Source organism: Mesoplodon densirostris, chromosome 18 (genome assembly GCF_025265405.1).
Source record: "Mesoplodon densirostris isolate mMesDen1 chromosome 18, mMesDen1 primary haplotype, whole genome shotgun sequence".
NCBI lineage: Eukaryota > Metazoa > Chordata > Mammalia > Artiodactyla > Ziphiidae > Mesoplodon > Mesoplodon densirostris.
The window spans coordinates 16,243,604-16,373,361 of NC_082678.1; the positions used below are offsets into that span (position 1 = coordinate 16,243,604).

Below are 129,758 nucleotides of genomic sequence, written 5' to 3' on the forward strand. Positions count from 1 at the left end.
CTGGTTTGAAGAGGGTCCAGAAGGGGTTTGCTTTTCCCAAGCACCTCCCTTGCCTCTCGGAGCTGAGGATGTCTCCTCCCAGCGATCCTGACTTCCCTGGTCGGGAGGCCTGCAAGCAGCAGTTGAGAGACGCTTGGGGGCAACTGGGCAGCCACCTGACTCCCCCCACCCAGTGCTCCAGCGGGGAGCAGGGAGAAGAGGGTGTGGCCTCCAGACTCTGCAAAGGGGCCCATCAGGTGACAGACAGCGTCCCACCCCCAGTTCTGACCCCACTGGCTCCCACATCCCTGGACAGCCACCGTTTCCTGTTAACCACGGCCCCACCTGTCCCCAGAGGGGAGCGGCCCAGGACCTGTTGCTGGTTCTTCATGGTTCTTGCACACACATGTGTGGACACACACGTACACACACACACGGCTACAGATTCAGGGCCGGGCATCACCCAAGGGGGTTTGTGAAGTGGGGTGAGGACCCTACTCATTGAGGGGCAGTGACCGGCCCCAGCTCCCCTGTGACACCCAGCGCCGTGCTTGTCCCCCTACCTCCCGCCCTCCTGCAGAGACACGGCCCCGGGGGTCCCTGCCTGGCCCAGCAGCCTCAAGCTCGGCAGGGCCCCCGGGAGTCGGGACCTGTTGGGGGTCTTGACTGACAGCACTCTCACCCCACCCCTGCTTTCCTAGACCCACATCTGCCAGATGGCAGCTGCCGGCTCCTTGCTGATTTCCCCAGGCAGGATGGACGGTGGGGTGGAGGTGAAGCTGATGGGAGAAGGAGATTTATGGGGCCATGTTGTTTATGATTTGTATGCATTGAGCTTGGAGGGAATTATGGCTTAATCTTGCAAAAATCCGTCCTCTCCCCTGAGGCTTTTCAGCTGAGATCTGAGCCCAACTTGATGCAGGAAGAGGATGAGTCTGGGCTGAGGGACCAGCGTGGGCTCTGGCGGATGGCTGGGCTCCATTCTGGGGGATGGGGGTGGCATCTCAGTCAGTAGAGCGGGAGGGGCCCTGGGGTCCATCGGGTGGAGGTTCTTACCCTTTCTTGTGCCTTGAACTCCCTTAGCATCTGTTGAAGCACATGGACCCCTTCTCCAAAAATGGTCTTCAGGGGCTTCCCTGGTGGCGCGTGGTTGAGAGTCCGCCTGCCGATGCAAGGGACACGGGTTCGTGCCCTGGTCCTGGAAGATCCCACGTGCCGCGGAGCGGCTGGGCCCGTGAGCCATGGCTGCTGAGCCTGCGCGTCCGGAGCCTGTGCTCCACAAGGGGAGAGGCCACAACAGTGAGAGGCCCGCGTACCACAAAAAAAAAAAAAAAAAAGGTCTTCAATGCATAAAATACATAGGATTACAAAAGAAACCATTTTATTGAAATACACTTTCCGAAAGAGAGAGAACATTTAAAATCGTAAGCTGTGGCTTCTTTACAAACGTGTGAAAGAGCCAGGCACGGGGTCGGGTCTGCTCACACCCTAGTTTTGGAGTTGGGGTGAGTGTAAAGCACAGCACGGTAGGAAGGACCTGCAGTTTGTGTTGGTGACGGGATCTCAGGTGGTGCTCACGCCCTGGGTTTGCGGCCACATTCATGGGTGCTGACATTTCAGTTGGAGGATGATAAGATGGAGATGTAGGGTGTTTTTCTGTCCAGGACCACAGGTGCCCTGAGTTCTTTCCCCAAATAGCACAGAAGCACACACGAAGTACACAGAGCACACGTAGAGCACGACCACACTGCTTCCAGGCCCTGGGCCAAGTCGGTGCATTTTGTTCTGGAGCCACGGTGGCTCTGGGTCGGCACTGTCGGCCTTCGTGGTGCAGATGGTAGAAACCAGGCCCACCGGCAGGGACACTCGAGAGTGAGTGTGGCAGGGCTCCCCCACCCTTGTGCCAAGTCTGGGCGGAGGGCTGGGTGACCAGGGCACCCCAGAGAGCCGTGTCAGGAGACTGGCCCCAGTGCTGGGGGCTAAGTGGGAGCCCAGGCTCAAGCCCCACGTGTGCTCCGTGTGGAGGGGCTCCACCATCAGGACTCACTGTTTGCCAGGATGACCCAGCCCGTTACCCACCCGGCAGCCACCAGGAGGGGCATGAGGCCCTACTGGAAAATGAGGGTCTTTGGACCAAAGAAAAAGGAGACATAAAGTGGGAAAGACCCAGGATTCTGGAGGGAAGCTGGCAGGGGCAGTGGGAACCCAGCCCGGGCCCGCCCATCTTAGCCATTGCTGCCAGGAACAGCAGAACACGGGGCCGCAGCGTCAGATTATAAACTTGCCGAGCGATGCAGGGTCCTAGGGGCTTACCTCTAGGGGCTCTGCTTGGATTTCCCCTGAAGTCCCTGTAGGTCTCAGGGGTGGGAGCAGACACGCAAGGCGCCCTGTGCTCTCTGGAGTATCAGGTCTGCCAGACTCTTCCCCCATCACCCCGCCCGGAGAAGGAGGGAGGGAGGGAGCCGGCGGCTGCAGAATACACAACCCAGTGGGTCTTGAATGAAGCAGTACGGGGTGTGACGGGCCTTCCCACAGCCCTAATTAATAAAAGATATTAAACTGGCTGCCAGGGGACAGAATGGACTGGATGGGGCAGGAGCAATCGCTCAGGTGGATTCTCATCCCCGGCCTTGGAGCCTCTGCATCTCCCTCCCAGCAAGCCCTCCCGGCTGTCTTCTGGGGGTCGCTGGTCTCCCCTCCATCCCCGTGCAGCCCTACCCCAGCATCCCCTAGAGCCCCCTCACACCTACCACCGGCATTGCTGGCCTTCCCTGACCTCCAGTTGCCTGGATGAGGAAAGGTGAATTGGAACCCGGCTGGGGCCGGCGCCCCCTCTCCCCAGGGGTGTGCTGGAGTCCTTCACATGAGCCCTGGATTGTGTGCATCCCTTCCCAGCTCCACGTTCAGTGACTCCGAGCTGGTAGCTTGAAATCAGCGGAGTGGGAGTATTTACACCACGGAAATCTGCAGCCACCACAAGGCAGGACTTTCCCTCAACAGAACCCTTGTCAGATATTTAACTCCCTCCCCCTCTGGTGGGGAGGGGAGGGGAGCCCAGGTCAGCCTGTCTTCTGAACACTGGAGGAGAGCGTCAGGCCCAGAGGTGGGTTAGAAGGAATTCTGTGAAGCCTGGAAAGCCTGCTCAGCAGGGCCCCGGGATCTTTGGGAAGGGGAGTGAGGGCGTTGGGCTGCCACTGACCCTCCCCCTGGGGCCGTGGGTGGAGGCCCACCCTCTTCTGCTCCCATTTGGACAAGAGTCCATAGCCGTCATGCAGCATCCGCTGGTTCCAGAGTCAGACAAGTTTGGGTTCACATCCCAGGACTGCCACGTGCCAGCTGTGTGCTCATGGGCAAGTGAATTCTGGCTCTGAGTTTCTCTCCTCACACAGAGAATGCCAGTTCACGGGTTGTTTGACGATTACATGAACTAACACCTTTTTATTGCTTAACACGGTGGTGGGCTCTGAAAAGCCCTCAACCAATGGCTTTCACTCCTGCAGTCAGCATTATTCAGCATATACTGAGCACCCGCTAGATCCCTGGGCTGTGTCAGGTGTTGGGGACTCAGTGGTGAGCCCTTGCCCCCGGGGGTCTCCACCCTCCACTCTTGAGGTTCTGAAATGTTCGGGTGGGCTCCGGTGCTAAGGCATTGCCCTTCCCACTCAAGTTCCCTGCACCCTGATGGCAGCCCTGCTCTGCCCTGAGGCATTTGTACCAGCGCCCTGGCTTGCAAAGACCATGCCCCAAAGTCTCTGCCTTGAAGTACTGACCTGCAGGGATCCACCCACCCTGCATGCCTCTGGAACGACATCTTAAAGAACTCTAGGAAGGGAGGTGTGAGATTCCAGGAGGGGGATATTCCTGCTGTGCATCTGGGGTGGTGGGCTGGAAGGGGGAGGAGGGGTCTCGAATGGAGATGGGCACTGGGCCTCCGGGACACTCACCCTCCGCAGGCTAGGACCTGGCTTTCTTCGGGTGCCTGGGCTGTTTGGGGCCTCTGTTCCTGTCTGGCAGGGCCACTCTTCCACGAAATTTGGGGGCAGGAGCCCGTGAGCCATGGAGGTGGCCTGTTTCTGGCCTGAGGAAGCAACTGAGTCCGAGGCAAGAAAGACCCTGGTGAGGGAGAGGGCTGCGGCCAGGCCGCGTGCTGTGGCTGCCCCGGCCCCCCTGCTGCCCTCCCACGTGTGACATCTCTCCCGGGGCAGCCCCAGCTGAATCCTGGATCCTCCCTTGCTTTCGCTCTGGGTCTTGGCAGGTCCTGGAAATCTCAGTTGTAACTGTTTATTTCCATATCGGTGCTCCCGGGAAAACGAGCCCCCTCCCCTCCATGAGTTACACAGGAAACACTCAGAGGCAATGGAGGTGCCCAGCCCGCGCACGCTTCCGCCAGGCCCCTGCTGTCAGTCCAGGAAATTGGAATGTTAGCGTGAGCCCAACACAGTGGCGAGGTTAATTGTCCCCCGAAAGTCACGTCGTGCATTTCAGATTTAGCTGATGCTCACGGGGCCTCCCCGGGGTGTCCACTCCCAGAGGCAGGGCACACCCCAGCACCTAGAACCTGGCCTAGTGCGTGCCTGGTGTGTATTCAGTGAGCGAGTTCACACACACCATTGTTCCCAACTCCTGCTGGTGCGGATGTGGGAACACCAGCCCTGCCTGCACTCAGCTTCAGGGGACCCTGGACGAATCAGCCTCCCAGGGTGCTGATTTCTCCTCAACTGAGTGGACAGAAGGTTCTCGGTCTCGGGGGTCCCTCTCTGGATCCCGGTTGTCCTGGGTCTCCTTGGGCAGCGCCAGGATCCACCGTCCTTGGAGAAAAAGGACCCATGCTATTCCTGCTCGTGCGCCTTGAGTCACAGCGGGACATATTGCCCAAACCAACCAAACTCACCCACACGTGTCAGCAGGAATGTGAGCAGGCCCTGATGTGTGGGCCAGCACGGACAAGCGTCCGGGGGTCTCTGGCCCCTTCCCTGGATAGCGTCGTGTGTCCCAGCTTCATCTTCATTCCTTTTTGATAATCTCATCATCTTTTCCCCAAAACTTCACTTTCCTGTGATCAGCACATTAACAAAATAGGAATATCACCTCCAAGCAAACAACCAAGTGCGTTAGTCTCGTGACTCCCCTTCTCTCCTGTTCCTCGTATTCTCCCCCTCCCCCTGGTCCTTTCCCCTTTCCCCTCTGTGAGCATCCATCCTCCCCTCCGTTACCATCACGTTATCGCCGGTGGCCCTCTTGCTCCATGAAAACTCCGTCCCTCTGCTCCTGAACCAACCTCCCTGGGCAGCCACAGCCAGAGGGAGCCTCCCTCTGAGCAGGTGGGTGTCGCCCAGGCCCTCAGCCCCTGGGAAAGAAAAGGTGCGGTGGTCGCGAGCACAAGCGGGACGCAGCCTGGATTCGGATTCACACGGAGCCGTGGACCTGCGTTTCCTCACCTGTAAGATGGGAACAACCATCCCACGTATTCCTGGAGCTGCACCAAGGAACAACCAAGACGGGTACAGTGTTGTGGATTCTTCGTGCCCTCAGAGGGTCAGCGAGTGGAGGACAGTCCACAGACTGCAGTAGTGCAGGCATGGGGTGGAAGTTTCCAGAAGGCAGATTTCAGCTCTGCGTGTGTGGAAGAGCTTCCCAGCAGAGCTGCTCTGAGAGGGAAGGAGCCTCCATACTGGTAGCGAACGTGCATCGCTAGGCTCGCTCAAGCAGAGCCAGGCGGGATGCCGGTGAGAGCACAGAGATGAAAGTCACTTTGTCTGGCAGGCCAGGTCTGGTGTCACCTGCAGTCACCTCCTATCTGAGACTCGGGGATTGAAGGAGGCTCGGGTTTGCTCGGGTTGCAGATTCCCCAGTGTTCAGAGATTTGGGGCAAGGCCTCATTCGTGCATGCCCTGGGATGGGGAAGGGAGGACCATCCTGCTTCCAGGCTGAGAGGTCAGAGCTGTGAGGTCCCCTGGCTCAGCCGTCAGCCCCTAGGTCAGCCCCTGGGTCAGCTGCCTCCCCTTCTGACACTGATCGGCACGGAACAGGGGAGGCCTAGAGGCCAGGCCAGGGATGCTCACAGAGGGCCCTCTGAACCTGCCTCTTCTGGAAACTGACCCGCCCATTCTCCTGGTCCTGTGAACTGTCACACATGGCGTGAAGGCTCTGGCCTGGCCCCTGCTCCGGCCTTAGGAAGTTGACATCTGTCCCTCCTGTCCTGGGGCGGTGCATCTCTGAGACCCAGTCCCAGGTCCCTCCTCCCCACAGCCCTCCACCATGCCTGTGTAAGGACCCTGTCCGTGCTGTGAACACAGCGGAGTATGGTCAGGAATACCCTGGGGGCGGCTTTCCTGCTCACTCTCCGCATGGCCATGGCCTCCATACCCCCTCCGTGAAATGCAGCTCGTGACACCTGCCTCTTCAAGTCACCCGGAGGATTAAATGGCCAAGTTCACAGAGTACCAGTGGCAGTCCCTGCTCACACGGGCACTGTGTAAATCCAGCCTGTTCACCTGTGTGTCCCTGGTGCCAGGTAGCAGAGGCTCAACAGATGCCAGTGACTTGGGTAGAGCTCAGTATTTGGGGGCGTGGCTGTGAGGGTGGAGGTCTGCTCTCCTCTCAGGGCAGGTGAGCCTTGTCCAGAGCAAAACAGGCAGATCACACACCTAACAGCTTGGTCCTCGGGACTGGTGGTTGTGCTGTGCTCCCCTCCTCCGCCCTGTCTAGAAGCCGGCTTTGCCCAAAGGTGGTGGAGAAATGGCTTGGTGCCCAGCCTTTGCCGCCAGCCTCCCTTCCCTCTGCAGCCTGGCCTGCGGACCAGGGGCCTACGGTGCCCTCCCTCCTCGAATGAGGAGTCTGGGAAGCAATTAGCCTAATTGTCATGGCGGGGCTGTGAGCAGAGGGGTCCCCAGGGGACTGCACAGCGAGGGGCTGGGAGGGGCTCTGTCTGCTGCCACTTCCGCTCTTCCCTTCCCCCCAGCACCCTGCTCCCTGAGCATCCCGCCCAGCACACCACACACACAGGGGACCCTCACCCCGAAAGATGGGAGCTCACTGGCCGAGGCCTGAGTGTAGGAATTTCCACTGGGCAAGTGATTTGGGCAGAGACACCTGGGAGGGTCTTACCTCTAGATCTTGAAGATAGAAGGTCCTCCCGCCCAGCCCCTGCCTCTAGGCAGATGAGTCACTGTCCCCTTCCCACAGACTAAGAGGTTGGGCTGTGCCCAGGGCCACCTAGAAGTGGATGCATTGAGTCTGTGCTCAGGGTCTGGTACCAAAGGCAGTCCCACCCTGGATGCAGTAGCAGAGACAAGGCCCGTTAGCCACAGGGCCTCCCTGAGAGGCTGGCCGGGCCCTCCCTGGTCAGAGCCCCTCCCTGCCCGTCCCTTGGGCTAGACAGGCCCTCCCATCCCACGTCCCCGTGTCATCAGGATCCAGCAGGGAGCAGGTGGCTCACTGGCTCTAGGATAACATGAGTTTATTTACAAGGAGACTCTCTGCAGAGGTGTCTGGAGGATGGGCAGAGGGGCGCCACCAGGAACGGCGCAGGACCCCAGAGCTGGTGGTGACAGACCTGTTACCACCCCAGGCCTAACGGTCAGAGGAGGAAGCAGCAACTGGGACTGAGAAGGAGGGAAGGTCCTGGAGCAGCCCCTCGAGAGGGGGGTCTAGGTCCCCCTTGGTCTGGGACAGAGACGGGCTCCCAGGGAGAGAGCAAGGGAATGAATACCCCAGACTCACTCCCCTGCTCTGGAAGCCAGAGGATGGAGCCCTAGCCTGACCCTCATGGCCAGCCACACACCCTCCCCCGACATCTTCCTTCCTCCCGAATCGGTCCACCCTCTGGGTCCGTTGCCCTCAGTTCCCCTTTGCCAGATGAAAAAACTTTGATCTCTCTAGAACTTACTGCCTTCCAACGGAAGCAGTGCACGGGCTTTGTAGCTGACAGAGCCGCGGGGTCAAGGAGGGTTTTCTTTTCCTATCGTGGCAGAGAATCAACGAATTGCCAGAGCTGTGGGCACGTGCTGGTGAGAAGGGCTGGATACCAGTGTGCACTGAAGTGATTGGTCATAGACAGGAGCGGGGAGGGGAGGGAAGGCCGAGGGTAGGACCACAGGCGGGGAGGTGAGCAGGTGAGCATGGACGTCGTCTTCCATTTGCCCCAGGAAATAAGAAGCACGGTCATCACTGAGAGTGAGACTAGTGGAGCAGGGTTGGAGGGTTGAAGAGGGAGGGTGAAACGGTCATTGAGAGTGAGGGGCAGTGCCCGGCAGAGGGAAGTGATCTAAGGAAATCAGCGTGATTTGGTTCTTTTTTCCAGTTGTGGGCCATGGAGTGGAGTGGGCAGAGGGGATCTTACTGGTTTGCCAGGCCAATGTGCTGACAGGAGAGAGGAACAGATTTGCAGAGGGAGTGGGGATTCGTGACCTGACCATAGTCTTTAAGCTTTAACCCGTCTGTCCATCTACTCATCCATTCACCTTTCATCCATTCACTCTTCATCTTTTTATCCATCCATCTATCCACCCATCCACCCCTCTGTCCATCCGTCGTTCCATTCATCCATCCACCCACTCATCCTTCCATCCATCCACCCATCCAGTGTGCACTGAAACTCTTCCGAGTACAGCAGTGTTGTGCTGAGTACAGGGATGTGGGGATGGAGGGTGAGTGAGTGGCCCCCATTCTCTGGGAATTCACGAACCCCTGGGGAGCCAGACAAGTTCACAAACTGCTCTGAGATCATCTGAAACCATGAGGCTATCTGAGATGAGCCCCATGGCCTGGCAGGAGGACTCTGCTCAGCTCATGCCGCCAAGCCCAACCCCTCCCTCATTGTGGCCCCAACAGACCAGGGAAGAAGGAAGAAAAGGAAAGTGACAAACACTCACTTTTGCAACCCTCTGTGTGCCGGGCAGCTAGACAGCCTCTCAGGAGGAACCTGATTCCTCACTGCTTTTCCATCCTAGTCTGGTCTGGCGGCTCTCAGCCCAGGCTACACTTCAGAACCTCATGGGAAAGTTTGTTTGTAAAGTTTGGCTGCCCTTTGGTGGGGCCCAGCCATGCGTGTGCAGCCAAGGTGAAGGCCACTCATGGATGACAGCCACCATGCGTGGGCGTGGAGAACACCTAGGGCGGGGGTGTCGAGAATTGGCCAGGACCCACCGAATCACGCCAGAGATGACCACTGCAGACGGGGAAACAGAGAGGATAAACAGTGACCTGGGGCCACTCGGTGGCCAAGAGGGGGGTTTGGAGCCCTCCCTGTGCTTTTGAGCGTCTAGACTGTCACTAGGCTGTGGAATCTCACCTCCCTCCAGTCCCCCCCCACCCCCCTGCACGAGGAACAGAGGGCCAGGTTTGGGAGCCGGTGGCCACTGCCAAGTCACTTCGCCCCGTACCTCAGCTTTATTAGCTGTGAAATGGGGAGGTGATGTCTACCTTGTAGGTTGGAGGGAATTCGATGAGTTCATGTCCGCAGAGCAGGGAGCACCATGTGCTCAGATGTGCTGACTTCATTATGTCACAGATGTCCCTCGATGTCCCCGTCCCACAGCTGCTTCCTACCCACTCCAGACCCCTCCAGACCCTGGCACTCAGGACTCCAAACACACCTCCCAGCATCCCCACTGGGTCGAAGCTTCCCCTGACAGTCTGGGCTCTGGGCTCCTGCCCAGGAACCATGCAGTGGGAGTGATCGGCGGCTGCCCCTCTGCCAGAACGGGACCCGGGGAAGAGGGCACTGGGGAGAGTTATGGGTGGAGTGGTAAGGAAGCAGACGGGAGAGGAGCCCCCCTTTCCTGGAGCCTTGGAGGAGGTGGGGAAGAGGGGGCACTGGGAAGATGTAAGTTAGAGAAGCTTCTAATCAAATATTTATCAGTTAATTGATATCCGGAGGCTGCTGACAGCACCCTCTCCCTCACCCGGGCCTGTCCACACTCCTCAACTGGCTCTCCGCCCTCCCGCTTCCCTCGGCTCCTTGCCCTCGCCTCCCTCCCTCCCGGTCCTCGCCATCCTGGAGCCTGGGTGCTCCACCTCTGCCAGCCTCCCTCCCGCCTTGCTGGCCCCCTCCTCCGTCATCCTGAGCCCCCACCCCTTCTGCCTCGGGCCGGGAGCCGGGGACGTTGCCAGCACGTTGGCCGACTGGGTAATGGGGCTTTTCAGCTACTTGGGATCAATGAGGCGGGACCCTCCAGCGAGGAGCGGGCCCTCATGAGTGTGTGCACGTGTGTTTCCCTCCACTTGTAAGGGTCGTGATCTCTGCCCCAGTTTCTGCAGAGAGAGGGGAGGGACCTGGGGGCTTCACCAAGGAGGCAGAAGAGGACGGGACTTCTCATTAGGCGTCGGGTCACCCCAGAAGTGAGGGGTGTCGGCTGTGAGGCAGTGAAGGCTGGCACTGGGACCTGGGGAGCAGGGCAGGGCCGGGCCCCAGGCAGAGAGTTGGGGGCCTCAGGCCTCCGGCTAGAAGGGAGGTGAGCAGGCAGACAGTGGAGGGGCAGGGCTCTAGCCTGAAGGCAGAACACCAGGTCTTGTGCTCAGTCTCCATTGCTCTCAGGCCACCTCCCACCCTAACAATTGATTCAACATCTGGGTAGTTGGATTTACTCCCCCACTGGATAGCAGACCCCACCAGGGCAGGGGCTGCCCATCCTGGTCCCCACCGGAGCCACAAGCCTGGCACCCCCAGCTGCCCACTAAACAGTTTTGGGTGAATAAATAGTTACCAATTGAAGGAACAGCATCGAGCAAGCTGGCCTGCTCACTGGAAGAAGCACCTGTCTCGCGGGGGAGATGGACAAGGAGACAGACGCTAAAACTGAGGTCAAAACATGCAGAGGAGGGCTTCCCGGGTGGCACAGTGGTTGAGAGTCCACCTGCCGATGCAGGGGACACGGGTTTGTGCCCCGGTCCGGGAAGATCCCACATGCTGCGGAGTGGCTGGGCCCGTGAGCCATGGCCGCTGGGCCTGCGTGTCCGGAGACTGTGCTCCGCAACGAGAGAAGCCACAACAGTGGGAGGCCCGCATACCACACACACACAAAAAAACACGCAGAGGTTGATGGGGGAGCGCGGGAGCACACACAAGGTCCCAGGGCATCGGGAAAGCAGTCACAAGGGTCAGCCGTCCCTGTGTGTGCAAGGGTCCTTCCATGCTGGGAGGCTACTCCAGTGAGAGGTGGCCCCTGTCCTTCCAGGTGGTGAGGCACCCTCTTCCCTGGAGACACCCTCAGAAGGCCAGGGGCCGCCTCCCCTGCTCCCCAGTGTGTGTCCACAGCAAGGGACAGCCGGACCCCTGCTCCACCCCTGCCTCCCCTGGCACCACGAAGGACCCCAGTCGTCCCTTCTCTGGTGCTGAGGGACCTTCCACCAGGGCTGCTGTTTATGCCTGATGTCAGTGGTTCTCACAAGCCCCCAGATTGCAGGAGGAGGTCTGGGGCGGGGCCAAGAATCTGCCTTGCTACCTGCTCCCAGGTGATGCTGATGCATCAGGGGGTCCTGGCACCCCCTTTGGAGAACCACTGCCCTGGGGTGTTTCCGGGCCCTGCTAAGGGTCAGGGCTTCTAAGAGCCCCCGCATGGCTGGGATCAGCCTCGAGGGAGCACTTTCCCTCTTGGGACAGCAGGCCTTCAAGAGGGTGGGAGGGAGCTTTGGGACGTCTCCGGGATCCTCAGGACAGAGGCGGGGACCCTACTTGCCCCCTGATAGCACCTCACCCGGTGGCCACCGTGAGGCCGAGCTGTACCAGGCTCCATGTCTGCACGATCAACTCCAATCCTCTTCCCTGCAAGCTGTGAATCGTTTTCCCTCACTCCTGCTTTACTGATGAGAACACCAAGGCTTAAAAGCCTTTCTAAGGCAGGAGGGAGAGGGTGTGGCTATCAAGGGCCACAAGAGGGATTCTGGTGCTGCTGGGATGTATCTTATTTTGTATCTTGACTGGACCTATGTCACTCTCCTGGTGGGGAAGGTTTCACAAGATGTCACCACTGGAGAACACTGGGTAGAGGGTGCACGGGATCATGCTGAGATATTTCTTACAACTGTTGTGTCTACAGTTATCTCAAAATATTTAATTCTTTTTAAATTAGGTGGATTAAAAACAAAAAAATCTTCAGTGTACTCAGGCCTGACGAGTTTGCACAAGTGGCCTCAAACACTGAGGTGTCTCACCCCAGACGTGGGCTCCCCAGAATTCCCCCCGCAGCCCGGCTCTGAGCTGGTGCCCCATGCTGGGGGAGCCCCCCTCCTAGGGGGCATGGAAAATGCTGCTGAAAGTACAGGTGGAGACCACAGAGCCTTCTGGAGAGGGGGCAGTGAAAGGGGGCAGTGTCCAGGCCGCACGGAGTTCTAACCAGCCTCGCTCTCTCCTTCCCCAGGGCAATCAGGACGCCACGGCTCCGCCTGAAGCGATGGCCCAGCCCTACCCCCCGGCCCAGTACCCCCCTCCGCCACAGAACGGCATCCCCGCCGAGTACGCCCCGCCACCACCGCACCCCACGCCGGACTACTCAGGCCAGACCCCGGTCCCCCCGGAGCATGGCATGACCCTGTACACACCAGCACAGACCCACCCGGAGCAGCCGAGCAGTGAGACCAGCACACAGCCCATGGCAGGGGCCCAGACAGTGCCGGTAAGGGCCCCCCAACTTCAGAACTTCGGGGGAGTGCCTGTGGGAAAGGGGCCTGGGGGCCTGTGTATGGAGAGGCAGCCCCATAGCAGGGGTCCCCGCCCCCAGGAAGGAGCTCCTAGCCTCCAAGCTCATCGCCATCCGACCCCAAGGATCTTTCTGGTGGGCAGGTGCCACGGAGGGGCAGCCAGGCCCACCGCCTCTAGCTGCCCCCCACCCCGGTCTCCCCAAGCCACAACTTCAGGCACTCTCACCTCATCTGGGAGATGGAGCGTGTCCTCAGCGGTCAGTGACCTGTTAATGGGAAGTGAGAGAAATGGGCGAGGCCGGTGGCCTGGGCTCGCCTGGCCCAGCGGCATCACGGGGGCAAGCAGGGGGGCGGGGGGTGGGCTGGCGGCAGCAAGGAGAGGCCCAGGGCCCCTCAGGGCTGTCTCGGGTTGCAGGCACTCCTATCATTGCTAATCACTTGTAATCTACCTGCTTGGCTGCCCTCCAATCAGATAGCTTCAATTATGTGGTTGTAATGCAGCCCCAAGGAGAAAGTGCTGAGCCCAGCACCTCTCGGAGATTTCCTGATAGCTGGGGTCACATCCAGGAGTGGCCGCCGCCCCTGGCCAACCTGGGGTGGGCGCCCTGTGAAGGTAGCCCCTCTGGAGACCAGGCTGCCACATCCCCTTCCCTGACCTCCGCTGCATTCTCCGTGCGCCCACGCCCCGCCAAGCTCTGGGGCTTTGCGTTCGTCCAGTTGGCCCTGCTGACTCTGTCCCATTGCTGGCTAGCGGGGCCTGGCAGGAGGCCAGCATGCCCTGTGCTGACTGGGCGTGGCACCACCCATCGGATGGGTGCCCCCCTCTGTGTGCTCCCTCCGCCCCCTAACCCAACCTGGCTCCCACGGTGTTCCCCTGGATCCAGATATCACCTACCCTCCCTGTGCAAGCAGCATCATCCAAGCTCTGGGGAGACAGCCCCCCCAAGCTGCCCCCTGGGCTGGACCAGACCCCAGCCAGTGCCCTTCCTGCCTGCTCGAAGCACTGCCCAGCCTGAGTCAGCACCAAAGCCACCAGGCTTTTCCATTATCCCAGTGTCCCTGGTACAGGGTGTCTGCCATAGACGCCCCCAGGGTTCCACGGATGAGAAGGGCAGTGCCCACGGGCCTCAGAATGGGGAGGCAAACCATACTTCCCTGGTTTAGCTTTTCCACCTCGGAAAAGAGAGGTGAGCACGGGAGCCAGAGGGTCTCCCGGCCAACTGGTCTCTTTCTGACGGACAACAGCAGACGGGGTGTATCTGGAAAAATCTCTCACAACCTCCTCGTGAACAAATACTGACCCCCAGAGGTTTGCCCTGGAAGCAAACCTGGGAGACAAGAGGATCAGACTTGTAGCTGACACAGAGGGGGTCGAGACCGACAGCTAACACCCTCTAACACCTCAACAGCACAAACAGAGGCCTCCTGGACCCCCTGACACAGCCTCACCATGACAAATTCAAAGTCGTCTTCCTTCGGGGCTTCCCTGGTGGCGCAGTGGTTAAGAATCTGCCTGCCAACGCAGGGCATATGGGTTTGAGCCCTGGTCTGGGAAGATCTCACATACCGCGGAGCAACTAAGCCCTTGCACCGCAACTACTGAGCCTGCGCTCTAGAGCCCGCGAGCCACAACTACTGAGCCCACGTGCCACAACTACTGAAGCCTGCATGCCAGAGCCTGTGCTCCCCAATAAGAGAAGCCACCGCAATGAGAAGCCCACGCACTGCAACAAAGAGTAGCCCCCGCTCGCCGCAACTAGAGAAAGCCTGCGCACAGAAACAAAGATCCAACACAGCCAAAAATTAATTAATTAATTTTTAAAAAAGTCGTCTTCCTTCGGCAGACATTTGCGGGGACCTGCTTGTGCCAGGCGCTGAGCCAGCACTGGGGACACACGGGAGAAATGACCGACCCTGCCCCGCGGGAGCCATTGCTTCCCACCAATCAGGGACATAAAGTGGAAGGGGGCCAGTGTTGACCTCTGTGCCTGTGAGAATCCACGGCCCCGGAGAGGACCCAGGAGCCTCGGAGAGAAGCCAACTAAGACATGAGAGTCTCCCTGCTCAGCCGAGCGCCTCCCCAGGAAAGTGCCGGGGCCAGAGAGCCACTGAGCCCGTGAACGGGCAGCCTCGATCTTCCTCTTTTTACCTGAGGCTCTTCGGGTCCTGCAAGGGGGTCAGAGTCTGCTGGTCTTCTGTTGGGATCTGGAGAAGGAGGCCCCACGGTTGAAAGTTACTGGATTTGTAGGTGACCTCGAAGACACCCAGAGCTGCCCAGCAAAGATTTTGGTGTGAGTGCTCTGACTGGGAGTGTTTCTTCAAGCAGGGGCTTCCCACCTTGGGAGCAGCTGGGGAGGGTGGCCGCCGGCCGTCCTGCTCTAAGATTCCAGGAGCCACTTCTACTAAAGTAACTCCTGGCACTCCCAGCCCTGCTGCTCAACTGTCTTATGTCGCTCCTGTGTCAGGCCTCCATCACTTCTCTGACTCTCCTCTTGGCCTTCCCCAGGCAGCCTGACGTTAGAAGCAGGAAAGATGAGGAGAGATGGGGCCATAGAGAAAGGGCATTTCCAGGAGTCTCCTGTGCGGCATCAGCAAGCCTTGACCCCATCCCAGTGACGGCCACCAGGTCCTGGCCTGCTGCCTGTGGCCCTGCCAGACCTAATGACCCCTGCCCAGGGCCCTCTTGGCCTCTCCCTGTGCTGGGCTTGGGGAGGCCCTGGTGAAGAGAGCTGCAGGCTCCTCGGAGGGTGCGAGGGTGGGAGATATGCTGTCCCACCCAGAGGGGCCGGCTGCTGCCTTGAAAGATGGAGGGGGACCCATGACGGCTAAGGTGACACAGGGATGGGGAGGACGCAGAAGCAAAGTGGCTGAGAGCAGTTGTGGGAGGGAAGGGAGAGCTGCTGCTGCTATTTCTCTTTTCCCTGCGTTTGAGAATCAAAGGCAAAGATTGCTTTAAAAAAGAAAAAGGAAGGGCTTCTCTGGTGGCGCAGTGGTTGAGAGTCCACCTGCCGATGCAGGGGACACGGGTTCGGGCCCCGGTCCGGGAAGATCCCACATGCCGCGGAGCAGCTGGGCCCGTGAGTCATGGCCGCTGAGCCTGTGCTCTGCAACGGGAGAGGCCACAACAGTGAGAGGCCCGCGTACCGCAAAAAAAAAAAAAAAAAAAAAGGAAGTAAAGTCCCTTGGAAGGCGGCGCAGGCTGCCTGGACCGCTGTGATAAATGGTGGGAAGGCCTCCATCTCGCCTTGGGGCAGCCAGTGTGCTGTTGCACTCTGGGGTTTCTCTGCACATCTTACAATTTCACAGTCATTGAACCCATTTATCTGCCTCTGTCTACAGCTGCGCTTGGGGGCAAGTGGGGCTCTTTTCTTACTTGTGTCCTGCCCCCATCACCCCATTTCTCCCACCTGACCCTCAGCTGCTCCCCTAAGGGCCTTTGGGGTGGGATGCAGAAGCAGGAGGACCCTGGATCTTGGAGACACACAGTGGGCTCAGTTCTGCTATTAGGAAGGGCCCAAGGCGGGACCGAAAGGACAGCCCAGCCCAGCCCCAGATGCCCCAGCTTCGTCAGCACCCTCCCGTGGTGCCCCCCTAACCCCAGTGCCCCTCCCCATCTCCTCTGAGCGCAAGCTGGGCCTTTCCTGTGGTCCTGGCCGCTAGATCGCGCTGCCTGCTGCCCTCTGCTGGCCCAGCGTCAGCACTGCATGCCCCTCTCCCACTAGTTTTCCAAGTCTGGGGTGAGTCCATTAGTCACCTGTACCCAGGAGCAGCTGAGGGCACAGGTCTGTGGGAGGCACAGGGTGGAGGGGGGTGACAGGGGCACTGGGCCCACCCTTAACACTGCATGGAAGAGCCACAGCTTGTTGTAGCCAGAGGGTGGGGCTCAGACTTACGAAGAATCAGCAGATGCACTGTCAGTTCTGCCTTGATTCAGGGGCACAGATGGGCCCTCTGAAAGTGAAGCACAGGCTTATTTTCTGCAAGGAAGAGTGGGACCAAGGGAGGAGGAGGACAGCAGGACAGCTGGGGAGGGGGCTGAGCTGTTGGGCATCTCCAGGTCCCGGGCTTGGGGGGAGGAGCCCACAAGTGTCTCCGAAAAGCCCAAAGGCAGCTGCCCCGTGTTGCCCATCAGGAATGAGGGCATGTACAGGCCAGATCAGGATTCTCAGAGACTTGCTACCTCGCTCCCACCTCCCTTTTAAAGGTGGGCTCCTGGGAGCGGGGGGGTCGGCTCTTGTTGGTAAACCCCCAGGAACAGGCACAGGACCCACACTTGGGCTCAGAGAACACACGCTCATCAGAACTGGGCCTGCCACGCGTGGGATGGCCAACCTGCTGAGCCCCAGGTCACGCGTGTCCCCACGCACACGAGACGATGGTAGCTTCAAACCCACAAACGAGCTCTGACACCCTGGGCTTCCTCTCAACACAGGAACACAGAGCTGAGTCTAAGGGGCCTTTGAACAAGATGCTCCCTCACCCCTGCAGCCCTCCAGGCCCCCAGCTCACCACCTGGAAGTGTGCCCAGGAGCTGGTGACATCCCCTCCCCTCCCCTATGGCATCCGCTGAGTGCAGGAGTTGGGGGAGCGGCCCTTTCCTTCCAGAAAGGATGACGAGGGTGGCCATCGTGGGCAGGCACTCAGGAGTCCAGAGACATCTCCAGCCACTGGCCTTGGTGAGGCTCTGCCCCTCGGGGTCCATTCCTCAGCCACAGCACGAGGCCTCGGTCACAGTGACCTCGCCCTGCTCACTGTCCTGGCTCCAGGAGGCTTGTGGTACTGGTCAGCACTCCTCTGGTGGACAGAACCCACCAGAAGCAAACGGGCAGTTCCTGGGACCCGTGGAAAGTGCTCTCCGGCACCTCTCCTCTCAGCTGTCCTCGTAGCGTGTCTCTGCGGCCCAGCCTCTCGCCGCCGGCCAGCTGCCTCTGCTCCTCCAGCCACGTGGGAGACCACAGCCACTGGGACTTCCATTTGTGCAAAGTCTAACCCAGGCCTCGAGGACCCTGCCCTCCCCGCTTCACTCTCTGTAGGCCCCCAGGCCGTCGTCTGGAGTCCTGTCCCGGAAGCAGACCCCCAGACAAAGGTTCAAATTCAAGCAGTGTATTGGGCTGGTGATCCCAGAAGACCCGGAGGAGAGCCGGGACTTGAGACGGGAAGAGGAAAGAAGCAATAAAAGGTGTTTCTCGGCCCGTTATGCCCACAAGGGGCAGAGGCACGAGGGGGCGGGGGAGCCCCACGGGAGGGAGCCGGCGTCTGTCCACCACCCCATCCGTCACCAGCTCCGCTCCTGGATACCAACACTGGGCAGCACGCAGAAGGCTATGCGTGCCAGCCCCTGGGTCACGATGAGCCAGCCGGGCCCCTCGGTCAGTCCTCCCGCACTCACCACGCCCAGCCTGCCTTTGGCTCCGGGGACTCAGCAGGGACCAGCCAGGCTGAACGGGGGCGGCCTGGCTGTGAGCTGATGGCCCGTCCCTGTTGAAGTCCCCAGGGAGGAACCTCGTGCGTACGCCACCAGCCCAACCTGCTTGTTGCACTGCACCGCCTCGGGGCCTCTTCACGGCCTTGACCTCTTGGGGAGCTGGTGGGAGGGGGGGGTCCTTGCTTTGTGGCAGCTTTGTTCCCTGAGACCTGAGTCTTTCAGAGTCCCTCTTTGACCAACATTTGGATCCAAAATGAGAACCAGCTCTGAAGCACTGGACGTGGCCACCCCTGAGCCTTGGAAGTTGCAGAGCCCCAGAGCAGGGTTAGAAGAAGAGGCAGCCCCGGGGGGGCCTCCCTGGGGGGCAGCACCGCCATAGATATGTGTGCCGCGGTGGCTCCTGAAACCTCTCCACTTTCTCATCAGGCTTGAAACCCCAAATGGCGCCCGTGGTCCCAGAACTCGGCCGTCAGGGGAGCAGTGCACTCATGACCTCAAGGACCGTGATAGCCAAGGGACCGCTGAGGTCAGACCTCAGTGGACAGGTCGAGCCACGGTGGGAGGACGCACTGGGCCAGGGAGGCCTGGCCCTGCGCTGGTGTTGCACACACAGCCCGGGGAAAGGCCTGGAAGTGGGGCCTGAGGCTGAGGTGCTGCTGTGCTGCGTCTCCTGCGGGTCCCAGGATGGGGACGTCCAAGGGGCCTGGGGAAGACCTGGCGCTTAGATGGTCCCCTGCTATGGGATGGGAGCTGAAGGGGGCACCTCCCAGCCCGGGTCCTCTTCCCGCAGCAGACAGACGACGCGGCACAGACGGACAGCCAGCCGCTCCATCCCTCCGACCCCACAGAGAAGCAGCAGCCCAAGCGGCTACACGTCTCCAACATCCCCTTCCGGTTCAGGGACCCCGACCTGCGGCAAATGTTCGGGGTGAGTGTGTGTGGCCCCTCCATCTGCGCTCCCACCCCCAGCGCACAGCCCAGGTGTCAGAGAGGCCCCCTGGGTTTCCTGCCAGCCGTTGCCCTCTGGGTCCAGCCCTGCTCTGACCCGAGCCTGTGGGGTAGGAGGGAGGAGGAGGGATGCAGGCTCGGGGTAGAGAGACCTGTGTGGCTGCCACCTCCACCACCTGCCCCTCAGGCCCAGGCCAGTGCCAGTCAGGTTATCACTCCGCTGGCCCCTCCTTCTGATGAGGGCTCCAGGGACCCCTGTGCCCCCAGAGCGGCAGCCCAGCCTCCTGGCCTCACACCCAGCAGCCCTGCCTGTCGCCCAGGCACTCAACCTCTCTGAGCATCCTCCAAGCCCCAGGGGTGGGGCGACAGGAGAGCACACGACGGGAAGCAAGTGGGCGTTCCGTTCCTGGACTCTCCCTGTCTGTTCCTAGACTTTGCTCTGTAGGATTTCAGCCAGTTGCAGGGTTACTGTGAGATCCTGCAAGGAGGCCCCCAAGTCCCGTGGTGACTTTATTCTGTCATCTGATTTGAACACCTAGCAGGTGCTGACACCCAGGGCTGCCCCGTGGGCAGGTGAGGGGGCAGCAGCCAGGCTTCAGCCCTGGCCACAGAGGACACGTGTGCCTGGCCCGTGTTCCCTCCCTTCCTTCCCTCTCCCACCCCAAACTCTCCTCCCACCGCCTGCCCTGTGCCCACTCCCCACTTCTGCCGCAAGTCAGGCAGGCTCTGGGCCCTGAACCCCAGCCTTCCCCTCATGCCACCCACCACCCCAGATGGGATTTGTCAGGCAAACAGGAGGTGGCCTCGGGATGGACTCAGCACCCACACCTGCCCTTGCCCCGGATATCCACTTCTCTTCCTGGGGGCCAGGCCCCATTGGATTTGGGGTTAGACCCAGTAGGGTGCAGGCAGGATTTAGAATCATCGGAAGATGAGAATTCTGCCCCCTCTTGGCCCTGGGCCTGGGCAGCTGCCAAACCTCTCTGAGCCCGGGGCCCCCACTCAGAGCAGCTGGTATTACGATGTTACTAGGTCAGTTCACTTGGAAGCCCTTCCAGTCCCTACATCACGGGCCTCAGCACACTCAGTCCCTACAGGCCGCCCAGGGGCACCCATGGTCCCTGCAGGATGCCCATGAGTTCACTCGCCCCTGCAGCACAGCAGCACCATCCTCCCTCTCCAGTACTTGGCAGGGTTGGCATTGCCTCACTGTCTGGTTCCATGTCCCTCCCTGCCCACGTGATACCCACCTCCCAAATGTTACAGGGTGAAGGGGAAACTCATCAATTGTATGCACTGGAGACCTCAGGACAGGCCCCTCGGGACCTCAACTGGGATTTTAGGGGACGTGGTTCACAGGTTCCTGGTCTCACGTGCCAGTGAGGGAGACAAGGCTGCCCCTTGGGAGTTCCAGGCCAGCGATGGGGCAGGAGGGGGGCAGCCAGAGCGTCTGGGCCCAGCTGGCTGGTATGTCCTGGTCAGGCAGAGGGGCCTGGGGTCACTGCACCCTGCCCCACACACAGCCCAGCCCCAAACAGCACAGGCAGTAGGCAGTGCAGGGTCCCTCCCTAGCGCTTTGTCTCTTCCAGGGGCTCCTCTCCCCGCCAGCACCCCACCTTTTGGGAAGGACTTACCCAGAGCCCATGTGTGTGAATTAGGGCTGGCTGTCAGCAACTTGTGGCAAAGTCCCAGCAGGGAGAGGAGAGGAATGCTGATGACACCGCAGATGGGACCAGTGTCCTGGCAGGAAAAGCTCTCTGCACGGGAAGGTGGGGAGGGATGCCCCCCACCCCCCGCCACCAGGCTACCCAAGAGCACCTTCATGTCCCTGCAGGAGGCGGAAAGGGGGCCGGGGCAGAGGACCTGACACAGGCAGGGGGCAAGGGTCCCCTGGGGAGCAGGCCAGCCAGGCCAGCAGTCTTAACGCACCCTCTCCTGTCTCCCCCACCCCATCTCTGTCTCTGCAGCAATTCGGAAAAATTTTAGACGTGGAGATCATTTTTAACGAGCGGGGCTCCAAGGTGGGTGCCGCCCAGAGGCCGCCACCATTACAGCGCCCGGCTGTAGGTCCCGCCAGGCTAACGTGTGAAATGTGCGTTTCCTTCCTGGAGAGCTCCGAGCCTGAGGACCCCTGAGCGACACGGGTGCTTGTACTCCCCGCTCCTCCGCCCGCCCCACCCTCCCCACCCCGCTGTCTGTGCTGTCGCTGCCGCTGCTGAGGCTTCCTTCTCTCTAAGTCGCCAGGACCTCTCTGTCTGCACTTGGAGCCCCAGCCCCTGGGCCTGGGTCCCCAGCCTTCGAGCCGCTCCCCCGGGGCCACCGGTCTTCCTGGAGCTGCCCGGAGACTCAGTGGAGGGCCTGCAGGGGACAGGCGGGAGGGTGCCCGCTCCTGGACGGGAAGACCCCCCCCCCGCCCCTGTTGGGGCTCCTGGGGTGACGATGGGTGAGGCTGCCCCTACTCTGGGTCCAGAAGCCCAGCCTTGGCCCCCCAGGTGGGGTGAGGGCAACAGTCCTGGCCCCTGGTCAGGTCAGCATCTCTCTTATAGCTTTGGCCTGTCCCCTCAAGTGCCAGGCGGTCAGCTCAGGTCAGGCTCAGGCCAGGCCAGCAGCTGCCCCACCCCCAGGGCCGTACGTCTCCCGGGCGTCCTGCCAGTGGCACCAGGACAGACCTCTGGGCTGCCCGAGTCTCTCCTTCAACTCACCTGACTCAACCCCTCTCTCTCTCTCTCTCTCTCCCCGCCCCCCCATTGCCCTGCCCCCCCCCCACTCCCCACGCCTCCTTTGTTTTCCTTTTTCTCATCCTATGTCTTTCTCTCCATGTCTGTCCTTCTCCGCTCACAGGGTTTTGGGTTTGTAACTTTTGAAACTAGCTCAGATGCTGACCGAGCCCGGGAGAAGCTGAATGGGACGATCGTAGAGGGACGGAAAATTGAGGTGCTCAGATAAGTGTGCTGCGGCAGGGACGCCCTTGAGAGCCGCCTCCGGTCACCCGGGTCCCCCGACCCAGCCCCGCTGCTGCCATGCAGAGAGCCGGGCCAGGGCCCCACGGCAGGGCCAAGCTGAGACCGGAACCGAGCCCACCACCTGCCACGCCTTTTGGGTCTAGACCTCAGGCTCACCCAAGGGCCCCCCACCCTGCCCCCTCCCTCTCATTCCTGGAAAAGGTCCCCAGCTGTGGGGCTCAGCCAGACACTGGGAGGAGCCCCAGAAGTCTCGTCTCCGAGGCTTGGCGGCTCCAAGGACCTCAACCAGCCCAGTCGGCCCGTGGTTGGGAGGAGATCATTAATCCCACCAAGGAGCGGCAGCTGCCCCGTTCCCCCCTCCCCATGCTGCCCCACCCTGCAGTCTGCCCCTTGCCTTTATCCCCCAGAGGGTGGGCAGCAGTACACAGCCAGAGCCTAGAAAGGGATCCAGCCCAGAGGCGCAGAGGGGAGAGAAGGCGAGGGGTCCCCCGACACTCCCGCCTCTACCACCCCTTCCCGGGGGGCTGCGTGTGCCCTGCTCAGTGCTGAGGCTCTGGTGTCTGGGAGCTGGGCTTCCTGAGCAGGGCGGGCAGCAAGGGTGGCCAGGGAGGGAGGGCTCAACGGCTAGTGCGGAGCCACTGGAAGAGCGGTGGAAGGAGCTGGGGGAGGGTTTCCAGAAGCAGAAGGAGTGCCAGAGGCACCGACCTCAGCCAGGCTCCAGCCCAGCATCCAGCAGCACAGGCTGCGGCCCCAGGCCCCAGGGGCTCACACTGACGGTGGTCGCAGGGGAGGCAGTATGGCCCAGACCTCTCCCTCGAGTTCCACACCTGCCCTGCTTTCTGCTCCCTCCGCAGAGGCCCTCCTCCTTCCTACAGCCCAGCCCAGTCCTCTGGGCAGCCTGACCACGGCCTTAGGTGTCTGCACAGTAGGAGCCGCTCCCTTGGTACCTACCTGCTCCTCCCCCATTGGCCTTGCCCCACCACCACGGGCACGTGTGCCCCCCGCCCCCACAGAAAGCTCTCTGCTGGCCTCAAGGGAAAGGGATGCTGCCCCCACGGGGAGGGGTGACCACCCTGGTGCCCACAACCAGGAGGGCCTCAGCAGGCACCCACGGCAGAGAAGTTTTGGGGGCCATTCTGTTCCTCAGCAGCCACCCACGGCAGAGAGGTCTCGGGGGCCATTCTGTTAGCTGCGCTGAGAGCACTTTGGGGGGAGTCCACAAACCAGCTGCTCCAGTGGCCCTGGGTTGCCAGAGAGAGGCTGGGCTCGGTTTGTGGGAACAGTCCTGTGAATGGCAAGAGCCAGTGGGACTGGACACAATGCTTAAGCCGAGGGCCTGGGGCCTGAGGCCTGGGCCAGGCTGGGCACCAGCCAGTGCTGGGAACAGTGATGGCCCAGGTTCTCAGCTGGGGGGTGAGGGGGCGGGCAGCACTCAGAGAGAGGAGGGCAGGCCATGGTGGGGGGCCAGGCGAGCAGTGGAGGCGGTCCTGTGCCTCGCCTGGGTGTCCCAGGGCCTCCTCCCCAGCCCCCAGCCCCCTCCGAGGCAGCCACGGAGGAGAAGTTCAGAGCAGGACCAGGCGGCCAGTGGCCTACAGGCTAATGTCCCTCTCAGCCTCTCCCTCCCTCTCTCTGGGCAGGTCAATAATGCCACGGCCCGAGTCATGACCAACAAGAAGACTGCCAACCCCTATACCAACGGTAAGCGGCCCAAGACCCCAGGGAGGCTGCAGGGGCCAGCAGTGGGGACAGGGCCCAGGAGGAGTGCAGGCTGCTGGAGGCCGGCCTCCTGGGATGCTGAGCGCCCCCTCATGTCCCGGCTCTGCCGCGGTCAGAAGTGGGTGGGTCAGCGAGGCAGGAGGAGAGCTGGGGCCACCCGCCTCCACCCACACATCTGGTGAGACCCCCGTGCTTTCCCGAGTGTGGCCGCACCCAGAGGCCGAGGGCAGGCTTCAGGCGCAGGGGGAAAGTGGCTGCTTCCTGGATCATTCCTTATTTTCTAAGTGCCGAGGCTAGAGGCGCTCAGTATTTAATGAGTATGATGACAGTTAGAGGACAGCCCCCCACCGCCCACCCCTGGGCCTTGGAAACACGGAAAGGTTGAGGCCCCGCAGACCTGAGGATGTTGAGGAACATGGGATTCGCAAGAGAATCCATCCCTGAACAACTGCACCCTTGGCTCGGAATGGGCACAGAACCGAGGCCAGTTGAACGACAGGGAGTGGAGAGAGGGAGAAATCTCTGCCCACTTCGGTGGCAAACATGGTTTCATTTAAACATCTTAGTTGGCCTGGGCAAGAGTGACAAGGGCTGCAGTGGGCCGACCCTGGGTTCCCTGCAGGTGGCAGTGAAGCCCAGTTCATGGGCTCTGTTGACTGAGGCTTGACTCTGCTTAACTCTTCAGAGGACTCAAATTCATCAGTCAGTCAGAGGGGCAGAAATTTCCACTTCAGGAAATAGACTCACAAGGTTTGACCAGGTGTTACTATTTGCTGAAGAAATAAAGGATCCACCCAGGTGGGTCTCAGACTGCCTCTGTCATCTGGGGTCCCAGACAATGAATTGGGGCCAGAGCAACAGGTGGAGGCACCCAGGATTCCAGAACTGGCAGAGGGAGGTGCCAGGGCCATCCGAAGCAGAAGTGCAGCCTCTCTGACTGCACCCAGAAGAGCTGCCAGATGGGACCTAAGGGAGGTGGGCTTGGGTCACTGGCTCAGGACTGCTCCATCGTGGATTTTTACTAAGAAGACTCAGTTCTTGGGACTGGAGGTCTTCCCAGAAGATGAAGCGTTTCTTCCCTCCTGACCTGGTATTTATAGAAGATTCCAGAGGCCTAGCAGTAACGTTCAGACACAAACATCTGTGCTGGTCGTGTGATGGTGGGCCAGGGAAGGAAGGCGACCCACAGTCTCATGGAGAGTGTGGAGAACGGGCCCCCAGGAGGAACAAGGCCCCAGAAACTCTGTCCTGGACACCTCCTGGCCAACCCAGCAGTGGGGCTATTAGAATCTGGGCTTGAGACATGGAGATGGGCTGGGGGTGTGCTGCAAAGATAAGACCCCGATAAGCTGAGGGGCCAGGGGCTGGGCCTGGCCAGGTGAGCTGACCCCACCCTCACTTCCTGACCACCTGGAGCTGGTACAGGCTCAGCTGGCTGGTTTCTACCCCCAGAGCCTCAGGTGGGAGCAGGCCTTCACCCGTGCACCTGGGTCTCTAGTGGGAGAGGATGACCAGCCTGCCCACCTGCAGAGCGGGAGAGGCTGGGGGCCAGGGAGTGGCCAGGAGCATGGGTCTGGCATCCCACAGCTGGTCTGGCTCTGCCACTCTCCAGCCCTGTGATTCAAGGCTGCCGCGCCTCCCTGAGCCTCCATTTGCTCATCTGTAAGATGGGAGGTCGTGACACCTTCCTCGTTGGATGGGTCTAGGACAGTGTGGCATATGGTAAAGTGGTCAGAGGATGCTAGCTGTCTTCTCATTATCCCTAATCCCAAGGCCCCTCCTCCCCACCTCCTCCCCCAGCAGCCCTCCCACCGGCTGCTTTGGGGGAAAACAGACACAGGATAGCAAAAGCAGGACTCAGCACTGAGAAACGGAGCCCCGACCCAGGACAGAGAACGGCAGGAGGTGAAGGAGGTCGCCGTGGCTGAGGCCAACCACCTTTACGGCAGCCTCTGACCCTCCTGGAAGGCAGCCAGGTGCCCACATGAGACAGTTCCCATGAGATTGGGCTGTCAGGCACTAAAGTACCCAGGCCACCAGCAGCCCCCATCCCAGCTGGGGGCCTACAGACGTTGCATAAGAACGCGTTCCACTTTCCTTCCTAATGCTCTTCTGCCGACACTGCAGACCCCAAGCTGCTGGGGCCAGTGCCCCAGGACAGGGAGGGCCTGGGGCAGGCTGGGGAAGGCCAAAATGTGAAAAGAATCAAGACACCAGGCGGATCGTCAGCAGTGACTGGGTCTCTGTCAGGGAGCAGAAGGCACTCAGCCAGCGAGGCTGCAGCGTCCCAAGAGGGGCCCAGGGACTGTGCTCCCGCCTCATCCATCGACCCTGACTGCAGGGGAGGGGTCCCGCCCGTCCTCTGCAGTGGCCACGGCCTCGGAATGTCCCAGTGGGGCTCATCCTGGAGTCTTTGGGGTTCCCAAGCATAGGGTGAGGTGGGGAGACGATGGCGAAGACAGTGATTGGGTTTCTTTGCTTCTCTTCTAGGCTGGAAGCTAAACCCGGTGGTAGGGGCAGTCTACGGACCTGAATTCTATGCGGGTAAAGGCTGGAGCTGCGGCGCGGGGCTGGGGCGGGCCTGGCCGGGTATTGGGCGGTCATTGGCCAGTCGTCCTGGGTGGGAGGACGTGGCCAGGGGCGTGGCTAGGCGGGGACGTTTTCGGGGGGCGTGGCCAGGCGAGGCGTGGTGGGGCGTGGCCATGTGGGTGTGGCCAGGCGGGGTGTGTGGTCAGGCTCCAGCCCTCCTGCTTCCCTCCCTCCCTTAGCCTTCCCTCTCACAGTCTCCTCTCCGACGCCCTTTCCTGCAGTGACGGGGTTCCCCTACCCCACAACCGGCACAGCCGTTGCGTACAGGGGCGCGCACCTACGGGGCCGGGGCCGGGCTGTGTACAATACGTTTCGGGCTGCGCCGCCCCCGCCCCCCATCCCGACTTACGGAGCGTGAGTACCTGGGGCGCAGAGGGAGGGAGGCTTGGAGAACGGCCCCGGGGGCGTGGGGAGGGGGGCGTGGTGCAGCCAGAGGGGCTAGGCAGCCTTTCCAGCACTGTGGCGCGGGGGTGGGGGGCGGTGGGAACCCTAAACTTCACACTGCAGTCGCTTCCATATCAGTACACCCACCTACGCCCTGCCACCGGATCTCAGGGTCGCTGGCATGTGAGGGACGTTTAGAGCCCCAGCACCCTGCCCAATGCTTTAATGGGTGGTGGTCGGCCCTGGAGCTCAGTGGGCCTTCTCTAAGCCCTCCCTGGTCCGTTCCCCGGGGCCCGGGGCCCTCCGACCCTAATCGGGGGGATACAGCTGCCTGGGGTGGAGTAGGGGAAGGGTAAGCAAGGTGGGCCAACGGGCCCCTGGGTTTGTGGGAGAAAGGAGCTGACCAGCAAGGGTGTTACTCTATTGTTATACCAAAACAGGGCACTGGAGCAAACGCTTGTTAAAATGCCAGTCCCATGGGCAGGGCTGGCACCCTGCCCCCTCCCTCCTCAGCAGACACCGGAGCCGGCCTACCCCACCTCTCCAGCGTTCCCACCACTTTCTTGTCCGTTTGCTTCCAGGGTCGTGTATCAGGATGGCTTTTATGGTGCTGAGATTTATGTAAGTGCAGCCCCGGGGGAGGGAGGGTGGAATCTGGCGTTTCGTATGTCTCAGTGAACAGTCAGTGTCTCCCACTCCCTGCCCCACTCCCCCCACCCCCTCCCATCCTGGGAGCCCAGGGGGCGACCTCAGCACAGGTAAACCTGTGTTATCTGTGCTCAGGGTGCGAGTAGCAATGGATCCCCCAGCAGCCCGATGAGCCAGGCGTGTCTTCTCCGTTTCACAAGGTGTCAGTTGTATGATGGGGGCAGTGGGTGAATCTCCCATATCCCTAACAGCATTGGGGTCACTGAGTGAGCCCCCATAGGCACCCTGTGTCCATTGCAGAGGCCAGAGAGAGACCAGGAGGTAGAGGCTCCAGGGCAGACCCCTTGATGGGGTCCTGTCTCCTCTCTTCTTTCATGGGGCTGCACTTACTGCTTCCTCTAGCTCAGAGCCCTTGCTGACGACCCCCACCCCCACCCCACACAAGACCTCACTTCCATCCTAGGTTGTCACCTGTAATTCAGCAGTCCATTGGTCAGGGCTAAGACGTGGTCTGAGTTAATGCCCTTTGCCCTTGTCCCATCCCAGTGTCCAGGATAGCACCGAGTCTCCATACCCATCAGCATCAAAGTCAGGGGTACGCTGGCCTGGTGGCAACTCTGTGAGCACCTACCGTGTGCCAAAGCTTTGAACACAGCCAGACATATCATTGATGCTCACCCGTGTGTGTTGAACGCACAAATGGACGCATCAATGAATGAATGAATGAGGTGAACAGAAACCCCACCTTGAACCATGCCACGAAACCAGAAGCCAGGTGCCCCCAGGCCTGCACCAGCTACCCCTCACCTGGCCAAGATGAAGGTTGAAATGCTGTGTCCAGCCCACTAAGCCCGTGTGCCGTGTCCTCCCCTTACCCTGCAGGGAGGCTATGCCGCCTACAGATACGCTCAGCCCGCAGCAGCCGCGGCCGCCTACAGCGACAGGTACCCGCAGTGGGCAGGGGCGGGGAGAAGATGGATGGGTCGTCGGGCTGGGCCAGACAGGAACCCTCACCCACAACACTCAGGGCCTGGGGGTGCCTCCCCTTGGTGGACACAGGGTCTGGACAAAGGAGAGCAGGTCCACGTGAGCTTGGAGACCCCAAGCCAGCAAGCCCCAAACTTCTGTAATCACTTCCTGCCTGCACGAGAGGGGAGCCTTGGGACCCCCCGGTTCTCAGGTAGCGGACAGCCCCTCTGATGCCCAGCCCTGGAGGCCTAACCCCCCTCCCCAGGCTCTGGAGGCCCGAGTGAGAAAGGTAATTTGGAGCCTTTGCTTCTGCTCAGGCACGCCTCTGACGCTTCTCAGCGCTCCCAGGCCTGAAACCCTTCAGCCCCGAGAAAGAAAGGCAGAGTGTGTGCACCCTGGGAGCAGAGGCCCCTGCCCACCTGCGAGCACACCCAGAGGCCCAAGGGGGGGCAGGTCTTGGGTGGGGGGGTCTGGCCTGTCACCTTTCCCTGTGGGCACTCGGCCTGTTGGCTGCAGAGCTGCAGGTTGGGGAAGCGTGCAGGCTCCAGTACCGGCCAGGCGGTGGGCGCTTCGTGGAGGGCAGCCATCGCGTGCCAGCTCTGGCCTAGGAACTGCCCAGCCCTCCCTCTCGGGGGCAGGCGGCACCCTTGGACCCACACCTTCCTCACAGCCTCACACCGCGTCTCAGCCTATGGGTCTTGTCAGGGGCGCAGCAGGCCAGCGCTCAGGGTCAGCACTCGCTGGACGTGTTCAGAGGGTGACCGGCTGTGTTCCCTCCAAACAGGCAGGAAGAAGAAGGGGGCGTGCAGGGGAGGGAGGGGCCTTGGGGCGCCGTCTGGGAGGAGGCAGGAGACCTGCTGCCCCCCCCACCTGCCCCGTTGCCCACACCCCACCCCCTGTGCTCACCTCCCCAGTTATGGCAGAGTCTACGCAGCTGCTGACCCCTACCATCACACCATCGGCCCCGCGGCAACCTACAGCATTGGAACCATGGTAAGGAGGCTGGGGCCCGGCTGCCCAGAGCCGTGACAAGATGACTCGCGCTGCAGCCGGGTGGCAGGGGGTGGGGGTGAGTGGGCAGGCCCTTAGGGGAATGACCCAGCCCTCGGCCTGGTGCCTGGAAGACAGAGGTCTGGATTTGAGTTGGGGGAGGACTTGCCCCTTTGTGCCCTCCTGGAATTAGAGGGAGGTAGGTCTGCCCAGACAGTCGGCTGCCCAGTAACGACGTCTGGTCGTCTGGGAAGCATTCTGGTGTGGCCCGGTTTTCTGAGCCCTGTAACGAAAGTCCCATCCGGCCCTTCCATTCCCCTCACCAGGAAAACCAAACAAAACCCTCCGGCAGAGGCTCCAGAGGCAGGCAGGGCCTCCACTTCCCCTCATGTGGGTGTGTCTGTGCCATGGTCCCTCTGTGTTCTGTCACCCCCTTGCTGTACCTTTTCTCACATCGAGGTGGGGAACAAGGGCTACCTGCTGCTTCTCACCCAAAGCCCTGCTCCGTGGCCCCTCCGTGGCTCCGGCTGAGTCTGCAGGCCCTCTCCTGGGGAGATGGGGCCTCTGACCGCGGGCCTGGGGCGGGACGGAAGGGGCGCACTCCTGATGGGCTTGCTGAGGCCGGAGGTGTGTGGGCCAATGTGTCTGTGTGTGTGTGTGTGTATGTATGGCCAGCTGTTGACACATACAGCCCAGCTCACTCTGTACCCCCAATCTGCTTGCAGTGGACAGCTACCTCCCAGGCCCATCCCACCCCCAACCCCAGTGGGTGTTAATGTCGGTTTTTAGCTAGCTTGGCATCCAGCATCAAAGATGAAAACATTTTTGCAGGGGTAAAGAGGGAGGAGGTTCAGAGACAAGATGGATTTTTTTTCATCTCCCTTGTTTTTGATTACTCCCTCCCAATTTTTATTTTGTCTTTTTTGATGTTTAACGAGCCTCAGACATCCCAAGCAGCCTGCAGTGATTGCTGGCAGCCATGGGGCCCAGGCCTCTGGGTGGGGGGTCCACACCCACTCTTGGATGGAGGCCCCAAAACCGTGGCTTGCAGGCCCCTTGGCTCCAGGATCGCCCAGCCCTTTGCAAAGCTGCTAGCTAAAAGTATTAGGTAATTCACAGAGGGTTCCCTCTTATGTTTTCTTTTATTGATTTTTTTAAAGATTTTCTGTTTTTTCCCCCAACTTTTCTTCTCTGGCACTTGCCATTTTTTTCCTTTTTCTGGGGAAACTGGTGGGTAGGGCAGGAGGTTCCTGTGCAGGCCTCCCTGACCCAGGGGAGCCCAGGGGCACCGGAGAGCAAGAGTGCCAAAGGCCTGTCCTCCCAGCAGGATGGAGGCGGCGCAGGGACCCCAGAAGGCCCCACGGAGCTGGGTGAGCAGATGCAGCCCCTCCTGGTAGAGCCAAGGCCCTGGGAACCCTGACAAGAGGTCCCTCCACCCTCCCGTGCCTGGAGGGGCTGGGTCCTGCCCCCGGCAGCCCCGCTGGGCGCTGAGGAGGTGGGGCTCTTGCTCAGACCTGCCCCCCAGATTACAGATGACAGATAAAGCGGGCAGGAAAGGGCCAGGCCTGAGCCAAGAGAGTGGCCAAAAGACATCTCAAGCCTCGTTATCCAGAAGCACTGTGGCTGGTGACCCCAGCACCTCCCTGACCCCAAGACCACCACGTCGGACATAGGCCCAGGGCCCCTCCTGCTGCCATGACAACCAGTGCCCATTCTCCCCAAGGCAGACCATAAGGGGGGCAGAAAACGGGATTTAGCTATTTCTCTTTTTGTTTTTCCTTATTTTTTTTTTCTTTTTGCTTTTTCCCCCTCTCCCAAAAGGCGGTACTGATTGGCTGTTTTTCATCTTTGATGTTGCAGGCTAGCCTCTGCCGAGGAGGGTACAGCCGCTTCACCCCCTACTAGCAAGAGGCCCAGCCCCTAACAGCATTCACACTGACTGCCTAGTACACACCAAACCCAGCAGTCCAAAACCAGGCACAGCCACCAGGAGGACAGTGCACCCCTCCCGGTCAGCGACACGCGCCGCTGACCTCTGCGACTCTAAGTCCATAGGTTTTACCTCCGGCCAACTGGTCTCCCCCCCACGATGGCGTGTGTGTCTTTGACCCTGGTCACCCCTGTATGTCTGAAACCTTGGTTCCTATTTTGACTCTGTTGACATTGTGCCCCCCCCAAGCCATTTCAGGTACAGTATGCACACAGTGGGAGGGGCTAGGCTGGCAGAAGACCCCTCCCCGAGAACTAGCAATAGAGCCCGAGAGGGCCATGCCCACTCCCCATTCCCCCGGGCTACAGAGCCACGGAACGTGCCAGCCCGGCCTCCCCAGGAAGCTACCCCAACCAGTCTGGGCCAGAGCCCCAGCCCCTCCCCTGGGGTTCAGGAAGCAAGGGGCTCCCATCTGTCTGCCCCAGTCACTGGGTTCCTAGCCTCGACAGTACTCCTCCCTCCCCAGCATCACCCAACTAATCACAGGAGTGTCTCTGCCCTCCTCGTCTCCATCCAGCTAAACTAACATTTCTGATTAAATTTTATTGATGTTTCCTGCTGAAGTTGTCACAAGTCGTGCGGAAGCCCCACCAGCCTCAGGGGTTCCTTAGCCTCTGTTATAAGAAGGGAGAGCGTAGGGAGAAATTTCCCTGCCCCAGAGCCCCAAAGCGGTCCAGCCATGCAGCGCCCGAGGGCCCTCCGCTCAGCCCGTCTGCCTCACCGCCCACAGTCTGTCCTCTCCAGCCACAGTCTGGAGATGCGGTCCCTGCCCGCCTGGCACCTGGGTCTGTGCAGCGCCAGAGTGCAGCACCACCTCCCCTTCCCCAACCTGAAACATTCTTATCCAGGTACACTTCCGGAGGGGGAGTCTGAGTGAGAGAGCAGGGGAGGGTGGTGCCCGTCCTCCGGACTCCTTGGCGGAACAGTGCTCAGCGTCCACCTGCCGTTCCGAGAGGCCTGGGACTTTGCTGCAGGGCTCTGGGGCCTGCAGGTGACGCTGAGACAGCCGCGGGAGCTTTTGCAAGTTTCACATGCGGCCCTGGTACCTCTGCGACAGGAAAAAGTGGCAAGGACCAAGGAGGCCCAGGTCTCCTATGTGCCAGAGCTGGGCTTCCAGGGGCGTGGATGGCCAGCTAGAGGGTGCGGGTCCCCGCCTGCACATCTGTCCTGGCTGGTGGAGTGGGCAGGTCACACGCAGGGTGCCCAGCCAGCTCAGCACCACTGCCCAGAGCACCTTCTCAGCTGCCTCATTCCAGACCCCTACGTGGGCCATGCAGCGTCATCCACCCACCACGCCCTGACCTCTGCCCTCATCTGCGCCGAGCAGCCAGACCCTGCCCACCCAGGTCTTAGCAGAGTCCACCAGCTGCGTCTGCCAGCTGCGCTCAGCCCTGCTGCCCTGTTCTTCCCCCACCACTGGCCGTGCCCTCTCTGCCCTGGAGGCCGGAGGTCTGCATTAAATTCCCTATTAAATTCCCTTACGCAAGATGAGGGGGCTCCTGAAGCTGGGAGTGGGGCCGGTTTGGGGGCACCTCCTCTCTTGCCCTCCTGGCACCCAGGGTCCCGGGTCCCGCTGCCCCGGCAGCACGCCTGGCCGGTGCTCCTGTGAACTGCAAGTCGCGCCTTTCTGTTTCTGTTGTAGTGAAAGCTTCCACCGTTTCCTTCTTGGACCATGAAGGGCAAAAACAAAAAAACACAAAAAAATCACAAAACAAAAAACAAAACAAAAAAAGATGTTCAGATCCAAGCAACAAAACAGCCAACCAAACCGAGAAGCATCCACCACGTCCGAGTCCGCGAGCCCGCGAGCCATCGCACCGCAGCGAGGGAGCAGGTCCGCGGCCCCCGGCCGCCGGAAGTGCGCTGGCAGGAGGGAGGCGGGAGGGGAGGGACTCCGTTTTCTACCAAGTCTTCCTTCCGGGCCCCACTCGAGGCAGCGTGGGCCAGTGGCGAGCGGCTGCAAGCCCAAGCAGGAAGAGTGGCCAGCAGGACTCGACCTTGGCTGCCAACTATGCCAGCGGAGGGACGGCTGGGCGGGCGTGGGGACGGGGGCTGCTTTTCATCTCGGGGCTTCGGCTGTGCCCAGTCACCCTGTGTCTTGCGCTCTGGGCCCCGGCTACCCCTCCTGCCGTGCCGCCAACACCTGTGTCCTGCGAACCTGGGGAGGAGTTTGCAGCCACTGGAGGCTGTCCAACCAGCAGCCCTGGGGTCCGACCTCAACACCAAGGGCTGATATGTTTCCAGAACTACAGGGCACCCAGGCCCCTCCCTCCACATGAGGGGGCTCTGGCTGCCCAGCCAGGGGTGAGGGCCTTGAGGCCGAGGTCTTGTTCCGACTGGTCGTTTCTGGTTCCCTTTCTGGAGGAGGCCCTGGGCCTGGTCCAGGAGAGGGCAGGCCAGCCTCACGCTGCAGCTGGGTCGAGCCCTCTGGCCCCTGCCCTGCAGGGCCCAGTCCTGCAGAGAGGAACAGAGGGACGGATCAGCACCTGGCTGCATGGCGAGGGTTCGGGTCACGGTGCTATGGGTCTGGACGGCACGTCCAAGCAGGGAGAACCAGGGGTGGGGGAAGGCCTGGGCGGTCCGCAGCCCCCTCCCCTGCTCCCGGCTCAGGTCCTAGAGTCGCGGGGGCAGCAGACGGCAGGCAGCAGGGAGGAGCCGCTGGCCAGGCAGGGAGAGCTGGAGTCTGGGGAGCAGCAAAAGACAATAAAAGATGTAGGCTCCCAACATGGCTCCACTGTCTCACGAAACTTAAAAAGGAAAAAAAATACACCTCACTTTATATTCAGCATCAGCTCCTGAAGCTACTGAGATGAGGCTCCTTTTCTATTCCCGTTGTACATAGCCCCGCCCTGCCTCCGGCTTCGTCCTCTGTACAGGCCCCTCCACCCTCTGCTGTTCTGGACCCTTTTCTTGCAGCAGCTCCACCCCCGGCCCTGCGCCCTCCCACCCCTCTCAACCCCGGGACTGCAGCCAGGCCCCAGGCTTCCTTTCTTACCATTCTGTATGCTTCCAAGGTGTGACCATTCAAATCAACCGCATTATTATTATTAAGATTATTAATAAAGATTTTTCTTCAAACCAGGACAACTCTTTTTGATTTGCCAGCTCCCGGGCACAGAGGGTAGAGGGCACAGAGGACCAGGACGCCCACTGTGGGTGGCCCCAGGACGCCAGATGGCCAGAGGGGAGTCAGCAGACCCTCTGGGAGAGAGTCTAGAGTCCCCATGCTCTCCTCCAGACTGCCGTCTCCCCATCCCGTCCCAGGAGTCTGGAGGCAGGGCTCACACGTGCTCCCCGCAGCCTTGCCATCTACCCTGCGAGCAAGGTCTGTGACGTTACCGGCAGAGTCTGGGGCAGAAGGGCCCCCCGGCCCCACCAGCTGCTGGGTGGTGGCTGCTCCACACGTGTGCCTGATGACCGGTGGGGCAGACATCTGAATACAGGAGGGCCGGCTGGGCAGTTGAGGCTGGTGCCCTCAGGGATCTTGCCCACACCACTGGCTCTGCCTGTGCGCCGGGGCCCAGCCGTGGTCCCAAGGAAAGGAGCTGCCTGAAGGTAAGCCCACTGCTCCACCCCGGTGTGAGTCCCCAGCCCCGGTGCAGTGGGGTGGAGGAAAGTGGCCGCCATCCTCAACCCCCAGCCAGAAGAGGAGGGAGAGCTGGGAAGGGAAGCAGCAGAATCCAAACCCAGAGCTTGAAAGCCTTGGGCTGGTGGCTGCGATGGGGGTGGGTTCCAAACCCGAGACGCGCTGTCCGCCCCACGTCTCACCAAGACCTGCGTTCTTCATTTTTCACAGCGTCGGATCATTTATTTCGGAGCAATTACACACGCCAGAGGGGCACAGGCTTAAACGCCGACATAGTATTTTCCTGCATACGAGCCTTTACCGTCGGTGGGACTGGGGACCGTGCTCTTGGAAAGCTGGGGCTGTGCGATCCCACAGCATGCCATGCTCTGCTAAACCCCCTTTTTTCTAATTGCTTGCTCACCAGACTGTGAGAAAATAATTGCCACTATAAATTTTCCCTCCTTCTCTGCGTAAAATATTCGGGAAACCAGCACTTAAAAAAAAAAAAAAAAAAGCCTCCTGAAATAAGAGCAGCTGTGCTGCCCACTTCCGGGTGCCCGGTCCTGTCCCCAGCCTGCCCGCCACCTCTGGGAACTGGGGTGGGGGGCGCCAGGAGCCCCCACCCCAGTTCCCCCAAGTTCAAAATTGGCGGGGGACTCAAAGCATTCCAGGGAGAGTCCAGGGAGCGGTTCCCCAACCTCGACAGTCTCCTGACGCTCCCGATTCACAGGGAGAATCGGGGGTGCTGGGAGACCTGTTCAGGGTCAGCCAGTGGAGGTGTCTTCCTGGCCCGCAGGAACCCTCTTCCCCCCTCTTAGACAAACCTATTCCCGTCCTGGGGCTGAGCTGGGCCACACGTGTGGGGCATGAAGAGTAAAACGTTCCCAATTAGGAAAGATGTAGAACCAGAGGTTCTGCGTCGGGCTGAGAAAGGGGCACGTGGGCACCCGGGAAGCAGGGACCAGGATGGATGCTGTGTGGCTGCACTGCCGCCTGGCGGCCACTTCCTTCACTGCGGCGTAAAATCAAGTCTGCTGACCCTGCGTGGCACAGGGGGCCAACCCTCCAGCTGGGAGGTCACCCCAGAGGGTCCTGGCCCTTGGCATCGTCCACGTCAAGTAGCACAGGGGGAGGACAAGAGGAACAGGAAAGTAACCCCCATCGTTGGCCTGTGAGGCCTGGGGGTGATAGACCCCAAGAATGAGGGGCTGACGGCCTTCGTCAAAGGGTCAGGGCACAGCCCACTCAGGCCTGGAGAGAGCAGGGGAGCAGGGTTACCCAAGGCTGCGGGGTCAAGAGACCCCTCCCGGGAAGCCACCGCAGCAGCCCAGGTGTCAACAGGGGAGCTGTGTGGCTAGAGAAGCCATCTCTGGCTCGCCTACCCCCCTCCTCCCCGTGCAGAGCGCTGGGCAGAGGAAGGAGGGAGGTGTGGGGAGAGAGAAGGAAGCAGGAGGAAGGGGCCACAGTGGGGAGGGCCGCTGTCCCGATGCCTTGATGCTCCGGACTAACACCAGTTCGAGGGAGCGGCGGAGCTGGAGGGTGTGACAGAGGCGGCCCGGAGCCCGCACCCAGGGCTGGGGGGCTGCTGGGTGCCCCCTGAGGGCCTTCCTGGGCCCTGCCCGGCCTCCTGCTGCCTGAGCTCACTGGGCTCACCAGCTTGCACCTATGACCCAGAAGAGACGAAGCAGGACACAGGGCCGATGGGAATGCTCGGAAGTGGTTCTGGCTCGGGGACGGTAAACCGGGAAAGCCAGGACACGAGGTGGTCTGGCCCGGGTGCCTGCCCTGCCTGGGGCTGGTGTGACTTGGCGCAGCCTGGCCTGGGGCTCCCATTCCTGGGGAGGAGGTCCCCTGGGGACACCCTCTCAGCACTGGCAGGGGCCACTGTTCCTGAGCTACTGGCCCCACCCACCCCGCTGCTCTCCTCCCCCATTGGGGCCCCTCTATCTCATTCCCACCCTTGGAAGCGTCTCAAGGCCCTACTCCGAGGCCCTCTCGTCACAATTAAGCTCATTCCTAATTGTCCCAACTGCAGGAATAAAAGGTCACCACTGTCAGCATAAGCGTCTTTCAGCCTATTAGGCGATACTCTTTATGGAATTTTCTAGACTAAATTTTCCCAAATCTTTTCACTTGTACCCGGAAACTGTATACTACGGAGAAGGATTAGACAAAAAGGGGGGGTCCGCTCACCGCTGGAATTATCAACTCAGCAAACTGACTTCTCAGTTTTCCTATCCCAATACCCCAACGAAGAGCCACAGCCCACAGCCTTCCGGGGCCCGTGACCTTCTGGCCCAGCCCTCGGGACTCAGGCCTTCCCCACACACAGGTGAGGCCCCAGTGCGGAAGAAGCCTTATCCTTGAGGTGGGAGACTCTGTGCTTTAATGGTCGCTCATGTGTGGGGCGTGGAGTACAGCATGGCCGCCCTGCCCCACTCAGCCCGCGGCACCAGAAACCCCTCCTTGGGGATGGGCTCCACCAGGAACTCCACACGGCCATCCCGGCCAGGCTCTGCGGCTGCCACTGCCAGGTCCACTATCCGATACCGGTTGACAAAAGCCAGGCCCAGGAGCGTGGGCCTCTCTGGCTCCAACGGCCCCCTGCAAGGAGAGTCACCTCCTGACCCTCGGCAGCAGTGGATCCGGAAGCATCGGACGTGAGGGAGGAGGTGGGCCCAGTGCAGAGTACAGCTGAGTCGGAGCCCAGTGGGGCCGCCCTCCCCCTCGGAGGCGGCCGACTGCCAGCGCACCTGTGAGACAGTCACAGCCTGCACCTGAGGCAGAGGGGTCAGCAGGCTATTGGCATCCACCACCTGCCAGAAGAGAGAAGGCTCAGCACGGCCCGAGAGCCCAGGGCTGGTTGGAGGGCGCCTGGCCCTGCAAGGTCCACCCCCCGCACCTCTGCCCCAATCCCCCCGGGCCAGCGGAGGCAGCAGGGGGGCGCTCGGCCTCATCTGCAGCCGGACAGATGCCCTAGTCAAGCCCCAACCGGCTCCCTGAGATACCTCACCTGGATCTCTCCAAGGCGACAGACGAAGTTCTCCTCCTTCTGGCTGCCCGGAGGCCGGGAGAAATTAACGAAGAGGGCCTGCAGGAGGCAGCCCCGCAGATTCACTTCGTAGCAGCTGGGAGAGGCAAACAGAGGCCGGTCCCAAGGGGCCTCAGCTCGGCACCTTCAGACTGGCTGCTCAGAGGCCCCGAGCCACAGGGAGCTCCATCCCAAAGTGGACCCTGTGGTCTTGTGTCACTGAGCTGCCTGAAATCCGAGGGGTCGGCCCAGGGCCCCTCCATTCCCGCCAGTTCTGGGGTTTCTCAGTGGACGGTCCCTCACTCTTCAATCCCCACCCCAGCGTGGCCATCCCTGGCCGGGGATTCAACAGGAAGGGGAGGGACTCACCGCTGGACCCAGCCCCCGCTGAGCTGCTGGCCGCAGCGGCCCACCCATTTGGCCAGCTTTGTCGGGGGCACCCGGAGGGGTCGGGGACTGCGCCTTGAGCTCGTTTCTGCTGAGGCAGGAGACACAAGACTTTAACAAGGAGAGTCCAAAGGAAACCGCACTGGGAGGTGTCACTGAATCGGGAGCCGGGGGCCCAGCAAGACTCCCTGGTGGCCCCAGGTGCTCTCGGCCCGATGGACTGAGGCCTCAGGAGGAGAACAGGGAGGAGAGGAGGAAAACTCAGGGATGGATGACCAGGACTGGCCCGTGGACATCCTCCCTCTCAGGGCGCAGCTGGCAGGAGACCCCCCCATAGGAGCACACCTCCAACCCCGCACCGCAGGGCCACAGCCCAGAAGTTCCAGCTGAAAGGCAAACCTCCCTGTCCAGGCCTGGACCACAGTAGTGCCCCCAACCCCAGCTGCCCCCGCACCCTGTGCAGCTCTCTAGCTTCCTCCTCCCCGAGACGTCCCCTGAGAAGGCAGAGACCTGTAAGGAAGGAAGAAGCCAACAGCGTCCCCTCACCGCTCGGCGCTGCGATGCCTCCCACGTGACAGCTGCCTGTGTCCCCCGTGGTGAGCTCCAAAGCCACCCCCACGGCCGAAGGCCCTTCTAGCTTGTACACCATGGACAGGAAAATCTTGGGCGGCACTGGGACCTGCAGGGAGAATAACCTGGAGGAGGAAGGTCCTGTGATGAGAGGCCACAGGGAAACCGCTGGGAAGGGGGACTGTTCCGGGTCCCGTCCGCCAACTTCTCCCTCCAGGACAGGGATGGGGAGTGGGCTGCCCGCGAGGCCAGCCTCAGGTCTGTGAAAGGAAAATGCACACAAGAGTGTGCAGGTAGCTGACGCTACTCTCCTGGACACTCAGAAGCAGTGAAGATGGTAACTGTATATTGCATGTTCTTCACACAATAAAACAAAATTCTGGCTCTGTCCTCACTCTGGCCTCTGCTGTCCACCTGCCCAGTTAGGCGACTGACATGGATGATGGCGGAAGCTGACAGGCCCTACGTCTCAGCCCCACTCACTCACCTACCTCACAGACACGTTTCCAACCTCGGGCGGAATCAGCCCCCGGATAAGCAGAGAGCTGCCCCCGTTCCAGGCGTCTGCCAGGCAGCAGTGCATCTTCACCCAGCCCCGTCCCTCCCCTTCCAGCCTGTGCTCTCCAAACAGGGGCTGGATTTCCTGGGCGCTCAGGTGGTACCAGGGCCCCACAGCCTCCTCCTGAAGAAAGAGACAGAAGTGGAGGAAGGGCAGGGGGCAGACGGAGCCATCACGCCCGAGGCCCCCTCCCACTGGTCCCAGGTGAGGACCAAAGATGAGAGAGAAGGCAGCCCCTTCGCCAAGATGCGGCACATCTGGGAAGCCCCTCGCCCCCGGCCACCCAGCACGGGACCCACGCACCTGGCCATAGCAGACTCTTCGAGTCCCCATGCCCAGGCAGAAGGAAGTGACAAAGGGCAAGGAGCAGATGCTGTGCGTGGGCAGATAACGTTCCAGCAAACTCCAGAACCTGCGGAGAAACGCATGGAGGCTCAGGTCCACAGAGGGCTCCATGATGCCCTGAACTCACTCTTGTGACTCCAGTCTTTCCGGCACCCCTTCCCGAGTGACCGCAGCCCCCCACTGCAAGTCTGCAGGAAGTGGTCCCTCTGGGTCCCCAACCTTTGTCTTTCCTGCATAACTAACTGGCCTCCACGACCCCCAGGAGCAGCCAGGGCAGCTGAACCCCTTGCCCTGCCTTAACCCCCACCCCCAGGCGAGCAAGGCCAAAAGCTGGCGAAATCACCTGAGACCCTCCCTGCCATGGGCCACACTCAGGCCCCGGGACACGCAGGACTCACTTGTCCTGGTTCTGGAAGAAATCCCCCTTCTCCAAACACTCGTACACCCAGCCAGGTGCGAACAGAGCCACCGAGAACCCGTGCTTCCGGATCAGCTCCAGTGACTAGGGAGACAGCAGTCAGGGAGACGCCCCCGTCCCAGCAACCAGCGTCCACGCGTGGCGATGTGGGCTTTGGGGAAGCAGGGAGCCTGGAAAGGGAGGCAGGAGCCCCAGCGCCACTCCGGGCGTTTGGGGCTCATCCCTGCAGTTCTGCAGCCTCCCAGAAGAGGGCGCAGGTGGCGGTGAGGCGCAGAGGGGAATGTCCGAGGGGCAGGGGCCAGCACGCGGGGTGCCCACGGGATACACGTCTCTGTCTCTCACTACACTTCACACTGTATTATCAGCCTCACGGGGGGCGAAGAGAATCTTCAGTTATTGGATTAAATTTATTCACTTAAAGCTTAATTAATGAGTTGAGAACGTCCCCACGGCGCCCGGGAAGGGCAGGATTGACAGCCCCAGGACAGGCTGATTCCCCACTTATCCCACACCAGGTGCAGCAGCCCCCGCGGGCCCCTCTTCTCTTTTCTCACTGCAGACACCGCCTGCCTCGCCAGAAAAGCCTCACTAGTTATCAAACCAGCAGTTCCCGCAACTGTGGGTGTTTCACCTCAGTCCTTCGCCCTGGGCTAAGGAAACACCAAAATATACCCCCCGGCTTTCCTCTGAGTCCACGTTCTTGCTTTACAATGCTAGCTCAGTGCCCTGCAAAGCACGCAGTCCAAAAGGAAGTAAAGCTACAGATGAGACCAGCAGTCGGAAGGGGTGCTTTGGACATTAACACCTAGGTTAAAATGGTACCGTCTGACTGTAGAAATGGGCTGGAAGGTAGGCTTGTAGGGCAGAGCTTGCTTCTCGGTGCCTCAGTTTCCCCACTCTGGGGAGGATCACCGCTGCCTCTCTTTCCCTTGAGGTGCAGACGGCCATGAAAGGTCCACAAGAACAGCAGGCACCCGGGCCACTGCCACCACCTCCCCGGCCTCAAAGGCCACCACCCACCTTGTCCGTGTGGAACCGGCCCCCGACGACACTGCCCCGGGCGAACACATCCACTCCCACGTACACGTCGGCCAGGCGCTCCCCAGCCTGCCCCAGCATCCGCTCCAGATGTTCCTCTCGCCAGTTATAGTTGGTGAAGAAGCCATCGCAGGAATCGAAGAAGACCCTGGGGGCGGCAAGGGTGGGCCGTAAAGCCCGGGCCTTCTCCCCTCAAGCACCTGCATCCGCTCAGCCCACAGACTGCGGGCTGCCTCCGGGACCCAGCCCACAGACTGTGGCCCGTAAAGCTGGGCACAGCCGGGCTGACCAGGCGCTCCTTCTCTCTGGTGGTGCTCGGGGTATCAGACAACTCTGCCCGTCCCTCACTTTCCCCAAGGCAGCCATGCCGGAAGGCAGAGGGAGCTCCTGCCCCTGTCCAGGGGCCCAGGCCGCCCTCCTGCAGGCTCACCTGTTGTGCTCGTTGAGCTCATCCTGCCATGTGAGTTGCCCGCTGCTCACCACGCTGTCATACCAGAGCACCAGGCCCCTGGGGACCTGTTGATGCAGCTCAGTGGTCAGGTACCGGAGGAAATGGGGCACGTTCCCTACGGCGGCCAGCTGGAGACAGGGAAGGAGACAGACCTTCCGTGAGGCCCAGAGAGGTCTGTCTTGAGAAGCGCCTGGCACAGGACAAACAGGAGGACACTTAACCCCAGGAGCAAACGGGTCCTGGTCCCAGAAGCCCCTCAGCCCCACGGCTGCCGAGCAGAGGGTCCAGCCAGAGGTCCGACTTTCCATTCTTTCTGAAGCAGGAAGGACATGGACTCAGTAATCAGGAGAAGATAAAACGCAATGAAAGCGGAGGGCAGCATGAAGAGGAAGCCACACATGCGGCCCAAGCAAAGCAGAGACCGAGGAGGAATAAAGGGCCGCCTTGAAGGAGCCAGAGAAGCAAAGCTCAGTGGGCAAGGTTTCTGGACACTGCGCTGGAGAACATCCATCTCCCTGTGAAGTGGCAGAGGCGTAGGAGCCGGCTTTAACTGAGACGGAGGAAGTGCCGCCGCAGCAGGGACCGGCCTGGTGAGGCCGAGGAGTGCAATGGAGGGTCCCCGCGGGGCACAGGGGCTGGCGGGCCAGGGGCACGCGTGCTCACACTCAGAGAGTTCTCGATGTTGATCAGCCAGCCATCGAATCGGAAAAACTGGGCAATCAGGACCAGCTGCCGGGCCACCGCCTGGTATGAGCGCTCGTCCCCAGCCAGGAAGGCCTCACAGAGCCGCTCCCCTTCTTTCCATTCGGTGATGAAAGTCCCTGTGGGACGGGAGAGAAACAAGGTCGGGCCCGGGGATCATTTCCCCTCTGACCCAGCAGTTCCCAAGGTGTGGTTCCTGCACCAGCACTGTCGCCTGCAAACTTATTAGAATTTCAAATTCCCAGCGTCCCCAGATATCAAATGAATCGGATACCCTGGGGGCAGGGCCCCAAAATCGGTGTTAGACAAGCCAATAAATGATTTGGATGCAGGAGAAAGCTTGAGGAGCACTGCTCTCCCCAGGGGTAGACCACCTACAGCCTGTATCCAGCCCCCCACCTCTTCTTGTAAAAACGGTTTTACTGGATCACAGCCCAGCCCATTTGTTTGTCTATTGTCTGTGGGGGCTATTGTCTCTCTGGCAGTTCCAATAGTGACCCAGTGGCCTGGAAAGCTGAAAATATTTATTATCTGGTCCTTTCCAGAAAAAGTTTGGCTTTGCCTGTCCTAACCCATCAAGGCAGGTAAGGAGCTCTACCCACTAAGCAGCAGCCGAAGCCCAAGCCCTTTCTTTTTTTTTTTTTTTTTTTTGCGGTACGCGGGCTTCTCACTGCCGTGGCCTCTCCCGTTGCGGAGCACAGGCTCTGGACGTGCAGGCTCAGCGGCCATGGCTCACGGGCCCAGCCTCTCTGCGGCATGTGGGATCTTCCCGGACTGGGGCATGAATCCGTGTCCCCTGCATCGGCAGGCAGACTCTCAACCACTGCGCCACCAGGGAAGCCCAGCCCAAGCCCTTTCATCACTGGGTCACCTGGCAGGTGTGCCAACGAGTCTGGCAGGGTTGGAGGCTCTTACCCAGCACACAGACCCCATGCCTGTGGGCAGCGTTGGTCCAGCCTACCGGGGGGATAGTGACCGTGTGATGGCTGAAGTACACAAAGACGTCAATGTACTGCCAGTGGTAGAAGGAATAGGGGCTCTGTGTGGCTGAGCCCTGAATAAACCTAGTGAAGAAAGAGAACAAAGTCAGGACCCAGAAACAGACAAGGACACGACGACCCCACGGTGAAAAGAGAGGGCAATGGTGAGTGAGTGAAGATTCTCTTCAGTTCCATCCGGTCGGCACTAACGGCAAGCTTGCTGTGAGCCAGGCCCTGCCTAATGACTGGGCTGAGAAGCAGCATCAGGCCACAGCCCGGATGTTGAGAGGGTCGGTCGTGAGGGAAACATTTTCACCAGGCCGTGCAGGTACCCACCATGGGACCCGATGGACTGAGCGTGTTTAGCCTCAACAAGCAGACAAACACAGGACAGAAGGAAAGAGACGGGGAGGGGCTCGTGCAGAGCTCCCGTGCCTGGGGTCCCACTCTATTCTGAGGTCAGCAGTTCCCCAGGAAACAGCCTGCCTGCAGGTAAGGTTGGGGTTGACAACCACGTGAGCTACACCCAAGGTTACATCACCAGCCTCTGTCTGTACCTTGATGGCCAGCTCTGACTCAAGCCTTCCCCAACAATCGTCATGTCCAAGATTGTTTTATGGACGTTTAAGATCTCTAAGCTGACCCCGCAGCAACCTGGAGGAAGTGCCCCCGGCTGCGGGGGGAGGGAGTGGAACGACTCCAGAGCCAGTGGGCCAAGATGGAAGGGAGCTCGAGTGAGGATGAAGAAAAGAAATCAGATGAAGAACCAAGTTTCTGGGCCAGGCCATCTGAAGAGGGTCCCGGCTGTGGTGCCCTCTCCAGCCTCCCGGACTTCAGGTGCAGGTAGTCCCCAGAATCAAACAGTTTCAGAGCTGAAAGAGGCATCAGCTATTGCCTAATCCAGTGCCCTCTTCTTACAGACAAAACAAGGAGGCCTGAGTTCCTCTCCCAAGTGATGGCGGTGTGGGCTGATGCCCCACCTCCTGACTCCCCATCCGGTGCTCCTTCTGCCACATGGCACACTCCCTCCCCTCCATCCCCTCCCGCCAGGCGATGCCATCGAAGTGTCCTCACTTGTCATCCAGGTACCCGCCCATCATGTCATGGCACACCAAAGTCCGGGGCCTCCTGCTGCTCAGAGGGGGCTGCCGACACTCGGGGGGCCCTAAGGCCACGTTAAAGCCATCCTCCACGTCGGGCGTCCACGCCAAGAGTTCCTCCAGGGAAGACAAGTAAAAGCTGATGGGTTTGGTGGTGTCCTTGTCATAATATCGAACTGGTTCAGAGGAGGGAAACAGCGAGGAATCAGTGGAAATTATGGGATTAATAACAGAAAACTTGAGATGGGGAGGGGACAGCCCTGTCCAGAAGCTCCAAGAGTGAACACGGACACAAGTGTTCAGAGCCTCGGTCCTTCTCACCTGGCAAAGGGTCTGGGGTAAAACTGACCACTTCTCGAAAGACTGCTTCTTCTTGAGCCTCTTCAATTCTAAGCAAAGAAAGAGTTAAATTTTTTTTAAATAAAAGGGTAAAGAAAAAGAGCACTTTGAAGCCAACAGACCAGCCCGCACTTAGACATGCAGGGGGAGATGTCCTCTGGCTTACATTTTTTAATGCAAACTATGGAAACGTGCCTTTGCCCATTCTGTTCCCTCAAACTGGAACACCCTTCTGTCCATTCTCCACCTACTGAAATCCTCCACCTCCTCAAAGACCAGTTCAGATGTCCCCGCTCCAGGCACCAACCCCTTTACTGCACAGCATGGGCACGAATAATCCTAATTACACACGCTGGCCTGCCCTGAGCAATTAAAAATGCCACGCTCGGATCCTCTGCGCAGATCTACCGCCAGGGGTGGGAGGCACTATCAACGCATTTCGCAGATGAGGATGTCGAAGCTTCCCGCCAGGGCGCCAGGATTCCCAGCCTGGCCCGCTGCTGAGGTCGCATCGCGGTTCCGAGACTCTGTCCGTGCCTGCTGCTGTGCGGGCTGGGGCGGCGGGCAGGACCCGCCGCGGACAGGGGGCTTGGGGGCCGAAGATTGCTGTCCTGCGCCCGGAGCTCCCAGCGCGCCTCCCGGGGCCTGGGCCGGGCGCCCATCGACTCTGGCCCCACTGCCCGGCCGCGGGACCGGGCCGCAGGATTCGCCCACCGGTCTCTTACCCACCTCCTCTGCGGCAGCCGCACGCCTGGCTGGGGATCCCGCTGCTCCTTCACGGTCGCCGGCGCCCGCAGCCGCCGGTCCCGCCGCCGCGCAGCCGCCCGGGCCCGGGTGCCCGCGGCCTCCATGACGTTGCCCCGCCCACGCCGCCCGGCAGCCCGGCTATAGGCCAATCGCAGGCTGGAACCCGCCCCTGACACCGCCAGCCGGCCAATGGGGACTTCTCGGCGCTGCTGCCCCGCCCCGACTGGGCTCTGGACGGACTCCCGGCTCGCGCTACGGGCTGGCTCACCTGCCGCAGGGCCTTTGTAGCGGAGGAAGGTCTGGGGGCGGGGCCCGTGGCGGGGCGGGGCCGAGACGAGGGGCGGGGAGGGTGCGGGGTCTGAGCCCAGGACTCCGGAAAACATCTTTGTACCAGTTCTGGCCTCGCCAGCCTCCTTTTTCAGATGAGCGATCTCCCGAGGTCACAAAGTCAGTAAATTGTAGAAGCGATATCTGAACTCAATTCGTCTAATCCCTATTCAAAGATAATTTTCAGAAAAAGGTGAAATAATAATTCTCATTCAGGTATAAATATAGACAAATGTTAAAGACTGTCCTATTCGTTAATCAGCGAAGGAACCAGACAGGTATTATAACCAGTTCAAAAGCGAATTTAAAAAGAGAGCCTTTTATAGATCAGGAATATTGAAATGAGAACGTTAATAGAGGCAGAATGAGTTTTTCCACAGGAGTGGGGGGTGGGCAAGATCACTGAACGTCTGGACAAGACAATTTACACGTTGTAAAGAAGATGATAAAAAGCTAGAATCAGGGCTTTCCTGGTGGCGCAGTGGTTGGGAGTCTGCCTGCCGATGCAGGGGACACGGGTTCGTGCCCCGGTCCGGGAGGATCCCACATGCCGCAGAGCGGCTGGGCCCGTGAGCCATAGCCGCTGAGCCTGCGCCTCCGGAGCCTGTGCTCCGTAGTGGGAGAGGCCACAGCAGTAAGAGGCCCGCGTACCGCAAAAAAAAAAAAAAAAAAAAAAAAAAAAAGCTAGAATCAGATTAAGTGGTACACACTACTGTGTATGTATAAAATAAATAAGCTGCAAAGATATAGTATACAACACAGGGAATATAGCCAATATTTTATAATAACTATAAATGGAGCATAACCTTTAAAAACTGTGAATCACTATGTTGTACTGAAACTTATATAATATTGTACATCAACTATACCTCAACTTTTTTAAAAAGCTAGGATCAGATAACAGCAGGATGTGCAGTATGTAGACAATGCATAGTTTCCACTGAAGCACAAATTTTTTTCTACACCCCCAAATCTGCAGGGCCCCAAGCCCACAGGGCCTGGAGGTATCTCAGAGGTGGCACCTCCCCAGCATCTTGGGCACAGAGGGGTTCCCAGTGTGTGGAGCGTGAGGAGAAGCGCCTGGACTCAAGGCTGGGCCCCACAGGGCTGAGTTTCGGCCCGCCCAAGGCGCCCCTCACCCAGCCCCCAACACCCCTTCGTACAGCTGGTAGTGTCCTGCTGCCCAAGCCAAGTTGAGTGGGCCTCTTTATTATCACTGCAGACTTCGAACTTTATGAGGCCCCAAGCTTCCATAAACCCTGAGAGTGGGGAAAATGACTAGACTGTGGAATATGTATCCCGGCCATGCTGCAAGGGAAGACAGGGCCCTCGGGAGCAGATGGCAGTGACCACAGGGAGGACGGAGACTGCAAAGCCCCGGGAAGTCTGCCTTGAGAAGGGGGAGCAGGGTCAAGGGCCCCCTCTGGCGGTGCTCAGGGGAGCGCAGAAGATGTGGAGTCTGCATTTGATCTGGATTTTTTTTTTTTTTTTTTTTTTTTTTCCTTTTTGCGGTATGCGGGCCTCTCACTGTTGTGGCCTCTCCCGTTGCGGAGCACAGGCTCCGGATGCGCAGGCCCAGCGGCCATGGCTCACGGGCCCAGCCGCTCTGCGGCATATGGGATCCTTCCAGACCGGGGCACGAACCCGTATCCCCTGCATCGGCAGGCGGACTCTCAACCACTGCGCCACCAGGGAGGCCCTTGATCTGGATTTAAGCCACTTACCTGCAGCTTAGTGGTAAAAATAAACTTTCCGTCCTCAGAACTAAAACATAGTTCTTAGAGATTCTTTGGGGTAATGCTCAGTCTCTGGGGGAAAAAAATACTCGGGCCTCCCTTCTCTCCTCTTGGCAGTGTTGCCCTCTGGTCTGGGGGAGTAGGGAAGTTTAAGTCACCCTGCACACCCTCCCCAGAGCAGGGAAGACTCTGGTCTGTGGCCTCTAAATTGGCCCCTGCTTTGCCGCCTGCCCTGCAGGTCCCTTTGGCTCCTGGTCTCAAGATCCTTGTCCTGGATCAGGGCGAGCCTGGAGGTCCCCACGTTTGCCTTGAGCTCACGCTGGTCCCACTGGGGCTCCATACCCCTCCAAAGCCTGGCTAGGCCCCCTAAAACCCTCACCTTGTAGCGTTTCCAGATAAAGTACAGGACACCCAATTAAATTTGATTTCCAGATAAACAACGAATGGAAACGGGACATGATTATACTATGCAATTCTTTCTCATTTATCTGAAATTCAAAGTGAACTGGGATCCTGAGTTTGCTGAATCTGGCAGCCCTAGCTGTGAATCTTCGCTGCAGCCTTGCTGCAGAGCCCCCTTGCCCCGCCATGGGGGCCCCACCGACACCTCCTGGCTCTGTCCATGCCAGCACAGGAAGCCAGGTTGGCTCGGGAACCTGAGACCTGGACTCACATCTGCTTGCTTTGCCTCCCTCCACTCTCTCCCTTCCGGCCTCCACAATTTCCCAGGGCCAGGAGCGAGAACCAGGTGAGTGGACGTCACCTGCTCCACAGGCTTCGTTGTTCATGTGCTGAAGGGTGTGGCAGCAACAAATTGTCCCCAATATCCCTCCTCCCCTTGTACTTTAGGGAGAGAAGCCCATGTTTTAGCTGGCAGCTGGCTGCTGGCTGCCCAGATGAAGACAACATCCCCAGCAGTTTAGAGGGGCCTGGCGAGCACGTTCTGGTTTCCAGACGAGAATGGAAGTCACACTCGCAATTCTGGCTGTGCCTGCAAAACAAAGGAACACGCCCCCCACTTTTTCTTCCCTGCTTTCGGCTGGCGGCCAGGTGGGTGTGAGATGTGATGGTAGGCACTGCAGCAGCCATCTGAGACTGTAAGACAGAAGCCACATTGGGAGGGCATGGAGCAACCAGAGAGAAGGGGCCTGGCTCCCCCAGTGGCACGGACCACAGTATTTCCCTGGACTGCTGGTGTTTGAATTCCTATGTAAGGAAAATAAACTATGATCTGATTTAAGCCGATAGTATTTTGGTAGCTGAATCTAACTACGACACAGGGGGAGAACACAGGAATTTAGAAAAACCTCTCAAAATAATAGCCTGCCTTGCAAGGCTGTTATCGGTTTTTGTTTGGTTGGTTTTTGTTTTGGGGGGGGCTTTTTCTTCAAAATCTTATTATCTTATTATTGTTCCTCAGTGCATTCCTTCTGCAGTAAATCCCACTTTCCCTTCACACAGAGTGCTACCTCAGACCAGCTGGGGTGAGAGCAAAAATCACATTAAAGACTACTTCTGGGGGCTTCCCTGGTGGCGCAGTGGTTGAGAGTCCGCCTGCCGATGCAGGGGACACGGGTTCGTGCCCCGGTCCAGGAAGATCCCACATGCCGCAGAGCAGCTGGGCCCGTGAGCCATGGCTGCTGCGCCTGCGCGTCCGGAGCCTGTGCTCCGCAACGGGAGAGGCCACAAGAGTGAGAGGCCCATGTACCGCAAAAAAAAAAAAAGACTACTTGTGAACTATCGTTCTGTATGGTCAGGACCCTCAAGGTGGCTGTTCTCTGCTCTCTCGTATCCCCTGCTCCATCAGTGCCTATTCCACCTGCACCCTACTCACCTGACTGACCTTCCTACATACTTGTCCCTGGCCCAGGCTAGATTGTTCTAGCTTTAGATCTGAACATCAACACGATAGCTTATCAAAGGGGCAGTGAGGAGTGTGCCCCTCTGCTTGTTCCCCTGGTAACTGATGAGCCCACCTGATGTCAATTCCCCCTATAACTGGTAACCACCCCCTCCCCCTGGGAGCAAAGACACCGCCACGTCCTGCCCACCGTGGACTGCACACAAAATGGTGGGTTGTCACTCCAGGACCTTGCTTCCGACATGTAAGCTCCCCCATTCATTAAACCATTGATGTGTCTGTCACTGACTCCAGGCTCTTTGGTCTTGAAGCTGGGCCAGCACGGGGCTTGCAGGCCTGCATGGTGCAGCTCAACACGCTTCCTTTTACAGAGTTCTCCTAGGTGTTCAGCAAAGACTTAAGGAATGAAAGGATGCTGGGCCCAGCTCCTGGCTCTAGCCACCCGCCTCACCTTTACACCCACTCAAGGCTGTGCCCAGGCACCTGCTTGAACATCCTGCACAACAAATATTGAGCCCCTCCTGGTTCACGTCTGCCTGTGCACCTCCATCTGTGAGCACACAATCATGGCAAACCTGCGGTGCCTGCCCTTGCCGGGTCCCTGTATCATTATACCTGCACAACAGTTACATTCATTTTCTCCTTTTAAAAATTTAAAGCACTGCAGATGAAATGAATGTTCCCTTTAATCCACCTCCCTCTTGATTTCCTTGCCTCCCCTGTCCTCCTGAGACCCCTCAATATTCCCCCAATTCTATTGGTTTGACCTGTATCCTTCTAGATGTCTTTAAGTACTTTTACACACCTGTATATATCTGGGACCATATAACATTGTTTGTGTTTCATAAAAATGGTATCAAAAAAATGGTATCATATTGTACACATTATTCTGTATCTTGTTGTTTTTCACTCAGTAATATTTTTGAAATCAAGCCACATTGATTGAAATAGCTCTAATTTGTTTGTTTTGACTATTGTTTACTCTGCTATCATTTTGACACATCAGTCTACTTACCTATCTACCCATCGGTGGACATTTAAATAGTAAACATTTGTTTGCTATTATTTTTTACATGTTAAAATGAACATATTTGTATAGACCATTTGAGGTATACGTATGTTTTTTTCTTTTTCAGATAAAACAGGATTAGAGTTGCTGAGAGTGACAGCATGCACTTTTTCAGTTTTAAGTCACTAACAAACTGCCATCCGAGTACTCCGTCACCAACATCCTCCCCAGTGTGGGGTAAATACAGGTTATTCCACAACCTCTCAAACACTGATATTATAGAACTTGAAGATTTTTGCTCACCGGTTGGGTGCCCGTAGGTGTCTGGCTGTTGTTTTAAATTGAAGTTGCAGCTTTTCGTGTTGGTCAGCCATTTGGAAATGAGTTTTCTTCTGTGTCATACCTGTTGGGGGGTGGTTTGTGCCCATTACTACTGTGTTGTCTTTCATTCCTGATGTGTAGGTGTTGCATATATTCTAAATACTAATATTTTGCCTCTTACATACATAAATGGAACAAATATATGTCTGCTTATCTTGTACTATAGGTCTTTTAGATTCCCATATGGTCAAGTTTATTAATGCTGTCCTTTCTGGCTTTGCTGTTTTCTTCTATTTAGGAGTGCTGTCCCGACTTAAGGTCATGAAGATGTTTTCCTGAATTTTTAGTTAATAATTGTGAAGTTTAGTTCTTTGTTTTTTATGTCTACAACTTCCAGTTACCTTTTGAGGATAGGTCTTTAATATTTCATCTTCCTTTCTGGTTACTGACTTATTCAGATTTTTCTCTTTCTTCCTGGGCCAATTTTATGCTAATAAGTGTTTTCTTATAAAAGGGTCCATTTCATTGAGGTTTTCAAATGTAGGGTATTAAGTCAGTTCTAATCATATGTTTTGATCTCTTGGTTATGCCCTCTCTTTAATTTCCAGTGTTGTTTATTTGCGTATTCTTTTTTTCCTGATGCTTTTTTTTTTTTTGAAGGACTGTCTATTTTATCAAGCTCTTCATTTTGTTCTATTTTTTGTTTGTTTTCTATTTCACTCATTTCCGCTTTTATTTTCTTTCCTGTTATTTTCTTTGGATTTATTTTGTTGTTCTTTTTCTGGTTTCAAAAGTAGACAGTGTGGTTCACTTACTTTGAAATCTTTCTTGTTTTCCTATAAATGCAGTTGAGGGAATACATTTCCCTCTGAGAATGACTTTCACTGTATCCCACAGGTTTTGATAGCAACAGCTTTCACTTTCAGTAAGTTCTAGATGCTTTGTAATTTCTGTTAGTGCCCTGCTAACTCATCCAAAACAATCCTTAATTTTGTTGCAGTAGAATTCATCAGACTCTTCTGTTACAATTAGTACTTCTGTGTCTTTTCCAAAATGTATTTCCCTACCCCCAACTCATGAGAATATGGAATACTCCATCCTCTGTTATTTTCTAGAAGCTTTATTGTTTTGCCCTCCCCCTTCTGGTCTACAGGCCACCTGGAATTATTTTTGTTTATAAGGTGAGGTCACATTTTATTTTATTTTATTTTTTAATTGAAGTATAGTTGATGTACAATGTTGTGTTAGTTTCAGGTGAACAGCAAAGTGATTCAGTTAAATATATATATATATTTCTTTTTTTTTTTTTTTTTTTGCAGTACGCGGGCCTCTCACTGCTGTGGCCTCTCCCGTTGTGGAACACAGGCTCCGGACGCACAGGCCCAGAGGCCATGGCTCACGGCATGTAGGATCCTCCTGGACCGGGGCACAAACCCGCGTCCCCTGCATCGGCAGGCGGACTCCCAACCACTGCGCCATCAGGGAAGCCCTTTATTTCTTTTTCAGATTCTTTTCCATTATAGGTTACTACAAGATATTGAATATAGTTCCCTGTGCTATACAGTAGAACCTTGTTGTTTGTCTATTCTGTATATATGTTTTATTTTTTATCTCTGTTTTATTTTTTATCATATGAACCCTCAGTCATTCATGATTTTTGGAAAGACCGTCCTTTACCCCATGCTTTGCACTGTTCCTTTCTGGAAAATCAAGTGCCCACACATGCTTGAGTCTATTTTGGGCTCTGTGATATTGTAATTTATAATAAGACATATATGTTTGGTCTTCATTTCTGGCACAGAACTCCTAAAACCCTTGGAATTTCCTAAATGATAAGAACCGTAAAGGTGTCTTTTGTGAGTTATAACAAGCCCCTTTCAGCCACAACAGAGTTCATGTTAATGAGGTGACTTTTGGGGAGCCCCACCACCACGTGATGGAGGCTGGTTGCTAGGGAACCAACCTTGCTTAGAGAGTTGGCACTTTCAGTATGCACACCTCCACCTCCGGGGAGGGGAGAGGGACTGGAGGTTGGATTAATCACCGATGGCCAATCAATGTAATGAAGCCTCCTTAAAACCCCCTGAACTATAGGGTTTGGGGAGCTTCTGGCTTGGTGAACCCATGGAGGTGCTGGGAGGGTAGCACCCTCCCAAAAGAGCATGGAAGCTCCCAGGCCCTCCCCACATACTTTCCCCTATGCCTCTCTCCCATCTGGCTGTTCCTGAGTTATATCCTTTTATAATTACAAATCTCATGTATCTCCAATCCTGTCTTGGCATCTGCCTCTGAGAGGGCAAGAACCAACATACCGTCCATAGATTTAGATTTTTTTTTCTTAATAATATTTTGTTCTCTATGTAGAGGTCTTACACATCTACTGTTAGATTTACTCCGAGGCAAATGACATTTTGTAAGTGGCATCTCTGATGGATTAGACATGGCTGCAAATTCTTTTTGTCTCCTCCCAACCAAAGATAGAGCCTTTTACCCATCCCTTCTCTGGGCTGACCACTGGAATATGGTCAAAGTGGCTGTGGTGTGACTTCTGAGCCTAGATGTCAAGGAGGTCTTTCTCAGTGTCTCCTGATATCGCCTCTATTCTGTCCTTTGCTTCTTTTGTCTCTCCATGCTTCTTACTGGATATTTTCTTCAGGTTTATCTTCTAATTCACTGATTTTTCTCTTCAGCTCTGTATAATATGCTGGCATACTCATCCACTGAGTTCTTCATTTCACTCGTTTTATTTTCCACTTCTAGAGTTTCCATGTGGCTCTTTTTCTCATTAGTTTCAAGTTCTTTGCCACAGTTCTCAATCTTGTCTTTTATCTCCTCAAATGTAGCAGCATCATTATTTTAATTTTTGATTGTGATAATTCTGCTGTGAGTTTTTCCCCCACATGGTAAGTATTTAATACATACTTGTTGGATATTTTTAGTAGGTAGGCTCTCAACTGAATGGACAACTAACTTAGTGGCTATCTCAATTGAACAGCTGGAACAGTTTCTCTGTCTTTAGGCAGGGATGTTTTCAAATTATCTAGAGTGTGTGGACTTCTAATCTTACTTGTGAAATCTCTAAGGTAGAAATTTCTTGTCCTCGCCTGGTCATCTACCTAAGGAGAAAAGGGCTGTGCCCTGGGAGGAGCTGGTTACCAGGGCCAGTTGAGGTAGGGGCATTTGAGGTCACTTTGCCTTTCTAGTCCCTACTCCAGCTGTGTGGGGACTTCAGAGAGAAAGGCATGGTCCTCAATTAGCTGTTCCTTCTGGAATGCTTCACTTGGCACCTGAGTCAGCCTCCTGTGTTTGCGTGATCTCATCCATCATTTGATTCCAAAATGTTTGTTCATTAATGCTCTTGGAAGAACTAACCCTGACCCTCCCATCCCACCTCATTGGACCCTGGACCCTAGCCCCATGCTAAGTCAATCCTGGGGTAATGAGACTGGCTCTGCAGCTCAACAGAAGAGGGCAAGGCATTCTGGGTGTGTGTGTGTGTGTGTGTGTGTGTGTGTGTGTGTGTGTGTGTGTGTGTGTGTGTGTGTGTGTGTTTTATTTTATATTTTTTTGCAGTACGCAGGCCTCTCACTGTTGTGGCCTCTCCCCTTGTGGAGCACAGGCTCCGTACGCGCAGGCTCAGGGGCCATGGCTCACAGGCCCAGCTGCTCCGCGGCATGTGGGATCTTCCCGGACCAGGGCACGAACCCGTGTCCCCTGCATCGGCAGGCGGACTCTCAACCACTGCGCCACCAGGGAAGCCCTGTGTGTGTGTTTTATTTGCTTTTTATAACTACTTTATTGAAAATATGATTTATATACCATTCAATTCACCCATTTAAATTGTGCAACTCATTTGTTTTTAGTATAGTCAGAGTTGTGCAACTACAACTGCTATCTATGTTAGGACATTTTCATCACTACAAAAAGAAATTTCATACCAGTCAGCAGTCACTCCCCCTACCCCCCGCCAGCCCCTGGAAACCGCTAACCTACTTTCTCTCTCTATGGAGTTGCCTATTCTGGAATTTCATATAAATGGAATCATACAATATGTGGTCTTTCATGACTGGCTTCTTTCACTCAGCAAAATGTTTTTGAGGTTCATCCATGTTGTAGCCTGTATCAGTGCTTTATTCCTTTTTATGGCTGAGTAATATTCCATTGAATGGATATGCCACATTTTATGCATCCATTCATCCACTGATGGACATTTGGGTTGTTTCCACTTTTTTGTTTATTACAAGTAATGCTGCTAAGAACATTCATCCACAAGTTTGTGTGTAGACATATATTTTCATTTTTTTGGGTTACATACGCAGGAGTGGAATGACTGGGTTATCTGTAACTCTATGTTTAACAGTTTGAGGAAGTGCCAGACCATTTTCCAAAGCAGCTGCACCATTTTACGTTCCTGCCAGCAGTGTACAAGGGTCCCAATTTCTTTACATTCTTGCCAACTTTTGTCATTTTGATTACAACCATCCTATTGGTTGTGAGGTTGTAGCTCCCTGTGGTTTTGACTTGCATTTCCCTGGGAGCTAATGATGTTGAGCATCTTTTCATGTGCTTCCTGGTCATTTATCTTCTTTAGAGAAATGTTTATTGAGACACTTTGCCATTTTTAACTGGGTTATTTGTCATTTATTATTTGTTTGCAAGAGTTCTTTATATATTCTAGATACAAGTCCCTTATCAGATACAATTTGCAAATATTTTCTTCCATTCTGTGTTGTTTTTTCACTTTCTTAACAGTGTCCTTTGATGCAACATTTTTTATTTATTTTTATTTTTATTTTATTTTATTATTTTTTTGGAACGCTGTGTGGCATACGGGATCCTAGTTCCCCGACCAGGAACCAAACCCATGCCCCCAGCAGTGGAAGCGTGGAGTCTTAACCATTGCACAGCCAGGGAAGTCCCTAATGAAGAAAATTTTAAATGTTTATGATGTCCAATTTCCTTGTGTTACTTGTGTTTCTGGTGTCATATGTAGGAAACTATTGCCTAATACAAGGTCATGATGTTTTACACCTAAGCTTTCTTCTCCTAAGGCTATTACTTTAGCTCTTCTATTTAGGTTATTGATCCATTTTGAGTTAATGTTTGTATATGGTATGAGGTAGAGAGACTACTCTTTTGCATATGGAGGCATCTTGTTTTATTTATTATTTTCTGTAACCTTCTGGTTTTTTCATGATTTGGGCAAGAAACTCTCATTTTATCCCAGTCTCATTACTGTGGCCCAATAAAACTAGCTTTGCCACCATGCCATTGTGTTCCTGTAGTGAGCCCCACAGAAAATTATCTTTGAGCACGCGCGTGCGTGCGCGCACACACACACACACCCCATGGGATTGGGCGTGCCCTCCTCACTGCTCCCGGCCCTGGCTACAAAGACTCCTGAAAGCTCTAACATAAGCAGTTCTTTCCTTTGGCTGAGTCATCAGCCATTTCTAAGTCCTTTTGCTAAAACACAAATATTTGTATTGCAGCTGAGTTTATCAGAACTTTTCCCGGGATGGTTAGCCGATTCCTCAATAGCCAGGGTCAGGACATGGGGAAAGGAGCCAATGCAAGGTAGACTGCTTTGGCCAGGGGTCAGGTGGAGCAGATAACTAGGGGCCACGCGTGCTGTTCTCCTGAGAAGGTGGCATCCATGTCACACTGCAGTTAAAGTCCTAGAAAAGTCCTCTAGACATGGCAAGTACCATGTCTTATTTGTCATTGTGCCCCCAGCACCTAGCACCTGGGCTAGCACAAAGCAGGAGCAAGAAAGAGCAGAGTGGAAATGTCAGCAGGAAGGGAGTGGAAGATTGGGTGTGGAAGAGATTAAAGAGTGAGGGACCCTGAAAGGGGACTGGGTGGGCTCCAGAGCAAAGGCTGCCTCCTCTTGCATGCTGGCTTGGCCGGCAGTGGGACAGGTGATACATGCTCCACGCCACGTGACTGTCCCTGGAGAGAGGGCGCGCAGTGGGCACCTGGATGAAGCTGATTCATTCTTTCCATGCACCTTTGGGAAATGCACTCAGCCCCCGTTCCCAGCTGCATCCTCTGCCCGGTGGCCTCAGCTGCAGGATGGTGAGGCCCAATCTTTGCCCTGCAGGGAGCGGGATTGCAGTGTCCTCCTGCTCCGGTCTGGCCCCAGCGCAAGGCCGAGCACGGCCGCACCGGCTCACCCCAGAACCAGGCAAAGGGAGGACAGCAGCTGTTTGTCAGCCTGCTGGACCAAGGCAGCTTCTGCACTGCCTGCTGGCAGTCTGATAAGGGCCCTGGCCACTAACCCAGTTGGCCAACGATGGAGACAAGAAGAAACATCTGCTCTTCACCGCTTGGTCATAAAGGGGGCTGTTGGTGGGTGTATTCAAGCCTGCAAGTTGCTGTAGTGGGTTGAATTGTGTCCATCCATGGGCCAAAAGATTGGTCCAGGTCCTGACCTCTGCTAACCGTGAATGTAACCTTACTTGGAAATAGGGTCTTTGCAGATGTGATAAAGTCAAGGATCCTGAGAGGAGATCATCCTGGATTTGGGGTGGGCCCTAATTCCAACAACTGGGAAAGAAGGGAGGGGGAGATTTAGAGATCCAGGAAAGAAGGCCACATGAATACAGAGATAGGCAGGGATTAGAGTAATGCAGCCACAAGCCATGGAACACCTGGGGCCATCGGAAGCCAGAAGAAGCAAGGAAGGCTCCTCCCCTACAGGGCGTCCAAAGGGGCCATGTCCAACTGTGAAATGCATTCCTGTGACGAATGAGGCAGTTCAAGGCCCAGCCTGTGCCTGCTGGGTACCAATGTCCCCAGGTACCAAGCTGAGGGCCCCCAGGCCTCCAACAGGCAGTAGGCGGGGTTCCGGCAGTGGGGTGGGGTGGATAGAAAGGAGGAGGATTTGGTTCAACACCCAAACTGAGGAGGCCACGATGCTGAAACACACAATTCCAAGTTTAATGTTTCCTGGAAGAGCACTGGGGCAGCATAAAGCAGGAGGCGGGCGCCCTGCTCCCCAGCTCACCCACACAAATACACAGTTTTTAAAGTCTGACCAGCAGAAGTCCTTCAGAGGGAAGGATGTGTAGACCCCAGACCCAATGGCCAGGCTCAGGGTGGGCAGAGGGATCGGTCAATATCAGGGCTTAGCAGGAAGGCAGTGGGAAGGAAGGCTCCCGTAGGGGCTTAGGGCCCAAGCAGGCAGGGTGACCCTGGCCCTGGGCGTTGATGCAGAGAAGTGGGGAAGGGCTGCCGGGCCAAAGTCAGCCACGGGCCGGAGCACCAATCCAGGCAGCGCCCCACTGTAGGCATCCCCCCAACCCCCCTCAGAGCAGAGGTTCTGACCCCGGTGGTTGGGACGTGCCCTCTCTCCCCTCTCAGACGCTGAGCCATGCAGGAGCTCCTGAGACAGGAGGGGGAGCTTTCCAGTCCCTTCCAGCTCTCCCCTGCTCTGGGGCCCAGGAAAGCCCCCTCCTGCATTGGTCTTAGGCTGCTGGTCAAAGAGGCCCCAGGGGAGGGTGCTGGGGCGCTGAATGGTGAAATCTCTGGGAAGCAGGACTCTGAGACGGTGGGTGAGGAGGGTCTATTGAACAAGTTGTGTAGCCATGACAGCTGCTGCAAAATCAAAGGCCCTAGGTCCTTCCACAGCTAACCCGTTGGAGAGGAGGGACAGAAAGCCAATGCCAGTGTGACAGGCGTGGGGGCCCCGTCCAGGACGCAAGGGTGGGGCGGGGGAGCGGGCAGAGCCATACCAGGATGCACGGCTCTGCTGGGTTGTACTGAGCTGGGCTGCCAGGGGCCATCTGCTGCCAGGAGCCTGCGGGTTCCGGCAAGCAGTCTGCTCACCGACGCAGAGGCCACGGCCGAGGGCTTGGCTGTCCCTCTGAGGAGCTGACCCTTGCTGCCCAGTTTGAACCCCCTCGCCGTTGTGGCTCAGAAAGACCAGCTGAGCCCTCGGGCAAGGCCACAGGAATGTCCATGGGATGTGGACGTCAGTCCAGCTGTCCCCCAAGAAGGTTCCTACGTGGCCTAAAATATTAAGCCAGACATGGTTTTCCGGTCCCCACGCCCCCCACCCCCTTCCCCTGTCACCCTTGGCATCCACTTTAGATCTTCTCTTACAGGAAGTCTCCGGCAGCCTCGAGGGGAGACAGCCCTCCTGCCTGGAGCCAGCGAGGCTGGCAGAAAGGCAAAAATAATAATGCCTCTCTTTCTTTTCCATGGTTTACTTTGCTCCTTTCACAACCTTTAGAATTGGCTTAATTATTCCCAGCAATGGGAGCAAGGGTGGCTTACTCTGGGACACCCTGGCGTGTCGTGGCACGCGTGCAGGGGTCACTCAAGGACGTGCACACAGAGGGGAGCTCTCGCAGGCACCCGCCTGGTGATTTCATGTGCGGACACGGCAAGGCCTGGGACCACACAGCCGATGTTGCTTCCCACTCCCACGAGGGGCGTCATGTCGAATGCCAAAGCTGGGGAGGTGTGGGCCGGGGAAACCCGGGTCGGGGACGGGGTCTGGTGGAGCAGGGCGGGGCACGGGGACAACGGGAGGTTAGCCTGTGGCGATGGAGGTTAGCCCTAGCGGGCGGCTAGGGCTCGGTGGCGGGCTTGACCAGGTAGCCACTGAAGGTGATGTAGGTGTCAAATTCATCGCTGAAGATGGCGTTCTCGCGCTCGCCCTTGAAGAGGCGCACCCACACCTCGTCTTGGTCCTGAAGCTCCAGCATCAGGCTCTGGCTCTGCATGATGCTGCGGTCGCTCACCTGGGCGTACAGGATCACCACCTCCTCCCCGTTCTTCATGATGTGCAGGTATGTCTCCTTCTGGTTCCAGGTGTGCACATTGAGGCTGAAGAAGTAGATGCCGGGCACATAGCAGTAGAATTTTCCCGTGAACATGTTGAAGTGGCCGTAGAGGTTCACGAACTCCGTGTCGAAAATCACCGTCTGGTAGTAGTCGTTGCTGTGCAGGGGCTTCTTCCGGCCCACCGAAAAGGCAGCGTAGTGGTTTTTGCACCGGTCCCCGGGGGCCCCCATGGACCCTTTCTGCCCTTTGGGTCCCGCATGGCCCCTGGCACCCATGGAGCCTGTTTTGCCATATTTGCCTTGCACGCCCCGATCTCCTCGGTCGCCCTTCTCACCTAAATGGGACAGGAAAACACGTGGCGTCAAGCAACCTCAAGGATTATTCTATTTTCATCCGGAAGCAATCTTTTTTTTTTTTCCTTCTTGAAAGTCCTGGCGAAGAAAAGGGAACATATGGCTTTATCCAAAAGCAACAGGAGCAGCAGCTGGGCCCACGGCGCCCTCCGAACAAATGACCTACAGACGCAGGGGCTGGGCCTGAGGATCTGGGACCCGGGCCGCTTGGCTTCCCGATTCAACCGTCCCAGACTGTGCAAGATTATCTGCTGCTCACGGGACCGTGAATCTGAGGCTTGCGGCGCAAAGGCAGGTGGGGTGAGACCCCAAGCGGCCCTGAGGCTCCTTCCCCTGTGGATCCCTCCCCAACCCCTCCTCTTGGAAAGGGGCCAGAGCCTCAGGAACGGCATTTCCTTCTCCCCCCCTAGATGACAGCATGCCTCTGCTCGGTGCCCTGAGGGAGCCATTCTGCTCCTGCCCACTCCTCCCTAACTCCGTCTTCTGCCCTGCCCTCCAATCAGGACAGAGCAGTGCCCCCTCCCCAGGGGATGGTCCCCCCTGCTGGTCTCTGTGCCTGACCTTTCAGGATGGTGATGTTGATCTGTGGCACCGGCATGGCCTGGTACATGGGAGTACCAGGGTCACAGCAGCGAAAGCACCCGGATGCGGGAGGCTCCTCTTCCGGCCTGGAGCTGTATTTTTCATGCTTTTCTTCCTCCCTAAGGGAGAGTAAAGACATCACCGTGAAAGCCAAGAGCTCTCAGAGCCAAGAACTCTTCTCTCTTCTGCCACCAGAGGGCCCAGGGTACCTGTCTCGCCTTCTCTCACCTGGATGTGTGAGGCTGTGTTAATTTTCCCTCCACAGAGACTGCGTTGGCTCTTGGCAAATTCTGAGGCTTTTAGTGAAGGTTCAGAAAGAGCCCCCTGCCCTCTTTTGACAGCAATGACAGTCGTGGAAACGACGATAACAAAAGCGGCAATAATGTGAGAAGCTTCGCAAGATAGAGGCCACGTGGGAGAAACCTGGCACGTGACGTGCCAGTGGAGTGACTGGACATCCCCTTCGTGTATCTAGGATTCCAGAAGACGCTATGTTAAGCTGACTCGTTTGCAAATGAGAGGGCTCAACCAGATCTGCTCCTGGGGGGCGGGGGCAGGGGCAGCGACAGCGCCATGCTGCTACCCCAAGGCGTCACACTGCACTGCACCGCGCTATCTGCTTGCAGCTCTTTGGCTGTGACACGACCATCTTGGAGGTGGCGCAGTCCCTCTTGAAGGGTCAGCTCTTTGTCTCACTCTGCCCCCATATTCAGACCACAGACAATCCAGGAAATGGGTCTATACACCCTAAACTCAGCCACCTACAAGCCCTAGTCTCCCAGATGGACCCCCGCCCACCTCTCACCAGAAGTCTCCATTTAGAGATTCAACAAGCCCCACATGAGACGTGTCCCAAACTGATGGCCCATCACTGCTGCTCATCCCTAGAATCTTCTCTTTCCAAACCCTGTTCACAGCAGCAGCAGCATCACCAGTCGCCCAGCATGGAACCCTCAGCCTCACTGCAGATGCTTCTCTGGCCTCACCAATCCATTCTGAGGATCATGGAGTCCTGAGGAGTCAGCCCACCCCACCATCAAAGTACCTCCAGGAGCTGGGCCCTTGGCTCCCCTCACCTCTAGGGATCACTGCTGTTCTGAATGTCCTCCTGGAATTCATCTCTCCCTTGCCAATTCATCCTCTGTTCTGCTACCCTCCAGCATTCTTTCTAGGACACCATGAAATTTAAACCTCTCCATGACTCCCCTATAGATGAAGTTCCAGAGAGACCCTTTCCCACCAGGCTCATCTTCCCTCCCATCCTCCACCCTCCGGCATCCAACCTCCCTACCCAAACGACCTACCAGCCCTTACACTGCCAGACACTGGAATGGCCACACTTCACATGTGCCATCCTGGCTGCCAGGCAGCTTTCCCCTCCTGCGCCTGGGATGCTCCTCAGGTGTCCTTCAAGACCCAGCCGCTCCTCCTCCTAGCCTTCCCCAACCCCCTCCCCCACCCCGCACGTCCACACTGTGGACACACTGAACTGGATCGTGTGTGTCTGTCCCCCCATAGCCTTGGAGTTCCTGGAGGCCAGTGACTGTGTCATTCACATGTGTGTCCCCAGTGCCTAGAGGATGGCCAGACCAATAACGGCCCTCAATCAATGTTTGTTGAATGAAAAGAAGGAGGAAGAAGAGGAGAAGGAGAAGAAAAGACAAAGAAGAAGAATGATGTTACTTTGCCCCAAATCCTATGCAATTCCATTGTACTCCAAGATAGCCCGAAGCCTCAGGTATCAAGTCAGCCCAAAGCTCAAAGTGATAAAGAAACTCAAAGTCAGCATCAGGTGTCTAGGACCTCACGTTTGATGAATGACATTTTCATGAGTAATCCTAAGCATTTTATGTATCCCTACAAAATATCCCAAATAGCCTGGAGTCTATATATCATCGAAGGTCATATATATGAAGACAGTGCCATTTGCAAGAAATTCATAACTTTTCAAGGAAAGCCACCACTTCTTGTGCCAGTCTTCAGCCACCATCCCCCATCTTGCAATGTGACCAGACATCAGGGTGATGGAGATCAGCTCTCAGCCCAGCATCATCCCTGTCTCCTACTTCCAGGTGATACTTAGAACCCTAGAAGGTATTCTCAAAGGACAGGCAAGGATGCAAAGAAACCGAGAGCTGGGGGTTGGGGTTTTGGTGTGTTCTTCTTTTAAGGATGTGGCTGCAGAACCTCACGCAGACCCACATTCCTCTGGGGTTGGAATGAGGCTGGGTTACTGTCCGCAGTTTCAGATAACAAGCCCGGGTCACTGACAGGAGAAATGGCGCCTCTGTCCCCCAGCACCGGCTCCTCAGCCTTGGCCTCTGCTCCTTCCCCTCTAGCTGCCATCGAGCCCCCTGGGGCACCTGAACCCCAGGCTCATCCCCGCTGCTGAGCCAGCGCTCCTGCATCCACACCGCACAGCCTCACCTCTCAGCATGGTCCAGCGGTGGCTCCCTGGTCCCCTGCTGCTGCTGCTGTTCATGCTGCCCACGGGGCACGCGGCCCAGCACCGGGCCACAGGCGAAGGCCAGCAGCAGGCAGCACGCCAGCGTGAGTCCCAGCCCACGGGGGCCCATCTTCCCGCTGAGCCCTGCTGGGGAGACACACGGGGAGGACATGGGTTGGAAGGGCCCTGCAGGGAAACAAGCCTGCAGTGCTTGCCCGACCCACTAAGCTGACCCACTAAGTGCTTCAGCTGCCGCTCTTCCTGGGACGGCGATCACACACTCACACTCACACACACACACACACTCACACAAGCTCAACATACATACTCACAAACCCCGGTGCACATTCATACACGTATACACGTGCCCTCACATACTCACACCCATTCTCACACACTCAACACACACTCATACACAAATACACTCTGTACACACTCAAGACACTCAGTACACTTACACACTCAGACCCACACTCTCTTGTGTTTACACTTGCACACTCAACACACTCACGTGTACTCTGGTGCACTCACGTGCATGTACATACACTCACATGCACACATGCATGCCCACACCAGGCATTCACACTCTCAGCACACTCACAGACTTATACGCACAGACTTGCACACCCTCACGCACACGCCCTGGGGCCAGGCTGGCGTTGGAGCACCAGGCCACATGCTGCCGCTGAGCATGGCTCTGCCTGGCCCCCCACGCCTCCCAGGAAGGGGGCCCCTCAACCCTGAGCTCTGCAGATGATCGTGTCTCGGCCCTGTTAGGACAATGAGCAAAATCCCGAATGAATCTGGGGGGTCCACTGTCCAGGGACTTTGCCCCAGCCTGCACTGTGGGGCCCGGTGGGCAGGCAGGTGCTGACACGTCGCTCTCTGACCACCAGGGGGCACAAGAGCGTGTCCTCGAGCATCTGATGTTGGGCGGGGGGCGCCCAGCCGCAGAGGGCATTTATTGTCATCGAAGCCAGCCCCATGTCTCTCCAAAAAGCTCTAGACCGGATCCTCTTTGTCCAGGATTGAGATAGTCCTTCCAGAAAGAGCTGTCCACTGGGGGTTCCCAGTGAGCCCACTAGGGGGCAGTGCTTGGGCTTAAAACAGACAAAACATCCCACCGGTTTCTCACCGTCAGAGGTATCACCCTGGCTAACCCCAGCTGTGGGATTTACGCGCGTGCCTCAGCCGTTTCTGGTGTGTGGATTCAGAAGTCACACGTGCCTCGACTGTTTCTGGTGGCTGGGAAACCTCCCCATCACGGAGGGGGCGACGGTGGTCAATCCCAGCCCATTTTGTTCACTGAATCATACAATTTTAACACCAAAGGGGCTGACAAGGACACCTAATTGGACCCCCTGGCCTGCACAGTGAAAGAACTGAGGCCAGGGGAGTAAGAACGCCTCCACCCTGCAGCTGGGCTGGGGCCGGGAACCAGGCATCATGGGGAGGGGCAAAGCATCAAAGCAAGGGAACAGCCTCAGAAGGTCCTGTCTGATTTGTCTTTAATTCCTCTTTCATGTCTAAGGAAAACTAAAATACTGAGACGGATTTCTGTTTTTGTCGGTAATCGTCTACCCAGATGAATGCTCCTTTCACACATCTCGGGCCACCATGGACCTCCTTCAACTCCATGGCTCAGAGGCCTCGCAGCCAGTGAGGGCACGACCCTCTCCGCGGGGTCGACTCTTTGGCTTTATTCTTTATTCTGCGTGTTAGTAGGCTCGCTGTTTTAGCTCTGAAGGCAGAATGCTCTGGCCGCCCTCGCTGCTGGAGCCCCGTGCCAAGTCAGGAGAACCTGGGGGAGGCCGAGGACCAGGAACCAGAGCCGAGGCTCTCCCGATGGATCCTCAGAGATGTGCTATGAGACTTTGAGCCAGGAAGCCTGGCCTCCCCAGGAATCCGCCCACCCCCTGAACCCACACTTCTGCCCGCTCTTCAATTCTCTGCACAACCCCCATCCCCTGCAGTGGATTAGCTGGGCCCCCACCTCCACATTCTCTACCTGCCAAGGGTCAGGACCCAGAGACCTTCCAAATGACAGAGAGACTGCTTGGACCAGCCCCCCTCCTCAAAATGTCCACTACCTCCCCTCCACTTGGCAAAGAAAATTTGTACATGTAAATGTAATTTATAAAATACATATTAAAAGAATCTCTCCCTCTCTCCTCGCCCCCTCTACCCATCTATCATTTCTCCAGGCTCCTTGCCAGGGTGGGCACCACCATCCCCAGTCAGCTCCCACACTTCGCCTGCATTGCCCAGCACCCCTCATCCCGTGTTCAAGCTCCCTGCTTCACGTACTGCAACATACGTACACATCACCTGGGAAACCTTGTGAAAATGCAGATTCTGATTTGGCAGATCTGGGACAGACATTTTCCAAAAGCCCCCAGGTGTTGCCAAGGCACCACAGTTTGAGCACCAGGTTCCAGCCACACCCCCAGGTGGCACCTGCCCACCTGCCCCCATCCTTCTCCCCTGGCCAGGAGCACCTTTTGTCCTCTTCTCTTCTGCTAATAACCAGGCTAACAGGACTGACAACTGCCCCAGGCCCAGTGCTGGGCATCCCTGCATCATTTCCACTCATCCTTACAACCCTAAAGGTTAGGGTTCCTTCCGAGAACACTTCCTCATTAATCGTTTTTACCCCATCACAGGTCTTGTATGGACCTGCGGTGAATCTTTTAAGGAGACAATATTCATTCATTATTATACTGAATTCACTAATGAAGAAACCGTGATGAGAAGTCGATTAGCCTAAGGCTGCCCACTTTTTAAGCCATGGGGGCTGGATTTGAATTCAACAGGCTGCCCTCAGATCACATCAAAATCCTACCCAAGGGACCTCCCTGGTAGCGCAGTGGTTAAGAATCCGCCTGCCAGTGCAGGGGACACGGGTTCAATCCCTGGTCCAGGAAGATCCCACATGCCACGGAGCAACTAAGCCCATGCACCACAACTACTGAAGCCCGCCCACTCTAGGGCGTGTGCTCCACAACAAAAGAAGCCACCGCAACAAGAGTAGCCCCTGCTCTCCTCAACTAGAGAAAGCCCGCACGCAGCAACAAAGACCCAACGCAGCCAAAAAAAAAAAAAAAAAATCCTACCCAAGACCCAACTCAGGTGCTTCATATTCCTTCTGAAGGCCTCCCAGACCCTCAACTGGAACAAACTCTCCCTGCTCTTTTTTGCTTGCATTTCTCATATTGTCTCATTCTGCAGAGTTTTTCTTGGCCTAGAAGATTCTGCACAGCAGACCTGTGACCTCCTCTGGGCTTGGGATACGGTCTTGTTCATCTTGGACCCACCAAGCATCCTGCAGCACCCTGAACTCAACAAATATTTGTCAGATTGAATTCTCCAAATTTGTTTATTGCCCTATTTCTGTATTTCCTCTGTTTCTCCTTGGCGCCTTGATAATTACTCTCTTTTTCCTTTTCAATGACAAGCTTGCATCACTTGAAAGGAAAAGAGGTTTTCCTTTCTTCAAACATATTTTTTTCCTGAATCGAAAGTAATATATATTCATTTGGGAAAAGCTGGAAAATAACAGCAAAAGAAAGTACAGAGCTATCTTGGACTCTTTTGTCCCCAGGGTTCCTCAGCCTCGGCACCATTGACATTTGGGCTGGATCAGCCTTTGTCGTGGGAGGCTGTCCTGTGCATTGTAGGATGTTTAGCAGCATCTCTGGACTCCACCCACTAGATTCCATCAGCACAGCCCCACCCCCAGTTGTGAAAATCAAAAACATCTCCAGACTTTGCCACATATCCCCTGAGAGGCAGAAATCCTCCCAGCTGAGAATCAGCCCTCTACCCTCAATGGAAGTACACTTTTGCACGTTGGTACGTTTCTTTCTAAGTCTGGAAAAGGGATTTTCTGTACCTAGATAGAAGAGATGGGGACCAGGATGCAGCCGGTGCAGGGGTGATGATATCCCTGAGGTGAGGTGGCGTGATGACCCAGCAAAGAGTCGGAGGTGCCAGGAGGACTGTGTGAGGGCAGCAGAGGCTGGTGGTTCTCCTCAAGGACCTCCTCTTTGGGGTCAAAGCAAACCCAGATTGAAAGCTTTCCCTCTTCAAAGCTATCTTCAGAACCCTTTTCCTAAGTCCCACAGCAAAGTCAACATCATGACATTATGATCATTTTACTCACTTTTGGGCAAAAACAGTATTGGCCAACATCTAACCAAACTTGGTTCCAGCCCTCTTTAGCAATTTCCAGTGAAACGAAGTGCCCTGCAAGGGGGGAGGTATGCCCCCAGAAAGGTGACTCAAAGAACGTGCTGTGCTCAGTGAGGCAGGTCTGGGGAGCAGCCCCCAGGACTCCTTGGCCAGTGGTGTGTAACCCTTGTGAATCTGGACCCGAGTGGTCCAGTCTCCTGGCTGCCTTGCGGTCAAGACATCTGAGGTTAATTCCAACATGACTCAGAACTGGACTTGCCTACCCCAAATCCTGCGAAGACATTCATGTTCCAAATTCCATAGCAATTCCATGAACCTCTTTATCTCCCACCCACTCCCTTCAGGACATGCAGCTCCTCCCCTCCCCTCTTGTCAACCCTCCCCATCTCCCTGCATCTTAACCTCCCCCAGCAAGGAAGAATCCCCCTCTACAGTAGGTGGGAGGGGAAAAGGAGGAATTGGGTCAATGACAGGGTCCGGAGGAAGGCAGGAAGTCTGAGAACACTTCCTGGTTAATCATTTTTATCCTCCCAGCCCTCACATGGATCTGTGGTGAATCCTCTAAGGAGACGATATTCATACACAAGTGCAAGTTTCCTTATATCCGTTTAAAATCGGTCCTGTCATTCTGCGGGGCCCGCCCACCTCCACGGTGTCATGCCTGTGTTCTGACAGTGAACTCCTAGCCCTCAAGCTCCACGTTTGCCTTTTGTCTTGTTGCCAACCCCGCCCAGTGCCCTTTGACAAAAGCATTTTATAAACCTAGTTTTCCCTCTTCCTTAATCCTCATCGGGTAACCAGCTGTTCTGAGAGGCGAGAAGCCTAGGATCTCCCTGGATTAGAAGGAGTTTAGAAGACAAGTCGAAATGCCCATGGAGCTCAGGAATTCCCTCTCAGCAGAAAATTGAACACAGGCATGGTTTACTGGATGCCCGTGATTTGCACAGCATCGGGTAAGAGCTTGGGAAACAGTGATTCCACCGCACATTAAATATACTCCCTGACCTCAAGATTACCATCCATGGGGACTTCCCTGGTGGTCCAGTGGTTAAGGATCCACTTCCCAATGCAGGGGATGCTGGTTCGATCCCTGGTCGGGGAACTAAGATCCCACATGCCACAGGACAACTAAGCCCACAGGACAACTAAGCCCGCGCACTGCGACTAGAGAGAAGCCCATGTGCCGCAACAAAGATCTCGAGTGCCAAAACTAAGATCCGACGCAGCCAAATAGATAAAAATAAATAAGTATTAAAAACAAAAAAAGAGGGCTTCCCTGGTGGCGCAGTGGTTGAGAGTCCGCCTGCCGATGCAGGGGACACGGGTTTGTGCCCTGGTCTGGGAAGATCCCACATGCTGCGGAGCAGCTGGGCCCGGGAGCCATGGCCGCTGAGCCTGCGCGTCTGGAGCCTGCGCATCCGGAGCCTGTGCTCCGCAACGGGAGAGGCCACAACAGTGAGAGGCCCGCGTACCACAAAAAAAAAAAAGATTACTGTCTAGTGAAGGAGACAGATATGTACACAATCACAGCTCAAGGCAGAGCAGCAGATGTTGACTCAAAATGTGACATTCTAGGCCTGTGCTGTCCACTGCAGTGGCCGCTAGCCACCTGTGGCTATTTCATTTTAAACCAATTAAAATTAAAGAACATTCTAGGGACTTCCTTGGTGGTCCAGTGGTTAAGACTCCATACTTCCACTGCAGGGGGCACGGATTAGATTCCTGGTCGGGGAAGTGAGATCCCGCATGCTGCACAGCATGGCCAAAAAAATAAATTAATTAAATTAAAATAAATTAAAGACCATTCTAAATTCCATTCCTCAGTCACGATAGCCACATTCCAGGGGCTCAATGGCTACAGGGAGGTGGGAGCTACCTTACTGGACTGCACAGAACATTTCAATCACTGCAGAAAGCTCTTTTGGGCAGCTCTGTTCTATTAAGATGAAGTTGGGGGCCTCCCTGGTGGCGCAGTGGTTGAGAGTCCGCCTGCCGATGCAGGGGACGCGGGTTCATGCCCCGATCCCAGAGGATCCCACATGCCGCTGAGCGGCTGGGCCCGCGAGCCATGGCCGCGGAGCCTGTGTGTCCGGAGCCTGTGCTCCGCGACGGGAGAGGCCACAGCAGTGAGAGGCCCGCGTACAGCAAAAAAAAAAAAAAAAAAAAAAAAAGATGAAGTTGGGGGGTGGGGGAGTAGGAACTATGAACAAACAGCGGGCCAGAAATCTGGGAGTCATTTAGACGCCTTCCTCTCACATATCTGCCACATCGAGTCAGTCATCAAGCCTCTTTAATACCTCCTGAAGGTCTCTGCTCCTCTGTGCCATTTGATGCTTTCCAGGAGCTCTGGCTGTGTCCCAGACCTCAATTCACCCAAAATAAGTATCTTTGTCTGGCGCCTGGACACCACCCCCAAATTTTACATGCTTCTCCCAAGGAAGCTTGGCATAAGATAGGACTGTCTCCCACACCTAAGGTCTTCTAGGTCAAGAAGGCAACACGGATCAGCATCCAATCAGTCCCTGTTTCAACACAGCATCAACCATCCCTCAGCCACCAGCAATCCTTCCGCACATGTGCTCCTGCCACCCTCCCCTCCCTGGTATCTTCTCTACCAGAAAGGAAGCCCTGGGGCTGCCCCTCTCTGCTTCGACATCTGGCGGAAATTCTCCCATTGAGACACTCAGAGCTTTCCAGTTGCTGCAGAAGGTTCCCTGGACTCAGATCCTGGGGTGCACAGAAAAGAGAAAGCCGGGCTTCCCTGGTGGCGCGGTGGTTGGGAGTCCGCCTGCCGATGCAGGGGACACGGGTTCGTGCCCTGGTCTGGGAGGGTCCCACATGCCACGGAGCGGCTGGGCCCGTGAGCCATGGCCGCTGAGCCTGCGGGTCCGGAGCCTGTGCTCCTCAGCGGGAGAGGCCACAACAGTGAGAGGCCCACGTACCGCAAAAAAAAAAAAAAAAAAAAAAAGAGAAAGCCCCATGTTGGGGTGTCCCTCTGGCCCTGATGACCATGAGGACTGTCTAACATGTGACGTCTGCTTTCCTTCCCCGGAAGCCATTCATCACACTCATTTTCCACTTACCAGACTCCTCTGGTGATGGGCAGGAGGGAGGTAGAGTGGCTTCCACTTGATAAATGACATTTGTTCACCAATCCCAGGAAGCCATTTCATATCTAATTTTCCCTTCTGTAATGGGGCAGCCCCAGCCAGTCTCGGACCCTCTCCCGCTTCCTCCCAACCTTAGAGGAAGCAGCAGTGGGGGCTGTGCATCCTTTATTAGAGGAGCTCTGGTCAACTGGAGGTGAGCTGTGCCTTTCCCAAAAAATGAGGGGATCCTGGCGCCCAGCTCACTTGCTGAATCTCCCTTTCCCTTTTTCCAAGGAGCTGTCCTCTGGCTTAGAGGAAGAGGGTTTATTTCTTTTGTTTTGTTTTGTTTTGTTTTTTGCGGTACACGGGCCTCTCACTGCTGCGGCCTCTCCTGCTGCAGAGCACAGGCTCCGGATGCGCAGGCCCAGCGGCCATGGCTCACAGGCCCAGCCGCTCCGCGGCACACGGGATCCTCCCGGACCGGGGCAGGAACCTGCGCCCCCTGCGTCAGCAGGCGGACTCCCAACCACTGCGCTACCAGGGAAGTCCCCGAGGGTTTATTTTTTTTAAGGTTTGGGGGTTTATTTGGTTACCTCCAAAGCCCAAGGCCAGCAATAGAGATGGAGTCTTCCAGGGCTACTTGCTAATTAATAAACGAGGGCTTCCTTTGTGCTGACTTGGGATAAAACAGTGAAGGAAAGAGAGGCCAGGCATCCTCCCATCCTGCAACACCTCCATCCTCTCCTGAGGCAATTCACTGCACCTAGACCAGGAGAGGCTTACCTGGACCTGAGAGAAGACACTGCCTAAGTTTCTGCCCAGGCCCTGCAAACAAGGAGACCACGTGGGCTGCAGGCGGCGGGCCTTCGGGGGCACCTGGCCAGCCCAGCCTCCCCAGTGCAAACAAAGATTTCCTTGACTAGAGCCCTGTCCTTAGATCACCTCCCAGCTGTGAGGCCTCGGGCGGCAGGCTTGGTCCCCGCTTTGAGAACCGTGTGAGAGAGAAGAGTTACTGACAGCTCGTGCCTTGCCGTGAGCCTGCGCTGCAGGTGGCCTGGCCCACGTCCCACTGCCCCGCAGAGGTGACACCCTCGGGGGCTGACCATTCCCAAGACGGCGGGAGGAAAAAACCTGGGAATTCCACGGCCTGTGGCCCGACCGCACCATCCCTTTTACAAGCACCACACCGTTTTTCGTTTTCCAGGGCCTGGAAATCACTGCCGCATTTTACAGCCATCTCCGGGGAAAGCTTGGCAAAAGGTAGAACTTTGTCCCACGTCTAACGGCTTCTAAGTCAAGAGTACAATTTAGCTCAGCATCCAGTCAGTCCTGCCACTGCCTGCTGCAGCCCAGACTGCTCTGGTTGAGATCGCTGATGTCCAGCTCCTGTGCAGGCTGCAGGGCGCCTGCCGGCGATGACCGCCCACCTCCCGGCCCCCAATCCGGCCCACGCTGTCTCCCTGTGTTTACCCTCCATAACCTCCCCCTTAGCGACAGGTGTTTTCCAGACGTGTCCTCAGCCCTCAGCCCCTCTCACTCCAAACACTTTCCGCCCATCATTTCCTGTGTGATAGCTTCAGTGGACAGCTCCTTGATCCTTGTCCCCGGCAGGCGTCCCCGGCCACCAAGCTGTAGGCCTGCACTCTCCAGATCATTGGCCTCTGGCCTCTGGGGCCAGTTAAATTCTTTACAACTAAACATAGTGAAAAATTCCATTCTCGGCCACTCGAGCACATTTTAAACGGCTACCCTCTTGGACGGCACAGCTGGGAGGACACTTCCATCATCGCAAAGTCCTAGTGCACAGCGCTGGTCCAGACCCAGATGGCCAGCTGTCTCCAGATCATGTCCTCTTCGCTCTGTCGTAAGATGCTCAAGCCCCCAGTTAGTTCCCTGTCTTCTTCCCCAGCCTCCGCCATCCCTGCTCCTCCTCAGCGCTTACAGCTGTTCACACAGGGCCCCCAGCCCGCATCTCCGAGCTCTGCAGACTTCGGCCTCTCTTGCACCGTAACCAGGCCCCCTGGAAGTCTCTCCTCTCCCTCCCTTCGGGCGCTGTCACTGCTTCTTTCTCCGCCCTGCGCTGGTCTCCCCGTCTCTCCTCTACCTTCCAAACTGCTGGCCAGAGGCAGCTTTCAAACCTGCAGATCTGAATGCCCCCCTTGGCTCAAAAGGCTTCCATGAAAATAAAGGAAACATTTAAGCGCTGCGCCTCACCATCTGCCTCCTGCCTCATCTCTGGACCCCTTGTCCCCACCCCTGCATGTGCATCCTTCACTCCAGCCAACTGGAGCCACCGGAAGTCCCAAGTCACACCACGGTCTTGTCCTCTGTCTCCTTCTCCGGCCACCTTCCTCGTCGCTGTGTCCTTCAGAGCCCAGCCTGATGCCACCTCCTCCAGGAAGTTTCCTCCCCCAGTATCTAGCACAGACTGGCTTCCTTGTCTGGTCCCCCCACAGACCAGGAGGTCCTCATACACAGGAGATGTGTCTCAGTTCACACGTGTCTCCAGTGCCTGGGGTCTGACTTTCAGTATTGACCGAACTCCACAGTCCCTTTCAGCCCTTCCCAAGTAGCAGAGCCATCATCCAAAGAGGACTCAAGCCAGTGTGTTCAAATCTCTAATTCAGGTTGGGGGTGGTTTGGGGTGGGGGGGAGAAGGGAGGTGGGGAGAGTGACCCAGGGCACCCTATTGTTTTTATTTATTTATTTATTTTTGGCCACACCACGCAGCATGCAGCATCTTAGTTCCCCAACCAGGGATCGAACCCATGCCCCCTGCAGTGCAAGCGCGAAGTCTTAACCACTGGACCGCCAGGGAATTCCCAGGTCACACCATTAAGTGTCATCAGAACGCTGTATCCCGATGTGACCAGGTAGCCATCTTTTTCTCAAATGCTCCTCTTATCAGCACTCAGAAAGCCTCCTGCTTCGAAAAGAGTTACAAGCGCTCGCTTCGGCAGCACATATACTAAAACTGGAACGATACAGAGAAGATTAGCATGGCCCCTGAGCAAGGATGACATGCAAATTCATGAGGCGTTCCATATTTTTAGACGTAGAGAATGGACTTGAGGACATGGGGAGGGGGAAGGGTAAGCTGGGACAAAGTGAGAGAGTGGCATGGACATGTATACACTACCAAATGTAAAATAGATAGCTAGTGGGAAGCAGCTGCATTGCACAGGGAGATCAGCTCAGTGCTTTGTGACCACCTAGAGGGGTGGGATAGGGAGGGTGGGAGGGAGACGCAAGAGGGAGGAGATATGGGGATGTATGTATATATATAGCTGATTCACTTTGTTATACAGCAGAAACTAACACACCATTGTAAAGCAATTATACTCCAATAAAGATGTTAAAAAATGGCACAGTGGTTGAGAGTCCGCCTGCCGATGTAGGGGATACGGGTTCGTGCCCCGGTCCGGGAAGATCCCACATGCCGTGGAGTGGCTGGGCCCGTGAGCCATGGCCTCTGTGCCTGCGTGTCCGGAGCCTGTGTTCCGCAACGGGAGAGGCCACAACAGTGAGAGGCCCGCGAACCGCAAAAAAAAAAAAAAAAAAAAAAATAGAGTGAGATGCAAAATAATTAATTAATTTTAAAAAAAGATTTACCACCCATTGCCTCCATCAGCCAAAGTTACAAAACACCTCAATGTCCTGCAAAAGCAGTCTAATCAAACAAATGATGGTGCAGCCACACAATGGAAAACTAAAGACGAGGTGGTTGGTCAGGCTGGCAAACTCAAATGCCTTCAGCCATTGGCCATGGGCTGGGTGTAATGTGACAGGGAGGGGTGGAGATTGCTCCGAACCCAGAAGCACACGCTCTGTTTAAAGGCATTTAAATAAATAAATAAATGATGCTGGGAGGGGGAGAGGCAACTTCAGCTGGTAGCACCAAGGACTGACCTCTGTAAACAGACGAATATTTACTGGCGTGGAAAGATGTTCGTAAAATGCTGGTGAGTGAAAATGCAGGTTGAAAACATATATACATAAAAACATATCCACACATGCACGTACACTAGCCCAGAGATTTGAAGGCCACCCACCTGGCTGCTAACAGCAATTATCTCTGGGTGATGAAAATACGGATGTTTGCCATTTTCTTATTTTGGGGTCTCTGGGGTTTTCCCCTATAACCGTCACATATTTTTTCACATTAAGTACACATTATTTTCCACTTAGACAAATGATAAGTAAGCCCCACCCTCGGAACTAAGAGAGCATTTTGTTTATTCGGGGGAATTTGAGTCTCTGCCTAGAAAAGGAGAACAGGGGCAGGGCTTGAGGATGGTGTGGCAAGTTTGTGGCTCAGGCGGGACTGTGGGGGATATAAACTGCCCTCGTGCTGAAGTCCCACGTGCTTTTTTTTTTTTTTTTTTTAGAGAATTTTTTATGTATTTATTTTTGGCTGCATTGGGTCTTCGTCACTGCGTGCAGGCTTTCTCTCATTTCGGTGAGCGGGGGCTACTCTTCATTGTGGTGCGCGGGCTTCTCATTGTGGTGGCTTCTCTTGTTGCGGAGCACGGGCTCTAGGCGCACAGGCTTCAGTAGTTGCGGCACGCGGGCTCAGTAGTTGTGGCTCTCGGGCTCTAGAGCACAGGCTCAGTAGTTGTGGCACACGGGCTTAGTTGCTCTGCGACATGTGGGATCTTCCCGGACCAGGGCTCGAACCCGTGTGCCCTGCGTTGGCAGGCAGATTTTTAACCACTGCGCCACCAGGGAAGCCCAGAAGTCCCACGTTCTTTCGCAAGTGTTTGTTGAGTGTCCACTGCGCACTGGGAAGAGGGCTGGATTCTAGGGACACGGTGGAACAAGAGGAAGATAAGGCCCTCCCCTGGGGCAGCTGAACCCTGGAGTTACCGTGGGTACTGATTACGCCGGGAAAGGCACCCAAGTGGGGCTAGAATCAGGCCAGCCAGGGAGAACACGTTTTGTAGAAGCAGGGGATTTGTCCTGCCTTTGACACACCAGTCACTGGTGTACTTGCCACTGAAGGAAGCTGCCTAAAGCCACAAAACAGGAGAAAATGGAGCCAAATCTTTGAGGCCATCATCAGGACTTCTGCTCAACAGCCAGGTGAGTTAATGGGCCCAGGAGCAGCCCCGTCATTTATCAGAGATTCCTTCTAACAAAGCTCTGGTTAAGCACCTGCTGCCTGCCGGGCTCTGGGCACGTGCTTTATGGAGGCTACTGAACTTGTCCCCTACAGTCACCTCGATTTCTCAGCAGAACAAATGGGCTCAGAGGGAGGGAGTCACTCACCCCAGGCCCTGCCGTGGCAGGGGCTGCAGCTCAGGTGAGACCCAGGTGTGTCTGACAGCAGAGCTCTTGCCACTTCGCCTCGAGGGGGCCTCCAGAAAGATGCCGGCTAGGTAGGACAGGCTGGTCCTGACAAACCACCGTCCTGAGGGCACTCCCGCCTGCCAGGCGGGTGTCCATCTGCTAAGCTCACTCGGTTACGGTGGGAACAGCGGCAGCAGCCCCGGGCCCTGAGGAACTTATCCCCCAGGTGAGACCTTGCATTCATCCCTTCAGCAGATTGCTGAGGGCCTGCTCCATGCCTGGCACCATGCGGGGCACCAGGGATCCGTGATAACCGTCCTCATCAAAGCAGTGTGCTAAGATCTCCCGGTGCCAGCATCTTAACATCCACCACTGGAGCTCAGTTCCTTTGGGTTTAGGCACAGAATCACCAGGAACCTCCCTCACACCTCAGAATGGAAGAGGCATGGGGGTTGTGGCCCACTGAATGTGCATTTTGAAGACACTGCTTTTGCAGGGTAGAGAGAAAACAGTGCATAGGTGAGCTCTGCAGGGGAGGGGAGGGGAAAGCCTACATCTCACAGGGATGGTGAACGGTTCCACCCTGACCCCCATGCCCTCTGATGCTCAGAAGCAAAGGGGACTGAGGCCGAGTGCAGCTGGCAGGAGGGAACGATGTAAAGAAGTGACATTCTTTGCAGGGGGTGCAGTGAGCGTGCCCTGTGTCTGCCCATCCCTGGGGGCTGCAAGGGGTCAGGTGTGGGAGGGGCCCCACAGGAGAGATCCCTGCAGAGAGGGAACCAGGAGCAGAATGGAACAGAAGGGGGAAGGGCAGGCATCAGACTCCAGCCCAGCGCCCCAGCTGCCCGGGCCTGGTTCTGCTTGTTCTGCAAGGCCCATTCTCAGGGTCTCCTCCTTGTAGGTCAGGCCAGTTTACAGAACCACGGGTCTTGCTCTCATAGCTATACCTTAAGGGGTGGGGGGTAGATGTCCTGAATGCTGGAAGACCTGAGTGCCGTGGCCACCCCAAACCCCACCCAGACCCACCCATCTCTCACCAGAACTCACTTTAGACTCTTCACAAGCAGAAAGGGCCCAAGTGTTTCCAAGCGCACCCCAGTCCCCCACCCTGACCACCAGCCTCAGAACCTGCAGAGCAGAGCTGCAGGGCCCAGCCCAGCCGATGTCTGGCCTGCATCCGGCCGCAGCTCCACCAGGGCTGGCAGCCTTCTCAGGAGAGGTCCTTTTCCTTCGCGGGTCCCCAGGGCAGAGGGCGGCTGGTAACCAGATGTCCCCACTTGGGGACGGCGTGCAACGGATGCGAAAGGTTTGGAGCCTCCCCCCAAGTGTGGATTCACCAGCGGCTGGCAGCAACGTCTGTCCCAGCACAAGGCACCAAGCACCTGGCGTCCGCGTGCTCCCCACCTCCCCCACTGCCCGCCCCGCCTGCCTGCCTCTTTCCCGCCTGTCCGCCTCTTCTCCCGGGCTCCCTTCCCACCCTGCCTCCTGCCCGCAGTCTCCTGCTCTGCCCCATCTCATTTCAAGGAAACTTCCTACAGGAGCCAGGGAGGTGGTCGGGCAGGGAGGTGGTCGGACACGGAGGCGCAGGATGGGACAGGAGGCCCCAGTAGGACTGTCCAGCGCTGCCCACAGCTGGACAGTGTTTGACTCCAAAGGCCTCTGGGCAGGCCAGGGACACCCCGGTAGGCAGTGGGGGGCCTCTGGCGCTTCTGCCCACACCCATCCTGCTTTGAGCCCAATTCTGGGAAGCAAGCGTGGGCAAGGATGAGCGGCTTCCCGGTGTCCGAGCGCCACTTCCACCTCCAGCTGCTCAGGCCCCTCTCAGCTGCAACCTTGACGAGGGAGGACCCAGAGCTAAAGCTGCCCCCAGTGAGCTCAAGAGCTCCCACTCCTGCTCACAGCATCGAGCCCCTCCCCAAGAGGCAGGAAGACAAGGGTCAGAGGTCACAGGCTGCAGTGGCAGAAGTTTCACTGCGGGGCTTGGGGAGGAGGAAAAGAGCCAGTGTGCTCGCTTCTGCGCTTCTGCATGTCCGTGGTTAAGAGCAGAACTGGTCCTGCCAGGCTGAGGATGCCTGGGCGGGGCCCCAAGAATCCTGAATCCTGGGCCCGGTGGGACCAGCTCACTGGGCTGCCCCTAGAGCACGGAAGGAAGCACCTGTTCAGGCTTTGATGGTCCTTTTCCAAATCCTTCTCCAAGTGGGCAGATGTTCCCTCGTGCTGTGTGAGGGGTCAGGGAGGTGTCTGGGGTCCAGTCCAGGGAGCTGCCTTGTCTCATTTGACTTTACGAGAAGGCAGATTTCAGCAGGTAAAAATAGGAAGAAAATAATAAACCTCTGCCCACACGGTAGTTACACCACCAAGATGAAGTGCCCCAGGAGACTATCACCCCCACTTAAGATCTCTGGACTCTCAGGGCAGGGAGACGAGGCTGCTTCCAAAACACTCACATCTCTCTCCAGTGGATGGGGCAGGCAGAGTTACCTTAAGTAGTCAGCAGAGTGTGGGGACCATAACAAAAAGGAAACTTCTTATTCTTCCTTTCCTTTGCAAGCTATCACCACCACCTCTCCCCTAGGGCCCTGGAGCCTCAGCCACCCGAGATCCAGGAACAGGGACTCATGCAAAGATCTGGCCCCTGAAGACAGAAACGCAATGGCAAGCTCATGTCTGGTGAGGACGCCCAGCAGCACGACTGTATCTACAAAATTCTTTTCATCTTTGTTTTGATGGGTGAAGTTCAATGCCAGAATATTTGGTTTATGAGTCACGCTAATTACAGCTGGGGGGGGGCGGGGGGGGGGTGGGTAGGGCGGGAGGCACCAGGAAGAATAACAGAAAGAAGCATGTTCCAAAAAAATTATGCTGTGCTGGTTGCCCTAAATAGGGAGGTTACGTCCCAGCAATGAGGAGGGAGTTGCCTGCACCCTTCTTGGGGCCATGTCGGCCTTCTCGGCCCCCACCTGTGCGCGTGTCCCTCACTGGATGGCTGCCCCTGCCCCAGACAGGCAGCGGTGTCCTCTGGCAGGAAGAGGGCCCATCCAAGGCCTCTGGCACCTACATTTGTCTGTGGCCCTGACCTGCTTCTCACCAGCAGCATGTTCCTTGGCATCCCAAGAGACTCAAGATGGGAGAAGGAAAACAGAGAGAGCCAGAGACTAGGGCTAGAGTCCCTGGGAAGCAGACCCTGGCTGTCCTTCTGGCCCCAGGGAACTTTCTCTGTGGGCAGCTGGGAAGTGGAAATTTGGAAACTCGAGAAGCTTGGGTTCCAGCTTCGGCTTGGAAAGTTGTGCATCCTTGAGCAAGTCACACGCCTTCTCTGGGCACAGAGATGTAGGCCTCAGGTCCTCCATCTACTGCCTCTGGGCAAGTCACAGCCTCTCTGAGCTTTTCAGGGGTGAGAGTGCCATTGATAGAATTGTTGAGAATCAGCATTTGCTCACTGCTTGCTGTGTGGGAAACACACACACACACACACACACACACACACACACACACATCTATGGCTGCCATTATTTATATTGCCACTGTTGTTGGGTCATCTCTAAGCCCCGCCTCAGCTCTCAGGTCAAGAGGGAGAGTGGAGAAGGGGGACCGGAAAGGGCAGCTCAACCCTCTGCAGCCCCCACCTTCCCTTCACCTGTGTGTTTCCTGCCTCTCTAGTTGGCAAGGACAGTGAGCGGGCCTCCTGGAGAACGTATTTCCCACAGCAGGCCTCTCCCTGCAGTACGCACAGGCAAGTGCCTCGACTTGTGAACTTGCACGTGAGGCTGTCCGCCTGCTTCCCTGAACTATAAAAAGCAAAGGCCCAGCGTCTCTGAGGACCTCACATCCTCCCCCAGGGACCCAGGATGTAGCTAGTGGTTGAGAAAACTCAGTTTCTCAGGACACTCCCCATTTTCAAAGCTCGGAAAGAGGAAGCTCCAAGTGTGCCGAACTGCCTCCATTCTTAGAAACCAAGTGAGACAGAGGAGACGGGATCAAGTCACAGAGAGAAGCAGCTTCCTCCCTTCCTCCCAAGTGGAGCAGGAGGGCCCGTGAGCACCTAAAGCACGTTGGGGTTCCACGGAAGACACAGCAGCTGTCCAGGAATCGGCACGGTGGGGCCCAGGCTAACACAACATGGGTGCCCAGGACAGGCGGGGATCACACCTGTGCCGTGGAGATGCTTGGTACTTGGTAGTGCACAGAGAGGCATGCACAGTCCAGAGGCTCAAGGGCAGCTCAGTGACCTGGGCCCAGACCAGGGCCACATTCAGTGGTGTGGGCAGACCAGAGGGTCCCCCGAGAGGGACATTATTTTTTCCTGTCCAGGCTGGATCCCCTCCAGGAACACCAAAGCCATTAGATGCAGGGGCCAAAGCCAGCATTCCCTGTTCTGTGTAGGGTCCAAGTTGCCCACAGGCAGGGCTGGCTCTCAGACAGTCCAGGCACTATTGGGGTAGGGTCTCCCCACCAGGTGCAGAGGTGACTTGGGTATCACTCCTTTCCCTTTCACACCCAGGGAAGAGTGAAGCAAGATAAACACGCCACAAAAATCGGGGGGGGGGGTAACAATCATTCCTGACAGCATCTGTCTGCCACAGAAGCCCCCTGCTCCCTGGTGAACAGAGGGAAACCACGGCCACGGCTCTCCACGGCACCTCGGCTCCGAAGGGAGTATCAGGAACCGGCACCGGGCCCTTCTCCGCCAACTCCTGGTCTTTCTGCCCCTTTGCCGCAAGTGCCCTCCGGCCCCTCCCACCCCGCTCCTCGCCCCATGTAGGTGTCTGTCTGCTCCGCGACCGGGCTGAAGCCAGGAAAAGGAGCACTGGATCCCCCCCTTCCCCCCACCCCAGCCAGGGCCACGTCCCGTCCGCCAGGCCACCTACCTCCAGCCACCAGCGTCCGGGAGCGAGCGGGGCGCCCGCGTCCTCCCCGCGGCCTCTCTTAGAGCATCTCCCAGCGGCGGAGCCTCCTCCCCGCCAGGTCGGGGGAAGACCAGACTTGTCGAAGGAGAGAGCAGGCAGGAAGGAAAAAGTCCTCCGGGAAGAGGGCGCAGAAAGTTGTCGGGGTGCAGGACAGCCGGCCGCTCCCCGGCACCTGGATCTCCTCGGCTACAAGGTCTCTTTGGCCAGAAGCGGAAACGCGGTTTCTCGAAAGTAGAGGAAGAACCGAAGAAAGCGGGACAGACGCGTAAAGAGCAAACCCGGGCCAGATGTGAGTGGCCGCGGAGCCTCGAACGCTCCCAGCGCATTTTATCCAAACAGCAGCCGCCGAGGATTAACTGTGTGTGTGCCCGGGGGGGGGGGGGGGGGGGAGCCCGGGGGGCGGGGAGGGAAGCCCAGCGCAGCCCTCCTCCTGGCTACCCTGGGAGTTGGCGGGGGCCGGGGATTGGGGGCGGGGCTCTGAGAGTCCGGAAGTCCCTCCAGGTGCGGGAGTGGCCGGGGGTCCAGAACAAGGAAGGTTGGGAACTCCGAGTTGCTGGGTGGCAGGGGGATGGGCTCCAAGGAGCTCCTGGCGCGCTTGCAGCCAAGCCCTTGGAATCTGTCCCCAGATGGTGGCAGACGTGAGACATCCACCTGGGGTCCGGGGACCATGGACAGGTCTGGGGGAATCTCTGAACCCCCGAAACAGAACACAAACTTGCGTGTGTGCCCGTGTGTGTACACACATGTGCGTTGTTGGACGCTGATGGTCTAATGCTTTGATCAGATTCTTTGAGGAGTCTGTGATCCAAAGGTTAAGAACCCTGGCTAGGGGTGCAGACTTTCCAGGGGACGTGTGAGCCAGGGCAGGGTGGGCGAGGCCAGCTGGAAAGTCAGCATTTCTCAGTCTCCATCAGGCCTTTCATTCCTTGATATGAAAAACAGACATTTTTTCCACCTTATACAACTTCCTTGGCCCCTCCTCACATCGTGATAAGCTGCCCTAGGCTTCTCGAGAGCTGCCCCTGGTCAGGCTGGTCTCCATCCCCAAAGTCTGAGTCTGGATAGTTCTAGAATCTTATCAAATCAAAAGAAGAGGAAGGATCTGGCCTGAGGAACACAACTCTGCTGTAATGATAATGGTTTTCTTTCTTTTTTGTTTCTCCCCGTCTCCCATGGTCTCTCCAATATGTTTGGATGTCCTCCCTGCACTTTTTGTTTTGTCATCACTCCTCCCAGGGCCTCTCCCTCTGGCTACACCTGGACAGGAGATGTAGAAGCAGGGATGCCGGATTGGGATGCTCGGGGCAAAGCAGACTTGAGTCTCACCCTTCCTTGCCTTGGAATTTCTTCTCCACCTCTTCTCCCCATGTGTCTGCCTGGAAGGCTAAGAAATCAAAACAGGAGGAGGAGGGGGTGTGCATTTCTGACATCCACCTGGCACACCTTCTCGCCAGGGCAAGCTGAGAATGATGGAGATGAAAGAAGACGGAGGGCTCCAGGCACGGGAAAGACCCTGGCCACCAACCTGCTCCTGTGGGCGCAGAAGGACAAGTGGTCCTGATGCTCCGTGACCCTGGAGAACCTCAAGGACACCGTAGCAAGATTAAGTACATGCATCTCCCCTGGAGATGTGGTTTCATTTCAGCTGGCATTAAAAGACTCAGAGGGCTTCCCTGGTGGCGCAGTGGTTGAGAGTCCGCCTGCCGATGCAGGGGACACGGGTTCGTGTCCCGGTCCGGGAAGATCCCACATGCCGCAGAGCAGCTGGGCCCGTGAGCCATGGCCTCTGTGCCTGCGTGTCCGGAGCCTGTGTTCCGCAACGGGAGAGGCCACAACAGTGAGAGGCCCGCGAACCGCAAAAAAAAAAAAAAAAAAAAAAAAAGACTCAGAACTGCTCATGATCTTTGGCGTGTGTCTGAGACTTGGCAAACCCTACATCCCTGGTTGCTTATCCACACAGGAAAACCCAGAGATAAGCTCATCTTCATTCCCACGCATAACCCAAGGACGTGTCCTGGTAAACAAGACCCGGGCCCAGCACACCCACTGACCTTCCTCTAGTCTCTCTGTCCTCAAATAACCTTCGCAGAAGGGTGACAGCAACACGAGAGAAGAGGCAAGTAGGCTACATCTTCATGCAGCCTCTGTGGGACCTTCGTCCGGGACGTTAGAGGATTTGGGTCTTTCTCAGAACTCCTAGGAACTGGGAACCCCCTGAGTGCAATGGGAAAACTCCCTGTTGCCCTACCCAGGAGACTCAGACCTGGGAAAGTCCTGGACCAATACCAGAATTCAATGCACGCAAAGTTGGGCACACAGCTTGGAAGAGAAAGAGATGCAAAGTTGGAAGATTTGTCCCCCTCTTGCCCCCCATGCAAGACGGCTTTGGTGTTGAAAAACTAAAAGATAGTTACCTTTAAGATCCTTCCAAGACATGAACTCAGAGGCCCAATATAGAGCAGAGCTCTAGAAATACAGCCAGACAGTGACCATCTCTTCCTGCAGCAGCTGGCTTGTTCTAACAGGAGTCTTTAAGTCCTCAGCCAGGGGATGCTGCCCTACCTTGGCAAGCCTTAGTCCCCTTGCCTGTAAAGCAGAACCAGGTCCAGGGTGTCTTACTGGAACCCGTGAGGACAGATGTGCCTAGAATAGGCCGCAACTATCACTAGAGCATCTTACCCAGTAGGCTTTGGGCAAGGCCCCTTCATCAGACACGTACATAGTCCTAAGTGAGACAAATAAAGGGCATGCACAGTCTCCCAACAGTTCAAGTCACGCTGTTCTGTGAAATTTGTTTTGTGCCATATTTAGGGGAACGCTAAGTTTTCAGAGTTTTTTGTACTGGGGGATTTGGGGTAAAGCATGAGAATGTTCGTTATAACTATCAGTGTTATTACAGGTATAATCTTCTTCCTTCTCTCCTCTTGGGTTGAGTCCCCACATCTCCCAAGAGTTAGGAAGAGATTACTCATTTTTTTGAGGCAGAAACTGGGTGTTAGGGGGTGTTGATATTAAATGTGACAACAAGAGCCTAGGGTTTCCCAAGATATTCATGAGAAAGAGAAGTCTCAGAGGTGAGGGAAGTTCCAGAGAATGGGAACTGAAGTCTGAGTACATGTTGGGTAGTGCCACCAGGGCCCACAACTCAAGCCAACAGGCAACTGGGCAAAGATTCGCAAGGCTAGGCTCCCAAAGAAAGCAAAGTCAGCTCTCAATAAAAGAAATATTATGTCACGCAAATGGAGCTGGCCAGGGCCCTGATGCCCTTTGTCAGGTACTTCTTTACTGCTTTAAAGTGGTAATAAGAGGTTCCCTGGTGACGCAGTGGTTAAGAGTCCGCCTGCCAATGCAGGGGACACGGGTTCGTGCCCCGGTCCGGGAAGATCCCACATGCCGCGGAGCGGCTGGGCCCGTGAGCCATGGCCGCTGAGCCTGCGCGTCCGGAGCCTGTGCTCCGCAACGGGAGAGGCCACAACAGTGAGAGGCCCGCGTATCGCAAAAAAAAAAAAAAAAAAAAAAAAAAAAGTGGTAAGTAGGAAAGTTTTGGCAATGCTTGATTCTCTCCATTGTGGCCAAAGCCACCCGCCCCCAGCAACCAGGGCGGAATGTTCTCAGTTCAGCAAATATCTTCCCGTCAGGCAGTCTGGGCCAGCTCTAGGACAAGAGTCATGGTGAAAAACCAAAATTAACGAATTAGAACCCAAAGCCAGCAGCAGTGACTGGGGGAGATTTCATCAGCCCTGTGATGGGTCAGAGGCCAAGGCCAACCAGAATGATGAGCCCTCCCACCCCAAAGAGGTCTCTTAAGTTCCCAGAAGAGCTGTAGGCCACACCCATCCTGGAATTCCCTAGGATCCCACACCTCATGCACAAGGATGTCTGAGCCAAACTCCTAAAGTCTTCCTGAACATTCATTCCCAAGTGGCTCCACATTCTCAGACAAGGGCAGCTCATGGGATGTAAAACCCAGCGGCTCACGGTGCTGGGAGGGGGGCATATTCCCTGGAATCCCCGCCCAGACGCAGCACATTCTGTGCACTCCCTGGTTTGGCAATTCCTTCTCTCTCCCTGGGCATGTCACTGTGCTCTGCTTGTTTTCTCATCCTCGGAAAAAACTACGTGACCTCGGTTAACGTCGGCAAGGCGCTCGGTTCCAGATAAGCACAGCCTGTCATTAGCGGCGCTGTGATTTTTCCCCCTGGGGCCCTAACATTCTGCCTCTCCCAGCTATTTTGGGCCAGGCTGCCCAGCCATCCCACTCTCAAGGGCAGAGACTGGTATTGCAAACTTTTGAATTCCCTTCCAAAGGGTAGCTACAGGCAGGCTCGGATGGTGGCGTCCCACTGCCAAGGGATGGGGGTGGGACAGCCTCTGTGGAGAGTTGGGAAAGGAGCTGAGATGGAAACTTGGCAGCCAGACCCAGCCTCCCTGGCCGCTGGCCCACCTTCGTTGCTCCTGGATGGAGCTGCTGGTGTTCTGGAAGGGTTGGGGGCAGGTGGGAATCAGACTGGCAACTGCAAGGATGCAACAGGCTAATCTGCTGTGATCTTCATACCTGGAAAAGACACTCTCACTATGAGAAGGACTGCCCTCTGGACTCCATGCCAAGATGGGAGGTCGGGGAGAGGAAAATACACTCACTGCCTTACTTTTGCCCTTTATATGCTTTCCGACTCTAATCAAGCCATTAAATGCCCCATGCCTCTGTTTCTCCATCTCTCAACATTTACTCCCCTATTTTGGGAATTCCTTTCTGGCACTTTCAGTTACACAGAGATAGTCCTAGATGGACCGGTTAAGTAATACTACTTTACTTGATGTACAAAATAGGAGGGCCCCCTGGTGGACTGCACAATTCTAGGCATTTCACTCTGAAATGAATGAGTGAATGAATAAGTAGACACATGATGAACAATTAAAGTGAAGAATTTTTAGTTTTTTATGCAGAGCCACAGAAACAAAAGGAGGAGAGAATTTCCAAGAGAAGGTCACGGTGAAGTCTCCTAGGATGCAAAGAAGACAAGGACAATGAAAATCAGAAGGAAAACCTGGTTGTACATGATTGTAGACTGGGAGGAAGGCAATTCCATGCCACAGCCTCCCGGGAAGGCAGTGTCTATTCACCAGACGATGCAAGGCCCCTTTGATCTAACCATTTTTCTTCTAGGAATTTATCCTACAGATATACTTATAACTGTGGTCAAATAAGTAAGTTCTGGGATATGCCCGGAAGCATCACTTTAATGTAGAAAGATCATAGATAGCCTAAAAGGACATCATTAGGGGCCTGTTAAATTACAGGACATCCACACAGTGGAATACCACGTGGCTCTCTAGAGAATGAAGCAGCTCTCTATATAATGATATGGAACAAGCATTAACGTGAAGTGAAAAATTACAAACCTTATTGAAAGACATTAAAGAAGACCTTGGTAAATGGAAAGGCAAACCATGTTCGTGGGTAGAAGACTCATCACCATAAAAATCTCAGTTCTCTCCCAATTAATCTACAGGTTCAAAGCAATCCCATTCAAAATCCTAAAAGGCTGGGGTGGGTGGGATATAGTGGGAGAGAGTGGGGAATTGTCCTGCAACATATGAAGGCGTATTATAAAGAGGTAATGATGAGGACAGTGATATTGGAGCTACTATGAGAAGTTATACCAGTACAACAGAAAGCCCCCAGACAGACCCATGTGTATAAGGAAACTTGATCTATGACAAAACTGGCATTGCATACACATCAATGGGGGAAGATGGATTATTTTCTAAAAAGAGCACAGAGATATTGGGGCATCTCCAGAAGAAGAAATAGAAATGACCAAAAAATATAAGAAAGAAACACAAACTCTCAGTAAGCAGGCAATGAAAAGACATTTAATGCCATCAGTGCGCAAAATTAATACACCTGATAATACCTCTGGAGCGACCTGATCTTTCATCCACTGCATAGAGTTTTATTTCATTGTTGTAAAAGTTATAATAGGTATATATGTTGTTTAGGGATACATACCTATTTGCTAAAATTATAAAATAAAGCAGGAGAATGATTATTAACACAACATTCAAGATTGTGGTTACCTCTTGGGGTGGGAGGGAATTGGGAAGAGGGAGGTGTACCAAAAGAGCTTTCAGGATAACAGGGCTAAGGTTTTATTTCTTAAGCTGGGAGGCATATATAGATTTAGATATCTTAATAAATAAAAGATTTGAAGAATTTACAATAATAACAGTATATATGGTGTATGGAACAAATGAATTCAAGACGGTTCCCCCCCAAAAAAAATGCAGAACCATGTTCAGCACATTTCCATTTTTTTAATAAGGTAATTTAATATATGTGTTTATGATTAGTTTGTGTGTCATAAAATACCTCTAGGAATAACCACAAGAAACTAGTAATAGTGATTGCCTCTGGGCAGGGAATGCAGAACGGGACCGGGGGTTATTTTTCACTGTGCACCATTTATATAATTTGAATTTTTCCCTTGTGCATCTGTAAGCTCTCGGGAGACACGAGGCTGTTTGCAGGCACCGAAAGGCTGAATCAGGTGCAGACCTGCAGAGCACTGAGGCACCCTCCTAGCCAAGCTCTTGGGTGACGCGCCACTGCTACCAGGTTTTTTCAGGATTTCTGAAATAGGCACACTGCAGGACTTGGGGGGTGAAGGGCCAGGATACCTTTTAACACGTCCATTAAAACAGCTCGGGGGCTGGGGAGGAGACTGGCAAAACGAGATGAATCAGAGACCCTGATTTGGGAAAGGATTCGTTGATTGCCAACCAGTGGCAGCGAAACCTCCACCCCATCCCCAGGACCCTCCACCTCCCAGGACAGTACAGCCTGTAGATCTGATCTTTGCTTTGGAAACGGATCAACATTCCGATGTGGCCGATTAGAAAAGCCAAGGAGAGGGGCTCTCTGAGAATGAGGGTGGCAGAAAGGGGCCCACGCTTCTCTGCCTCCAGGCGAGGGGTCCTATAATCTCAGCTCGAGGAATGATAACCCCTTCCTCATAGCCTTCAGTCTAGCCCCGTCCCATTTTGCCTTGGCCAACGTTCCGGAATAACGTGGCGGAGATGGCCTGCGGGTGGGCAGCGCCCAGCGCCCCTCCCTCCCTCCGGTCTATCCCCTGGCCGTCGGCTCCTCCTCCAGGACCCCCTCGCTGAGCAGCAAAAACTACAACTCCCAGTAGCCAGTTCGGCGCCCGGCGCGCAGCCGCAGAGCAGAGGCTGCCGGGAGCGTGTTGCCCGGAGGCGGGGCGAGCACGCCGGGCGGAAGTCGGCCGCTCGCTAGGTCCCGGCACTACCCGCAGCGAGGCCCCGCCGCCCGCGGGCCCCGGAGCCAGCCCGCACCGGGTGAGTGACGGCCTGCCCGCGGCCGCCGGCGCCTGCCGCCGCCTCCGACCCCGCCGCGTCCCGACCGCGGCCCCGCAGGCTCCCTCCCCATCTGACTGAGCGGGGCCCCTGCCCCCTGACTCGCTGACTGGGGTGGGACGCCTCCCTCTGACTCTGAGAAACTGTCCTCTTCTCCCGACTGGTGGCGGACACCTCCTCCCTCTGACTTGTAAGACTCTTACTTCCTCTGACTTGCGGGACACCTCTCTGACTTATGGGATACCTACCCCGTCTGACGGCGGCATTCCAACCCCTTCTCACCTGGGGGACTCCTGCTCTCTCTGACTGCAGGACTCCTTCCTCTCAGACTTGCAAGACTCCCCCCCCCCGCCCCAACCCCCGACTTGTGGACACCTCCCCGCTCTGACTAGGGTGGGACATCACCCCCTCTGACCCTGAAGGATGCATTCCCTTTCTGACGCTTAACTATCCTTGAGAACAACCCTCTCCTGTCCCCTGTGATTTCATGGCTGCTCCTCTGACCTATGCAGGGCCTCTCCTAACCAGTTAGGGAGCCCTCCCCTCTCTGACTGGCACTTTGTCATACCTGCAGCAGGCCAGCCTTCCCCACCCCAGCAGGCCTTCCTCTCCTTCCCTTCAGCACTTTTCTTCCTTTTGCACACAAACTGTGCATCCTCCCTCTCCCCTCCTCCCAGCCTCCATCTGGCCTGGATGGGCACCATCCCTGGGACAGGCACCTCTTGCCCATCCTTGTCGCTTGGTGCCTTTCCCTTGCCCTCATGTCCCTAGGCTTGGCAGGCACCTATACCTGCGCTCACCCATCTGTCTGCCAGGCACATCTTTTCCCAGGCACCTGAGTGTCCCCCAGGAGACCAGTGTCCCTTAGCACTCTTGCTGCATTTTGCCTGCCTGTCTCGGGGTATGTGCTTGACATCTTTTCCTACCACGTTCTCAACAGATTGTAGGTTTGGGAGCGCGCATCTCCTGGTGTCGACTGAATCTTGCTGGCTCTTCAGTGTAAGGACCAAAACTTGACAAAAGCGTGGGGTCACAGGGGGTCCATGAAAAGGAAGTCAGTGCTGCAGTCCTTCAGGAGCCGGGGGGGGGGGTCTCTGCAGCCTCTCCCTCCTTTCCCTTTGAGGAGCTTGATTGAGAAAGATCTTCCTGGATTAGGCTGTGGGCCCTCCTCCAGCCCCCAGCCCCACCCCACAGGCCTCTCAGTGGAACAGCCCAGCCTGAGCCTGTGGGCATGGTGGGGCACCTCCCAGAGCAACCAGCCGCCTCCCCAGAGGACCCCTCCCTGCCGGCCTCAATGAGCCCTCTATTCGGCCTGAAGGCACACTGACTGGCCAGCCCCTCCCTCTGCACTTGGTAGGGGCTGAGTCCTGAGAGTGTCTTCGGGAGAGGACTCAGGGGAAGTGTAGATTTGTTCAGGAGCTGTCACGAGGCCACCGTAGTGGTCTGGGGATAGGATTCTCTGTCTTCTCACTCTTTTTCTCATCCAAATTTCTCATCTGCTCACTGAAGGCACTGTGACGTCACAGGGTGGTGGAGGAAATCCCGTGTGTTCAAGTATACTTTGTGCCACCATATGATCTGATCGTTTGATACCTTCTGTTAGCTGAAAGTCTCCTATCTTCCCCCTAAAGATGTTCACCGAATGTAGTTCACACCTTTTTTTCATAGCCCACAGCAGCGTCATAGACTTTAAGCCGTTGGTACTTGAGGGATTTTTTACATGCCAGTCTGACAGCACCCTGTGTGTGTGCCAGGCATTCCCGAGCCACAGAGGCAGGGAGGAGGGAATCGGTGCAGGAGGAGTGGCTGTGTCCACCCCACTCCCTGAATGTGGCCTTTGAGGTGAGCACTTGCAGGCTGCCGCAGACACACGCCCCTTTCATCTGAGTCTCAGGACTTCCCAGGCAGCAGTGTGGCCATCCTAATGGCAGCTGTGTGGGGGTAGGTGGATAAATGCCCTAGTGTTTTCTCCTTCAAAAACAAGAGTATCTCAGCTCTGGGAATGTGGTCCAGAGTCCTGAAATGGCTCTGCACTATGATAAGGAAGTTATTTCTCTATTGTTCAGATGTTTGTGGAATGGTACCTAGGACACTGAAAAAAAAAAAAAAAAGACAGTGATTATTCTTTTCCCTCCAGTCACCCTCTGGACTGTGGAGATTCCTGGAAAGATCTTATTAAATGCCAACATTAGGGGAATCTAAAACTTTCATGTTGATCTTTAAGGACTTTTATGTTGATTTCCCTTTTCATTAGACCAAGGTGATCATTAGGAAAAAATGATCCTGATAATAGAGAAATCTGTTTGGGAAGATGTTTGGTTTTCTCTTTTTCTACACTTTTTTTTTTTTGAATCCTACTTGTTTCTATGTAGTAAGTCCAGTCATTAAGTGGAACTCACAGCTGCAGGTTCTGAAGCAGAGCCCAACTTCCATTCGTGCTCAGCCAGCAGAATGGGTCATGGGGAATGAGGCCGGAGTAGGGCTCCAGATGGCAGTGTGCAGACGGGGCCAGACCAGATACAGCTACGGTTACTGGCGGTGTGAGAGTGAGGGTGAGGTTGGAACCCACCCAGAAGGGCTCCAGGGGGTCCCAAGGGTTGAATGAGTCCCAGTGATGCCACTGAGAAAAGTGGGGGAGAAGATGGGTTCTTGCAGGTGCACCTCCACTGTGGGAGCAAGCCCTGATTCAGGTCGATCGTGGGGTGATGGTGTCCCCATATTTGTGGGCTCTCTGGGAAGCAACCCCAATGATGTGTGGTTTTGTTTGGGACCTCACTTCCAACTGGGCAGATAACTTTTAGCTAAAAATCCTCCAAGTATAACATTAACGATACAACTGAAGCTCTACTGTGATGGGATAACTGCAAACTGTGGATGATTCTGACACTGTGCCACCTGCCCCAGAGACAGAGCCGTGTGTGAATGGCCCTGCCCCTTGGGAGAAGCTGGAGGTTCTTTCCCTGTCTCCCTCCTTGTGGTTGGCAGAATAATGCCCCCCAAGGTGTCCACATCCTGACCCCCCAGAATCTACAAATATATCACCTGACGAAGGGAGATTAAGGTAGCAGATAGAATTAAGCTTGTTAACCGGCAACCTTTAAATAGGGAAATCATCCTGGATTATTCAGGTGGTCCCAGTGTAATCACAGGGTCTTTAAAAGTGGAAGAGGGAGACAGGAGAACTTCAGAGGGAAATGATGGCAGGAAGGCTAGAGAGATGCAATACTGCCAGCTTTGAAGGTGGAGGAGGGGCCATGAGAAGCTGGAAAAGGCCAGGAAGCAGATTTCTCCACCAGGCCCTCAGTCAGGGACACAGCCCTTGATTTTAGTGAGACCCACGTCAGACTTCTGTCCTGCGAGACTGTAAAATAAGTTTGTGGTGTTGAAGCTGCTGAGTCTGCGGTGATTTGTTACAGCAGCAGCAGAAAACGAATTCACTCCTCTTGGGTAGCGACTTCAAAACAAGACAGAGGGCTGAAAACTAAGTTATCTCAAAGTGTATTTAACTGGATTCAGTAAGCAGTTGTGAATGCCTGTTTGCAGAGAAAGAGAGGAGTCAGGGAAAGTGCAGAGTTAGGTAGCCCCCAGAGTCAGCCCTGACCTCAGGAGTCCCTAAAGGACATATTGGACTACTGGGACCTTTTCCTTCCTCCCTGGTTTCCTTCTGCTGCCCACCCTGTCCAAATTTGAAATGGACTTTTCAAGTACAAAATAGGAAGCCTTGGCGAGTCCAGAACAGAAGAATGCCATGAATCAGGTCACATTCTCAAGGAGCTGAGACACATCATCCGCATCCTTTGAGATGCTGTCTCGCTGCAGCTTTGAAGCCCTTGGCCTCTGTCTTTGCAGCCCTGAAGTCAGTGATGTCGACGGGATTAGCTCTCGACTTTCTAACCAGGAAGTGCCCTTGGGCGGTGAGCAGAGCGGGAACTCTGAGGCCCGTCTGCTGTCTGGATGCCGCTGCGCTCTCACTCTCGGGGACCATTCAGATCAGAGACCGAGGCAGGGAAAGGAAGGCAGCTGCTCTGCAGGAGTGAGAGGCTGGGAGGAGAGTGGCCGCCACTCTGGGCGACAGGGAGCTGGGAGGGGCCTCCTGTCGCTTCCTGCCTCCCTAGATCCTGAAGGGGAGGAGTTTTGCCCTGGCAGCTGTGTTAAACCTGTTTGCCCTGCCACCTGTCACACCCGTGTTCCTAAAGGAAGCTACAGAAAGGCCCTCAGCTGTGTCCAGAGTTGCCGCCTGCTTTTGTCTAAGCCCTGCTAAGTCCAGTGGCGAAAGGCCCAAGGATGGCCCGTGGAGGTAGGGGTGTCGGAGCCTGTCCTCACTCTTAACTGTAACCGGACCTCGGAGGGGCTCCTGCTTCTGGGGTGGGGAGATGGCGTCACCCTGGACAGACATGCAGGAAGAGGTCGTACCGCCTTCCTTGGGCCTGGGAACCCACTGGCAAGTGGACACACCCCAATGCCACACCTGCCTGTTTCAGGCCTGTTTTCTAAAGAAGGTTTGGTTCGACAGAAACCGGAAAAGCATGAGTGTCAGTGAGCCGTTCTTGATACCCACCCTAAAGAGAGGGGACCGGGAAGGAAATTCGGACTCGAGCCTCCTGGATGGTTGTTGCCCCTTGACAAACAGCGACTTCTTTCTGTGGATGTTGCAGTGGGGCTGGCAATGGAGAAGGAAGCCAGCAGGGGTGCAGTGCCCTGGGGTTTCTGAGCAGGAGAGGACTTGGCTGCAGGGCCCCTGAACAGGCGAGCCTGGCTCGTCAAAGAGCCTGTGACTTTTTACTGCAGCAACTTGGTTCCAGTTTCCCGGGTTATATAAAATCAGCCCATTATGCTGCACGTGATGGGACTGACAAACTTCTTGTTACACTGAAGCTGACATTTAAACTGCTTAGTGTTTGGAGGCGCGTGGGCAGGGGGACAAGGGTCAGCCTGGCCCCCAGGAGCAGGCCTGTCGGTGGGTCATCTGTGGGGGCAGGGGGCAGACCCTGGCATGGACGGGAGAGTGAATGCTGTTCCAGAATGGTGAGGTGGGGAGGAACAGAGGTGTCACAGGGTCGGGGCGGGCTCTCCATTCATTCGTAGATTCATGGATTCACCGTTCATCCATTAACATACTGAGCGCTTTCAGTGTACCTGAGTGTAATCTGGAGATGGAGCGGTGACTCGGATAGGAGATTTGGACAAGTACAGACAGCGGGAAGGAACCCGAAGAGCAGGCGTGGCTGAACTGAGCCTGAGCAGCAGCAGGAAGCGCTCTGCCCGGACCAGGGCTGGGTGGCCGGCGGGCTCCACTGGCCCCTGGCTGCTGATGGTGGCCTCAGATTCTCTGCTGGGTGCGAGCAGGCAGGAGATGGGACAAGATCACTGGTGATAGGATAGTGACTCAGGAATGGGGAGAGTGTTGACCGGAGGCAGTGAGGACGCCACATCACAATCTTGTGACGCATCTTCACTGGCAGACACTGTGTGCACTGTACCTGCAGCTCTGTGACCAGGGGACAGCTCATCAGGGACTGATCCAGGGCCGTGGGCTTGGGTGTAACTAAGGTGGGGCTCAGGGGCAAGACGCTGAGGGGCTGCTCAGGAAGTGGGTGTATTTTTCACTCCTTCAGCACTGGATGCTGTGGGGTAGAGGGTGGGCGGGCACAGGGTGGGCAGGAAAGTCCTTCTGAGGAGGTGAAAGCGAGACAGCGAGGATCCAGGAGCCGAGGCAGGAGGACGGCAAGCCCTGTCTGGGGGACGAGGGCCGGCTGGGATGTCGGGACAGAAGGGAGGCTGGTGTGGCCTGTCACTGCGGAGGGTTGAAGGCTGGCAGGGGTCGTGTAAGTAGCGAGGGTTTGCTCACGAAGCAGGGAATGACGTGGCCAGAGGGACTGGCTTGAATAGCAGATGTCGCTGGCTGCAGGGCACCAGTGGCTGTCAGGGAGGGCAGTGGCAGCAGGGGCTGGAGGGTGGCCTGTGTGGTTGCGGTGAGAAGGGGACATGAGAGCAGATGGGGAGGAGACGGGTGGCCGGATTGCTAGGGCCTGCTGGCGGAGCAGGTGCTGCGGAGGAGGGGAACCAAGGCTGTGCCTAGGCTTTTCGAGGTGGCGGTGGTTCATAACTTACTGTTGAAGTATGTTCAGGTGGAAAGTTCCATCTCCCAAGGTTTCGATGAAAGTTTTGACCAGGGCAACTGCAATTATGGCCGTCCTCCATCACCACCTCTATTCCTTGCGGGGAGGATTTGTGAGTGAATGCATGTTAGAAATCCAGGCAGAATTCTGACTAGGAGGTGAGATGCAGGAATTGAGAGCTCAGTGGTGACACTGGGCTGGACGTGGACACAGGGCAGCTTTGGCCTGGCTGTGCTTTTGAAGCCTCGGTTTGGCGAGACCAGAGGAGGGGCTGGGACTCCTGTTTCTCCCGCGGAGTCCTCAGCAACCAGCTTGCGGCTCCATGGCAACTTGGGGGGCTGCCTCCTGGGGGAGGAGGGAGCCCTCTTCCAGGAGGGGAGCTGGGAACCAGTGCCCAGGGAAGGAGAGGAAGGCTCCAAGGCCATTCTGCAGGGCCCCACGCGTCTTGCTTCCTCCTTAGAAGTCACTTTTCTGCACTTGACCCTGTGGCTGAAACCTAAGAATGTCCAGAAAGCAAGGGAAGGGGAAGCCCTGGTTTCCACGTGGACCCGTGGCCGTGATTTTCCATCCTAGGAGTGGGGCCGCATGCTCTGCATTTGGGGGGCAAAGGGTGGGGGGTGGCACAGAGCCTCCAGATCCCCGTGAGTCCCCACACCCTTCCCAGCTGCTGCCTGGTGGAGGGAGGAGCATCTGCACGGAAAGTCACACCGTTGGTTGTTTTGGGGGCCAAGGCAGAAATGTTCCATGGCCCGAGGGAAGTTTCTCAGGCTGAGACCTACTGAGTTACAGCTGGAGGCCGAGACTGAGAGCGGCCGAGGGCTGGCGTTCAGCTGATTCTGCCCTGGAGACAGCGCCGGCCTGGTGCCGCTGTGGCCTTGCTGAGCTGCGTGGTCTGTGCTGGGGACAAGAGCTGCTGTTCCTGGCCGCTACAACCAGCTCTCGAGCTGTGCCTCGAGCTGCGCCCAGGGAATGGGCCGTGGCGAGCCACGCTGTCCTTGGAGCTGACACGCTCCAAGCGTGACACGCTCCTGGGCTCCAGGCGGTGAGGGCCCATCAGGCTCTGGTCTCTCAGCCATTTGCATGACAGAAAGACGCCAGGGGACGGAGGTTGCCAAAACCAGAACTATTTTTGTTTGGATTGAATGTGTTTTATACTTACATTTGAATATTACAGAAACCTAACCCAGGAGGAAGTAAAAGCTCACTCACTCAGTGAGCGCGCGTCTGCACTGTGCACTGTTCTAGGAGTTGGGGACACAGGTGAACAAACTGGTAACTATAACATGATGTCAGGTGGTGACAGATGCCAAGGAAGGGGATGGAGGGTGCCGCCGGGAGCAGAGCCGTCAGGGAGGGCTTCTCGGCTGAGGTGACCTTGGATTAAAATACAGACCTGTACTCTCTCTGTTCCCCTGTCCTGACTGACCCCCACCCCACCCCCCAGCACGTGCTGCCCCTCCCGCAAGATTGCAAAGCACAGAACCTTCTACCGGAACCTTCTCTCACCGAGCTTTCTGTCTTGCCCGCTGGGATAGAGGAGATGGAATAACATTGCTTTAGGAAGACTTTTCTTGCTGAATAAGAGTAAACACAGATACTGCAAAAGTCGGGGTTTACTTAAGCCAAGGAAGTAGTAATGGCACAGAGTCGCGGCAGTGCTGTTTACCCTGGTTGAGGCGGCCTCAGACCGTGTGCCCTCACATAAGTGGGAAGCGCTGTGCCTGGCAGGTCGCTGACCTCTCTCCTTTCCCCCTGGGTTGCAGGTCCCGCCTGCCCTTCAGTCTGATGCCCGTCCAGCCCTCCGACCCCCTGGAATGGAATGAGTCTATGCACTCCCTCCGGATCAGCGTGGGGGGCCTTCCCGTGCTGGCGTCCATGACCAAGGCCGCAGACCCCCGCTTCCGCCCCCGCTGGAAGGTGATCCTGCCGTCCTTCGTGGGTGCCGCCGTCCTCTGGCTGCTCTACGCCCACCGCCCTCCTCCTAGCCGGCCCCCCGTGCCCAATGCCCACAATTGGAGGCTCAGCCAGGCATCCGCTGACCGGTACAATGACACCTACCCGCTATCAGCCCCCCAGAGGACACCGGGCGGGACTCGGTACAGAATCGCTGTCATCGCCGACCTGGACACGGAGTCAAGGGCCCAAGAGGAGAACACCTGGGTCAGTTACCTGAAGAAAGGCTATCTGACCCTGTCAGACAGTGGGGACAGGGTGGCCGTGGAGTGGGACCAAGGCCGTGAGGTCCTGGAGTCCCACCTGGCGGAAAAGGGGCGGGGCATGGAGCTGTCGGATCTGATTGTCTTCAATGGGAAGCTCTACTCTGTGGATGACCGGACAGGCGTTGTCTACCAGATCGAAGGCTCCAAGGCCGTGCCCTGGGTGATCCTGTCCGACGGCGACGGAACCGTGGGGAAAGGTCAGTCGGGCCATCTGTCCCCTGGGCTCGTTGTGGTGCTAGAGGACAGGTCCTGGGTCACCCTCAGCTGGCTTGGTTTGCACACCTGTGCAGTGAAGCAGTCACGGGTCCAGAGGGAGGGGACGTCAGGGAGATTGAGTCTCCTCCCTGCCTCTGACCTGTAGCCCCCAGAGCGTGAGCAGAAGCCTCCGAGACCTCAGACCAAAGCTGTGTCCAGGAGTGCGAGCTTCTGCTGGGGGCCTGCGGGGGAGGCGGGGCCTCTCCAGGAGGAGGGCTGGGCTCCGCCGCTGCTGCTCTCACAGCCCCCAGGAACCAGCCCCTTTCTGTGTCCTAAACGGCATCTTGAGAGCACGCTGGGACTGCACCCTCCACATGCCTCACCTTTAAAGCCGGGGCATCAGATTTTCTCATTTTGAACCAAGACCTTATTAAAAAGCAAACGTCTCCTTTCTGAAAACCCAGCAGAAGGAAGGTCTGTGTGAGCAGCAGTGGCCGCCCCCCACCCCTTGAGTGGAATCTGACCTCTGGCATGGGCTGTGCCCCACTGCTCTGCTGTTTGCCAGCAGGTGGATAGGAGAGCTGTGAGAGGGAGCCTGCATGCCCAGAGCCTTCGGACAGGGCAGCAGGAGAGTTGACACCAACTTCTGCGCGTGCCTGTGCCCTCGGGTGGGTCCGCACCTTCTAGAAAGCCAAACTCCACGGCAGGCGCCTGAGGTCAAAGGAGGAATCGCATTAACTCACTGGGCCCGCTGCCAGGCCCTCCCCCTGCCCCTCTTCCTCCCCCTCTGCTGGCGATAAAAATCTCTCCCGAGTTTGCCCAAGGCTGGGCAGGTTGGCAGGACTATCCCAGCCACCGTTTTATTGAAAACATTGGTTGTCCGCTTCCTGCCTCAGGCTGTCAGGGCGTGTAGGGCACCATCCAGTAGTTCTGTTTGCCCCTTGGATCGGGAGGAAAACAGGATAAAGGGAGCTCAGGGTTGCCCTGTGGTCCGTCATCCAGAGCCACCTGCAGAGAAGCATCTTGCAGGGAGGGTTGCAGCCCCAGCTCCTCGGGCTGGCAGGAAATTTGCAAAACATTTGGGAAGCAAGCACAATTTAGAGCATGGTGTAGGAACAGGTGAGAATATGCTAGAAGAACAAAGCACCCACACAGCCTTCAAAACTAAGCTCATAGTAAGTAAATCTGTCTAAGAAAACACACACTGTTTGGCGTGGCTACCGTGAGCCCCCACGCCAAGCCCCACTTAGCTCTGGGCGCTGGCACATAGTTGACTCAGGGATATGTCAGGTGTGGCCTCAAGGACTGCAGGCACGTTCTGAGGCACGTGTGACTGAGACTTCCCTACACTTTCCTAGGATCGGGCGTAGTCTGAGTCGGGGCTGACAGCTCGAGAAACAGGGAGCTTGGGGTCCGCGGAGATTTGTGAGTGGAGGGTGAGCCTTTCTGGCTGTGCACGGCGCAGGAGGGTTCCCGTGCATTGTGAGGTGGGTGGTCCCAGCGGGCTTTCTGGGGTGAGTTTGGGAGGAAGATGCGGGGGCTCCAGAGGGCCAGGAGAGAGAAGGGGGAGGCAGCAGGCAGAGGTGGCGCCTGTCTGCGCCCCGTGAACGCCGTGGGGTCAGCGCTAAGGAGAGGATCCCCACCGCCTACCCTCTGGGGTGGAGCTCCCCGCAGGCTGGCCTGGCCTCTGCTCTCTTGTCGCCGCCCCGAGGGACCTCTGACACCCAAGGCTGCGGACCCAGAGGGCTCTCTGCTCTTGCCTGACCAGACACACGGAGCCAGGCCAGCAGAAGGCTGGCCGTCGCCTCAGGCCCACCCCCTGTCTCCCTGTTCCCAGGCTTCAAAGCCGAGTGGCTGGCTGTGAAGGACGAGCATCTGTATGTGGGCAGCCTGGGCAAGGAATGGACCACCGCCACGGGGGAGGTGCTGAACGAGAACCCGGAGTGGGTGAAGGTGGTGGGCTGCAGGGGCAGCGTGGACCACGAGAACTGGGTGTCCAGCTACAACGCCCTGCGGGCTGCTGCTGGGATCCGGCCGCCAGGTGAGAGCCAGGCCCGCAGGCGGGCGCTGCGCAGATGGGTAGCTGCAAGCATGCGGGCTCCACGTGTTGCTTGCCGAGCATGGGCTTCGCGTCTTGCTTGTTTGACGATTCGGCTGTCTCTGCCAGTTGCTCCCACCAGGCCACTGGGTTCAGGGGCCAATGAGACATTTCTTCTCTCACCCCAACTCACCCAGACAGACGGCCCGGCAGGCTCAGACAGCAGCCCCGTCTACAGCGTCCTCCCAGCCACCACCCTGGGGTCAGGCCTCGCATGTGACGTGGTGGGAGCAGGTGCACAGAGCTTTGCTTCTTTGCCCGCATTTTCAAGAGTTACGGTTTGTAGTGGGGAATGGTGGTGCTTAGAGCAGCCTGGTCACCTCTAGGCCTGGGGCATGTGACTGAGGACATGGCTTCACGCCCAGATAGGCTCACTTCCCATACTTTTCTGCTTCGAGGCAGCCTCTCCCCACCCGCCTTGATCCATCTTCACAGATCGGACCTGTGTGTTCCTCATGCCTCTTCCCCTGGCGCTCTCCTTTGCGCCACTTGAGTAGCACCAAGGAGGCGAAATACAGACAGACCTCGCAGCCACGGCTACTTGGCAGCGCTGGGGAAGCTGGCGAGGAAGGGTGGCCAGAGAGTGGCGCAGCAGAGACTCAGCGCAGCCCCGTGGGCTCCGTGCTGCTGTCCCGGGCTCAGTCACTCTGGACAAGTGGGGACAAAAGCACATGGAAACCTAAAGAAAAGATGACGGTGATGCTGCTCCGGCGCCGGGCCTCTCGCGGGTCTGCGTGCAGGGGCGAGGCCGCCCTGGCTCTGGGGAGGGCGGGCGCTGACCGGTCTGTGTGTCCCCAGGCTACCTCATCCACGAGTCTGCCTGCTGGAGCGACACACTGCAGCGCTGGTTCTTCCTGCCGCGCCGTGCCAGCCACGAGCGCTACAGCGAGAAGGATGACGAGCGCAGGGGCACCAACCTGCTGCTGAGTGCCGCCCAGGACTTCGGCGACATCTCCATCCGGCACGTGGGGGAGGTGGTCCCCACGCACGGCTTCTCCTCCTTCAAGTTCATCCCCAACACCGATGACCAGATCATCGTGGCCCTCAAGTCCGAGGAGGACAGCGGCCAGATCGCCACCTATATCATGGCCTTCACGCTCGACGGACGTTTCCTCCTGCCTGAGACCAAGATCGGGAGTGTGAAGTATGAGGGCATAGAGTTCATTTAAACTGGGAAAAATCAAGATGATGAGCAAGGCTGGGGGGTGGACGGTTTTAAGCTACGTCAGGACTCAAATTTTATAAAAACCCGAGGACTACACTTTTATTGTGATGTTTAGTTTTGCTTTTTTTTTTTTTCTTTTTTCCTCGGAACTCTGAGGTGTATGCCTGGTTTAGAGATTTCCAGAATTGGGAGCTCAGTCCCAGCCTGAGATGTGGCTTCTCAGAGGGGAAGGGTTGGGGGTCCTGGGACTGCAGGCCAGACATTTCCCTGCACTGCCATCTGGTGGTGTAAGCTAGTCATTGCAGGCATCTTAATTTGGGGCCCATCCTCTGATTCAGCCCTTTCTTTCTTCCATCTGACCTACCTTTCTTTTCTCTCCATTTCTTCTTTTGTTCAATAAATATTTCTTGAGCTCCTACTGTGTGTCAAGCACTGTGCCCCCTCTGGGAACACAGCAGTGAGTCTGAAGCAGGCCTGCCAGTTAGGTGCTCCTGGGCCATCCCCTTTTCCTTCCTCGTGAGCCTCGGGCATTAAACCCACCCCTCCAGACCCCTGGAAAAGAACCTGGTTACGATACAGGATATCACAGGGCTGTGAGAGCGAGGGCAGGCCGCCGAGAACGCTGCAGGTGCCCAAAGTGCTGCAAGAGGGGACGCAGGCCCACCGTCTGCCCCGTCATCAAACTTCTCCATTCAAGTGACCGACCCCGTTTTCTGCCTTCAGGAAAATTCTGCAGCGGTGTAGCACTTTGAAGTTTTCATTATTAACTTATATTAATTAAAGTAATTTCCTTTCTTATAAAATGGAATTGGCAAATCTTATCAGAACAAAGTCTTGTAGTTAACAAATTCATTCCCAGCAGTGAAGGAAATGGTAATTAAGCAATTACAGTTGGTCAAGTTTTCAACCGTTTCTAAGTCCTTGGTCAAAGGATACAAAGATAAGGATAAGGATACATTGCTGTTTCTAGCAATTATCAGAAATTGCCATTCCTTTAAAGACTTCCATGAATGACTTGAATTTGTATTTCCTGAGTCAAGTGGGGCCCTGGGTTCTGGTGAGCCTACACCCTGCCCCAGGCACTGGGGCTCCCTTACCCTGGAGGCTGTGGACGAGGCCTGCCTGGCCCTGTGGTTTCTGTCCTAGCCTTTTATTTCTCCTCAGCCTCCTCTTCCTGGAAACTCTTCACAGAAACCTTGGTGTGTCTCAGTACCTGTGGCCTCTTCTCCACGCTCCAGGGTAAAGGCGGAGGATTTGGGACAGAGGTCAGCCAGAACCAGAGCCTAGAAGGGCCGTTGCCATCAGCCCACGGTGCCCCCTCGCCCAGAAGCTACCTCACCCCTCAGGAGAATGTAGGGTTCGTGATGGCCGGGAAGGGCCGTGTTTTAGGCTCTGGCTGTTACTGTGTGGACCCCCTGTCTCACAGACTTTTCCCGCTTTGAAACTTTAATACAGATGCTTGGAGGGGACCCAGGAAGGATCCCTCATTCTTGTGCTGGTTGTCTGTTTCTTCCACTGTAAAACAAACACCAAAAGAACAGAAAACAAACCTTTGAACGTGACATGTTTCTCTGGAACTCAGCTCCCACTGGACACAGTCTGAAGGCCCAAGTCTTTTCTGACTTTGCCTAGCTGGGCTCCCTGACACACCTCCTTGATAAACATCCATGAATGACATCAGGGCTGTGTGATATTAAAAATACAAAGATGGAATTAGAGGACTGGAGACAGTCACTGAGTTGAGATCCAAGACTCAGGTGCCCAGAAGCACCATTTTCACACAGTGATTTTCAAATATTTTAAAGCTAGCCTTTCCCCCCTGTATTTGCTGCTGTAAGCATAATGATTGTGTTCCTTCCTACTGGAGCCATTGTTTTGCAAACAATAAAATGTATTCTCTTTGTCTCCTGGTCTGTGTTGTCTTTTGGCGCTGCCCCAGGGGATATGAGAGCTGATTCACACAGGGGCTCAGTGAAGGGTGCGCTCCCTGTGGGGGTGAAGAGGGGTTCCTGGCAAGGAACAAGCCAGAAGCCTTCTTGACACAGGACGGCTGATGTGCTGTGGGAGTTCACAGGATAGGGACCCATGGACCTTTGCAGATGAGGAGACTTTGGAAACTGAATCATCCAGTCCAACTTTTCCCCAAGTCTGAATATGCTCTTTTGGTCAGAGTGGTTAAGAATATAGGCTCCGGGACTTCCCCGGTGGTCCAGTGCTTAAGACTTTACGCTCCCAATGCAGGGGGCCCAGGTTCGATCCCTGGTCAGGGAACTAGATCCCACATAATGCAACTAAGATCCTGCACGCAGCAACAAAGATGCCGCGTGCCACAACTAAGACCCGTCACAGCCAAAGAAATGAATAAATAAATACTAAAAAAAAAAAAGAATATAGGCTCTGAGCCTACTCTCGCCTTCTGAAATGGCCCACACTCTGTCTATGGAGTGTGTTTCTGAATAAATCCACTTCTTACCTAAAGAAACAATATATAGGGCTTCCCTGGTGGTGCAGTGGTTGAGAGTCCACCCGCCGATGTAGGGGACACGGGTTCGTGCCCCGGTCCGGGAAGATCCCACATGCCGTGGAGCGGCTGGGCCTGTGAGCCATGGCCACTGAGCCTGCGCGTCCGGAGCCTGTGCTCCGCAACGGGAGAGGCCACAACAGTGAGAGGCCCGCGTACCGCAAACACACACACACACACACACACACACACACACAAATAAGCAAAGAAACCCTTAGCAAACTAGAAATAAAAGGAACTTCTTTAAGCTGGTAAATGTCATCTGTGAAAAACCTGCAGCTAACATCATACTTCATGGTGAGAGACTTTCCGTCGAAGGCTGGGAACAAGGCAAGAAAGTCAGCTTTCACCACTTTTTTCCCCCACCACTTTTTATTTTAAAGTCATTTTAAACCACAAAGAAGTTGCCAAACTAGAATAGTGTTGCTGTGTTCCCTTCATGTAGTTTTGTCCAGTGACAGCCTCTCACATAACCACAGCTCAGTGATCAAACCAGGGAACTGGCATTGTGCTCATTACTTTCATTCACCCGCTGTCCTATGCAAGGTCCCAGACAGTGCAATTAGGCAAGAAAAAGAAAAGTCTTTAGATTGGAAAAGAAAGAGTAAAACAGGCTTTATTCACCAAGGACAAGATCAACTAGATAGGAAAACCCTAAGGACTCTTCAAACAGCTGAGTATAGCAGAGCTGAAGGATACACAGTTCAAATACAGAAATTGATTTTGTTTCTGTGCAGCTGCAGTGAACAGTTGGAAATGGAAAAATTTTAAAACAGCATCATTTATAATAGCACCGGAAAACATGAAATAGTTAGATATAAATCTAAAAAAATATGTGCAAGATCTATATGCTGAAACTATAAAACACTGATGAAAGATATCAAAGAAGACCCAAATAAATCAAAGAATATGCTGTCTTCATGGGTGGAAAGACTCAAATTTTGAGGAAGGGAAACAAAGTTGAAGGACTGATACCATCTGACTTCGAGCCTTAATGTAAGGCTGTAAGTCATCAAAATGTATTAGTGCCATAAGAAGAACAGATATATAAAGTCAGGAGAACAGAAGAGAGTCCAGAAATAAACCCATATGTGTGTGGTCAATTGATTTTTGACAAAGGTGCCAGGGTAATTCAGTGGGAAAAAGATTGTCTTTCCATAAGTAGTGGTGGGACAACTCTATTCGATATGGAAATAAATGACTGAAACCTGCCATACACAAAATTAACTCACATTAGATAATAGACCTAAATATAAGAGCTAAAACTACAAAACTCTATACATTTCTATGCAGTAGAAAATCTTTGTGAGTTTAGGTTAAGCAAAGATTTCTTAGATGTGACACCAAAAGTATGGAAAATGGAGCTTTTTCCAAACTCAAAACCTTTGCTTTTCAGAAGATACGGTTAAGGAAATGAAAAGGCAAGTTTTTCATTCCAAACAATTTGCAAGTCGTGTATCCGCTAAAGGACTCGTAGGCAGAATATATAAAGAATTTATACGACTCAGTGATAAGACAACCCAATTTAAAATGTGTTTAAGATTTAAATAGACACTTCACCTCACCAAAGAGGAGGCATAAATAACAAATAAGCATGTGAAAAGATGCTCCACATCATGAGTCATTAAAACTACAGAAAGATTCCACTACACACCCACCAGAATGGATAAAACTGAAAAGACTGGCAATACCAAGTAGTGGTAAGGATTTAAAGCTACCGGAACCATCATAGAAATTGCCAGTAGGGTTGCAAAATGGTTCAGCCACATTGGAAAACAGTTTGACAGTTTCTGAAAAAGTTAAACACACACCTACCATATGACCCAGTAATCTTATCCCTACACAAAAGAAATAAAAACTTATGTTCACACAAGGACTTGTCTCCAAATGTTCCTAACAGTTTTATTTGTAATACAGGAGTCCCGCCTTTATCCACAGGGGATACTCTCCGACATCCCAGTGGATGCCTGAAACTGTGGGTAGTATCAAACCCCATATAGACTGTCTTTTCCTATACATACCTACCTATGATGAAGTTTAATTTATAAATTAGGCACAGTAAGAGAATATCCGAGCTGCCAGCATACTACTCTTGTGCTTTGGGACCATTATTAAGTAAAATAAGAGTTGCTTGAACACAAGCACTGTGATATCTGGACGGTCGATCTGATAACGACAATGGCTACTAACTAACAGGTGGGGTACGCTGGATGAAGGAATGATGCACGTCCCAGGTGGGATGGCGCAAGATTTCATCACGCTACTCAGAACAGTGCAGAATTTAAAACTCACGAATTGTTCATTTCTGGAATTTTCCATGTAATATTTTTGGACTGTATTTACCACGGATAACTGAAACTGCAGAAAGCAAAGCCTCGGATAAGGGGGCGGTGGGGGGAGGTGAGTGTAGTCCAAAACTGGGAGTGACCCAAATGTCCATCAATGCATAAGTGCAGAAACAGATTGAGGTCTGTCCACACAGTGGGCTACTACTCGTGAGAAAAGAACCAATTACTGATATTCTCAGTGACATCTCAAAAGCATGTGCTAAGTTAAAGGTTATATATTGTGTATTTCCATTTATATGAAATTCTAGAACATGCAGAGCTGCAGTGACAGTAAGCAGATCCCCGGTTGCCAGGGTTGGGGGCTGGCAGAGGGGATTGTCAGCAAAGGCATAAGAGAACATTTGGGGGTGATGAGAATGTTTTCTATATTATGATTGTCATGGTTACCATCTGTATACATTTGGCAAAACTCATTAAATCGATGCACTTTATTGTGTGTAAATTATTAGATCTCAAGCCAATTTTTTTTCTATAAATTTATTTATTTATTTCTGGCTGCGTTGGGTCTTCGTTGTTGCGTGCGGGCTTCTCTAGTTGCGGCGAGCGGGGGCTACTCCTCCCTGCGGTGCACGGGCCTCTAATTGCGACGGCCCCTCTCGCCGCGAAGCACAGGCTCCAGGCGCGCGGGCTTCAGCAGCCGCAGCACGCAGGCTCAGTAGTTGTGGCTCACGGGCTCCAGGGTGCAGGCCCAGTAGCTGTGGCGCACGGGCCCCGCCGCTCCGCGGCATGGAGGATCCTCCCGGACCAGGAACCGAATGAACCCGTGTTGCCTGTGTTGGCAGGGGGACTCCCAACCACTGCACCCACAGGGAAGTCCCTCAAGCCAGTTTTTTAAAAAAGAAAGAAAAGTGTGGGTTGGAATCCCAGCTCTCCCGCTCCCAGCTGTGTAAGTGGTTGGGTTTCCCCTCTCTGCACTTCCGTTTTCTCATCTATTAAAGAGTTAATAAGAGCAGCTACTTCCCGTGGAGGTTGGGAGTATTGAATGGGTCCTGTCAAAAGCTGACAGCAGTGCCGGCTTCCTCGAGGTTAGCGTTACAGGCAGCGTTCCGTGTTTGGTGGGGGGCGGGAGAGGAGGCACAAAGAGTGTCTTACAGGCGTCGTAAGGGTTCTGGTCTCTGACAGCCCCCAGCACTCTCGCCACCACGTCTCGGCTGTGGCTTCCTGCTTCCTGCTTACAACACTCACCACTGGCCCGATTGTCCACAGTGTCGGGGCTTTCAGCTGGTCTCCTTATCAGAGCTGAGCCACTCCTCTCTGGAGCAGATGGTCTCAGTTTCCGTTCTCGTTCCCTTTGTGGTCCTAAGGCTGGAGAGACCCTGAGAGCCGGAGGGGAACAGACACCCGTGCTTTGATTCCATGTCTGGGCCTCAGTCTGACATTTTACCACCTGCACACAAAGGACTTTCCAGCAGGAAAGGACTCAGGGAATAAAGATTCGGCAACTTGGGTTTTTCGACTTTGCCACCAGTACCTCCCAAAGGACTTCCTATGCACTCCTGACCTAGACTGGCCACTTATTGCTGCAAGTACCGACGGACGCTAGAAGTGACAGTGCTGGGGTTTCTGTGTCAGCCAGCACTGAGGCTCCTTCAGCTGGATGGCATGTTAAAACTCCCCTGTCTCTTCTGCCACTTACGTTTCTACTGCTCTCCCCACTGATCTTTACGGTTCCTTTGGAGGGGATTAGATGAGCCGGTAGCCCCCTCAGACCTCACGTCTAGGGCAAATAGTCATTGAATGGTTGACCTGGGGGCTCACTCTCTTGGACGCAGGTCTGCCAGGGAAACTCTGTCTCCCCCAGTAGTTCTCAACACCAGCTGCACATGGGAACCACCTGCAAGGCTTTAATGCCAATGCCTGTCCCCACCCCAGAGATTGTGATTTAATGGGTCTGGGCCTTGGGAGTTTGTGAAACTCCTGGGTGATTCTCATGTGCCGACCAGGTCGACAGCCACTGGGTTAGAGAGACCTGGGGACATTCCAAGGGGACAACTCTTGTCCAGAACCTGGGATGCAAGTGACAGAAATAGAAGAGATCGATTGCCTCATTTAACCTTGAAGCCAGGGCTTGGCCTTGACTTCAGGCCAGCTGGACGCAGGTGCTCAAGCCGTAGCATCAGGACCGAGGTTCCTCCATCTCTCAGCTCTTCCCTCACCTGCATCCTCAGCTGGGCTTCCCTCAAGGTACAGACTGGGGCACCACGGACATCAGCATCTCCAGGCCGCCTGCTCCCTGCAGGGTCCCGTTCCAGGAGCCTGAAGCTGACTCCCTGGGCCGGCTGGGATCACGGCGCCTCCCTGACACCATCTGTCTCCCACCCGCCAGGCCCAGGTCAGCCCCAGAGGAGTCACACAACCTGAGGGTGAGATGGGGGTGCCTCCCCAGGGGAAAATCGAGGTGCTGGCTCTCTGTCAGAGGAAAGGCAAGGGAGTGGGCATGAGGCGGGCAGGACAATTTATGTCCACTCCAGAGGTTCCGCCCCCGCCCCAGCAGGGTGCCACATTCAGGTCAGGCTTGTCAAGTGCTTAGAGCAGAGTGAGCAGCCCCCTGGGCGCTGTCGCCTCTGCTGGCAGTGTGTGAGACCCAGGAAATGGTTCAGGGTGTGCGGTGAAAGAGCCCACAGTCCCCGGATGCACACCCTGCCTGTCCATGCCCACCCTCTGCTCTATCTGACCACTGTCCACTGCTGCTCCTCCTTCCCCTCCCCCAGCGCCGGGGCCTGGCACTGGTCCAGCTCGGAAGAGTATTGAAATTCAAATGTGACTGTCAGCCGCCTTGCTCTGTTTACAAAATCAGCCAGACACTGCCGCCATGGGCCGCTGCCACCCCCACCGCCCCAGTCAGCACCGAGGGGGATCGGGGTGGTGCAGAAAGCCTTGGCGGCAGCCAACCCCAGAAGAAAACAGTGTCAGGTGGTTTCTAGAAATCGAAACTAGACTGAGCTTTCTGAAGCATTTCCTGAGACCAGCCTGACCACGTTCTGTACTGGAAGGGTTTTCTGGGTTGAAGATTGGTCTGCAGAGGGATCCTGCAGGTGGGAGGCTTTAGGACAGCCATCAGCAGTTGTCTCAGGCAGGTAAGCTTGTGCCTCTTGCTCTCAGGTGGGTGTCCCTCTCTCTATACCATGTAATCTCATGGGGGCCAAGTCTCCCTGCTTGTACCCAGATGGGGATCTGGTGCTTCTCCTGAATCCAGGGACCATCACTGCTGCTCCCGTGTCCAAAGGGTCTCTGTGTACAGTTGGGCAGGTTGCTCACTGGCACACAAGGACACCAGCCCGAGGGGCAAGCAGGCTCGGAATTCAGCCAAGGTGCTCTCTCTGCTCAGTGCTTTTCAGCCCAGGCTAAACCTGCCCAAAGGAAGAGCACCTTTTTCCAGTCTGCATAAGCTCTGTCCCACTTTCCAAATGAGTCAGGCCAAAACGGGTGGTCACGGCCACCTGAAGTACTGTGACATTTTCATACAACGTGCCAAGTGCCTAAATGGCCATTTGTCTGGGGCCTTGAGTTCCTGTTTCAGGATGAGCAAAGCTGGTGGCTGCCACTGTCTGGGGAGTGCAGAGGGTGACCAGCCATCCCCGTGTGCCTGGGACCGAGGGCATGTCCCAGGACACAGGAGTTCCCATGCTAAAGCCGGGACAGGCCCCAATGCACTGGGCGGTTGGTCATGCTAGCCCCTTGGCCATCTGCTGAGGCCAGTGTAATGAAGAGAGGGCACCCCCACACACACACACACACCACCCACGGCTCCCCAGCTGTGTGAGCCCAGCCGGCTACCCCTCTGGGCTTCAGCCCTTCACTTGTAAGGTGGGGTCAATGGAGCATTGCTCAGGCTCGTGGTCAGGATCCCACGAACCGGTGGTGTGAGCGGTGCTGGCCCAGGGATGCCGTTCAATATGGTTAACAGGGCTTCGTGCCTGGGATTCCCCGGGGGTCTGGTTAACGCAGGCCTGGGGCGCCGCCCCAAGGTCACCAGGCCCTGACTTGAGGGGCAGCCGCAAGAGAGGCCACATCCCTGCTCGCTGAGCCCCAGGGGTGAGTGTGGGTGTTGCAGTGACCACCCCCTTGTGCGGACAGGAGGGGAGGGAGGCAAGTGAGGGGCAGGATAGGGGTGAGGGGAAAAGTGAGCAGTGACAATTACACGGAACCACGAAGTCCAGGCAAAAGTGGGGAGACCTGGGTCCCCCCTGCCTGCCTGCCCAGGGCTGGCTGTGTGGCCTTGGTGGTCCCCCGCCTCTTCGAGCCTCTGCTCCTTGGGGACACTGACCTCAGAGGTCCTCACATCCGGTGCCCCTCCCCCCAGCCTCTCCCCACCCACACCCGGCTGCACAGTCAGAGGCCTGGGCCTCAGCCCTGACCCCTGTCCTCCCCTCCCGACGCGCCCAGCCCAAGCTCTCTCACTGCTGGCTGTCCCTCTGTCACTCCTGCCCGGATTCCTGGGGCCTCCTCCTGATGCGTCCCCCGGCCCTGCTCTTGCCGCCCCCTCCCTTCCTGGGCTCACTTGGTCCAGAACCCACAGAATGTTCTTCGTCTGCCGCAGACCTCAGGGCACCCCCTCAGGGCTCCATTGACTGAAGATAAAGCCCCATCCTGAGCAAGGCTCCCCAGGCCCTCCCAATCTGGGCCCCACACCCCCTGTCTTCTCCCTCCCCACCCTCCCCACCCATCCCCCCGCAGCCACGCCCAGGGCCTAGCTTTCTGAGATGGGCTCCTGTTCCCACTGTCCTCGCTGCCCAGAGACCCCCCTTCCTCTGGGCAGGTCTTCCTCGTCCTCGGAGGACCACCTTCAGATGAGGTAAGGGGCCCCCGCCGAGGCACCCGGAGCACCGGGCGCTCCCCAGGCTCCCGGCTCTGAGGGTGCAGACCCTGCACCCGCCGGCCGCCCTCCGTGAGCAGGGTCCGAAGGCTGGGTGGACACACCGGCCCTGGTGCCGAGGGCTGTCCAGCTCCACCGTCTCACTCGGCTGCCTCCTTTCGCTGCAGGACAAGGGGCTCCCAGGCAAGACCATGGCCCCCCTGTGGCTCCTGTGGATGTGGCTGCTGGTCGCGGGGATTCAAGGTGAGTGGGGCCCCGGAGATTTGGAAAGCAGCGTCTGTGAAGCTGCTGCTCCCTTGCCCTGTGGGGTCAGCCCCCTCTTTGCAGAAAATCAAGGCAATGTTCTGCCCGGTGCCTGGGTGACGGGAGTCAGCCCGGGTCTTCTCTCCTGCTTGAAGCCCTGGGCGTCCCAAGTCATGGCTTGTATGTTTCGGTGGGGGGATGCCAAGGGAGTCACCATTTCATCCGATGGGAACCAGAGGGAGCCGGCAGGAGGGGCCCACAGATTGGCCAAACCCTGGGGACACGAGGCCAGTGCCCTTTGGACACAGTCAGACTTCCAGAGTCCTGGACGGCTGTCCTCACCCTTCACACTTCGAGGCCCTTCCTCATCCTGATGACCCCACAGAGGCCTGTTGCCCCGCATCTGAGAAGTGCCCTTTGACACGGCGCCCAGTTCCTGCCTGCCCCTGTCGGCTGCAGCGTGGGCTGAGGTGGGGCTGGGCAGGGGAGGTCAGCAGGCTGAGTCCCAGAAGAACAGGTGTAGGGCCAGGACCCTGCTTCCTCTCCTTGCCTGGCATGCTCTGCCTGAGTCCTGGGGCGCCCTGGGCCTGCTTGCCCCTGGAGTTCCCGCACGGCCCTTCCAGCAGTCCTCGCTGTGGTGCCCGGGCTGCACCCCAAGCCCCACCCCAAGCCCCAGACGCCCTCAGTGGAGTCAGTGTGGGCCTCTGCCCCATCCCCCATTCTTTCCTTGGGGTCCTGCCACCCTACTCTCAGGTGGCACCGGGTACCCCCTCTGCCCCTCCTCTACCAATGAAGGGTTCAGACCTCAGAGACAAGAAAGGTGGAGTCTCCCCTCACTGTGTGTGTGTGGGGTGGTCTATGTGTACTCTCCACTCCTCCCCGGGGCGTGATCCCCTCGAGGATGGATGGGGTCTTCAAAGCTAACGATCCAGGGGTCACCCCCTACTGGGGAGAACTTTACTGCCCCCATGAAAGCACATGACCCCCAAGGAGGGTGGGGCGGCCATGCTGCTGCCCTGGGATGGAGGCCCAGCACCCGGCCTTCAACCTTACTGACCCCTGCTCTCCCTCGGGAGCTTGCAGGTGTGAAAGACGGTGACATGCGGCTGGCCAACGGGGACACCGCCAACGAGGGCCGCGTGGAGATCTACTACAGAGGCCAGTGGGGGACGGTGTGTGACAACCTGTGGGACCTGACAGATGCCAGCGTTGTCTGCCGAGCCCTGGGCTTCAAGAATGCCACCGAAGCTCTGGGCAGAGCCACCTTCGGGCCAGGTAACCTGCGGGTCCCCAGGTCCTCCAAAGCTGGACATGCTGCTAAGTAACCAGGCCTAGGAAGGGATCGTACCTAAGGCGGGCAAATGGCATTCCCGCCAGCTCAGTGCTGGCAGAGGTTTCAAAGACGCCGAAGCCCCCGTGCTGGCTGAGCGCAGGCGGCCCGGCGCACACTCAGGCTTGGCTGGTGGCCATGTCCTCCAGCCCAGTGGCTCCACTCAGGGGAATTTACCTTCTTGAAACAGTTTCCCCCCAAAAGAAAAGTCTGTGTGCAGTGCCTATGATACAAAAAAAGGGAAATCGTCCAAATATTCAGAGACAGGGGTAGATGCATAAATTAAGGTATAATAATTTGATATCTACGAGGAAGACTGACCTTGTGAGAACAAGGCTAGTTCATGGTATGACGTTACAAGGGCCCCGAGAGCCCCAGCTCCCCCTCCAGGCTCTGTCATTCTTGCTGTGCCACCAGGAAGGGGCCCTATCATGCTGGACGAGGTGGAGTGCACAGGGACAGAGCCCTCGCTGGCCAACTGCACATCCCTGGGCTGGATGAAGAGCAACTGTAGACATGACGAGGACGCCGGTGTGATCTGCACCAACGGTGAGTGGGGGCGGGGGGGGCGTGCCCCATCCTGAGCCCCAGGGCCCTCCCTGTCCCCCTGCCCAAGAGCTGCCACGGAGGCCTGAGCCCTGGATCCCAGGGACGGTGGTCACGCCGGCTCCCCACCCCTCCACGCGGATCACACACCTCCCCGTGCAAAGGTTCGCAGGTGGTGCCTGCTTTCCAGGAGGGGCAGGAAAGGCCCAGTTCCCACCACCTCACAGCAACAGATCCCCACTTCCTTACCGCCCCCCCGACCGGAACCGCTCAGAAATGCTCCATTTAACCCGATTCTCGGGCAATGAGCCACATTCCAAATACAGGCACACCTCGGAGATATCTCAGGTTCGGTTCCAAACCACTGAAAGCGAGTATCACAGTAAAGCGAGTCACAGGAATTTTTGAGTTTCCCAGTGCCTGTAAAAGTTATGTTTACACTATACCGTAGTCTACTGAGTGTGCAATAGTATTATGTCTAAAGAAACAATGTACATACTAAAATATTGAATCACTATGTTGTACACCTGAAATTAATATATTGTAAACCAACTATACTTCAATTAAATAAATAAGCAAGCACACTTAGTTGGAAGCAGAGCTAGAACTGGAATAAAGATTTTCTGATCCTAGTCCAGAGTTCTAGGTCACTCCTGCAAGAGAGAAAGCAGCTGTCACTGGGTGCAGGCTCCTGACCCAGCAGCGCCCCCTCCCTGTGATGGGGGGAGGTGCAGGGAGGCTGACACCCGTGCTCAGCTGTACACGGGCAAGACCTTGTCGCATTAAGAGAGGATTGAAGCTGAAGAGTTTCAGATAAAATAAATATGCGTATTTTCTCTCTTTTTTTTTTGTAGAGAACAAGTTTAAAGACTAGCCAGTTCTAAATATAATGGATCGATGGCGTAAAATCAGTGAACCAGAAAAGCTATTGATGAAAAAAAAAACACTCTACACACCTTAATTTTTAAAAGAATAATGTACATACCTTAATTAAACAATACTTTATTGCTAAAAAAATGCTAACCTGGGCTTCCCTGGTGGCGCAGTGGTTGAGAGTCCGCCTGCCGATGCAGGGGACACGGGTTCGTGCCCCAGTCCGGGAAGATCCCACATGCCGCGGAGCGGCTGGGCCCGTGAGCCATGGCTGCTGAGCCTGCGCGTCCGGAGCCTGTGCTTCGCAACGGGAGAGACCACAACAATGAGAGGCCCACATACAGCAAAAAAAAAAAAAAAAAAAAAAATGCTAACCACCATCTGAGCCTTCAGCAAGTCATAATCTTTTTCCAATAGTAACATCAAAGGGGACTGAGAATTACCAAAATGTGACACAGAGACGCAAAGTGAGCAAATGCCGTTGGGAAAAAAAAATGGTGTAGCTCAAGGCACAGTTGCCACAACTTTCAGTTTCAGAGAAACGCGGCATCTGTGAAGCACATTAAAACGAGGTGCCTGTGCACCCCGTGTCTACACACTGCAGGCTTATCTCTCGAAACGCCAGCATTTTGCTTCTGCTAGTTCTCATTCCAAAACATATTACAGCACACCCCCCGAACCCGGGCTTAGACAGCGTGCTGAACGTGCTTTAGACATTTCTTGGGGGCAGAAAAGCCTGATTGCAAACAGCCCCAGCCCTGCCCTCTCCTCAACGCCATCACACTTTCTAAATGGACCGAGGCTGCCCTGCAGTTTTGAGTCTCAGGTCCCAGTTTTATCTCGTCTCTCGTGACCACTTGTCCTTCTCCCTGGGCTCACACAGGGAGCGTGGGGGCACGTGCAGGAGACACACCTGGGTTGTGGGGCTGGGGTGCAAGTCAGGAAGCAGCCCTGGCCTGGTGGAGAGCCCCGGAGTGAGAGTAAAGGAGAGTCTGGGGTGCAGGGAGGAATGGGGGGGACTGAACCCACCTAGTTTAACTGTCAGAATTGATTCAAACCTGTTTGTGGCAAAGAAAAAACAGATGGAATTTAATTCCCTGCTAAGCTTTGGGAGGGGCCAGGAGAGGTGGTGCATCACTCCCAAACCACCCTGGGGGCTTCAAGTAGCTTCTCTAGGCCTCGGTCCCCTGAAGGAGGCTGCTGAGAACCTCAAAACTCTAAATAGGGTTGCCATGAGACCCTCCCTCTTCAGACCAAACCAGGCAGGAGGTTTGGGTTTTAGAAGGTCATATCTGGGTGAGTGATTGATTGGGATGGGGCGCCAGGCTCTGGAAGTCAACGCCTCCAAAACACCCACCTGGATGTGCTGTCTGAATCTGGGGGAGGCAGATGAGCTAAGTAGGGGTGTTTGACAGAGCGGGGGCTCTGGGCCACGGAGGGCAACAGCACCCTGTCTTCCAGGGCTGTTCTTTCCTTTCCTCCCCAGGAGCCTTTCTGAGTAGATAAGGCAGGACCAGGGCCACGATTTAAAGGAAGAAACTGACTCCAGGGAGCAAAAGTGTTTTCAGGTCACAAAGGAAGCAAGGGCCAGGGCCCCTCCTAACACGGCACGTTCCCTTCTACCTCTTAGAAACCAGAGACATACACACCTTGGACCTGTCCAGCGAGCTCCCCGCAGCTCTAGAGCAGATCTTTGAGAGCCAAAAGGGCTGTGACCTGTTCATCAGGGTGAAGATGAAGGAGGAGGACGAGCTGGGCATGTGTGCCCACAAGCTGATCCTGTCCACCAACCCCGAGGCACACGGCCTGTGGAAGGAGCCAAGCAGCAGAATCACCATGGAGGTGGACACCGAGTGTGTGCCTGTTGTCAGAGACTTTATCAAGTGAGTGTCCTCGGGGCGGGGGGCTGGGGACTGGGCAGCATCCCCTCCAGGCAAACCGAAGGGACAAGGGATACGGCACCGACGACAGCCATGCTTGGGTGAACACACTTGTTCACACTTGTGTGCACACACACACATTCATACATTTGCCTTCATAGCCATGCATCCTCACATTCACACGCACATTCTTATGCATTCTTTCTGCAGGGACTGTGAGAGATGGGGCGGCACACACACACACACACGCACACGCACACACACACACACATGCACACCCCTGTCTCTCAGGTGTCGTAAGTATCCAAAAAACAACTATTAAAGGGTCTCCCTCTTCTCACCTGACTGATCTGCTCACTCGAAAAATTTTTTTAAAAACCTGAATCCAAATCTGTTGCCGGAGAAAAGTGGGGGGAAGCCCTCAGGTGGGGCCGCCCAGGCCTCGGGTCTAACCAGTGGGCCGGCCACGCTCAGGAGCCCATCTCCCAGATGAGGAGAGTGGGCCCCGAGGGGCGGCCCCTTCCCCCCAGACCGCCGTGCTGGGGGCCACTCTGTCCCCACCCGAGGGGCCTCCCAGGGGCTGGTGTTCTGAGAGCATCGATTTGAAAAAAGAACCACGTCTATGAAAGCTGTTCTCTCTCGTGACCCAAAGCTGTAGGTAGCTGAAAGTGACGTTTAAGAGAAAACAACAAATGGCGGTTAAAACAGATTAAAGTGGTTTCTTTTTTTTTTGGGGGGGGGGGGTTGGGGGTACGCGGGCCTCTCACTGTTGTGGCCTCTCCCGTGGCGGAGCACAGGCTCCGGACGCGCAGGCTCAGCGGCCATGGCTCACGGGCCCAGCCGCTCCGCAGCGTGTGGGATCTTCCCGGACCGGGGCACGAACCCGTGTCCCCTGCATCGGCAGATGGACTCTCAACCACTGAGCCACCAGGGAAGCCCTTAAGTGGTTTCTTTTCAGCCAAGGACAATATAAGAACTTGGCAGCCATCCTGTGCCCCGCCTAGCGGGACTGATATCTGTAATGCGTTTGCGCCTGTCCCCAGCTTCCCGGCCCCAGCTGCAGTCACCACCCTTGATCAGAGTTCAGTGATTTTCTGGACTGTCTGGCCATGTGCTCCGGCTCTCTCTCCCTGTCTCTCCCTGTCTCTTTCTGTCTCTCTGTCTCCCTGTGTCTCTCTCTGTCTCTGTCTCTCCCTTCCTCTCTCTCTCTTCCTTTCTCCCTGCCCCTGTGTCTCTCCCTCCCCTAAGGCAGAGAGGCTGCAGTGAGCCCCGTCCAGGCCCCCGAAGGCTTCAGAAGACCCCTGCTCACTGCGGCTGCCCCGCACGCTCCCCTTCCCTCTGCCCAGTGGTCCCCACGCGGCACCTGCTGTTCAGAGCCTTCTGTCAGTAATCCAGCTTCTCACCAGTTTCTGGGGTCTCTGGGGGTCACTAACACCCCAGGGCCTTTGGTCTTTTTTCTACCTTTCAGGATGTTTTCTTCCCTGATGGTGGGGCAAGGCCAAAGGGCTGATTGCGACCCGCTGTCCCCAGCCACTCGGGTGCCCGCCTGAAGCTGAGGGTGGCCAGTGTGCCCAGACCGGGGAGAGCCAGCCGGGCTGGGGCGTCACCGGGTGGGAGCTGCACAGCTCCCAGTGGCTGGGAACCATCCCTCTCTGGCCCCAAAGCGGGATTAAGAGGTGGTGACAGAAACATTCTGCGGTTTCCTCGCTCCCTTTGTCAATGGCCATCTGCGGGGCCCTCGGTGGCACCCCTTGCCTATGAGAGAGGCAGTGCCCCGTCCGCTGTCCGGGTGCTGCCCAGGGCGGAGGTTCCTGGGCTCAGGCCACCACCAGGCAGATACCCAGCTATGGGAGACGGGCCAGAGGGTGCAGATGCCCTTTTTTACCCCAGAGTTCACGGTCATCAGCAGGATCAAAGTGATGTGTTGAGTGCACGAGGGCAGAGAGGGTGGGAGGAGGGCGGGCCCACCTCTGCCACCAGCACTGGACACTGCGGGGCCCCAGCTCTGCTCTGGGTGCCCCCAGCTCCATGTACAGGTGACAGGGTAGCCAACAGGTCCGCTGCTCCCTGGAAGGCTCAGCGTTCGAGAGAAACCATGGGGAGAGTTTGGCTCTTCCCAAAGCAGGACCCCACTCCCCATGTCCCAGGAGACAGCAGCCACAGCCTATCGTTTCCCTTCCCAGCAGGCTCCCTCTGCACACATCTTCACACAGCAAAGGGCTTCCTGGTGGCTCACCGAGTTACATGGCAGATGGCACAGACTGGGTGCTGCCCGCGGGGCTCACGGCTGGTGGGGAAGGCAGATAGGAGGTGGCCAGCGGCGATGCCCATGTCACGGGAACACCAGACAGGTGCTGGTGTCAGAGGGGCGCCCACGGGCACCCAGTGGGGGCCCGAAGCGTTCTGGCCAGGTGCGTGACGGTGGGAAGGGAGGGGCAGGGCAATGCTGATGCCCAGGAGGGCCGGCAGGCCCTGGCGCCCAGGGTCCGGCCCGTGAGGACGATGGTGATGGTGGAGGAGGTGGTGCGACCACCTCCCTCACAGATGAGGATGAAGCAACATCCTCAAGGAGCCTGGGATCCGCCCACACCTGGCTCTAAGCAAACGGGAGCTTGGAATGTGGGTTGACCCAGGAGATAAATCAGGGGGCTCTGAATGCCCCTTGAAATAGCTAGCACCGCGGGTGTCAGCGGTCAATAGCACACGTGCACCAGGTCACACCTGTTGTCCTGCGGGGAAGGAGTATCACCAGGCATCAGCCCTTGTCTCCCCGCAGGTACCTCTACTCCCGGAGGATCGACGTCTCTCTGGCGTCAGTGAAGTGCTTGCACAAGCTCGCCTCTGCCTTCGGGGCCAAGCAGCTGCAGAGCTACTGCGGGCACCTCTTTGCCATCCTCCTCCCCCAGGACCCCTCTTTCCGGACGCCCCTGGACCTCTATGCCTATGCCCTGGCCACCCGGGACCCTGTGCTGGAGGAGATCTGCATGCAGTACATGGCCTGGAACTTCGGGGCCCTGACGCAGGCCGAGGCCTGGCCGAGTGTCCCCACGGCCTTGCTCCGAGACCTGCTCTCCAGGACTGAGCTGGTCACTCCCAGCGAGCTGGCCGTGCTGCTGGCCTTGGATGAATGGAGCCAGGAGAGGCGCATCTCCCACGGGGAGGTGGAGAGCTTGGTGGAGAGGGTGCGGTTCCCCATGATACCGCCCAGGGACCTCTTCACGCTGCAGTTTAACCTGTCCCTGTACCAGAGTCACGAGGCGCTCTTCCAGAAGAAGATGCTGCAGGCCCTGGAGTTCCACACCGTGCCCTTCGAGCTGCTGGCTCAGTACATGCGCCTGAACCTCACTGAGGACACCTACCAGCCCCGGCTTTACACCTCGCCCACCTGGAGCGCCTCCGTGAGGGGTTCCACTTACAACCCCTCCAGGTCCTTCCAGACGCCCCAGCACCCCAGCTTCCTCTTCCAGGGCAGCTCAGTCTCCTGGTCTTTAGTCTACCTCCCCACCATCCAGAGCTGCTGGAACTACGGGTTCTCGTGCTCCTCTGACGACCCCCCCGTCCTGGCCCTCTCCAAGTCTAGCTACTCCAATCCCACTATCGGTTATGAAAACAAGGCCCTGATGCTCTGTGGGAGGAACTTCGTGGCGGACGTCACCAACTTCGAGGGCTGGAAGGCCCTGATCCCCAGCGCCCTGGGCACCAACAGCTCCAGGAGGGCTTCCTTCTTCCCCTGTCCGGCAGGGTCCTTCAGCAGCTTCCAAGTCGCCATCCGTCCCTTCTACCTGACCAACTCCACGGGTGTGGACTAGACCCGAGGCTGGGGGAGCCAGGGTGGCAGGAGCGCCTGGAGGCTGGGCACCTCCCATCCTTCACCTCCTCTCTGCAACCATCTCCAGCCACCGGCCACCAGATGGCCCCCCTGCTTCCGTTGATCTCTCCGAGCTTAAAGAAATTACTGGAAGGTTTCAACTAGTGCAGTCCACAAACCGAGAACTCCCACTTCCCACTGCCCAGCTGGTTTGTCGGGAAGCAACAAGATGTGAACGAGGAGTTGTCGGGTCTCCTACCCTGCCTTTCACTCCGCCCTCTGCTGTCCCTTATCTGAGATCATTAAAATTGCACTGTGAGGGCTTCCCTGATGGCGCAGTGGTTGAGAATCTGCCTGCTAATGCAGGGGACACAGGTTCAAGCCCTGGTCCGGGAGGATCCCACATGCCACGGAGCAACTAAGCACGTGAGCCACAACTACTGAGCCTGCGTGCCTAGAGCCTGTGCTCCGCAACAAGAGAAGCCACCACGATGAGAAGCCCGCGCACTGCAACAAAGAGTAGCCCCCACTTGCCGCAACTGGAGAAAGCCTGCGCACAGCAACAAAGACCCAACACGGCCAAAAATAAATAAATAAATTTATTAAAAAAGAAAAAAAATTGCACTGTGGTTCCTAAGTTCTCTTGTTCATGCAGAAAGAGTTGTTGAGTCCACTGGGTGTTCGGATATTGGGTGTGCTAGGCCCTGGGGTCCAGTGAATGAGCAGACCCAGTCCTTTCCGTGTGAAGCTGCACTCTTGTGGGTGAGACAGGCGATCACAAGTAAAACACTTGGGGTAAATACAAGCTGCAGTAACGGGTGATGGAAACCAGAGGGTGGCAGGGGGGAGGCACAGGCTGGAGCTACTTTAGTGGATCTCAGTGGAGAAATGAAGAGTGCAGGGCAGCAGATGTGGGGGAAATGGGAGGAGGCTGTGGTCCAGGTAGAAGGAACAGCACGTGCTTGGAATCTTTTCTCCATCAATCCTTGCACATGTGCACAGGGATGGGGGCAGAGATTCTCATCTCAGCGTTGTTTGTAAAAATGGAAATTTGCAAAGAACCTTAAAAGGCCACCAACAGAGTACTTGACCACAAATAAAAGACACCCACAATGGGGTGGTCAGGCAGAAGAAGGATATACTAGAAGGATACTGGAAGACCACAGAATCTAGGCCAAGGCAGGGGAACCAGGCCTGAGGTTCTGTGGGTACATCCCGTTAGAATGCCATCACTGGGTTCTGGGCGCTGGACGCTGCCCCTACCGGAGCAGGACAGGAATTCTAAACTCTCCCCGCTTCTTTGTGATGCACACTCCAGGCACCGGGCCCCACTGGAAGCATCTGGCTGGCCAGGCTCAGGCCATGTGCCCTCCACTCTTGGCCAGGGTCTGAGAGAACAAGTATCTGGACTGTTTTGGCCTCGAGAAGGGAGGCGGCACAAGGCTCACCCAATGGGAGGGAGGTTCACAGGCTGGGCAGCCAAGACACAGCCGTCCCCGCCACACACTCCTCTTCCCCAGAGGCCCTGCGAAAACAAAAGCAGGGACACAAAGCCTCCGCCTGACCCTACACAGCCTCACCCTTTCCCAAAGGGTGCCCCCAGGCCCCCCAGGCTCCAGGCCCACCATCTTGGCCACCTCTGTAGCAGTCCTCTGACATTTAAAAAATCTATGACTTTAAATCACACCATTGACCATTGCCATCACCACTGTCGGCCACATCAGCAGGTAAAGGAAGACAGAAAGGAAATGTTCATTATCAATGTACACCAGACACACACAGGGGAATGCTGTCCTGGCTGTAGCAATGAGTCAAGAGACCACAGCATCTCCCCTCTCCTACCCACTCCGTGGACCTCTGCCCACAGACAGCACCTCGGCAGTGAAGGTACAGCCCTGGTCAGATAACCAGAACCTTCCAGAGAGCTCAAGGCCCTGGTGGATCCTGGCTGTAAGGAAATCTACAGCCCCACATTGAGCCATTGGATCCGGCAGTTTGAGGAGACACCCGAGAAATCACCGAGTTCCTTCCATCCTCCTTGTGGGCTTTCGAGTGGCGGACCTGTCCCCCTGACGATCAGGGCCCACCAGCCTAGGGCAGGCCTCCTGCTTTCTTTCTGCATGCATTTGCCCGAGCACATGAGTGGTCCCACAGGCCAGATGCTGCTCTCAGCTTCTGGTCACTGCAGCGTGGAGGTGTCTCTTGGTGGAAACATTCGTCTCATAGGTATAAAACCTCTAAACCAGCAGAGCCCAGAGTTAGGGGGACCAGAAGCAAAACATCTGCCCCTGGGGGACTTGCTGTCCTGCTCGGCCACCACTGGCTCCCATACTGGGGTTCCAGGTCAGGGAGAACCACACACTGGCCGTGAGCCCAGTGTGTGCCACAGACTGGAGGACAGGGTTGGGTTTTTGTTTGGGGTTGTTTGGTTTGGTTTGGTTTGGTTTGGCAGTAAATGATAAAAGAATTTATCAAGGAATCTGGAAGTAGGTTGATTCCAGGATTGGCTAATGGGCAGTTGACCTGTCCTCAGACCCAGGTTCTTCCATCTTTCGTCATGGAAGAATTCACAAACCAATTCTGTGTCGAGGGCTACTCATACAACGGTGAGTCCCTGGGCCTCAGCACCTGCATGATCTGGGGGCAGCCATCCAGGCACCATGCTGTTCGGTGAGTCCAGGGTTGGTAGCACTAAGGAAGACTGATGGGTGGGGAGGACCAGTCCAAATCTAGGTCAACGTTGATTCCTTGGATGGAGGGCTTTGATACCTCGGGGCAAGCTGCCTCATGCTCTGCCTCCAGCCTTTTTGGGTCACCAGTAAAGGGCTGGAGCAGCACCAAGCGTGGTACGTGTCACCTCAACTGTCCAGAGGTGGTACCCTTTTCTAAGTGGCCAGGGCCACCTGTCTTCAATTCGGCCCAGGGCGATGGCTGTGGCATGGTGAGATGGCAGGAGGCAGGTCCAGAATCAGAGAGCTGACATGGTCCCGAGGCAGGTTGTATGTGTGTGTGTGCGTGTGTGTGTGCGCGCGCGTGTGTGTGTGTGCGTGCCCGCACATGAGAGAGAGAGAGAATTGCTCCCAACAACGGCTGCATTCCACTTGTTGGGCTATAACACTGCTCCGATCAGGCCATGTCTGGAACAGAAGGGCCTATTGGGATCTTCACCTGGTCTAGTTCAGGATAATCTACCAACCAAGTGTTCACGAGAGCCCATGAAGCCTTTCCCGGGAGCTCTCGGTCACCTGGTTAATGGCCAGGAGGAAGGTTGTCAGCACCACACAGACTGTTTAAGTCCAGGCCCTAAGATGTTTGACCGCTTGCCTCTGAGGGGGCTCTGGGCAACCCAGGAATTGGGAGGGGACCACACCCCTATCATGATGGCACAATCACTTCTGCTTACCACTTCTCAGGTTTTGTTGTTGTTTTTTCAATGATACAAATCAAGTAAGAGTTTTGCAAGCTGCTTATCTGTTTTGGTCTTGAGCATCTCATGGACAATTAACCATATCCTTCCCATTGCACTAGGGAAGCCCTCTCAACGGCAGTGTCTCTGGTAGGGGGCCCTCTCTGACCTTCAGAGATAAGCCACAAGGGCACTTTCTAAGAGGCTGGTGCTTCCTTCCCCAGTGCATTTCACCAGGTCTTGTAGGGAGCTGAGCTGTCTGGGTTTTTCCAGATCAGGGGCTAGAGATTGACTGCACACAGTACACTCTTCAGGGGTCCCAGCTCCTGGATTCCTTTCTCTACATGTACGGAGGAATTCATGGGCCCCCAGGGAGGCCAGTTTTCAGTCAATCAATTGCGGAGATAATTAGCATCACTCTCGGCTGCTCAAGCTAGCAAGGACGCTAGATCTCTGTTGGATGTACCTGTATTCGATATTTTTAGATTTGGCTTCATATAATGAAAACCAAAAATAGCAGTGGCTTATAAGAGATACTCTATTTTTCTCTCACATGGAAGAGAGGTAGGCTCCTCCTCTTTCTACACCACTTAGTATGTGACTGCCATCCTCAAGGTTACCCTGTGGTCCATAATGGCTGCTGGGATTCCAGCCATCATGTCTGCCTTTCAGGAAGCAGGAAGGAGGTAGCAGAAAAAAACAAAGGGCTTTCCCCAGCTGTCTATCCCCCGAGGCTGAACACATCTTAAATTTTTCACCTAAGGTGCCTCACTTGGCTTCATCCTGGCTTTTGTCCCACTAGAAACGATCACCTCTGACCCTGCAATCCTTGAACACCTCGTTCCAAGGAACCACAGGCAATAACTGAATCAGCTTCTTCATGACTGTGTGCAATGCCAGATTCCCATCCCTGGATGCCAGTGGAATTGGGGGAAACAGATTTCCTGGTGTATAACATATACATATACCTATGCGTATCTATATCTATGCGTATATACAAGTATATAGAGCTTAGTTCAGTGCTCTTCAGTGGAAGAGCAGCATGTGCCTTTCAGTGATGGCCTTGTTTAGCTCAGTATTTTGTCTGGGATTCATGCGTATTTTTCCATGCAGTAGAGCAGAATTCCATTGTCTGAATTTACCACAATTCAACCTGTTCTACAGCTTTGGGACTGTCTCCAGTGTTTTGGTGTTTTGAGTGAAGCTTCTACGAGCATTCTTGTACCATCTTTGGTGGACACGTGGGCTCAGTTCTCTTGGGCGTGTACCCAGGAGTGGAATTGCTGGGCCAGTGCGTTTAGTTGTCCCAGGGCCCACGCTTCCCGGCAGCATGTGTGAGTCATTCGTTCCACATCCTCACCGGCACCTCACAGCCTCCATCTTTTTAACTGCAGCCACTCTGGTATGTGTGTGTACAAATGGGATGTCCTCTGCTTTCAGCCCCCCACTCCTCTGAGGGTCCATTCCCTGAAACGCATTTCCAGCATCAATTTCTATACCAGCCAACATCCTTAGCTGTTAAAAACAGAAACCAACTCTGGTGAACTTAAGCAGAAAAGGGATTTGTGGAAGGAATTAGGAAGCTCGCAGAATGGGTGGGAAGGCTAGAGAACCAGGCCCAGGAACTGAGCTGGAATTAAGGAAGGTTAGTGTCCCAGGTAACTTTCGACAAGTAACTAACCACTGCGAAACATAGCAGCTCGTTCCCCCCACCATTCATCTGCGTGTGACCAGCTGAGCTCGGCTGGGACGGGTTATCTTTGCTCTGCACAGGGTTGGCTGGGCTCACTCATGTTGAGGCTTCATCTGGGACGGCAGGAATTGGCGGGGGGAGGGCTCTGTCCATATGGTCTCCCATCCTGGTGGACACTGACCCAGGTTTGGTCACGTGGTGGGCAGTGTTCCATGATGCGAGATTCAAGGCCTCCCAAGGCCCAGGCTTGGAACTCACCCCCGACATCCCAGGGCCAGCAGGGATCCAAAGGTTAGGAAAATAGACTCCACCTCGTGACGCGAGTAACTGCTATTTGTAATTGGCTGTTTGTAACTAGGAAGCCGAGAACAGCAGGACCCAGAGAGTCAGGGTGGAACTGAAACCACCAGTGCCCGGCCCGTGGAGTTGCTCACTGCCCTGTGGGACCCTGGCTTCCGGATGCTGCCTCTGTGGCCGTTCCACCGCCCCCAGCAAGCACCCTGAACCAGCCCTGCGTCGCCGGGCACAGGCTGCAGACTCAAGGCCCCAGGAGGCCATCTGAGAGCAGTGACCTGGTCTTTTCAGCTCACGTGATGACAGGTTTCCCAAAGACAGGAGGGAGATGCAGATGCACTGAGGGATAAATACGTTACAGGCCCTCCGTAGAGTAGAAAATCATACAGCTGTTCAAAAGGACTTCGTGGACCCCTGTGTACTGACGTGAAAGATCTTCAAGACACACCATCAACTTGGACAAACAAACATGTAGAACAATCCTGCCTTGAACATTCACTGTTGTCTGTTGAGGCTCCATGTCTCACACATTCCTTCCCAAAACGACGCAGATTTTCACTCCGGAACCTAAACCCCATCCCCCCTCCACTGAGCAGCAGTCCTGGGCGATCCCAGGGAGGGGCCCAGGGGAGCTACAGTTACTGGTTTGGGGCGCACGTGGTTGGGGGCAAAGAGCTTATGACCCATGTCCGTGCTTCTGTTGGGGGAGGGGTTTCACAGGAGACTTTCCCCTTGAAGACACTTGTGTATCCCTCGGGCAAGGAGAGGTGTTTGTTTGTTTTTAATTTATTAAATTTACTTTTCAATGGAGGTGTATGTGACATAATGAAATGTTTTTTTAAAGCTGTCTCCCCCCTACTCAGGCCCTCACCCGCCCAGGTTTCAGCCACAACCTCACACAAACCTGCTCAGACCTCCCAAAATGGCTGGAATTCACAGTGACCTGCTGGTGCCCCACCCATGTGGCCCCAGGCGAAGGTGGCGGCCCGGGGCCTCAGGGAATGCTGGACAGAAAAGGTCTGATGTGGCAGCAGCTGATCTGCTGAAAGAATGTCACTGGTGGGGACGCCAGGAGCTCGGAGCCAAGCATGTGGTCATTGCAAAACGGCAGGGAAGGAATGTGGAGCTCCTTCCCGGTTCCCTGTTCCCCACGCGATCGCTCCCCGAATGCCATGCCGATTCATCCACATCGATGCCCGCACCGGATGTGTGCGTTCAGGCCATCGCTGCAGGAAGATCTCATGGAGGCCCTTCCAGGCTGAGCTGGGGTCTCTGCCTGCAGGAGATAAACGACCGGCAGAGACAGCCGAGCTAGAGACAGAATGACGCATGCGCCCGAGGGGGAGAGGGGGAGTTGTAACCCGGTTGGAGGAATCAGGCCAGAGGAGCGGCCGTGGGCTGTGGTCTAAAGAGAGAAAAGGAAGGAGGTGTCGGGAGATGGGCTGAACAAGTGCTAAAGATGGAGGGCAGGCAGCTGGTCCAGAGGGCGCCAAGGGGCCCCAGGACGGAGGCGTCGTTGCCTTGCCCAGGTAAGGCAGGGAGGGTGCGGGGCCTGAGTCACGGCTGCCCTGTCTGGCTCCTTACTAGAACTTGCTCAAGCAGGGCCTGACGGGAGCAGGCTTGGGGACCTCTGCCTCGCGGAGCTCGCCAACACCTCTGACCCCTCTGATCCTAATGCTGGAGACGGCCTCAAACCCCGCTGGAGCAGGGGCCCAGGTCTGCCCTGCCCGCTGCAGATCCAGGGGGCTGCACGTGTGTCCAGGCCTGCCTCCGGGGGGAGGGACGGGAACTGGGGACTCGTGTTAATTTCCTGGGGCTGCCAGCACAAATCGCCACAAACTGCGGGAGCCTGAAACAACACACATTTAGTCTCTCACAGCTCTAGAGGCCAGATGTCCGAAATCCAGGTGTTGGCAGGGTTGCTTCCTTCTGGAGGCTCTGAGGGAACATACGTCCTGGTCTTGAGCCCAGCTTCTGGGGGCTCCAAGGCATCCTTGGCTTGTAGTTGCATCACTCCAGTCTCTGCCTGTGTCAGCTCCTGGCCTTCTCCCCTTGCCGCTCTGTGCCTCGAACCCCCTTCTCCTTTCTCTCACTGGATGGAGGGCCCACCTTAAATCCACGATGGTCGCCTCTCAGGATCCTTAGCTTAATTACAGCTGCAAATTCCCTTCCTCCAAAGTCACATTCACAAGCTATGGGGATCAAGACTTGGACGTATCTTCTGGAGGGACACCATTCATCCCACTATGGGGCTGTTCAGAGTTGCAGGCACAGGAGTTGCTCAGTGCTCACGTGCATTCTGTAGTCCGAATCCTGCCGGTGCCGCGGGGCGGAGTCCTGTCCCAAGGGGACGCCCCCTCAATCCCACCACGGGACTCCTTCGGTGACACTTAGACACCAACGGTGAGTCTGATCCATCTGCGGTGTTCCTGGTGGGATTGGCAAGGTTGGTTTGAATGGATCGTGGACCACGACATCTTTCAAAGCTCCAGGAGGCCGAGGCAGGAAAGCCATTGAAACAGGTTTTGGCGTAATGTAAGGAGGCCCATTCTAATGGTTAGAGGGTGACAGGATGGAACGGCTGGCGTTTATTGGGGGATGATCATGGAGGCAGCCGGCTGAGACTGGGACCGGAGACCAGGGTCCTGAGTTCCAGTGCTTAGCTGCGGAGCTGAGCAGATAGGGGCCCTCCCTGCTCCCCTACACACCACCCAGCCCCAGGCTCCTCTTCCGTCAGGTGGGACCCTGCCGGCTTCTAGGCCCCCTTTCATCTCTGGAGTCCCCGCCCAGACGGACCAGCCTCTCCCAAGGAGGCTGAGACAAATGGTCCTTTTCCTGCCTCTCTTTCCTGGAGCATTGCGGTGACACTGCTCAGCCCCCGTCTGTTTAAAGAGCCCACCTGGGCACCACTTCCGGTCCAGGTGCCACAGGGAAGCCAGAGCTGACTTTCCAAAGAGCAAATCTGCTCTTGGAATTTCAGCAAAATGATGCTCCAGGTTTACCGATGAGGAGTCTCCCCACTTCCTGGGGCAGTCAAGGGTAGGGTGACGCACGGAAAGACCCCCAACCTGGAAAACCAGAGGTTTGGTTGGCCAGTTAAGTGGCGGAGAGGAGCCAGGAGTATCCCTAGTGGGAAAGGAAAGAGGCTTCTCTTCCACCCACCCCCAAATCCTAGCTCTGATCAACAGAACTTCTTTTCTTCCTTAGAATACACACAGATGATTTCTTTTTCTGAAATACTCCCCTCTTCCTCACCAGGTTAATTCTCATGCATCCTTCAGGTCTGGGGGCCTCTCAACCTCAGAGGAGCCTCAGATCTTGGGCTCTTGTTAAAAGGGGCCTGAGCTTCTGCATTTCTAACCAGCTCCAGTAATGCTGGCGCTGCTGGTCCTCGGACCACGCTCTGGGGACCACACTCTGGGGACCAGTGGCTCAGATACCCAACCTCTTGGGAATACCTCTGTCTTCAGCCTGGAGGCAGCTGCCCCGCCCTGTGTCCATGACACACTCTCTGCCCCCCCTCAGTGATCCTTCTACAGGGCATGGCCAACTCCCACGTGTCTCTGTGCTGCCACTAGACTGATTTCATCTTTTCCACCATCAGATCCCAGGAACGCCCAGCACAGAGCAGGAGCATGGTAACCCTTGAATCTTGGTTGAATGAATGGATCAATTCATGCATTCAAACAAAAGGTCAACACAGACCTATGCCAGCTTTCTCCGCTCCCACGTCTACACCTTGGGGGAAAACACTCAAACACTTAGAACTTAAATCTTGTTTGGAGTCATAAGAAGATGAAGTGAAAAAGCTGCAAAACGGCAGCCGAGCATGGCTGGGAAACTTGCTAGCGGTGCAAATGCTCAGGGCTGCCCCAGTCTCACTGAGTCAGAAACCCTACGGAGGGGGCTGCGATCTGTATTTCCGAGCCCTCCAGGGATTCTGGGTCACTCAATTGCAAAATCCACCCCAGGTCTAGACCAGTGACAGCTACTGGCTGTGTATTGGAACCACCTGGGAGCTTTTTTTTTTTTTTTTAATAAATCCATTTATTTTCGGCTGCGTTGGGTCTTCGTTGCTGCACGCAGGCTTTCTCTAGTTGCGGCGAGCGGGGGCTACTCTTCGTTGTGGTGCGTGGGCTTCTTATTGTGGTGGCTTCTCTTGTTGTGGAGCACGGGCTCTAGGCGCGTGGGCTTCAGTAGTTGTGGCACACGGGCTCAGTAGTTGTGGCTCGCGGGCTCTAGAGCGCAGGCTCAGTAGTTGTGGGGCACGGGCTTAGTTGCTCCGCGGCATGTGGAATCCTCCCGGACCAGGGCTTGACCCCGTGTTCCCTGCATTGGCAGGCAGATTCTTTTTTTTTTTTTTTGCGATACGCGGGCCTCTCACTGTTGTGGTCTCTCCCATCGCGGGGGACAGGCTCCGGATGCGCAGGCTCAGCAGCCATGGCTCACGGGCCCAGCCGCTCCGCAGCATGTGGGATCTTCCCAGACCGGGGCACGAACCCGTGTGCCCTGCATCGGCAGGCAGACTCTCAAGCACTGCGCCACCAGGGAAGCCCACCTGGGAGCTTTGAAAGCTCTGATGCCTTTGCCCCTCTGTACTGCTGTTACAACACTTGACTCCAAATGAGAGGATTTTCCCTCCTGACCCTGAATCTGTATTGTCGTTTCCAACACCTCGTCTCCAGCTCTCTGACACTACCTGGAGTTAGTGCAGACCCCACAGGTTAAGGCCTCAGTCCCGTAAGACTGCTTCCCACTTCAGATGCCAGTTGCAAGTTGGAGTGGGGCGAGGGGTTCCTACGACCCCCTCCTCAGGTGTAGGATTTGCTAGAATGATTCAAACTCAGGGAAACACTGTCCTTACTAATACCAGTTTATTATAAAGGATGCAACACAGAAAGAGGCAACTGGAAGAGATGCACAGGTATCGGGGAGGGTGCCGAGCTTCTGTTCTCACCAGCCGCCACCATCCCGGATTAATTCCAGCCCGTCTCCCCTCCCCGGAGGTCAGGGGTTGGGGCTAAAAGTTCCAAGCTTTAATGAAACGGGTTGGCCCCTGGGGCAGCCATCCCCATCCTGAGGCTGCCAAGGGGCACACCGAGAGTCACCTCATTCTCATAAACTCAGGTATGGTCCAAAGGGGCTCCTTATGAATGTGAAATGATGCTCCTCTCACCCAGTCATTCAGGAAATTCCAAGGGTTTTAGAAGCTCTTGTAACCAGGAACCAGGGACAAAGACCCAGTGTGTATTTCTCAGTATGTGATATTTTACAGTATCGCAGCCTCACTATCCCATTCTGGGAGGGTGGGCTCTGTTCAGGCTCCCCAAGCTCCATCTCCTTTTTGCTGCCATGGGGGTGAGGGAGGGGCCGGACCGGAGCAGGCAGGAGCCAACCAGGTGTGTGGCCAGGATAGCTCAACAAAGCAACGGGGAGGGAGGCTGTCACGGGTGGGAGATGAGGGGGCACTGGTCTCTTTCCCTAGAACCTTGCCTGCGAGCAGGGAGGCTGGGAGGGGACGGTACCCATGGCAGCTCCCTGTGACTCTGTGTGTGGTGTGCTGAGCAGCTCAGCCCATCAGACCAGCCTCAAGCCTTTTCTAGGGAGGCTTTCGCTTTAGTCACAGCAGACCCCACGTGGGGATGGGTAGCTCTGGAGGAGCGTTGCCTTGGCAACACAAAGACTTAGGAGGGCGGTGCTGGTAACCAGGGCTGCTTTTGACCTTCGCCATCTCTCGGGCTGGTGGCTTTATCATCTCCTGCTCTAACGCTGGAGCCATGCTCAAGCCTGCGATGAGAAGTCCACCTCAGGGGAGGCCTTTGGCCGCCCCCTCCCATCCACCCTCTTATCTTAGAGGACATCACCATGAAATACAATTCACCAGGAGGTGCCCATTTGAAAGCACCTAAACCAAAGCTAAGCCCCTGTTTGCCCTGGATTTACCCTGTAGCCACCACCCTGGGCCACACCTGCTGCTCACTGTGCATCTATAACCAGAGAAGCAAGGTGACCTCTGAGTTCCAGGTGGATCCAATGCAAAAGATGGTGAAATACAGCCTTAGCATCACTTCTCCAGGCTTGACTCCTCTCAGCTGTGTGACCTTAGGCAGAAGGCTTCACCTCTCTGAGCCTCAGTTTGATCTCAGTAAAGTGGGTGCTGATACACTTCCTCTCTGCAGGGGCTGTCGTCAGGGGATCTGAAGGCTCCCATGGGCCACAGTCCCTCGTGTCGTGAGGGTTAGGGTGTGTGTTAGTCTGCTCGGGCTGCTATAACAGAGCACCATAACCTAGTGGCTTATAAAACAAATTTAGTCCTCACTGTCCTGGAGGCTGGAGTCCGATTTGGTGTCAGGTGGAAGTCCTCTTCCTGGTTCATAGATGGCCATCTTTTTTGCTGTGTCCTCACAGGGCAGGAGGGGTAAAGGGGCGCTCTGGGTTCTCTTCTATA

The 129,758-nt window shown here is 56.1% G+C and overlaps 4 protein-coding genes and 1 non-coding gene across 24 annotated transcripts; 3 read left to right on the plus strand and 2 right to left on the minus strand.

Moving 5' to 3' along the window:
• The first annotated feature begins 12,332 nt into the window (after nt 1-12,332).
• Nucleotides 12,333-31,155, plus strand: RBFOX3 (RNA binding fox-1 homolog 3). Of its 5 annotated transcripts, none has more exons than XM_060080408.1 (11): nt 12,333-12,587; nt 18,834-18,971; nt 20,959-21,012; nt 21,833-21,925; nt 23,592-23,652; nt 26,161-26,259; nt 26,454-26,613; nt 27,225-27,260; nt 28,167-28,235; nt 29,175-29,253; nt 31,111-31,155. In XM_060080408.1, exons 1-11 carry the CDS (start codon nt 12,372-12,374, stop codon nt 31,153-31,155), a joined length of 1,050 nt encoding a protein of 349 aa, XP_059936391.1. In that variant the 5' UTR covers nt 12,333-12,371. The 5 variants fall into 5 exon arrangements, with proteins under 5 accessions (XP_059936391.1, XP_059936386.1, XP_059936389.1 ...); XM_060080403.1 differs by having other exon boundaries at nt 12,372-12,593; nt 26,161-26,214; nt 26,481-26,613; nt 27,084-27,264; nt 28,174-28,235; XM_060080406.1 differs by having other exon boundaries at nt 12,372-12,593; nt 26,161-26,214; nt 26,481-26,613; nt 27,225-27,264; nt 28,174-28,235.
• Nucleotides 31,156-36,892: 5,737 nt separating this feature from the next.
• ENGASE (endo-beta-N-acetylglucosaminidase) lies at nt 36,893-45,594 on the minus strand. Of its 11 annotated transcripts, none has more exons than XM_060082126.1 (15): nt 45,458-45,594; nt 44,711-44,778; nt 44,364-44,565; nt 43,225-43,373; nt 42,271-42,428; nt 41,587-41,735; nt 41,139-41,304; nt 40,941-41,046; nt 40,099-40,202; nt 39,659-39,767; nt 39,288-39,478; nt 38,737-38,905; nt 38,209-38,317; nt 37,822-37,936; nt 36,893-37,624 (listed from the first exon to the last, which is right to left on the minus strand). In XM_060082126.1, the coding sequence occupies exons 1-15, from the start codon at nt 45,577-45,579 to the stop codon at nt 37,205-37,207; spliced, it is 2,337 nt and encodes a 778-aa protein (XP_059938109.1). In that variant the 5' UTR covers nt 45,580-45,594; the 3' UTR covers nt 36,893-37,204. The 11 variants fall into 11 exon arrangements, 8 of the variants coding, with proteins under 8 accessions (XP_059938109.1, XP_059938101.1, XP_059938102.1 ...); XM_060082118.1 differs by having other exon boundaries at nt 38,209-38,314; nt 45,458-45,579; XM_060082119.1 differs by having other exon boundaries at nt 36,894-37,624; nt 38,773-38,905; nt 45,458-45,579.
• A 12,056-nt stretch (nt 45,595-57,650) lies between these two features.
• C1QTNF1 (C1q and TNF related 1) lies at nt 57,651-80,744 on the minus strand. Of its 3 annotated transcripts, none has more exons than XM_060081860.1 (4): nt 80,341-80,430; nt 62,885-63,047; nt 60,437-60,576; nt 57,651-59,856 (listed from the first exon to the last, which is right to left on the minus strand). In XM_060081860.1, exons 2-4 carry the CDS (start codon nt 63,031-63,033, stop codon nt 59,306-59,308), a joined length of 840 nt encoding a protein of 279 aa, XP_059937843.1. In that variant the 5' UTR covers nt 63,034-63,047; nt 80,341-80,430; the 3' UTR covers nt 57,651-59,305. The 3 variants fall into 3 exon arrangements, with proteins under 3 accessions (XP_059937843.1, XP_059937842.1, XP_059937841.1); XM_060081859.1 differs by having other exon boundaries at nt 62,885-63,050; XM_060081858.1 differs by lacking the exon at nt 62,885-63,047 and having other exon boundaries at nt 80,341-80,744.
• LOC132479414 (U6 spliceosomal RNA) lies at nt 73,128-73,234 on the plus strand. Its single transcript, XR_009530530.1, has one exon. It is a non-coding gene; the product is annotated as a U6 spliceosomal RNA (small nuclear RNA).
• Nucleotides 80,745-87,643: 6,899 nt separating the features above from the next.
• On the plus strand, nt 87,644-118,507 carry LOC132478232 (soluble calcium-activated nucleotidase 1). 4 transcript variants are annotated; one of them, XM_060081248.1, is made up of 8 exons: nt 88,736-88,755; nt 95,639-96,291; nt 96,336-96,340; nt 109,411-109,480; nt 110,564-110,755; nt 111,228-111,359; nt 113,860-114,112; nt 116,886-118,507. In XM_060081248.1, exons 2-8 carry the CDS (start codon nt 95,661-95,663, stop codon nt 117,916-117,918), a joined length of 2,316 nt encoding a protein of 771 aa, XP_059937231.1. In that variant the 5' UTR covers nt 88,736-88,755; nt 95,639-95,660; the 3' UTR covers nt 117,919-118,507. The 4 variants fall into 4 exon arrangements, with proteins under 4 accessions (XP_059937229.1, XP_059937230.1, XP_059937231.1 ...); XM_060081245.1 differs by lacking the exons at nt 88,736-88,755; nt 95,639-96,291; nt 96,336-96,340 and adding an exon at nt 107,356-107,498 and having other exon boundaries at nt 109,405-109,480; XM_060081246.1 differs by lacking the exons at nt 88,736-88,755; nt 96,336-96,340; nt 109,411-109,480; ... (2 more) ...; nt 113,860-114,112; nt 116,886-118,507 and adding exons at nt 87,644-87,738; nt 98,127-98,330; nt 99,186-101,457.
• The last annotated feature ends 11,251 nt before the right edge of the window (nt 118,508-129,758 follow it).

What these genes read in the sequence shown, in the direction of transcription:
- ENGASE (XM_060082126.1), bottom strand. Translation starts at nt 45,579, where the DNA reads ATGGAGGCCGCGGGCACCCGGGCCCGGGCGGCTGCGCGGCGGCGGGAC. An exon ending in TTCTTCCAGAACCAGGACAA is followed by an intron (nt 39,768 to 40,098) that starts GTGAGTCCTGCG and finishes GTTTCTCCGCAG; the next exon opens with GTTCTGGAGTTTGCTGGAAC. An exon ending in GTTGGAAACGTGTCTGTGAG is followed by an intron (nt 38,906 to 39,287) that starts GTAGGTGAGTGA and finishes TTCTCCCTGCAG; the next exon opens with GTCCCAGTGCCGCCCAAGAT.
- LOC132478232 (XM_060081248.1), top strand. Translation starts at nt 95,661, where the DNA reads ATGCCCGTCCAGCCCTCCGACCCCCTGGAATGGAATGAGTCTATGCAC. An exon ending in GCTGGTCGCGGGGATTCAAG is followed by an intron (nt 109,481 to 110,563) that starts GTGAGTGGGGCC and finishes GGGAGCTTGCAG; the next exon opens with GTGTGAAAGACGGTGACATG. An exon ending in CGGTGTGATCTGCACCAACG is followed by an intron (nt 111,360 to 113,859) that starts GTGAGTGGGGGC and finishes TCTACCTCTTAG; the next exon opens with AAACCAGAGACATACACACC.
- RBFOX3 (XM_060080403.1), top strand. Translation starts at nt 12,372, where the DNA reads ATGGCCCAGCCCTACCCCCCGGCCCAGTACCCCCCTCCGCCACAGAAC. An exon ending in TTAACGAGCGGGGCTCCAAG is followed by an intron (nt 21,013 to 21,832) that starts GTGGGTGCCGCC and finishes CTCCGCTCACAG; the next exon opens with GGTTTTGGGTTTGTAACTTT. An exon ending in TGCCAACCCCTATACCAACG is followed by an intron (nt 23,653 to 26,160) that starts GTAAGCGGCCCA and finishes CTTCTCTTCTAG; the next exon opens with GCTGGAAGCTAAACCCGGTG.
- C1QTNF1 (XM_060081858.1), bottom strand. Translation starts at nt 80,705, where the DNA reads ATGCGCTGGGAGCGTTCGAGGCTCCGCGGCCACTCACATCTGGCCCGG. An exon ending in CCGGACGCTGGTGGCTGGAG is followed by an intron (nt 60,577 to 80,340) that starts GTAGGTGGCCTG and finishes ACTCTCCCTTAG; the next exon opens with GGAGGAAGAAAAGCATGAAA. An exon ending in CAACATCACCATCCTGAAAG is followed by an intron (nt 59,857 to 60,436) that starts GTCAGGCACAGA and finishes TGTCCCATTTAG; the next exon opens with GTGAGAAGGGCGACCGAGGA.